General features: G+C 34.5%; 3 protein-coding genes across 7 annotated transcripts; 1 reads left to right on the top strand and 2 right to left on the bottom strand.

Moving 5' to 3' along the window:
• The first annotated feature begins 3882 nt into the window (after nucleotides 1-3882).
• On the top strand, nucleotides 3883-6263 carry LOC124357532 (proteasome assembly chaperone 4-like). The gene is made up of 2 exons (XM_046809421.1): nucleotides 3883-3936; nucleotides 5821-6263. The coding sequence occupies exon 2, from the start codon at nucleotides 5826-5828 to the stop codon at nucleotides 6222-6224; it is 399 nt and encodes a 132-aa protein (XP_046665377.1). The 5' UTR covers nucleotides 3883-3936; nucleotides 5821-5825; the 3' UTR covers nucleotides 6225-6263.
• A 5912-nt stretch (nucleotides 6264-12175) lies between these two features.
• Nucleotides 12176-63457, bottom strand: LOC124357531 (poly [ADP-ribose] polymerase tankyrase-like). 3 transcript variants are annotated; one of them, XM_046809419.1, is made up of 11 exons: nucleotides 63241-63457; nucleotides 59397-59494; nucleotides 58170-58324; nucleotides 56209-56339; nucleotides 54803-55036; nucleotides 50708-50904; nucleotides 44929-45107; nucleotides 44214-44391; nucleotides 41118-41304; nucleotides 39977-40086; nucleotides 39610-39753 (listed from the first exon to the last, which is right to left on the bottom strand). In XM_046809419.1, the coding sequence occupies exons 1-10, from the start codon at nucleotides 63323-63325 to the stop codon at nucleotides 40073-40075; spliced, it is 1458 nt and encodes a 485-aa protein (XP_046665375.1). In that variant the 5' UTR covers nucleotides 63326-63457; the 3' UTR covers nucleotides 39610-39753; nucleotides 39977-40072. The 3 variants fall into 3 exon arrangements, with proteins under 3 accessions (XP_046665376.1, XP_046665375.1, XP_046665374.1); XM_046809418.1 differs by lacking the exon at nucleotides 39610-39753 and adding an exon at nucleotides 39832-39857; XM_046809420.1 differs by lacking the exons at nucleotides 44214-44391; nucleotides 44929-45107; nucleotides 50708-50904; ... (3 more) ...; nucleotides 59397-59494; nucleotides 63241-63457 and adding exons at nucleotides 12176-19219; nucleotides 19384-19550; nucleotides 23908-23976; ... (2 more) ...; nucleotides 36682-36770; nucleotides 38827-39031 and having other exon boundaries at nucleotides 39607-39753; nucleotides 41118-41256.
• Nucleotides 63458-68794: 5337 nt separating this feature from the next.
• Nucleotides 68795-112896, bottom strand: LOC124357530 (ets DNA-binding protein pokkuri). 3 transcript variants are annotated; one of them, XM_046809416.1, is made up of 8 exons: nucleotides 112523-112896; nucleotides 84182-84215; nucleotides 76105-76290; nucleotides 75260-75367; nucleotides 73767-74072; nucleotides 73010-73204; nucleotides 71910-72375; nucleotides 68795-70347 (listed from the first exon to the last, which is right to left on the bottom strand). In XM_046809416.1, the coding sequence occupies exons 3-8, from the start codon at nucleotides 76280-76282 to the stop codon at nucleotides 70110-70112; spliced, it is 1491 nt and encodes a 496-aa protein (XP_046665372.1). In that variant the 5' UTR covers nucleotides 76283-76290; nucleotides 84182-84215; nucleotides 112523-112896; the 3' UTR covers nucleotides 68795-70109. The 3 variants fall into 3 exon arrangements, with proteins under 3 accessions (XP_046665372.1, XP_046665371.1, XP_046665373.1); XM_046809415.1 differs by lacking the exon at nucleotides 84182-84215; XM_046809417.1 differs by lacking the exons at nucleotides 84182-84215; nucleotides 112523-112896 and adding an exon at nucleotides 82090-82228.
• Between the last annotated feature and the right edge of the window lie 16577 nt (nucleotides 112897-129473).

Below are 129473 nucleotides of genomic sequence, written 5' to 3'. Positions count from 1 at the left end.
AATTCTCACACTATAATGTAAGAATTTCCTGTAGTACCTTTTTGGAAGATATAATAATTGTGTATTGTCATTTGATGTAATAAAATAACAATACATTTAGAATAATTACTTTTGTAAGGATACGTGATATCATTTTCAAATAAAACAAATTATCCAATATGTACCTGAAAAAAGAGTATTAAGAGGCTTAATAAGATTTCAGACGTCTCAAACTTTCTTTCAAAAGATATCATTGTAACCCTCGATTAAAATAAGATTTATTTTTAAGTTTTCAGTTGTTTTCCAGTTCAATATGTAATAAAATAAACTATAAGACAATATATTAAATGTCTACAGCTACGAGAATACAATTTAATATGTAAGAAATTTCTTGAAACTTTTGAAACTCTGAATAATACAACATTATTACACCAAATTATGAAACAGGGGATTTAGTAAACTATCTTATCAAATAGTTGGAATCCCTAATGTTTTAAAATAAATCCAGTTAATTTTAATAGATACAATCAGGAAGAAGTATACAATTGTAAATCTCAATGAATTACCGTAGCTCAAAACCCTTTTTAAAATAGGCAAATTTTGTTTTCTTAGTATCTTATAAGATACTTAGGGTAGTACTTATCTGTATTAATCGTACATTACTATAGATTAATGATCTATATATTATTGTAGGTCCTAGAGAAAAATTACCAATAACTTGAATTTGTGGCTTCATAAAGTTTCGATGCAATGGGAGTTTTCTCAATGGATCCTTTATTTTATGATATGGTTTATAAATTTAAATAGTCCGAAAACAATATTTTTCCATTAGTAATTATATGTGGAATAACAGTTACAATTTAATAATAACAGTGACTACTGATACAAATTAAATTTAGAAGACAAAATAATTATGGATTCGTGGTGTCCTTACGAATGATCTATAATCAAGGGGGGATGGGGTAAGATGAGCAGACCCGGATTTTTATATCGAAGAATGTAGTCTTCGATACCTAATTTAGCCCTAAATAACAATCATACGTTTTAAATTAAAATATGAGCATAGGAAAACTCATAAATAAATAAGAAATGGCATAAATAATACACGAACCTGAACGAAATCGATCAAACAGGAAACATAAATAGTTATGAGCCACAAACACAATTCATATGGTTTATGTCATAATTATAGAATTGTTTATAATTGTACAAATTAATTACCTATATATTATTAGATGTGTGTATATTAATAATAATTATTATTATTGTTATATATACACGTAATCGTATAAATAATAATAATAATACGCCTGCGTGTATTATTTTAAAGTGTTTACAGCTGTTGATACAGATTAAGTTAATTGTTCAAAATAATACACCAGTATTGATTAGCGAACCCTACCCATCAAGGGTTTTTGTTTTTTTTTATATATATATATTCAATGGTATAAAACTAAACCAAAAAGATAGAAAAATAACGGGTTTCTTTGAGCTATCAGTAACCAGCTCCAGCTGACCGGGCTTTGTTTTGGTAAATTGCTTTATGTTTACATGGGACCCAACCTAACCAAACTTTTTTATATTACCTCTCTTTCTTTTAGTGTTTAGATACGGTGATTAGGCAAGTCATTGTAACAAGTTGAGTTTCGTGTAATATTAAATAAAATAATAAAACGAGTAAGTACTTTATGGAATCCTGTTAGGTAGTATGCTGTATGTTTCTATATTAAATTCAGGCTACTATTTATCTTACCACAAAGAAAACTTCTCTCCAATGTATAAACAGTAAAAATGCTGGTAGGACCTTTCTATTTTCTAAGTTGTTAGTACAAAATTCTGATTGTTTTACACTTTTTGAGGGGGAAACTTTAATAAGCGGCCTACACTCTTTATTCAATTGTTATGAAAGGATTCAATACATTTTCCAAATTTGATAACATATAACAATAATGTTATACATTACAAGAATAATATTACAACAAAAATATAATATAACAGTACTGTTAAAAAATCGAAAAACCAACTTTAGCCTAGACTTACATGTCAGAGGTACTTTACAATCTACTTACTGCTTGCGCAGATATCAATGAGCAGCTGCTTTTATAAAATGGAGGAAAGGATTCTCCGCTGCGGTACATATAATTACTAAGACAGTGTGTTAGAAAGTCTGAAATTCCACTCCTCAACTTCTCTGATCACTCACAAAGAACATATCCATCGCCATTCTCAAAGTTTCCAAAAAAAAACAGGTACTTTTTGCTGTTTATTGTTTAAACTAGACATTATATTCAATTATAAGTTGAAGTCATATGTTAAGTTGGGTAGGGTACGATAAGCGGACCCGGTTTTTTATATCGAAGAATGTAATCATCGATACCTAATATTCACATCTCAAATCCTAGACTATCAATCAATATAAAAGTATCTATAGTCCTCAGTAACAATAAATTATGTTTTAAATTAAAATATGGATTTAATATTTACAGTGATGAAACAAATTATTATAAGCAAAATTAGGAAAACTGAAGACGACCATATTTGCTCCTCTTACAGTTATAGTGTTGTTTCTTTCTCACAAATTTCACATAATGGATTTTTCCAACATGTTGAAGTCACGTAAAACATTTCATCATCTTTCAAAGCAATTTAATGTAGTTTTCTAAAATTGACTGCCATTTTTAATAATCAAATGTTACTTATATGTAAAATTGAAATATTACCTTACATTTATTATTTGAAAGTGTCTACAGCTGTTGATATAGATTATTTAAGTTACGGTATTTGTTAAAAATAATTAATCAGTATCGATTGATTATATTGGTAGTTATCGTTTGCCAATTTTGATATAAAAAACCGGGTCCGCTTATTGTACCCTACCCGTTAAATTAAATAAATAGTAAAAACAAATTATTCATTTGATAAAAACGATCAAAACATTCAATAACAACAACAGAATATCCAGTGTAGTATTCTTATTAAAGTACCCCTTTTTGAAATTTATTAAGTTTTTTCACATGTAATACATTATATGAGTATAAAAGCACACTGAATCCTTTCAAATATATAAATCAGTATTTCAGTATCAGTGAGGATATGAGTTTTTCAGGACTAATCAAGTAATCAGTACTAGAAAACATCTTATCTTGTAATCATATGTAGTGTAGTACTAAATACAAAGTAGATAGTACTTATCAGCGATTAGGTCTAATCTACCTTAGAAAATGTCCTACAATATAAGATTGTCAGAATTTGACTCCGAAGATTCCCTTTGAAGCAGTCGACAAGAACTATGCTAGAAGAAATTTCACTTTATTTAAATTTGATTAAAAAAAGTTTACTATAAATTTAAAGACTAATATAAAACCCATCTTAATTCTCATTTGACAGAAGTGGACTTCGCTGACCTGTGATATATCTTTGGGAAACAAAAAAATTAAGTATAGAACAAAACATACTAAGGACAAAGTAAATTAGAATGGCCGTAATTATAAACTTTTTGACGTATTTTCTTGATCGTAGCAACAAGGCAAACTCAATATTGGTGTCGGAAAAATATCACTTGAACCAGCAGTGATCTTAAACGTGCAACACTTACTAAATTGTGTGCAAAGTAGTGGGTAGCAGTGCACATATATAAGAAATAGTGTATACCTAGTCCTTTTACTATACATTTAAAGACTGTTATGAAACCTAAATTAGTTTTCTTTTGACATTAGTAGGCTTCTCAGAGCTGGGTATGTATATATATTTTCTTGATCGGAAGAGAGGCAAAATCAGCTTTAGAACAAAAATATTAAGACCGGAGTAAATTAAAATGACCATACATATACACTTTTTAAAATATTTTCTTGTTGTGGGAAGAAGGCAAACTTGACATTGGTGTCGGAAATATAATTCACTCAAACCAGAAGTGCTCGCAAAGGTGCAAAACCTATGAAATTGCGTGCACAACCACAGGTAACTGCTAGTTTTATATATTTATATATCTCTATGTAAAGCGTAGATTATTTCAGCAAAGCTTGATAAAATTATTGGTTTTGTAACAGAATTGTTTCAAAAAAATACCAACAGGAATTTATTAAATTTATTACCTTTGTAACTTTTTACATTTTTAAAATTAAGTTGTCTTGTATTTTTCGTGTTTATGCTGACTTATGATTTAGCAATTTATTTATTTATTCACGGTAAACACCATTTTACAACAGACAATAATGCACAAGATTGCAGTACACAAAGAAATCTTGTAAAATTTAAGCAGAAAGTTCAGTTGCAACAAGTGACAATTATAATCATGCATCGAACATGAGTATACAACACCAGCTCAAAAAGTAAATAAATAGACTACACAATATAAAAACAACAAACTCATAGTAAAATAAAACTATAAGTATAATAATAGGTACTTTGGGATTATACCGACCACACCCAGACATGAATCGTTATTTCACATTTCGTTTCTACTGATTACTAGATTAGCGTAGAACAATATTTCGTCAATATAAAACAGGAATTGTCTTATCGCAAACACCTCCCCATCCTCAGACAGAGGTCAAAGTCGAGCGTCTAGTAGATAACGTGATTGCAGAGTCTCGCCGCCCGTTCAGCTGGTGCATCGCTTTGTTGTACTTCCGTGTTTTACCTCTACATTTCTCCAAACACAAAAATTCAACAAAAACAAACATTTACCAAACTAAACTTTTTATTAAAAAAACACTCAAAACTTGTTTTTATTCTTGATCACATTCCGCCACCCAAAATGCGAGTGCCTCCGGCCATCAGCGCGGGCTTCGGCAGCACCTTCGGTGCTGCCCCGCGCTGATGTCGACGAAAGAAAAACATCCCTCGAGATAGTACCTATCAGTAAAATATCAAATTCTAGAGGGGCTAATCAGAAATATAAATTGAATTGTAATGGAAAGGCAATGATGTACCGTGCAAATCACGTGATGCCGCGCGGCCTGCCGTAATCAGGATTCTCGAGAAAGATAAGATAACAGCGACAACAATACCGATCACAATACCTGGAAATGCTTGTAAGTTTGTAATTTTGTAATTGAAGAGTTGTTTTTTCGTTCTATCATGTTTGTTTCTATAAATTTCTATTTTTGTGTTCTTCATACTGGTGTGGTCGGTATAATCCCAAAGTACCTAATAATCATATACCAAGCAATGATAAAAACTTAACAAATAAGTTAGGTAAGAAAAAGCAATACAAGTACAATATATTGTATTACAAAATTCATGTTTTTGATAATTTGCTACTTTTTTGTTGAAATATTATATATTTTTACTCAATGTTTCATATTTTCTTATTATATGGTAAATTCTGTAACTTTGACTATTTTGGTTTTACTAAATAATATTGTTAAACAACAGAAAACTCAATATTTGTACTTTAGCATTAAATTGCTTAGAAAGTACGTTTTTCTAGGTACTTTTTGTATGAATGCTATTTTCCAGTTCTATATTCAACTTCTGCATACTTTTACAAAAAAAAATACATTTAATAAATGTACACTTGCATAAAGCATATTTTATAACACTAAAAATCCCTTGAAAATCAGCCAAAATGGACACTTCTATACAGAAGTTACTATATTGGAGGATGGAGGATTAAAATTCCACAGAATTTGGTCATTAATGAATGAGAACTGTAATCTAAAACGTAACCATTGAAAGTTATTCATACTACGTTTGGACGGCCATTCTTTTGTGATGTGTCTGAAGAAGATATCTTGGATATCGAAAGGCCTCACAAAACAATAAAATGTATTAAATATTGGTTTTATGTTTTTAATGTAATTTAACCACTGTTATAACTTAGATATTAAAATGTTTCAGTTACCATGGAGATAGGTTCACGGCCAATGGAAACAGCACAAATTGAGTTCACTGACAGTCGTTTCACAACCCATAGTTTCTCGGAGAAGGTAGGAAGCACTGGTGTACTGTTCAAGGTATTGAAGATGAAGGATAGTTTATTTGTGTGGATTGGCTCTAGTCAGGAGCCTAAACTGGTGAACATGTGTGTTGCTATGAAGAATCCGTATGAATCTCTTCCACTAACAACTCAAGTGTTGGGCTCTCGGACAGATGAGATGTCTCCGGGCTTGGCCTCCCAGCTTACCAGACGCCTCAATAAACCTGTGTTTGTCGGAGTTAACGTTGAACTGGACCGCTTCTTATTTCCTGAAGTTACCAAGAGGCTGAATGAAGAAATAAAAAAACACCCAGAATGTTTTTAGGTAAAAAATGCTATTGTTAATAAAAGTTTTTATATTACACCAATTTTATTTAATCTCCTAAAAACATTGATTGGTAAAGTAATATATACAGAACATGTTCTGAGTGCATAGATTATTGTATAAATAAACAAGAAGAATTGAAACTAAAAACTAATAATTTATAAAAACAAATTTAATAAGTACGAAATACGAATAAATTTGTTTTGGAAAAATGATAATAAAGAATATGTAGATTTTGCACTCAGTTATCTTTGGGTTTTTACCATATGTTGATTAAGTTCTTAATTTCATATCAAGCTTGATTGATTATTTACTAAACAGTGTGCTTGAAAGTCCCGGAACAGTTTAATAATTATTTAACCATTTCTTGTAAATCATTAAAACTTGGTATAACTATATGGGTAATATATCAATATTACCCATATAGTTCTAATTTTTTATGTGATTTGTCAAATTTTTATCTCATCAAGGAGCAAGGAGGCAGAATAAAATCTTAAATTAGAGCACAGGTCGAGATTTTCACTAAATTGAAGGCCTTTTTTAGTAGAACACAATGCCATGAATCGGACCTTAAAAGGTTTACCCTATCAAAATGGTATTTTAGTGTCTCTTAAAATATACAAATTAGTATAGCATACTATTTTATTTCTTAAAGATAACATTAATTTAGTATAGTTAAATTAAAAATCAAGTAGTTACAGTTACAGTAAATGTTCAAAATGCTCTTCACGTGTCTGTTGGCAATATCCCTATCTTTGGTAGAAATCAACATTTTGTAACATAATAAAAATTCTATTTATTAGTATTTGCGGAGTTTCTTCATTGACACGGAATTAGTTCTTGTATGTTGGCAGGCTTAATTATGTAAACATTTTGTTTTATATAATTCCATAAAAAGAAATCTAAATGGTTTAAACGTGGTAGTAATCTTAGTGGCCATTTAAATGCTACTCTATGTCCTATCCAATGATTCGGAAGCTCTGTTCAGCAACTCATGTACTTGTAGTGCATAATGAAGTGGTGTCTAATCCTGTTGAATGAAATGAAGTGAAAATAATCTTTATTCCTAATTTGTATATATGTGCAAAGAATGGTGTGAACTGATAGAACAACTATTCTATTACAAGAATGTAATCCTTATCGTAAAATTAAAATTATCATTAAAAATTGTTATTGTTTTAAGTAAAGTTTTTAAGTGTGAAAGTCTTGGTGGAAAAATTTGCCAATTGAATATAAAGGTTTAGATAAAAAGTATTTTTAAGATTTTTAAATTTGGTAATATTTTTGAAATCTTTTAAAATAGTTGGAAGGGCGTTATAACACTTTATACCAACGTATGTTGGTTTTTTCTCAGAGAACTTGTGTGTCTTTAATATGTAGCTTTAAAAACGCTACATTACTCCCCCTCCTTTACTTCTAAATACAGCCCAGCAGTTGATAAAAATATTTTAACACCAATTAGCAATTCAAAATGTTTTTAAAACGTACATCATTTAGTTACCCACAAATGTTTTTGAAACAGACAGAACAGTTAAACAAATAATGGTTGACCCGCTATAAAAGGAATGAAAGTCAATGACTCGAGATAGTGAATCCTAATACCCACACAATTCTAATTTTACTATATCTACTGCAGGTCATTCGTTCCCAGCCCAAGGTATTTTGACCCTTCCGATATCCTCCTGTCGACGTTTATGTTTGGCTTAGTTGTTTCAGTCAGTTCGTGCGCGTCTCCTCAGCCGTGTCTTACCTTGAGTCCGTCGCGTAGCTCAACACCCATTACTGATGGAACCGCCGTCCGCGGTATGTGACCAGTGTTAGTGAGTGTAGTTCCGCATCTTACCTCCACAGCATTCCCTCAAATAAACAGAACATAATCTCTTACTATGACATAAGTCCCCTTTGTTACCATTTATGTCAGAATTTCAGAGCTTGTCTCGTTTCGTTTTCAAAAGTTTTTATTTTTATCCAACTCGAAGATTGCTCATTCTTTCCTTCATAAACTTTATTAAACTATTTAAGACTCTTTATTTTATTACTAACAAGTTTACATTGGATAACGGGGGGGGGGGGGGTTGACGTAAATTTCTTCTCTCATTCATTCACAATAAATAAATAAAAACATGAGATTGGACACACAAGAAAGGAATGTTAGTACATCAATAATATAATGTCTTTATTATTATATCAGACAGTATAATGGTTGTAGACACTATTATTAAATACTACATTTCTAAATTTTTAAAGTCCTGAGGCCATGTAATTCTACTCTTCATGTAATATTTATTTATATGTCATAAAAATTCGCTTTTTCTTTTAATACCTGAAAGAAAACACAAAACCTTGACTTGGCCTATGGTTACTCAATTATGACATTTTACTATGGGGTTTATTTATTTTTTTGCTGAAAGAAAAAAGTGTCCAATTTTTGTTGAATTAATGTTCACTTAAGGGGGTCTCAAATCTTGTAGATGCACTCTTTTCAAAATTTTTAAGTCCTTGGTGTGCTGAATTATATAACTGTTCTCTGAGATAATAATCACAATCCTGTATGGTCCATCAAATTTCCTATCCAATTTATTTCTGTGGAGGTTAAGTGGTAGAGAGGACTTTTAAGTCCTAACTTCGCCTCTGTAAATAAAGGCATTTTTCATTTCATTTCAGGTATTTTACAAAACACTTCATCATTATTTTTAAACTTTCGATGGTTTCTATTATAGGGTCTTAACTTCGAATTTCTAATAAACTGTTTATTTAAATTTTCTAATGCCTCTGCATATTTTTGACATGTTTCCTTTGGCACTAAATTTTCAAAAATTGATTTCAAGTTCCACTTTAGATCCAACTCATTGTTAGGTTTTAAATTAAACATTAAAGAATATGCGCTACACCTGGTACTACTGTCATTCACACACGAGTTAACTGCTTGTTAAATCTTACTTAAATCAGCGTCCCAGTTCTTTTTGCTATCAGTATACAAGCATGTCAAAATTGAATTTAAGTTTCTTAAATATCTTTCAGATTTGTTACCCTGGGGGTTGTACGGGATTGTAGTAATCAATTTCACACCCCATTTGAAAAGATTTTCCCTTAATTCCTCGCTGGTTAAGTAAGTGGCGTTGTCGCTTAAAATAACTTTTTAACCAAAGTTTTTTTTTTTTTAATATTACTCTCTAAAGCTTACAACACCATACCTGAATTTACTTTCCTGAGAGGCATGACCCAATTGCACCTTGTGAAGTCGTCCACCATGATTAGGATGAATTAATTCCGCCTTGAAGATCTAGACAGAGGTCCAAATACATCCATTTAGACTTTCTGTAGTGGATGTGCCGAAATGCCTGTATGCAGCTCACCACGCGCCAATTAGTAAGTTTACTCCATAATTTTCTAAGTTTGTCTACAGTATTAGTTTATACATCACAGAACCACAGTTCATAAATTAATTCATCCTTACTTAAAAAATCCACTTTGAAAGCCATTTTTGGTTAAATAAATTTTACTTAACTATCACAACTTAATTGTATACAACACAAGTTCTTGCCAAAGTTTTCTCTATAACAGTTTGTATAAGTTTATTAAAAATTCACTGGATGCATTACAAGCAGAGTGGCGCAGTCAATATAACGACTTGGATTGTAGATATTAATATTTAAATTATCAATGAGACATCCAAGACGATATAAAATATTTTTTGATTAGTAAGCTCCGAGAGAATATTCAGTACAATTTATTACTAAATTGTTAACTATTACATATTATCTGGTTTGTCTAAAATAAAAATCACAGTTCTAAATAAAAATAATCGATTTATTTTAAACTGGCAAATTAATAAACGTACAATGTTTCAGAATCTTCATCACTCTATTTTCCACAAAGAATTGACAAACTGTTTAGTAATTTTAAAAGGTCCTTTGGCAAGAAATAAAATAATAGTTTTCAGATAAAAATCAAATGCCGCTTGGAAATAACTAAAATAAAAATGTTCACTTCTAAGTTCACTCAAAATTCAAAATAAAAATCAAGCTTCTCTTTCCACTAGTTATACCTTAACTTTCAAGTCTTTACAATTCAGATACAACTCTCAAACAGTTATTAAGTTCAATTAATTTCCAATTAATAATTCACAATAAAACAGTACAAATTAAATATTAATAAATAACAAGATTTCCAAAATTCAATCAAAGTTATTAACAAAGTTCAATTTTAATTCACTTTTCTTGCAAGTTTGAACCAAATGTAACTTGTTTGATTCTATTGTGCTCTATTGTTCATAAAGAATCAGGTATGCAGATTGCTCTGTAGTTTCTATAAATTTAATTTTTCCTATAAAAAAGACAACAAAATTGATTTAGTATCAGATCTGGAAGACTATTTCAATATAACGTACAATAAATTTGGTGCTTAATGGGGAAAAAATTTAGAAACACGGCGCACTGTAATCAACTTAATTCACGACAATAACCAAAAGAAGGGCGAAAATTATGAGCTGGCGGTTTTATAGTTCCCCTACCTTCCCTTCTGATGGACATCCGCGGCGTTCTCTCATTGGCCCAGCCGCATCCAACTCGAGAACAATAGCCTTCTCAGATCTAACGTAACTGCAGTACAAGACAAGTTCTAATCCATTCAAGGCAGTGAACCGCCTTCCTAATAATTTAAAATTACCAGCACTAACTTGCCAAAGGATTACATATTCGTTTTTATCCTAACTTCTCACATTCTAATTAAAATTAAATCCCAATATTTCTTTCTCTAAATTGTTATGTAATTTGTTTTAATTTTTTTTAAATCAACCAATGTAGCTTTAAAAACGCTACAGTACCTATTAATTTGCTTTGTAAAGTGCTATGTGTCAATAAGATAGTTACTTATTTCAGCAAGTTTTATGGGATATTGACCAAAACTTTGGACAAAGTTGCTGGAAAAATTAAAATTATTAAACTACCAATTCTAAAATGATGTTTGCAAGATAAGGTTGTTAAAGCTGTAGTAGTGGCAATCCCACTATAGAGCAGCAAAGCTTGGTGTATTCCCAATCCTAGTAGGGCAAGGTAGGGTTGCATAAAATTGACTACTTGAACTCCTGTGATTGAAATCACTAAACATTTCAATTTAATTATTATAATTTACATGTCCAATTAAATACAAATATTGCTCCTCTATGCATCTGTCTGGCTGCCGAGCCACCAACAGCTGTCACTAAGAAAATTGTGTATTGCTGAGTTTGTTAATATTGCACAATGTCATTGTTGCTTGTGGTGAATAGGGAGATAAACACTGACAGTGATTCAGATTTATTTGTTTCTGAATCTTGTGACGATCTATACAATGATGACACAGACAATAGGTCTTCAACATCTAAAAGAGAATTTTCTAAAGAAGGAAACATACCCAGGACAGAAGAATGATTCCTCTGACGGTGATGATTCCACCCCAGCACCAATCTTTAAGAGGTTAACTCAAAGCCAAAACACTGTTTTCACACACTTATGTCATTTGGTATTTTTATCACGAAAACGTCCAAACTAAGATATGTAAATAATGCCTCACAAAGGGTTAAAAGATTAATCAAAGGAAGTTTGGATCAGATTTTATACACATGTATGTGCGTGTGGTAGCATCTATTTCATATTTAGCAGTAAGTTTCAAAATACACTGTTACTATTGTGCTCGTATTACCATAAGTTATTATGAATTATTGTAACATAATAAAATATTATCCTTAGCATATCTTAGTTAAATGTGCTGGCCACATTGTCAGTTCAGTTAATACCTGAGCTTATAATACCCTTTGAAGGCCAGTTACAGCTTTAAAATTCTAAACATCTGTTCAATATTAGTTGAAACAAAGGTTTGCTGTATCTGAATATAGTCTGCTTATTTGGGTAAACAAACAACTTAAGTGAATCTAACTCAAGGAAGGGGTAAAATTAAATATACAACTTAAATATAAATCTAAATATATTTTATTTACACGATGAATTTGTCATTTAGGAACTATACACTTAACACAAGTTAATGTTACAAGGCTAAATGAATTGTGTATTTAGCTATCAAATACTGAATAGCTAACATAAAAATATGTGTATTAGACACCACATTATAACTTCAAGCTCCAACAATCAGTAATATCATCTAAGTAGTACTATAAACTGTGATGAAGGACATGGTTAGTCCTTACGATAACATAAGATCGGTAATATCAAGATCGGCAAGATAACAAAACTTGATCTATGGTGAAAAAGTACAGATTCGTTTATTTGCTAAAAAAGACATGTTACTTAAAAATTTGTTGTTACCAAACCTTTTTTATTTCTGTCAAAATCTCACTTTCTGATACTAAAAAACGATCTTTTAACGTGACTATTATTATTTCTTGATGTACCTAAAGTATTGATTATTTACACATTATTATTAGATGACTAGTTCAAAGATGATTTCAATCACATAAGTCTAATTTTCAGAAATTTTAAATTTTTTTCCATTGGAGTAGTATATTTAAAATTTAGCAACGATAAAAATTATTAATAGACAAGTACTAAGCTACCTTTGATCAGATAACGTTGATGTGATCATTCCAAGTCAGCCCTCGATCAACATTCATCCAAAAAACATTTAATTTAAAACTGTCTTATCATAAATATAATGTATAATAGATTGATTAATTAAATTTGTTGAGAAAAATATGGATTGAAAGATTTAATTTACTTTGGAGTACCATAACAGGTACCCCTAATGCTTTATACTAATACTTAAGTTCACTATACTATAAAATTGTATGGATACAACAAATTATATACTTCGGTGAGATGTACATGACATGCCTGCATGCATTCTTGTACTATACATGCAGGCTATCATTGCCGTTCCTCGGAGGTAAATTACATATTGAACTATTTCTTAAAATTATTAACTTTCAACATGAACTGCAAGTATTCTTTTATGGTTGCTAAATTTAAATTATTTTACTCCTCTATCCTTCTGTCCTCTACTGAAATTTTCCTGAAAATGTGACTTACAAAATTAAAATTGTATTCGAGTTAACTATCAAATATGCAAAAAGAAATCAATACTAGATAAGCCCAAAACTCATAAAATATGTTTAAAAGCACAGCAAATTTTCTAATTCTGATTATTATTCAAAGAGCAATAAAGAGATTTTGGCAAAACAATGTATTTGGTAACCAAACACCTTTAACAATCAAGATATACATAAGGATTTAGCTGTTAAAACCACTTCAATATGCACACAGTATCATCAGTAATGCAATAGTTAAGTTAAACTACAGACAAACATTGTTTAGTGATTTTTACATGGTTCAAAAGAAATTGGTACATGGTTATAGCATTTTGTGGGTAAAAAGAGACATTAAATAAACCAATAACAGTTATGTTGTACTGCTAATGGATGTCTATAGAAAATTAAGAACAGGTCAAACGCATAAACATCACTACTGCGTGAAAAGTCTTCCTCAATACATTCATAACTGATCGAAAATGTACAGTGCAGAGAATACTGCACTACAATAAATTTATGTTTTTGCACTTTCTCTAAATAAAAAAGAACATAGGTCACAAAAAAAACCAGTTCAATATCAAAGTATTCCTAAAAATCTTAGTATTGTGTTTGAAACTCTGTTAACTCTAGAACTGGTATGCATTTTAGCCCTAACTGGCACAGCTTTTTTACCCCATTGCACACAGTTACAAAAAAATAACTGCAAGATCAGTTTCTAAGCAAAATATAAAGTGTTTATATAATTGTATTCTGAATAAAATGCAGTATATTGTAAAATAAATAAAAAATTGGGATGTCCTTTACATTTATGGATGTATTGTTCTCTTAAGTTGAAACTTATATTTTCTAAAACAGTTTTATTTTCTGCAGGACTTAAGAGTCAATAACCACTAAAAATTTAAAACCTAAAATATTAAAAAAAATCCCAGTTTTTATGCCAAAAATACTGTCACTGCTGTGACGTGTTGTGTGTGTTTTTGTGGGGATGTTCTTTTTTTTATTAAGAAAATTTATACTTATCAGACTTATGTTCAAAAACAAAATTAAACAAACCAACAAACTTAACTATTAACAAGACAGTGAAAATGCCTATCTCTAACCCTGTTAACTTCATCAAAATGGGTTCTTTTCTGTCCCATCCTAACAGAAACATCACTACCATTGAAAAAAAATCACAGATGTTACTAGAAGGTAAATCACAATTCGTTTTCTATCAACACAGAACAAAAACAACATAAAAGAAAACAGAACAGAATGCAGCCGACACAAACAGCAACAGCAAGTAACAATATAAAGAACAATTAGATGTATAGAAATGAGTACATAAAAAGAAAGCATCGAATCTGAAGATTAAAAAATATAACTAACTGCTTATATTGTTCAAAAGATAATGTTTAATGCGTTACAAATTACGACTCTGCCAGTTCACAATGGGAAAAAACGCTTTGTAAATTACACAACTCTACCAGTTCCAGAATTAAATAAATAACTACACACAACTATATTATAATATTTTAAAGGTTATTAATACTTTTAGGATGTATTTGATAGTTTTCCAATTCTTCTTAAATACCAATAACGTATTTGTAGACAATTGTATTAAATTTATTACTCACTTTTTAACTATCTATTTCTTTAATGTTTTTCATAATTTTGTGTAAATACACAGTTTTTATTTCTTTATATGTTCTGTTATTTTAAGTAGAATTTAAAATCTTAAAATACTAGAAAATAGGAACTAATATATTTTACATTTTATTGGAATGAAAGGATAGATATATGACAAAATAAATTGGACACAATGTTAAAAAGGAATCATAGAAATTGTTTTCATGTTAGTAAAGAAAAATAATGAACAAGCTTTTTGTCTGGTTCATTCATGGTCCATGTCATACAAACATACTTTTAATTGTTTTATGGAGGCACACATATTTTAACAAAATACTTATTAACAACTGACTCCTAACAATCCCTTATTTCTATACTTACAATGAATTAAAATCTACAAAAATTAAAATTTAAGAGCCGGCTGTGGAAGTTTTTCCCTATGACAGAACAATGTTAAACATCACAACGTTTTATGCCCTGTGTTTGATCCTATCATTGTCCTATTTTAAAGATACAATTAATAGGCATCCAAACGCTGTTTAGTTCTTTTTCTAAAGTGTATACTGTACTTTATGAATACTGTATGTAAAAGATAAAATACGACAAAGTTTAAAATCTCTTTCTGAATAACCCATAACAATATTTAGAATAATTAAAAAGCGTTTGGATGTGTATTAATTCTAAATTTAATATAAAAAATCTCCCATAATTCTGCGGTTGAAAATAAGGACATAATACTAGATGAGGTTTAATATTGTTCTTATGGTGGAAACTCAAGGTCACTTTACAATAGCTGGCTATTAATGTTTATTTGTGAATACCAAGTTTGTGTACATCAAAATATTATAACTTTCATTTCATTTCTCAATTTGCTCAGAAATTGTTGTTTTGTTTTTAGCATGAAAGTTTTAGAGAGCACTAGCCTATCTTTCAGATTAAAAATTATTTATAAATACTAGTTAGCTTTTACAAGACGTAATTATAGAAATGTGTGAAGAAAACATTACCAATGTTGCTCTTAGTCTTTCAAAAGTACAGATAAAAAATGTATCTTACACATCTTCCATTAGCGGCATGCTTGGAGGTAACAACGGGTAGCATTTTAGTTATGATTTAAATTGCAATGCCATATCTGTTTTTCCATCTCAGAAACAAGTTTTGTACATTGATTTTATTTAAATTTTCTTAATTGCAAAAAAAATCAAAATTTATATAACAAATCTTATTGTAATTTCATAGTCTAATAGTTACTGAGAAATAAGATCTCTGTGACAACGTTAAACATCACTAATGATGGTGCAAGAATCTCCAGATGACGCCATTTGTATATTTTTTTAGTTTTATATATATAATATATAAAACTAAAAAACATTAAATATATATATATATATAAATTTAAAGATTTATTTTTAGACATTTCTGTGAATAACGGTTCCTAAATAATGTTTTTGTTTTCAAATTTATTTGAAATCTAAATTAAATAAATTATACAAATTATATTTTAACCCTACGTCTGTTACATCGACACTTGTGACAAATGTTTATGGTGTCGGGATGTGTTGCTTCGACACGACGTGTTGATGTATTTTCATTATATAAATTTTCAGAATGGAAACTCCATTTATTTTGCTACTAATTAAAAAGGAGTTTCCGTAACATAACATGTTGAGATTTCATTTGTCTGGTTGCAAAATTATGTTTGTAGTTAGTAAAATAAAATGGAAAAAGGTGTTTTCACCATTAAAATTATACTGCTACGCACTAAAACATTTGCTTAGATTGGCTGGCCTGCCCAGCTATCATGTTTCAGTAAGAAACCAACACCAACACTGCAAAATAAAATTTTTCTTTCTATTAATGAAAATAGAATTATAACAGCTTAAACCAGTGATTTTATACAAATTACCTTGCAAACGATGGGTATTTTTAGTTTACAATATTGTTTATTATTTAAACGCATTAAACATTAAATAGCTGAAAAGTTTCTTGGTTGATTGATATACAATAACAATATTTTATGTTATTGATTGCTAACACTGCTGACTGTTGAAGTTGAATAAAGAAGTTGCTCTCATTTCTTAAGTCCTAACATGCTGTTAATGCTGATGGTTATCGCATTTGTTTTATGTATGTGATTGTGATGTATAAAAAGCGTAATTTTGTGTATTAGTGATAAATATAATGTAGAGAAGTATATTTTAGTGCAGTGTGGTGTTGTGAAGTCATCAATTATTATTGATTATCAACCTAAATAGTTTTTCTTTTTACAGAAAACTAAACTAGGCCTAGCCTATTCTTACTTCACCAATTCTTACTCTGCTTCATACTGATTATTAATGTTTTAAACTTCATAAGAGCATATTGTGTAATAAAAACATGTATTACTATTGTTTTATCATATTCTTAAAAATCACTTGTATGTAGGCTACAAATCAATTTTCTAGCAATGTCTTAAAACTTTCATAACTCATTAATGTTTTCATCAAATGCAACAAATTCCATTTCAATTTTGTATGAATAAAATTTTGTAATTATAAATATACTTTAAAATACCAAATCTCTGTCCAACTATAACGTATTATCATTTCTTCTTAACAGTTTTTGTATACTAAGGATTTCTTAAATATTCTTATTGCTTACTTGATTTTGAGCCAACGTTAACAAACTATAAATCTTCTTTTTTCAATAAATTGTACAATTAGTATCTAATCTTAAGAAACATTAAATAAATTATATATAATTTATTTTTAAGTTAGAAGACTACAGTTTAAAATGGTAATAATCAAAGTGGTTTTGGCCATTTAAATTTTTATTTTTACCATACCCATTTCTGGACTATTCATACATATTTTATGAATTCTGGGATTACATAGCATGGTAATGAGATATAACTTTGAAAACTATAATATTATGGCAAAACTCTACATTACAGGTGATATGTATTTTAATAAATACATATTTTGATAAATATTAAAAAAAAATTTTTTGATTGCACGGAAATTTCTCTTTTTGGTCATCTAGAAAAAATTAAAATTGAATTTTTATTGTAAAGAAAAAAATATTTCCTAATATTACATTTAAATTACTACATATAACAGGTGCTTTTACAATATTAGGATAAATATATTGGCAAAAAAATCTATTCGTTTACCTGTACATTTTTTGGTTTGAACAAGTTTGCAAAAGATAATCGTAGAGAAGGTCCTCCATAAATTTACAAAATTATTTATATCACTATTTTCCTTATGAAATTGGGCAATATTTTATATTTTGGATTTCTTTCCAAACATTTATGATCATACTATTAAAATGTTAATAGGAATAATCTGTATATATGATTTAAAATAAATTCATTTATCTTGTATAAATAATTTTGTACAGTTCATACTTATTATTTTATTTTACAAATCCTACTCTACATTTCCTGAGAAAAAATTATGTATAACAATAATCTTGTAGGTGTGGTTTCTTTTTCAATAAGCTTGAAAAGTTATGTGATGGGATGGACATTTTGGACATTTAACACTGTGCACATCTAGGATTATAATCAATTGAATAATTGTTTTAAAATTTTCCCCAAACCCTTACTTTACGGAGTAAAATTGTATTTTTGTAGAAATACTTACCACACTACATTTTATTTTGATGGACACAATTGTACCATATAGAAAATTTGGTTTGCTCTTTATGGCCTTTCATTTGGTATAATCTAAAAAATATAAAAAGTGTATAAATCTGCCTTATATAAAAATTTTAAAATGTTTTTGCTCAAATGTCTTATTTTTGTTTCAACAATATTAAACATGTGTCACATTCTTCACTTCATTGGCAACAAAACAAATAATAAAAATCTTTTGAGTAGTTAAGTCAAATATGTTTTCCCAACATTTGCAAATTTACAAAATACAATTTGGCATTTTATGCATATGACTTTGTGAAATGGCTAAGACATTAACAGGGTTAAATACCCGCTGCTGGGAACTTTTCCAACATTATTATTGACATCCTTCACTTTAATATTGTACTAATTAATTTAAAACTTATGAAATATAATGTTAAGCAAAGTTGGGACCGTTTCAGTTAACAGTGTTAGTAGCTTGATCACTTGTAATAACTTAATTTACTGCATTTTAATGTACATAATATATAAGTCTTTTATGTGTTAATTAAGCGCATAAATGAGATATGGTATATTATAAAAACAATAACGGAATGGTACAATTAGCAAAATTAACATTGCTATGAAGGATCCTCGGGTACAAATCTTCGCAAAGCAGAAGTCAGCACCAACAGAGAGTTCTGCAGTCCTGCAGGCAAGTGTCTCTGAAGCCAAGCTCCTTTGTATTGTTCGATTAAAGCTAACAATCTGTGAACAAATAGTATAGTCAAATATTTACAGTAATTTTATTTTCTCATTAACCAGTTATTTAGTTATTATAAACAATTTTCCTATGGATCAGGAATGTAATCAAACAGTTTCCGTTAAAGTTTTCCAAATTGTGTTGATATGATATGGTATTTGGTACTGACTTATTGGCGATGTCGGTACGGAAGGTGGGTGGTAGGTTACAGACACCCAGGTTGATGACAGCCAGCCCCATGTTGCTGTTGGGATTCATTCCGGCCGCCACCAGGCTACGTCCGATCTTACAAGCTGTTAACATCAGGTCTGTGGTCAAGCTCAGCTCCTGCAGCACCTATCACACACAGACTTTTTCAAAATCAAACACTTTGACCCTGAAGGAACAACTTTAGTGTTAAGAAATGGCTATTTCTTTATCAATTATTAGTTTCAGTTACAACTGATTATAACATTTCCCTTGAAAAACTAGTATTTTCATACATCCTTTTAACCAAATCTTTAAAACTGTAACTCTAAATCTGTTACAAGTTTGTACCTTTGAAGAAATTAACTTTAGAACTGTCATGTATTTTAGCCTTAACTGGCACAGTTAAAACCCTTGTGAGGTAAACAAAAAATTAAGTGCAAAAATCAGTTACTACGCAAAAACATTGTGTTATACAGGGTGATTCAAAACTAAACGGCAATCTCTCGGGAGCTTATTCTATAGCTAAAAAACAAGTTAAAAAAAGTTCATATAACCATATGCCCGGAAACGCTTCGTTAGCGAGTTACGCCTAGCGAAAGATTTCGCCGGATTTCAGAACCCTTGGTGAAGTCAGGCCGTATAAAAATGGTAAAGGTAGTTACAAAGATACAAATACGATTGTTTTTTATGTTTTTATATCTGAAAAATTTATTAAAATTCGTCCCAGAGCTGTAAATGCAATACTTTCAGAGATATCTTACGTAAAACACAAGAATTGGTGCAAAGAAATAACACATTTTTGTGTTTGACGTAAGATTACTTCCATAAATGTTAAATAAAGGTAATTTTTTTCTTAAACAGATTTGTAGAACATTTAATTCTGAAAAGATTCATGTGAATTACTTAGGAAAAAAATTAATAATAGGTATTGAAATTTAGCTTTATTTAAAAATAAAACAGACGCACAAAAATGCATATATTCTTATCTGCATAAAAATATTAACTAATGTTTAGGTTGTGAGTAACAGGCTGATCATTTATTCAACACTTTTTATCGTTCATATTTTCTTTGCAAAGGTTGGCAATATCAGCTGATCAACAATTAAGTTTATGAAGTAATATTTGAATTACCTTTATGGAGGTTTTTGTATTGTGGCGTGTGAAGATTGTATTTTGTGAGATCCTGTGATTATTTGGAAATATTTTATTCAAGTGTATAAAATATTTTATTAAATATTTATTTTTAAATATATTTTATTAAATATTTTTATAAAAGTGTATGTAATTATCTTAGTAAATAATGGCAGATAATGTAAATTGGTATGTATTCGTTTTAAGAGTATACGGACATGATTACTGATTTACGGCAAAGTTAACAAGAATGGTTTAGCTGCAGTTCAGGAATATCGTGATTACTTTTCTCCACATCGAAGAACACCTGATCGCAAAACATTTGAAGCTGTGGAGAGAGACGACTTAGAGAAACTGGTAGCTTTAAACCGAAGCGAATAGATACTGGTCGTTTCAAACGTAGCGCAAGGAACTATAATAATGTACAAGCAATAATAAATGCTGTAGAATTATCACCAACCACAAGCACCAGACGATTATCACGTCAGTTAAATATTTGCCAGTCAAGCGTTATGGCGGACACTTCATGAAGCACAGTTGTACCCATTCCATATAACACGTGTTCAAGACTTATTACCGGCAAGATCTTAATAAACGGAAGATGTTCTGCCGCTGGTTAAGAAGAAATTGTTTACGACATCAGTATTTTCTTCGGCGTATTCTCGTTACTGATGAATCCTGTTTTACTAGAAATGGAAATTGTAAATTTTCGTAATACCCATACTTGGGCGTGTACGGACAACCCACATGAAACTGCGACGAGGCATTTTCAACATACATTTTCAGTCAATGTATGGCTTGGTGTTCTGGGTGATAATTTGATTGGTCCATTTTTCCTCCCTAATCGACTTAATGGAGTAGCGTACTTAAATTTTTTAAGAACAAACCTGCCTACCCTCTTGGAAGATATTCCTGTTCAAAACAGAATAAATGCATGGTTTATGCACGACGGAGCACCTCCACATTTTTCTAATGATGTGAAAAAACTATTTAAATGATACATTACGGTAGACAATGGATTTGGTCGAAATGGACCAGTTTAAAATGGCCACCACGTTCTCCTGACCTCACGCCAGCAGACTTTTTCTTATGGGGTTGGATGAAGTCAATTGTTTATTCAAAACGGATTAACACCTATAGAGGAGTTACGTAATCGCATTACAGAGGCGGCAGAAGAAACTATCAAGAATGCTCCAAACGTTATGAAACGCGCTAGAAAAAGAGTGGATTCGTAGTGCGAAAAACGTGCATTGCTAACAACGGAGGACACTTTGAGCAAACTATTATAGGTGATTATTACAGTTTTATAAAGGTAAATTACATTTTATGTTAATGTTCAGTCTAGAAATAAATGATCAGCTGTTACTCACAACCTAAACATTAGTTAATATTTTTATGCAGATAAGAATATGCATTTTTGTGTGGTCTGTTTTATTTTTAAATAAAGATAAATTTCAATACCTATTATTAATTTTTTTCCTAAGTGATTCACATGAATTTTTCAGAATTAAATGTTCTACAAATCTGTTTAAGAAAAAAAAATGATCTTTATTTAACATTTTATGGAAGTAAGTAATCTTACGTTAAACACAAAAATTGTGTTATTTCTTTGCACCAATTCTTGTGTTTTACGTAAGATTATCTCTGAAAGTATTGCATTATTTACAGCTCTGGGACGAATTTTAATAAATTTTTCAGATATAAAAACATAAAAAAAACAATCGTATTTGTATCTTTGTAACTACCTTTACCATTTTTTTATACGGCTCTGACTTCACCAAGGGTTCTGAAATCCGGGCGAAATCTTTCGCTAGGCGTAACTCGCTAACGAAGCGTTTCGGGCATATGGTTATATGAAACTTTTTTACTTGTTTTAGCTATAGAATAAGCTCTCGAGAGATTGCCATTTAGTTTTGAATCACCCTGTATATTGTATTTTATTCATGTTGAAGATACTGTTGTATATGATAATAGAATAAAAATTGTGTTTACCTTTACATTTATGGATGTATAGTACTCCGAAGTTGAAACTTATTTTCAAAAACACGGTTTTTTTTATTCGATTTAACTTACATTGTCAGATATGTTTAGTGACCAGTAAAATATACAGGTGTTCACAAAACGGTGTCATACATTTCTGTGCCTGATAGTACTCATCATTTAAACTAAAATATCATACAAACATACATCAAGAAACGTCTCGTTTAGCCACTAGCTGTCATTTTTGTTATTTTTTATAAAAAAATTATCTTTAGAATTAGTAAAAAAAGTTTGTGACACTCTTTGGTGAACACCCTGTATAAAGAAACGTTTTATGTATAAAAGTGAGTACATTAAAAGAAAATGCACAATCTGCTGATTTCAATTATGTAACTTATATTACGATTTGAATGAAGACTGTATGAAAGATAACATAATTAGGAGATTGTGTTTAATGCATTGTAAATTATGACTGCCAGTTCCAGAACTAAATAAATAACTACAAACAACTATAATCTATTAACAGTTAACAACACTTTTAGGATGTTTTTGATAGGTTTATAATTCTTGTTGAACACCAATAGAGTATTCGTAGACATTTGTATTAGTGTTCATTAAACATTTATTTGTCTTTTTAACCTGATTTTTTAACCTATTTCAGCATCTCATTTACCATTTACACAATTGCTCATTTACTCACTTTTTATGATTAAACTCTTTAATATTTTTCATTATTTTGAATAAATACATAGTTTCTATTTCTTTAGTGTTCTTCGTTTTTTTTAGGTAGGCTACAAAAACCTTTAAGATATGTATTTAATAGTGCAATGAACAAAAACAAGGCTAGGAGTTAAGAGGAAAGGGAACTTACATTTTATTGGAATGAAAGGATAGATATATGACACAAATTGTTTTAATGATTAACATTTTGAGCTGAGCAGATGGCTTACAGACCGACCCTTCTACAGTCTAGCAGAGTTTCTAAAACCCAATAACTGATACGGACACTTCACTGTACTGTTATCCATATGACTTTAAAATTTATGTTGACATATTGTTTACTGTTACTTTTAGTAATTTATAACATATTGACGCCTTTGTATTTCTCTACGAAATTCCAAATAAAGAAAAAATGATTTTACTTTCAGATCAATACAACACAAATTACAACGCTGCCAGTTCTCAGTGGGAAAAAATGTGTTATAAATTACGACTTTGCCAGTTCAAGTTAGTGGTATTTTATTACAATGTTAATGAAGATGTAAATTGTGTTTTTCTTTTGAAATACATACAACAACACCGAATAACATATGATACTATTTCTATACAAACTAAACACATAGACACTTTTTTCAAATGGTGTACAGACTAGTGGTTGAAACTGATTACGTACCATTTCACTGCATTCAGGTCTAGCTTTCATGAGACAAGCCTGTGATCTCTTGATATGTTTTGTTGCACGCTGAAACAAAATAGTTAAAATATCAACCACTGCCACATTTGTTACTGAGTAACAATCAAGCACTTCATAACAGTTATGAGAAACTAAGCTCCTAGTGAGAATAGATGAAGCAGTAATTTCATAATTAACTTAATAGTAATAACTATGGCTAATACTAACATTGTGTGCTTATCCATTGTTTTCCTCTTCTTTGTGTATTGGAGGTAAAGATGAAATGAAATGAAAAATCTCTTTATTCATTTAGTCTCATTATTTCTTTTCTGTTTCGTTATTCCATCTGTTTAGATAGAACAACCAAATGTGTCGTAATTAATAACCAACCACTGTATAATTACAGACTCGCCTTCGGCTCGCTGGGGGCTACGCCCCCAAAGTAAGTGCCTTAAAATTCGGGGATAAGAGGGATTTGGTGATTGGTAAAATTCGGAAATGAGGTCATGCCAGGAAATTCCCAAGGGGGGGGGGGGTTTAACGTTACCGGGGGTTAAGACATCAGGGGGTTATCTGGTCATACCAGGAACTTCCAAGGGGGGTTAAGAGAATTGGTGATTGGTAAAATTCGGACATGAGGTCAAGCCAGTATATTCCCTGGGAGGGTTAATGTTACCGGGGGGGGGGGGGGGGGGGGGGGTGAACACATCAGGGGGTTTAATTTTACTCAGGAGATTATCTGGTCATACCAGGAAATCCCGGGGGGATTAATGTTACCGGGGGTTAATTACACACCCCACACCCGGGGTGAACACATCAGGGGGTTTAATTTACTCAGGAGATTATCTGGTCATACCAGGAAATCCCGGGGGGATTAATGTTACGGGGTTAATTACACACCCCAGGCCCCCTTTCGGGTGTTGGCCAGATTCGGGGATAAGCGGAATTCGAATTAAATTGGACCCATTTTATTGAATATTTCAGTTTTAATCAAAGTTTTGACTTTAATGATATTTTACGGGTTAACCGTTAGAGATACGAGAAAAAGTGACTGAACCTTTCTTGTCCAAAATTTTAATTTTTCGATTTTGTCGTCAGATTTTAGCTGCGACTTTGGTTTAGTCGGTACAACGCTTGAGATAAAAGTCTGCACTGGTCAGCTATTGTGTATCCCGATTTAGTGTAACGAAAAGAAAAACAACGTTTATCAGATTTTAAGTAGATCAGAGGGGTGTAATTTAATCAGGAGTTCATCTACCAGACAAATTCACGAGAGGGGGGGTTTAATGTTGTCGGGGGTTAAAGAACGCGTGGTAGCCTACTTTTCTAGTAAATGTGTGTCTGGGCACGAGGAATTTTTTATCAAAATAAAACGTCTGATCAGGGGTTTAATAACTTAGGGGGAAATTTATTACTCCACGCCAGAGGTTTGACAATGAACTAATATTTCATAAATATAAAATAAAGAAACACTCTGTCCTATCTACTATTGAAGCTTCACTAACGCTCAGCCAACTCCCGATGTGGAGGGGGTTTTATTCACTCGTTAAAGTAACGTATTTAATACATGGCCAATCTGGAACTCAGCAGTAATCGCACTAATTATATATCATTTAAAAAACCTAAAATTTGACGACAAAGAATAATTAGCCCTTTTATAGCAATTTATCAGGCTTACAATAAAAGATAACGACAGAAAGCTGCTGAACCTTTTTTGTAGATCCTATCAATAGCTACTTACAAAAGTAGTTTTTTTATTTAAGCAACGGTTCAGCACTATCGAGCACGAAAAGTAAGTTTTTCAGTGAAATTTTCAATATTAATCACGTTTTACGGCTAAATCATGGAAGATAGAGGTGATATTCGTGTAGATCGCATTATTTTGTATTAAATAAAATTTTTAATCTGGACAAAACTAAGATTTTGTCTGAAATAGAACCCAGAATACAAAATTCTCACGTAAAACTCAAAATAAATCAAAACTTTAAAACACGTTATGCGGCCAAACCGTTGAGGATAGGGCAAAATGTTACTGAAACTTTTTTTTGTAGATCACGTGATTTTCTAAATTCTTACTGAAATTTTGTTTTGAGCTACGACCAACCGCTTAGCGCTATCAAGCCCGGAATGTAAATTTGTAGGCGAAAATTTCCAAATATTTTCACTTAATCGCGTTTTGCGGTCAAAACTAATGGAGATATAGTAAAAAGTCAATTAACCTTTTTTGTAGATCATATTATTTCTCTAAATCTAACCTTTGTTTTATTTTGGCCTCCGACCAATTGTTTCGCCGCTTTCGACCCCAAAAAAACAAAGTTTTCACGTGAAAAATTACAAAAAAATTGAACATAATCACGTTTTTCGGCCAAACCAATGGAGATAGGGCAAAAAGTCACTGGACCTTTTCTGTAGATCGCGCCATTTGCTAATGTGATTGTTCAATCAGATTTGAGCTATGACCAACGATTCGGCCGCTATCGGGCTCGAAACATTATTTTTATCGAAAAAATCTCTGGAATGTCAAATATTCGAGCGTTTTGTCGCTTAACCATGAAAGATAGAACAAAAAGTCACTGGACCTTTTTTGTAGTTCACTTCATTCCTGACCATGAATTTTTCGTCAGATCCGAGCTAGCTCCAACGGTTCGCCCGCTATCGGGCTTACAAAAAAGGCCTGCAAGGGTAAAAAAATGCGCGTTTTTTAAATAATTTTTTTGAGGGGTTTAAAAGTAAAAATGTCCAGTTTTCAGACTTTTCCTCCGGGGTCATATTGCAAAAGGTACCTGCATGCCAAATTTCAAGTTTTCCAGCACTTCTAGAACTATGTTAGAATTTGTATCTATATATCAGTGAGTGAGTCAGTCAGTCAGTTTCACATGCGGCTGTATAGTTATATTAATTAAATCAAAATCAAAATCAAAATCAAAATCACTTTATTGTCGTATAAATCTCATGATCATTGACAAAGTCATAAATACAGCCACATTCTGGTAGCCAAGTCCAACATAGATAGTTAAAAGTTTCAACACAGTTACATCAACAGTATCAGCATTAATGCACTTAATGTAATTTAATAATAATTTACATTATTTGGCAATGCAAAGAACTATACAGTAAATAACAATGGTACCACTGTAGTTACATCGATGGATCTGCATTGAAAACATAACATAATCTTATTAAAAACAAAATAGACTTATTGGAGAAAAATTCCTCTACAGAGTAGAATGGGTTCTCCAAAAGCCATAAATAATATTTCTTTAAGAAAAGTGTTTTGTCAAACTTTGGGATTAAATGTGACAGATGGTTATATACCTTCAGGGAAAGTACCTGATGACTCTTTAAAGTTTTACTTAATCTATTAAATTTTATTTTTGATAAATTCTTGCATCTTGTATTGTGCGAATGGGTATCACCAATGGGCTTTATTAAATTTTGGATTTTGGAAAATATATTGAATTAAATCAAATAGATACAGGTTTATGACAGTTTGAATGTTCAGTAATCTAAATAGCGGTTTACAGTGTTCTATGCTAGATGATTTGGATATAATTCTTATGGCCTTTTTTTGGAGGATCAGTATGTCATTGATCTTACTACCATTGCCCCATGCAACCAGCCCATATCTAAGTATTGATTGAAAAAATGCAAAGTAGGCGGTTTTGACATAGTCGGTGCTATACAGAAAAGGTTAGTTCGCCTAAGGAGGTAAACTACTCTTGACAATTTAGAAGAAATATACGTAATATGAGAGTCCCAGTTCATGTTTCTATCAATGTATACTCCTAGGAATTTTACATTGTCTGAGAGACTAATGTTTAAGTTACGGACTGTCAACTGTCCTCGTACTGAAAATAATATTGTGCGTTTTTGATTCATTCAATAAGAAACCATTGCTTGTGAAACCAATTTTGAAGCATCTGAAATAGAATTTTTTGAAATTAAACTAAGTTCACTTAAATCTTTGCTAACATTTAAAAATGTAGTGTCGTCTGCATAAAGGATGGTTGAAGCTGTAATTGAAGCAGGCAGATCATTTATACAAATTAAAAACAGCAAAGGTCCAAGTATGGATCCTTGCGGGACTCCGTACTTCACGATTACTTCAATGAGACCAGCTTTCCTCAATGCAAACTTTTTGTTTTCTGTTATTAAGGTAAGACTCAAAAAATAAAATTGGCATTTGACCAAAACCGTAATATGCCAACTTCCTTATAAGATCATTATGGGTTTACACAATCAAAAGCCCTGCACAAGTCACACATAGTGGCTTGAGCAAAGGCCTTATCCTCCAAAGCCAGAGACACATCCCGCAATATTTTATCTAGAGCTTGAAAAGTTGGAACAATTTTTTTCCTAAATCCAAATTGCACGGAGCTAAGAAGATTGTTAGTTTCGAGATAATTGCTAATTTGCTTATGCACTAAAGCCTCCAACAGTTTGCCAAGAATCGGAATAATGGATATCGGGCGGTGGTAGCTCTCTGGTTTATTTTTTGAGTCCTTTTTTATAAACCGGACAAACTCTTGTGAAATTTTCAGCTCCTCGGGGAAATAACTATCTTTTAGACAAAGGTTAAAGCAATGTGTCAATGGAGATAAAATGTGAGGGGTTATTTGCTTTATCATATTATTAGACATACAATAAACGTCACAGCTGTCAGAGTTTTTTCATATTTTGAACTGAATTTAGAATATGATCTGATGTTATTTTAGCCCACTGAAAAGACTGAGAGGGTTTTATTGATATTACTTTTTATTAACAAATCACTTGCAGAAATTGTTGCATTGTCTAAGTTGGCTTTAATATTGAGAACAGAGTCTATGAAATAGTGATTGAAAACGTCAGGACTAATGCCAGGCTTATCATCACTGGCATTGGAAAAACAGTTGTTGCTATTAATAATTTTCCAGGCTGCCTTGCATTTATTTTTGCTTGTATTATAAAATGTTCATTATGGCGTTGCTTTGCTAAGGCAATAGCTTGTCTGTAATTTTTTTTTAGATTTAAAAAACTTTGCCATAACTGGGTATCATGTTTTGCAACTTTATGAAGGTATATAAGATTACTTTTCATTTCAGACAAATCTGAGGTATACCCACTCATTTCTTGATATATTATAATTTTTTCGATTTGATTTTTTTTAGTTTTTTAAAATAAATAATACAATTATAATGGTTGAAAAAAAATTATTGAAAAATGTAACTGCATCACATTGTTTATGCTGGGTCATGAATTTATCCCAGTCATATGAGGCTAGTGTTATTACAATACTATCTAATGATTTTTTAGGCAGAATAGTTTTAAAATTATTGACACTGTTATGAGGACCACTGTTATATTTTAGGAATTTATTTATGTCTACTAGGATACCATTATGATCAGAATAGGGAAAATCCATAATTTTGCAGGAGACATGACTCGAAATATTTTTGTTATTTATAAAAACGTTATCCAGGCAATTTTTGCCCCTTGTGGCATTACGGTTCAGATAAAGGAAGTTGTGCTGTCTTAGAAGATTTTGTAGTGCAGAGGCAGGTCCATTTTTAGTGGTTAAGTCAAATTTGTAATTTAAATCACCACCGACCACCACAGAGTAATCCCTCCAGTTAGAAAGAAAAAGTAGTAAGTTATCTAATGCATCCAAAAAAGATATCGGAGTCACCAGCTGGTGAATGATAGACAGCTACTACTATCATATTCAGTTCATCGATAAAAGTTGCAGAACTCTCAAAGTGTAATTCCGAGCAATATCTACTTATGTCACAAACTCTAGTCTGCAAAGAGTTATGGACAAACACACAGAACCCCCTCTAATATGGTTGGACCTATTGAAAAGCTCCAGCACAATGGTACCCTGTTGGAAAAGAAAACAGTATAATCGTTTTATAACATAGCCTATGCTCAGTCAGACAAACAATATAAGCATTATTTAAATCAGATAGGAAACTATCCAAAATAGTTACCTTATTACTGAGACCTTGAATATTGAGGTAAAGTATTTTTTACATTTCACATTTCTTAGGAAATGAACTAATCTTAATATTCTTAGAGGGACTACATTATTTTTACTCGGTTTTTTCCCAAATCTAAAAAAACTAGATTGTGGCCTATTGTATTCTTCTTGGCTACCATTGTCAGAATCATTACATGAGTCAACTAAACATTCAGATCTTAAACTATTATTTACAAGCAGGTCTTCCTCGTTGACCGTACAAACTTCTTGACTTTTTATTTACATTAACTACAACTGGTGAAACACTTGATACACATTCACTCATACTCTGCTTTAGTGCCTCACTGTATGTGAGGTCACCTGGAAACCACTATAACTTTTGCACTTGTTTTCGAGGCTGCTACAGTTGGTTGAACATGAGCCAGAGGTGTTACATTTAGTGAAGAACGGTTGTGTTCCTTATCTTCTTGGTCAGCAGGTGCAATGATCATTGGTTGTGCTGTTATTAAAAATAACTGATGAGGAAGAAGTTCTTGAGTTTCCATATATCAGATTATTCATTTGTACTAAGAAATTTTCATGAGACATACCATTTCTCAGGGTCCGATAAGACTCTTCAGGACATGAGACTATAGTGACTCTAGCCTGGTTTTTACGTTGAAATTTTTTTTTATGTTGCATATAAAGTGTGACAGATCTACTCTATCACGCACACAACCAATTGGGGAACATACCAAGTGATCCAGTTCCCTACTCTTGAAGTTCGCTTCCAAGTCAGAAAAGGCAGCATTGTAATCCTGTGCAGTTGGTTTGTTGTAATACCTACTCTTGGTTATCAGACTATACACAGAAGCACTATTCGGACTATCCTGCCGAGCCAAATGTCTAGTGATGCAATGGGCAGTATTAGGTTTCCCCAAACTGCTTTTTAAAGACGACTGCCACTCCAGCTGTCATGTGGCGCTTATCGTGGAAATCAGCAGAGATGCTATGAGCGAACCCCACATTTTTATTGTGTCTATAGTTTTTTAATAACATCTGCCATGTTTGAGTTAAAGTATGTTTATGGTTTCTAAGTTGGTTACGTTGTCATGTGAAAGATTTTCTAAGTTATTTACAGTGAGGCTGCCATCTCCAGATGCAACAGTTAAGTGTTGTTTTGTAACTAGATTTTTAATTGAACTAATTATCTTGAACGCTAACTTCGTTTTTCCCTTATAGTTTAAGTGCAGTCCATGCTTTGTAAAACAATGTCTTTCGAATAGTTCCAAGTCAATAAGATCTACATTGTTCATTCTGGAGACAAGCTCCCTTATGTAATTATTAGCAAGTGCTATGTCATAGTGAATGGCATCATTGGATTGCACATCAAAACGAGGAGGAATGGTTGTGATACAGACTGGTCTCGACTGACTAAGACCCAGTAACTTGATTTCCATTTCTTGATAGATGTCTTGGAGGGATCCAGTCCCACCGGTTATTAGTTCCTGCTAGGAGGAAAATGGGTCGTGGCTGTGCCTTGCTAGCTTGATTATAGACATAACTAAATATCAGCTCCGGGTTTAACAGCCCGTCCATGTAAACCTTTCCTTTGCTACACAAACCAACAATTTCTGGAGCCCTCTGCCCTGACTATCAGCAATATAGTTCAACTTTCACTTGTTCTTGAAAAGGTTCAGCAGAAACATGAAGTTGTCTTTTATTTTTACTTTTAAGACTAGTTTTGTTTTTTTCTTTTTTCCATTGTGTTTTTTAATTGTGGTTGCTCTAGATTTGAATGGGATAGCACATTATATCTATTAGACATGTTGAAGTCAAGAACTTCTGCAGGCAAATTCGTATGGTTCACTTTCCTAGGATGTTTTTCTTTTTTTCCATGCATCATAATATATCAACCTGCTATCACCATTGCCTTGGTTTTGTGATAACATACTGGCTTTTTGTGAATCAGAAGCTGGCAGTGGCTGAGACGGAAAGGGTTTGAACATCATATCAGAGGTTGTCTGTGGGTTCAATTGCAGGTTTGTATAATTGTGTAATAAATATGCCAGTTGTGCACGCTTTGTCATAATGTCAGATTTGTTTTTATTGTGCATGGGTAGTCTACCACATGACATATCTAAGCTATCCAGTTTATCGTCAATAGCTAACTGCAAAATTATATCAGTGAAAATTATCGTGTACACTCCACAATCAACAGGGTTTGGTTGTTGTGGGACTGCTACACTTTGAAAGGTCACTTCTGTTTCTACCCCAAGAAATTTATGTGTCTTATTGGCTATCATTTGAGCATGACTTTTATTGTAGATTCCACTTGAGTCAAAATATAAAAATTTGTTCAGGCTTCTGACAAAAACCATAAGGCTCCAGTGTGAGCCTTCAGTTTTATACAGGTTTTGAGTGTCTCCCGTATCTTCGTCATTTATTTATTATTTATTTATTAGATAATGATAGATTGGAACATGTGCTTCAATATTGGAATTAACGCGTTGCAAGACAATCAAAAGATAGTTGTAAGGATCTGATTGTTTTTTTATTTTCTTACGATTTGAAACCAAATCAAACGTGAATAAAAGTTAATAAACTCTGAATTAACAGTTCAAAGTCAAATTTAAAGTTACCTTCATCAATTAATTACAACACAAGCTATTTCACTGCTTAGTTCTGAAAAGAATTCATTTCACAAAAGAAGTATAAGTGTCAACACAAAGGGCATGTTGCTCACCGAGAAATGGTCGATAGTGAGTTTGTCGAGTGTGACATTGTCAGGATCGACTAGCAACTGGTACAATGTGGAGCCGAGATGTGAAGGTAAGTCCGACACATCAGCAGCTGGTTGGTCACGGGAGCTGCGCACCATATACGTTTCAGCATGTCCCAGTTCCAACACAGCCTGGCCCATGCTGCCTGACCGGTCCCTGAACACGTGTGTGTCCAGCAGCGCTGCCAGGGAGTTGTGCAGGTAGTCCTGTTACATGTTCAACACAAACGTATTAGTACTTGAATAAATAGCAAGCAAAATGAAACTTAAACACCAATCTTAACACAAAGCAAGTGTTGAATTATACAATTGCTGAACTCTTTCTGGTGATGTACAGCTTACTTTTTGGATAAAATGAAGCATAATTTTGGCAAATAAAAGCTGAGGTTAGGGAATAATGACAATTAATAACTTAATAATGGGTAATAGTCTTGGAGTAGATTGTAGATTAAAACTTAGCTTGGCAAGTCAAGTGTCATACTATTTAATAGTAGTCAAGAGAGAAGATCTATTTTAGCTCCTTGTTATACCGAAGGAAAATGATTCCCAGTCTAGCAAGACTTACTTCTTCCAGAGATTTACTTTCCAAAAGTCTATGGTAGAGAGCATACACGTTAGCAGCTGAGTCTCCACTCAGCATAACATGTAGCTAAAACATGATAACATGTAGCTAAAATATAAAACTGTAATTTAAACAGAAACTTGTCTCAGAAATTTGTTACAGCTGGTAAAAGCCAAATATGAGATACAACTTTTATGTGAGTGCAGTGTTTCAACATTTTGCTCTACTATACGAGGACTATACAGAAAGTAGATTACATTTCGCTCTGAAGCTGCTAGGGACAGGACTATCGCAGCCATTTTGATTTTAGGGCGTTTCTTCTCCGTTCAGTGGCTATCCAGCCGTGCTAGTGAGAGGTTACTATTGCTCCTTGTTTTTTTACAATAGCAGTTTATAATGTCTGACCCAATTGAAAATCCCATGAGTTGTGAAGTGCGGTCGGTAATAAACTATAAACCAATCGAGATTTATCTACAACTATGTGAAATTTATGGTAACGATGTGATTACTGAATGTGGAGTGTCAGTGGTGCATTAGTGGTAATGGCTGAACTAATGTGCACACAAAAAACATGGTGACTCACTGCTCAGTTGAATCATTACAGGAGACGAGATTTGGCTAAAACACGTGAATTGTAAAACCAAATTACAGTCTATGGAGAGGAGGCACACACACTCGCCCAAAGAAATGCATGCAAACATTGTCGGCATGGAAGATTATGGAAACTGTTTGGTGGCACAGTAAAGGAGTTTCTCTTGTTGATTTCTTAGATCTTAGCACAACCATTAATTCTGCAAGGTATTGTGAAATTTTTCAAAAGTCAAGAAGAGCAATACAAAACAAGCGAAGAGGAAAGATAAGTTTGAAAATTTTGTTTTTGAAAGACATCGCCCAACCACACACGACAAATCAGACTCAAGAAGTCCTGGATGTTTTTAAGTGGAAGGGGGTGTTTCCAAATCTGCCTTACAGTCCAGATCTTGTACCTAGCGACTACCGCTTGTTTCCATGTTTCCATCAATGAAGATCTGTCTTGCAACGCAGCAATTTGATGGTGATATGAACTGCGGAAGGGTGTGACTACCTAGTTGTGCTTAAATTTGTATGGTAAATTTTATGTTGAACTATAACTTATAACTATATAACTTATGTTGAATTATTTTTGGTATTTAAAAACGTTAACATGTTTTATCATTCAAAAAAATATATGTTATAGCCTAATATTCCTCCTACACAATAAAACAATTATCATCTTATTATGTTTCTTATTATGTTATTTGGCAGAACACTACACAAACACCAAAAGAGTGCTTGGTACTGAGAGAAGTGACCTCTCGTAAATGCTTACCACTGATAGCGCAATCCCCTCAAATGTGCTTAGCACTCCAGGATTACTGCAATTTTCTCATAAGGAAAAATTAATCCCCCTTTAAAATATTAGCCCCAAGTTACAAACAGAGCCTCATATGTGTAACCGGCTGATAACTTGTTCTGTTTGATCTCTTAAAGGTTATTAGTGTTTCGCAAAATGGGTACTTCAGTTTTTCTTGGTTGCAGTTTGTAAACGACACAAGAGATTACAAATACATACATTTTTCAGCATTTGAGGTTTAGAATTACTACCTACCTACACTGTCAATTTTTGTTGTACTTAATGACAATTTTGTAAATAGATTTCTCAAATAAACTATATAGCCAATCAAAAATCTTAAGCATAAAATTTTTTTAATTTAGCATTTATTATTTTTAAGCATTTGGGTTAAGTGTAAGAAAGGACTATGTAGCTCTAACTTCCCTTGGAAAAATTCAAAGAAATTTTATTTTATTTACATAAATGTAACTTATGTACTAGTAAATTAAAACTATTACAGTGCAGGTTTAATTAACTATATCTTTAAATAATTTTTGTACAAATCTTTACATACTCCAAATATTTAAAAGATTCTATATGAAATTTCAAGTAAGGCAGCATTATTTTTAATTTAAAACTAAATATTTGGAATAACATCAAAGTTTATATTAAAAAGTTCCTACTACAGTCCATGCAGCATATAATTTTAACTTAAAACATTAAATATTGTAATACATTTGTCTTGAATTAATATTAAATCACAAATATTTCATAGGATTGGTCCTTTTAATCCATGATCTCTCACTATCATATATAATTCAATAATTCAAAATTAGTAGAAAATAACTCAAATCCTGACAATTTATACTTCCAGTTCTTTTTTTCTTTCAACTTGTTTTGCAGTATTATGATTATTTACCCTCAACTAACTAAGACCAAACAAAATCATCTTCAAGTCTAAGGTTACAATACATCCCCCTATAGCATGAGGAAGTAGATTCACCCTTCAATATGGTTTAATGGACACTAAACGTCATCCAAACATGATACAAGATGTATGACATATGATTCATTGGGTTTCAGGGTATAGTGAAATCGTAAGTGAACTATGTGCACATCCAAAACAATAATTCAGAATGGATGCATGGTCTTAAACTCTTGGACAATTTTGAAACAAAGTACTGTACAAAAAATTAAGATTTCAAATGTAAGCCAGTAATTAAATATTATCTGATCTATTGTTAATAATTTGCTTAATACACACCATATTTATTAACCTAAACATTACAGCATGTTATGGTTTTTTGTATTACTTGTGATTCAATGAACCTTCTCTAGAAAAAGTGACATTTCTCAGATTTTTTCTTTGTGGTATAATGTATTAATGTTTTATACAGTAACAATCATTTACCCAGTGTGTATTTGTGTTCCAGGCCAAGCCCGAGCCCACGAGGAAGCCAGGCCAACTGAAAGGATAGTGAGTGATGTGGTACGAGCCTGACCAGTGTGCTACCACTGTCCCGACCGCACCAGTGCTGCCAACAGCCTGCACCGCACGATAGATGTTGCAGATAGAAGCCTCAGGACAGCCAGCCAGACTGCAAACAGTTAACATGATAAAATAATTCTTTGGGGAGATCTCTTTCATTTGTTACATGTAATAATTTTAATGCAGATTTTATTACTTTTTTGCTTCTCTTAAGACAAGAATGTAAGGAAATCCTTCATTGGAATTATACCTAAAAGGACCTTTGCGATTGCTACCTGAGTAGTATGATTTTCACAATGGGTAAGGTTGGAGGTAGGGGCCAATGTCCTGTCAAGATCCCATACAATTCTGTACTAACAAAGTTTATATTATTGAAATTAAAATTAGTACAAAAATAGCATGTAAACTCAAATAGTCTCCCTCTTTTTTAAATTAAATCAGATTTATAAGAAATTCAGAAATTTATCAAACATAAAAATATGTTACAAAAAAAATTATGGAATATTTATCAGTAACAATGTTAAGAATGAAAAAATATTTTATCAAATGAACAGGAAAATTAACAACGCTATTGACCCCCGTTAACAAATGTGATAGACAAAAGACGAGTAAGATTCCTAATGTGATGGTGGTATAGAATGCATGATATACAAACCTGTTCCAGCTGGCAGTGCCAGGACACAGGCAAGTGGTACAACCGTACTGATGAAACTCTTGTGTCCAGTCCGCAAAGTCGTAATCAGCCTACAGTAAAAAAGATTGTATTAATGAGGGCTCTTAATGAAAAGTAACAAGTTACAATTTAAAACGATGTATATAATAACAAGAAATATTTGTAATTCTAATTAATATACATCTTTTGATTTCATACATTCACTACTAAGCAAAGCCTATAAGTCTCACCAGAGAGCTCCAGGATCATTTGTTACCAGTATAAAATCTTCAAAAAATGGCCTAGACATTTTATAATATTTATAAAAACACTATAAACATGTTTTATAAAAGTTGACTTTTATTGCTTAAAACTAATTTCTAAATTATTTAAACCGTAATACTGATGCTCTCAGTGTTAACAAAGCTACATGTAAATTAGTAATTTACATTTAATATCAGTAGGCCACAAACTGTTAGTAACTGTAGTACTTTTTAACACTTTGACTATGGGTTGTTCAGAGATTTATATTGCATGACACACCACACACACTGCTATTGTAACCAAATAATTTTTGCTATTGTAACCAAATAATTTTTTTAAATAGTTTAAATACTTTTATTTAATTTTCTACATAATTGGTTTCTTTGTTTAACCAATTGTCATATCTTAAAGCTAAGTTTGAAATTCCTCTTCAAAGAAATTTGCCATCTGCTCTAACAACCAGGAATTCATGGCCATTTTCACTTCTTCGCAAATGTATTGCTTCCTACAATATATTTCTGGAGCCAAAAAAAGGTAGAAACCTCTCAGAGCAAGGTCAGGACCATATAGCAGATGATCCAAACCTTTCCAGCGAAAAGAATCTATTATTAACCAATGTTCCAAACTTTTCAGCCAAAAGAGTCTATCATTACGCAAGTCTGGATAGTAGTTTGAGGTCTTGTATTGTCATAGAGGAGCAAAATTCCCTTCATCAGCAAGGCGCATCTTTTTCTTCTGAACCACTTGGAAGAGCTTTGTCGATGTTACACAGTTGGCTTCTGCATTGATGGTTGTTTCTCATGGCATAAATTACATCAGTAAAACACAACATGCCTGTCACAAAACATAGTTGCCATGGTCTTGTCTTGTGACAGTATTTGTTTGGCTTTACATTGACAGAAGAGGGTGTACGCTATATTCCATACTGTTGCTTGGATTTAGGGATAGTATGGGATTCTCATGTTTCATCTCCTGTGACGATTTGAATCGGTTCATCACGCCCTTCTTCTCAGTAACAAGTCAAAAATGTCTAGGAACTGTCCCATCTCCTTTATTTGTGGTCCTCTGTAAGGATATGTCATTTAGAGCCTAATTTTCTGAATTGTAGGTTTTATGACACAATTTTATACAAGAAAGTCCTACACACTTGAGTTCAATCCTCAGTCCTCATGAATTTTTGTTTCAACTGCACTAACCAAATCAGTGACAAACCACCCCAACTATTCAGTATTCCTAACTTGACCAACACTGTTGAAGATACAGTAACAATGATGACTGTACTTCCAATTAAAAAGGAACTAGAGCATGTGTTTACCTCCTAGATGTTATAAACCAAAATCTTATAAAGATACTTGATTCCTACTGTTGATGCACGTTTTAAGGTCAAATGACTGAACAGTTTTAAAACTTACTTTTACAACAGACACAGTAAGCCTCTTTTAAATTTATATGCATCTTTTTCAAAACAATTATTAATTCTTCAATTATCTTTTATTCCTCTTCTATGTAAAATTTTGATAGGTTCAAAGCAGGTTCAGAATTTTAGAACATAATGCATTACCGTGTAATATTTGACAAACTTCATATGATATAGAGTAGTAGACCAAACCAATGCTCCAAATAATTTTTTATTGTTTGACGGTTGGCAAACTGATCCCACATTTATCAGATTATGTTCTTGCCTGTTTAGGATAGAAAATGTTCCACTCTCAATTCAGGCTTGTAAAGTATTTGTGCTGAATATATTATAATTTATGCATATAACTTTACAGTAAATCTCATTATCCTACACAATATATCATCTAAAAACCCTACCGCATGCAGGAAGTGAAATGCTGCATAGTTAAAGGTTAAGTTATAGATACAATACTACAATATGCTCACCTGGAAGCCATAGTCCATTAAAACAATGTTGGGAGGAACATAGACCTTGGACAGATGAAGATTGTGTAAAGTGTTGGAGCACAACATGATTGTGACATCGGCCGGCAGTGACAGGTAGTGCCAGATCTCCTGTAGACGGATCTCACTGCTCTCTTCTCCACCACATATCAGCAGACTGCTCAGTCTAGGTCCCAGGTGTACATATCTGCCACATAAACATACTATAAATATATTTGTTTTCTTTGTTAACAATAATGATCTACACTAGTATAATTACTGACAATTATTTTACTTTTACAACATATCTTTTGACATATAACATTTTTTTAACAGAATGCCTTTATTACTACAACTTCCAACAATTTTCTACCGGACTCTAAGACTTTGAACTTTTGCACTAGTATAAATTAAATTATTCACGGCAATTGTGTTACATTAGTAATAAAGGTATTGTTGTGAATGCTTAGGCATACAAAAATCATTTTAAGATGATCTAATAACATTACCAACATAAAATTTTATAACAAGAGAAAATTGAAATCTAGTAGATGATATAAGTTTCAAGATCCACAAGAAAAAGTTACCTCAAAAAATCATGCAAAATATTCAACTTTGAAACATGTTCATAACAAAATGAGAGAGTTTACATATTTTGTGTGAACAAATATAACACATTAACAAGTCATAATTTTTTAGACACGTCTTTAGTCATATTAGTAATGGCGTACTGTTCAACAATTACTAAATTGTTTCATGAAAGTTATTGACACCTCTTACTACCTTAAATTAGTGAAGCTAGCAACTATGTCCTGGAACGTAGGCCACATCTCCTCCAAGTCCTGGCGTTGCACACTATTGTCGATGTCCAGCACAGGTAACAGGTTGACAAAGCGGTCATGACAGTATCGGTCAATCATCACCATGTCACTGTAACACAGCAAGGGTTCTATATCACACTGAGTTTCATATTCCTTTACCACCTCAAACTAATAAAGCGGTCATGGAAGTATCGGTCAATCATCACCATGTCACTGTAACACAGCAGGCGTTCATTATGACACTGAGATTCATACTTTGAAGAGATTCAGTTACTCAGAGATCTTCCTAATATTGTGCAAACATTAAAAAGACCATAGAAATACCCACTAACCTCTGCTTGTAGCACAGCTGCCATTCCCGACTGGGCACCAGTCTAGTGTACAGGTGTAGGTGAGATACCTTCAGTGACGACCACTTGTCAATCATCTCAAACAAGTAGTCCTGAAACAGATTCTCCTTCTCAACATTTATAGTTTTGAATTACTAGAATAGACTTTAAACGTAAATTGAGTTTAGTTGAACATTTTTGTTATTCACAGCAACAGAACTTTTCAGTGTTCAAAATCATTTATACGGCATTCTTCATTAATACTACAAACACATTATTACTTTTTCTACTCTCTTTTAGCATAAATGAGATAGAAATGTTGAGTTCAGCTCCATTTCACCTTTCACTGAAGGCAGCCTCTGAAATCTGATACTATGACAGACGACTCCTGGAATCTGGAGTAAACATCCATCTGAAGAGATCAAATGAAGTCTGTACCGAAGAGGCTCAAAATGAACTCTTTGCACTGTTTTGACATCAGAAACATCTATACTACAAAAAATGTAAACTAGATCAAGAGGTGGTCCCACTGTCTCATCAAGTGCATAATTGTATCACCGTATCCTAAAGTTGGTTAAATTTTGTATATCTAAACAAATTTTAATTTTCAAAAAATGGTTCTGATTTGGTAGTATTTTGGACACTGATGTATTTAAAACATTTACACAAAATTGCACTTTTCCAGAGAACAATAATAGGTAATTTAACTATTCTTCAAAATTAGCATCAAATAATGCTTTGGAGTCTTTTAAAAAATTTGTTGGAAATGTTAATCATTTACACATGCTAAATTTGTGTTGTTCCATTGAACAATTTTAAAATGTCATTACGCATTACAATATTAATCTTTATATATTAAAATGCACATAGCATACAGGATTTTATATGAGTAGTCTTGTGAATGTACTTTGTAGAACGCTTTAAACAGAGGCAATATTTATTTATTCATGCTGAACTCTATACACTCCTCTTCTGTTAAAATCTAAATTTAAAGTTTAAAAAGAAAACAAATTTTGATTTATTATAATGTATATTTTGTTTTGGTTTGTATTTTAATTGAACCGTAAGGCCCAGAATAAAAGATATTTGTATTAAACTAATCACTTTGAAAAAAGGGAAGTTTTCAAGTAAAGGACGTACTTACCAGTGTTGGGAACCCTGCTCATAGGTGCAATATCCAACAGGACTCCCCTGTGTTTCATGGCGGGATAGTCTTGTATGAGCACAGGCACGAGGTCCAGGCTGTCCTGAGCATGAGCCAACTGCAGCAGCTGTGTAAATGTACAAACTGCGTAGTGCAGGCTTGTCACACTGTCGCTAGATATCTGCACCTGTAAATATTCTCAAATAATAAAACCTACTATTTTTATTTTGGAACTTAGTTTAAAACAATTGCTACAGAAAATTGGAATAGTTTGCATATAATAATAAACATTAATATATTGTTATGTAATTTTATCTTTAGTGATTACATCCTTACTTAAAATTAAACACCATTATGGCATTGAAGTTCTCAGGTTTACGTGACTATGTCATAACTATTAAGTAGCATTGCTAACACAAATAAATTCTTGAGATATTTTAATTGAGTTAGCAATGTTTTGTTGCAGTGTGACTAGAAAATCTTGGATGGTAATAATTTGTGTAACATGTTTAATTGATTTTATAAATATCTTAAGTTAATTATTATCAAAAAAAGGTTAAAAATAAAATGATTACAACTAACTGATGCCAATGTGCAGTCAAAACACCACATGAGCTCAGCTAAGTTGAGAACTTAGGCCTTATATGTGGTATGTATTTGCATTGTGTCTAAATTTAATAGTTTTAAATAGCTTTTAACAGTAGTCACCAGCTGTTTGATGTGGCAACAATGAGCTACTCTACAATTGGCTATTTCCTGAAAACCCCCTAAAATCAACAAAATGAACAATTTAACTATGCAAAACTAACTTCAGGATAATGTAAGAAATATAAAAGCTTTTCCATAAATTCTCTCTTACCATCTAGGCGAAGCTCATTGGCTTAGTCATTAATCATATCTTGCTAGACTCCAGTACTCACTGGCTTTGTCATTAATCATATCTTGCTAGACTCCAGTACTCACTGGCTTTGTAAGCAATCTATCTTATCAGACTCAGATAAGAGCCTGTCGACTGTGTTTAGCTCAGTTGAAAAATATTTCTTGAGTGTTATAGACGTTATTTTCGTAGTTTTGTGCTCTTGAACAGTTTTCATAATGAGTGATAAATGTTTCATATGTAATGAATCGTTATCTTGTGGTGACGTAGTAGAAGTTAGACAAGGTCTACAAACATTAAAAAATGCTAGTGTCACTAGAAGTAATAGTAACATTGAGTATTTGAATACTGTAACATTTGTAAATGTTCACAGTAATTGTGTATTGCGGCCTTCAAACAATACCAAGAAGAGCCGAGTACATCAACATCTCCGTGCAAAAAAAGAATTAATTCTTTTGATTTCAAAAAATTAGGTTTGTTTTGTGGAAAAGAAGCAACTGAAGAAATCGAAAGAAAAAAAGAAAAAATACAGACGCACTATAAGAGAAGTGAGTACTCTCACATTTAAAGACACAGTTTTAAAAGCTGCAGAGGCGTGTGGTGATAAATATGGAATGTACTAGCAATGTACGGTGCTCCAAAATCAGAAAATTCAATTGACAATTACAGATAATGTAGCATTGCTAAACTAACAAGACAAAGCACAGCTGTGAAATTTCAATTATTACCACCCACTTCTTCAGCAGCTCAACAGCATATTTATCGAGTCTATTATCAAATACAAACCTGACTAGGAAAAGAAATTGATCCAGAACAGTGGAGTTGAGAGTTGAAAAATAATATATTACAGTCCAAAAAAATGACGATGTTGATTTAAATACAGCAATAAGTCTACTCGATGTTTTGTCAGCAACTTTTGATGAAGTTGAAATTAAGGATATCGACGAAGAATGAACATAAAAGAAAATTATATACAAACAAATTTTCCCGCCTATTTTTCAATGTACAAATAAATAATTATTGAGCATAAAATAAAAAAACTTTTATTACAGATCATGGATTATGCCTACGGGGGAAACCATGTAGAAAAACGCGCCTTGCATTCTACCTCAAAGGTGTTGCGGAAACGAGTGTATCATCATGATGTAGTCGCTTTCTCAGCGCTCTAGCCCGAAAACGGTTGACCTTACAGAAAAATGCAAGAGACATTTTTTGCAGATGATCGTATGAGGAATAATTTTTATAATGACCTTTATTGACCTCCGAGCCATCGGTCTGAGTTGCATTGAGATTGAAAGCTATGTTAAGTTCTACATACTTGTGTAAAGCATCTTTTTCAAGTATGAAGTTTATAAAAAACAAATATAAAAACAGACAGATCAATGAATATTTGGATAACTGCATCAGAATGGCGGCTACAACATACTCTCCAAACTTCCAAGAAAATGCATGATGGCCAAAAAGAGTAAATCCATTATTCCTTGAGGGTCGGTAAAAGATTTATAAATGCTATGTTGGCTCACTGGCTCAAAAGTCTGTCAACCACTGATCTAGTACATAAGCGTGGAATCTCTCTAAGGGGTGTCATTACGAAAAGTTTGGTAGTTTGGATAACATTCAAACCACTGGCTTTTGGTGTCAAGAGTAATACGTGTGCCAAGTTGTTTAATTTTACATGGTAGGCATCATGTTGCTCAGTCTAACAAACATCAGAATTGCTAAAATAAGCCTGTCTATTAGGAAAGGATGGCTAACAAATGGTTTTATAAAAATGGTAATTTTGTGTGAATGATAGCTCATCAGTGATAAATGGCAGACTAATTTACAAAACCTGACATAGTAACACTATACATGGTAAATGCTCTTTTACAAAATTGTTACTTTGTGTAAAAAAAGCTAAATTTCCTTCATAAATTCGGTTAAATTAGCGGTTAAATTTTCACAATTAATTGATGAAAGAAAATTCAACACAATGCATTGATACCACTACAAAACTGTTTAGGCAACTATGCTTTTAAATGCAACATACCACGGAAATGGATAAGTTGAGTAACAATTTCTCTGACTGAAAAAGTTTTCTTATACTATGCAATGTTTTGTTGTCATTAGTGAATTTCCGCTAGTGGAAATTTTATAGTATTAAAAATTCTGATCACTGAAAACCAGAAGAAGATGTTTCTCAATGTTTCCTTGAATGGTCGATTGTTCTAAATACCTACTTTGTCAGAGGATATGTGTATCTGGTAGGCATGCTGGTGAGAGAAGAGGTCCGGGTTGACCACACACTGGACCTGGCTGGAGTATGGGCGACCGCAGCTGGGCTGTACATCCCTCACTCTCACATCCAGACCCAACTTGAGTAGCCGGCTTCGGTGAACCTCCCACACATTCAGAATCCTATAATCAATAGTTATAATGTAATAGAATAAACTCCATCAACTAGTGAACATGTCTTAAACAGCATATTTTTAAAAAATGTGGAAAAGTATTTTGGGTTATGGTTAATAAATAGATGAAAATAAATTTTAAAAAGTTGTAACACTATTTTGCTTCATTCAGCATGTGTATTCATTTACAGAGAGACTATAAATACAGTTAGAATATAGTTGAAGTGGGATTTGTTTTTACCATATATTAAACCATGCATTCAAGTTTCAGAGTTTGGCTCATCATGTGCTATTCAATTTAATGATGAAGTAGACATATAAATGAAAAATAGGAATATTCATTTTTTTGTAGGTTTTTAACATTCAAGAATACTGACATAAACAAATTTCAATTCTGTTTTCCAATTCCTATCACATGAACTCCCGTGTATTGGATTAGATTGATAATCTCCCTGTCTAAGGACACATAAAACCCACCTGTTCAGACTGTTGTGTGTAAAACATTATATCATTTATTTTAAAACTGGTAATTCTGAAATAGACTGACTCATGAACGTTGGTAGCAGTCTGGATGACAGAGATGTGCAGCTGCTGTTCAGGCACAAACGGTGAACCAGGTAGCTCCAACATGTTCTGGGGCTGAGGCCACAGCAGGTGTAAGCTGGGGTTGGTCACCAGGGGACGCACAGGAGTAGTTATGTGTGTTCTCACCAGGCTCTCTATAACCTGACAACATCCATTAAAAAATTAATTTATAACAAGCATGGCTACCCAGGGCTGCCACTCACTACATGCTCTAAAAATAGTGAAAAAGTGAGCTTTAAAAAACTGAAATAGTGAGGGAAAAGTGAGCTTTCAGCACAAAAAGTGACCATAAAGTGAGTAAATTCGGGTGATTTCATGACCTTTTTGACCAAAATCCGCTTTAAAAAATGACCTGAGGAACATTTGAAAATGTAATATAATCGTAAGCCTCATGGTCTGAGGGAAGGCAGAAGGAAAAGAAAAGTAAATACAAAAGAGTTAAACTTTCTTTATTACAGTCTAACATCAAACAGTGACAATGAGAAAGATAAAAATTTTCTTTCGAACAAAAATAAATAATATTCTAATTAAATTGGCAGTTCGTATTCTCATGAACTAATTGGAAGCTGGTGGTCATCCGGGGTCCTTGTTCGAATCCTCGCGCCGTCGCTTGCTGTGGTTCTTAAAACATGCATTCAAGGAGGGATGAAGTTTTCGCTTCTGCACCGGAGCCAGCATACTCTGCGCCCCCTCCAGCATGCCCTGAGCTACTTTCGCTGCCTGAATGTCTCCCTTCTGGAGGGCGGCTTTGAGCTTCTTATTGGCATCATTCACAGTGCATTTGCGCTTTTCTTTCTTCTTCCTCCTGCCCAGTTGGCCTTCTTTAAATCATTTTGAAGATCCTGCAACTCCTTTCTCTTATCTCTTTACCTAGCCTCGTCTGCTTCCTTTTGCTGGAGCGCCCTCTCATCCTCCTCTCGTCGTTGCAGCTCCTCTTGCTTTTTCTGCCGCTCAGCCTCCAAATATTCCTTGTAGTGGCTACTAGCTCCGGCAGCAGCTTTCAAAAAGCTCGGAGTGATGGGGACCCGATGGGCTTTACCTCCGAACTGCTTCATCCCGTCGTGAGTGTTGATGCGCGCGTGAGCGTACGCTCCTCCATTGCAGATCGATCAGCAGGCATTTGAATTTGTGACTCAGAAAAGCCCCGTTCCACGTCTGCACTCCCATGTGCTGCAGCCAGAATGGCCTTGACGACTTTAGAGACGATAGGAAATTTGGTCTCACTGCTGAAATCCTTCAGATCAAAAATTCTACTCCAGTAATGGTCGATCCTCATACCGGTCTCGTATTCTGGGAGTTTTCAAGCTGCAGGAGTTTCCATTTCATCCCGCAGATTGTCTTCTTGAACATCGGGGAATGTCAGTCTCATCAATTTGTAGACGTGTACGATGCCTCGCGCCGACCGAGATTCCTTGATTTGTTGAGGTTGAAGGCACTTCAAATACCTAGTTTCTTTCCCAGTCTTCAAAATTGACTTCTCCAGTGTGATGGGTTGGCTGCCTCCTGGTAGTGCTTTCGAGCCTCTTGACGAAATTTCAGAACCTCTAGGTCAGAACAGTCTTTCAGTAAAGTCTCAGTTTTTGTTCCAATCTCAACATTTTTGAGTTCTATACCAAATTCTTAGTATCATGTGAAAAAATTGACTCTCATACACTCATTAGCATTTTTTAACATGTCAGCCTTACAAAACTTACTTAGCAGTAAAATGAACAAATTAGAAACTTCTTCATATAAAACATGAATCATAGGTTGCGCTGTTTGAAACACCTTGCAAAATCTCTCAAAAAGACAAGCACTATATTATCACAAATGATATTTTGGCAGGAAATGTACTATCCTTCAGACAAGTTGCAATGACCTGATAGCACTTAGAATCCATCAGTTTCTGTGCATCTCTACCCTTCTTGAGAGGGATGGCCTTTAGAAATTGTGCTTTAAGGCCACTGTTCTTTGCAGCCTTTCGGCAGCAGGTCCAAGCGTGAGCCACCTAGACAAGACATGTTTAATAAACTCATGATAAGGCACATTTTTAGCTCCTGGGATTTTTTGTACTCTTCAGCTCTGCATGGGGTACTCTAAAAAAATCTTTAATTAGAATGATGAGCTCTGAAACTTCCATCCCAAAAGCATCTAGGCCTTTCTCAAAAGCATTATGTAGAATGTGAATATTGCAGGATCCAATATTTAGGAGGTCCCTATCATACTCTGCTTTCATTTTATCAGAAAATTTTTTTCATGATAGACTTGTTAACATTTGGGCCATCACAAGAAAAGCATCAACATTTTACCCAAAAATAATTTAGCACGATCAAGTGCTGCCATAAGCAACTTAAAAAACAACTTCAGCTGTTTGCTGAGCCAATGAAAAATGTCTCTAGGTGGCTAAACACAACTTCCTTCCTCTTCTCCGAATAATATCTGAGCCCCACTTGGAGCTCCTTTGCTCCCTTTTCATTAGTTGTTTTCGTCGAAACAAAACTGTGAATGTTACAGCTAACTGTACATCCGCAAGCATCAAATCGCGGAAATACGGGCCAAGGGCATCGGTCAACAGATAGCCGAGTTTAGTGCGTCCCAGCGTCATCATGTCGTTCGGGACGTGCTCAACGCCAAACATTGCTTGAAAAAATTTCAACTATGTCCTCGCAAGAGTTTGGCGGGAAAAGCTCGCCTGCACGCACTTCATGGACCAAATGAGTTCCGCGCGCAGCGCCGCTGATTGACGCAGCGCCAGTACAATCGGGCTGCCTGCCTCGGACAGCTTGGCGTATTCGCCACCCCTCCCGAGTGGCGCTGCAAGCTGCCGTGAGGGTACGTAGCGCTCCGCAAGCATCCGCGGTGTCTTTTGAAACTAGTTCCCAGCTTCCGCGCGTGATACAAAACGTAGGAATAACACATTTTGCCATTTTCGAACACCAGACAGACGAAAAATAGTGAGGATAGTGAGTAAATTGGCGGAATAGTGAGGAAAATGAGGCCCTTTTCGAAAATAGTGAGTTGTAGTGAAAAAGTGAGTCAGTGGCAGCCCTGTGGCTACCTCCTCTCTCTGGCCCAACATATGTATTAAAATGTTAATTCATACAAAACATTAAAAAATAACACATATTTTGAAGATCTGTTGAGAATAATTGGAGAAAAATTAATCACAAATATATAACATTGGCACAGACTCGTAAAACAATTTAATTTGTACACAATTATTCCCTTCACATTTTTATTCCATCACTGTCAGATCTAAATACTAACATTATCTAGGACATAACTCCTACTTTCATGTTGTTCAAGAAGTACAGTAATAGAAAACATATGTTAGCTGTACACAGAGTAGGTAAGCTGCAGTGTTTGGCAGGTATCATTGCTTTACATTCACTTGCGGCAGCCAATTAAATATATTCAATAAACTTAACCCTTCAAACGCGGCTAATGCCTAAAGACGCGGAACTGCCAATGCTTTAAACGCGGATTACGTCTACAAACGCAAAAGCTTTACTTATGAAATGGCGAAGAATTAGTTATTAAAACTTCCGTAAGAGAGCAGATCGATGTTCCTTTCGACTGTCGGGACTAGACAAAACGCTTTGTCACCGTTGGTGGACTTTGTAACGGTATCTACTCGGGTTGAAAGCAATCGCCGCCATTTTTTGTATGGCCTGTGACGCGGCATACGCCTACAGACGCGTTCGTTTCATTCAGCTGTTTAACTACGTGTGTGTTGGTCGTATGTTGGTTATATTGTTAAACAAAGTGTTTTGAATCATTCCGTTGTAATTCTTATACAATTATCTTATACAATTCTTATAGAATTGTTTTTACTAACATTTAGTATAATTTTTTGTTATAATGGCTAATCCAGATGATCCAAGTTTTGACAAATGAGCGCATTTTTGGTATATAATGTGTAATATTTTTTTTCAATTATTTGTTTTGTATTTTATACCAGTTTCACCATACAAGTCCAGTTTATTTATTCTAAATAAATAAGGTTTATAAGTACAATATTTGTTTCATTTCCCTTGTAGGCTATCATATAAATAAGTTTGTGTTGAATTTCACATTATTACATTTCAAAATCTTATACTGAACTTATTTATTTTATGTACTAATTATACAGGAACTTCAGTTACAATTTACTCATTATAAATAGCCTGTATAAATGTAATGTAATCTGTCAAATAGTGTTGCTATGTCCATTATCCTGCAATGCAGTTTATTCAAAATTTCAAATATTTTCGTGCGTATAAAATTCTCAAAAATATGTAATATTACATGTTTATTATTTTTTCCTATTAACCCATTGCGGATCGTATTGTTTTGGCGCGCGGGCACCAGCGGGCACGAATTAATTCACGGTCAGCGGCCGCACGAACAGCAATGGTGCGCCACATCTTATCTCTCGCCATTGCATACTAGAAAATTCAGCTACAAAGGTATTCGTTCAGATGGAACATGGGCATGCTGGGTTATCCGTGATGTAGGAACGATAATACGTGAGCAAGGTTACGGCGTGGCAGGGATGATGTCTGAATCATAGTCTAAATAAAGCGGCTCAGGCGAATCGATTGCAACATCCGGGTCATTGTCTAGACTAAACCCACCAACATGTACGTCTGCGTCGTTTAGTTGTGTCATTAACCTCAAAAGTATTATAATATCAACTGAGGAAAACACCCAATCAGAAGCGCTAAAAAGCAGAGAGTAAACTCATATGAATGATTTTTCAACTTCGACATACAACTGCGATCTGTAGGATATTTATAAAACTTTTGAAAATTCTAAACGTAGACCGTTGTTAAACACTCTTAGTAGACAAGTGAAGACAATCGCCCGATCTATCAGACATTAACAGAACTATTTGGAGGGAAATTTAAAAGCAGACCGCTTATGCGACCTGAGCTCGTCACCGTGCCGTTAGGCCCGGCCGCTGCGTGACGAGCCCAGCTCGTCAGTGATCCGCAATGGGTTAAGGTAATACCAAGGTATATGAAACAAAAATTAGCATTGGGAAATTTAAAAAAATATATTTTTTTATGTTTTAGCGTTTGACAGTAATTTAGATTAGCGCTTTAAGGGTTAAAAAGGCTACTAATTGTGATAACAATGAAAAATGCAAAGCTGCTAACATTTGTCAAAACGTTTATGCTGTGTCTGTTCCAAAAATGGAGCAGAAAATTATGATTATAACTGACACAGAAAATTAACAGGAAAAGTTTGTTAAAACCAGCCATTTGTGATACCTGAACTCTGAGAAAGTTTTTTTTAAAGAAATTTAGAATTAGCCTATGTTTATTAAGAGAGATTTATATTTACTTGTATGAGATTAAGTTGCAGCTACCACTAGTTTTTGGCTGCTGCTCTACATATCATATGTTCCTCTCGAGCAACAAATAAACAATATGTTGTACATTATATTCTTTCTCCTATCAGGTTGTAATAGCTAATGATGAGATTTTAATATCCTAAATTAATCAGTCAAATGAGTAATCATATCAGACAGAAAGGACATAGCCACTGTTTTTAAGACACCTAAGACATAGCTTATGAGGTGTGTGCTATGTGTAATAACCAATTCTGAATTGTATTATGAACAACTTCAGACAAGCCATCTAAAACTTGTGCTTGTTCTATTAACCCCAGTGACATTAAATTTTATTCTATAAAGACAAAAAAACCTGTTCTGTGTCTGAAAATGAAATGTGTTCCAGTTCTATACATATCTAACATAGATATATCAATTAGAGAACCTGCTCCAGCTTAGGTGTCAACTCGAGTGAAGATGCATGATTGAGACTTTGACTGAGAGGTTCCACTGGTTGTCGCTTCTCATGAACCAAGCCGTTGGTGATGAGGTCTTCAGACTTATTGCTTGTGTGGTAAGAGTCCACTGATATACTTCGAGCAGGCCTAGTGTGTCTCTTGAGGTTCACCATGGGAACAGCTTCTGTAACATATTTACAGTATATGATTATTAAGGACCTGACAGTTACTTCTTAAAATCATGTTGCTGTCTGTCCATCTGTGCAGCTTAATAGAAAGATCCTGGAGACGTGAAACTTGGTAAATAGATTTTTTCTTCGTCCAAGGAATAACTGAATTGATTTTGAGGTCAAAAGGAGCTATGACAGTTATTTCTTTTTTTCACTAAGTATGGTGTGGTTGTCATCTTGACAATTCTAATGGCTATTTCTTTTAACCCATTAGCTACTCAATATTCCTGCACCCAACCCCCTTGTATAAATTCAATTAAATATGCAACAAATGCAAGGGTTTAGCAAAACCCTCACCAAAACTTCAATTTTATTACTATATGGTTAATGAGCTATTATAATCTATGATATTTGGTGGTTTTATTAAAAAAATAATTCTTTTACGTGACAAATTTTAGTCCATTCATTTATCTTTATTTTTTTCAATTTAATGCAGATTTTTGTAAAATGTGTTCTTACACAAATCCAAGCAAACATGACAAAAACGTAGGGGTTTGATAAAACTCAAAAACTTTAATTCAATTGTGATTTGGTTGCCTAAGGTAATAGTTTTTAGCTAATGAAACAGGCTATAGAATAGTTTAATTTGTAGGCATGTGAAGTATATAAAAAAAGTTTATTTCCAGAATAATTTTTAAAAATTTAAATTTTTCAATATTTTTAAAAGCAATAAATTTTGTCTAGAACAAAACAGTTATAATCTATGATATTTGGTGTAGTTTTATAGGAAAATTAATTCTTTACAATTTTATTTAATTCATTTATCTTTACTTTTTCAATTTTACGTACATTTTTGTAAAACGCAATATATATATATATATATATATGTTTTTCTTACACAAATCAAAGCAAACATTTATTGTGATTTGGTTGACTGAGCTATTGTTTTTAAGCAAATGAAACAGGCTAGAATATAATATTGGTACTGTACCAGCCATCAGTGGCGGTACCGTAATAAATGGTTAAGTCAAAGTCAAAGTCAAAATATCTTTATTACATTATCCTCAAGATAAGTACAGTGTCATAAAGTTTTTATCTTAAGAGCTAATGCTGTGGTAACATTTTACATTTAGTTACAAATTAGAAGTTCTGTCAAAGAATTCGTTTACAGAATAGAAGGGCCGGTCTTGTAGCCAGATCTTTAGGCGCTGTCCAAAGAGTAGCTTGTCAGTTTTCTTCATTTCTTCTGGCAAGGCGTTCACACATCTTTGCCCCAGAGTAGCTTGTTTTCTTCTCTGTAGAGCTGAGATGGTGTATAGGTAGGCAGTAGTTGTGAGCATGCCTGGTGTTGTGTTGGTGGGTTTGTGATCCATTGCTTGCTAGTTCGGGCATCTTGATGTATACGTGTTTTATTGCCTCTAGGATGTACAAATTGTGTACTGTGAGGATCTTTAGCTCCTGGAAGGCTTTTCTACAAGATTCTCTGGATTGTAAGTTGCTCAGAATTCTGATTGCTCTTTTTTGGAGGAACAAGGACACGTTGGAGATTTCTTGCTGTAGTACCACCCCAGACAGCAATTTCCGTATTGTAGATGTGATTCGAAAAGGGCATGGTAGGCTATTTTAGCTGTTGTCATGTCACATAAAATTTTTATTCGTCTTATCACAAACAGCCCTGTGCTTAATTTGCTGCAAAGAGAGTCTATGTGTTCTGTCCATGATAGTTTGTCATCCAGAGTAACACCAAGATACTTGGTAGCTGTAGCTTCTTCCAGCTCAGGCAGTCTTCCAGTGTGCTCTTTTCGTCACCCCAGGACTAGTTGCTTGGTTTTGTTTTCATTCACAACAAGGTCATTGTTGTGACAGTATTGAACTGCCATGTTTAGTGCAATATAACTGTCCACTTTCAGTTGTTCTGCCTTTGGTCTGCCAAGAAGTAGTACAGTGTGTCATCAGCGTACATTAGAGACTTGCAGTAAACCTTGCATATGCTTTAGGGAAGTCATTCGTGTAAAGGATAAACAGAAACAGGCCCCAACACTGATCCTTGAGGGACTCCTCTTGTGATTGGCTTCAGTTTGGATCTAATTGATTTTGATTTGCCATTTGCTGAATGTGTTATTTCCACCAGTTGGCTTCTGTTGGTTAGATAGCTGGAGAACCATGATTTTGCACTTCCCTGTATTCCAAGAGCTGTTAATTTCCTTATGAGATAGTCATGATCACAGGCAGTCGAAGGCTTTGCTGTAGTCTAAGAGGATGGCAGTCGATGTGTTTCCCTCTTCTTCTTTGGTCAAGTAGGAATTCCACTAAGCTGATCAGTGCTGTGTGTTAGTCGATTTCCCAGCCAGAAAGCCATGTTGATGTGGTGTCAAAAGCTGATGGAGTGTCAGGTGGTCAAAGAGTCTAGTCAAGACAATTTTCTCAATTATTTTTAGAAAAAGTGGGTATCAATGAGATGGGGCGGTAGTTAGCTGCTTGTGTGGGAGAGTCCTTTTTGAATTTAGGGTATACTTTAGCAACTTTTTAGTGCCGAAGGGAAGATACCAGAGTTAAAAGACTTATTGGTGATGTCTACCAGAGGGTCCACCAGTTCATTCTCACATATCTTTAGCAATCTAGAGGATATTTCATCGTACCCTGCTGAGGATTTAGGCTGCAGTGATTTGATTATTTTGGAAACTTCTTGCCTGCAGGTTTTGTGTCAGTATAAGATTTGGAAGGTCTGTTGAGGGGGGCTGGTAAAGATTGTTGTTTGTCTATGTTTCCATTTTTCATAATTGTTTCTTCTGCTGTTGTGGTGAAAAAATTATTCAGATAGTCTGCTATTTCTGATGGGTCTGATGTATCCTGTCCATTGATGTCAATTTTGGTCAGCTGATTTATTTCTGTTTTTAGTTTTCCTTTCTGAGTTGATTATATGCCAAATGGTTTTGATTTGTTATCAAGCCTCAGCAATTTTAGTTATATTGGTGTCTTGCCTTATTTTTTCGGAGCTGTAAGTCATATTCCTTTTTTAAAAGGAATGCTCTCCTCTTATGTTCCTCACTACCGCCTTGTGTGGTATAAGTTTTGTGCTCTTAAAAACTGTTGTTTTAATTCTGCTGCAGTTGGATCATTGACTGGATGTTTTTTGTATTCTTTGTTGCCTCATAGTAATTAGTGGACATGTATAGTTTAGTGCCTGTTGAATGGTAGTGTTAAATTTATCATATGCATCATTTGGATTTGTTGTGTTATAGACATCAACCAGTTTTTCTTGTTTCAATGTGTTTTTTAAATTGAATAAATTTTCTATTGGGTCATATGTCTTTTTGTCATTAAGTGGATGGTGAGTCCATTTTTTATAGCAATTCTGCATATTTGTCCTGTATGGTCAGATATACAGGTGTCTATTACTTGAACATTCAGTTCCTCTGCCATTAAGTTGGTACAGACACAGTCAATTGATGTTTGAGATGTTGGTGTTTTTCGGGTTGGGGGGGAGCTCAGCTCTATACATGTTGTGGCTACTAAGAATGTCTCTTAGCTTGTGGTGGTCAGTATTTTTAGCAAGGCAGTCAATATTTATATCACCGATAAGTAATGTAGAGCTTCTCTCAGCATTGATTTTTTCAAGGACGTCATTGATCACTTCTAGTCCTGTATCCAGGTCTCTGTGCGTTCTGTAAATTCCAATAATGTAGATAATTGTTTTCTTGATAGTTACCTTTACGGCGGCCATTTCACAGGTCATCTTCAATGCAGAATTCTTTTAAGTCAACTGCATCTATGTTATTGTCCTACCAGGGAGTTTCGTATGAATATGGCTACACCTCCTTTTATGTGGTTTTCACGGCAGAATGCAGTTTTCAAAGAGTAGTTAATGGGTTAAACAGTAGGTAAATAAGAGGAAAAACAAAGGAAGCTTACCTGAGTGTCTGGACATGTGGCTGTTGTTGTTGTCTAGGAGAGAGGCCAGCTGAGGCCGGGAGTGCAGCATATCCAAGGGATTCTTGCCGGAGTGCTTGCCCCTTGTCGCCCGGATCTCTAGGTTTGGCCCTCCACGCAGCAGTTCCCCGATCACTTCTATGTCTCCACGATCAATGCCCTCATGAAGGGGTGTTGCCCCCCAACTGTTCACTGCATTCATATCCGCTCCTTGCTCTGAATTCAAACATTAATTCGTTGAAATTCTTAAGACTGATACACCGTATTCACATAATTATACATACATTTTATTGTATGCATATAATATATTTTAACAATAAGTACATGAAATAACTCCTTACAGTTTTGTGTGATCCAACTTGGAACTCTGAAATTTATGTATACAAAGTATTTTTAAATGGTTTCCTATGGTACTATCACTTTCAAATATTTATTAAATGAATCTGGTAAAAACATACTTTTCAAAATTTCATACAGCTCCCGCCTTGATAACTAACACGATATATTTTTAATATTGGCAGAAAATTCTAAAAAAAATTTCAGTTTAGCTGTTTAATATTCAATAATTGAGATATAACAATTCCCTATACCAAAAAAATAAAATTTGAAACCTTAAGGAACATAAAATTTGTAGCAATGACAATGTATTGAAACTGAATAAAAACTATTAGAATTAGAACTTATCTTAGTTTTAAGTTATATATATATAATAGTGAATAATAGCCACCATATACATTTCGCTAAAATGCTAACAACCACATCTATTAAATTGAATGTGGCTGGCTAACAAATTTAAGTAAGGAGCATATAATTGCTATTTTTAATCAAATTTGGAAGGAGTCCACTGAATAATCAGGTAATATATACAATATATAATATAATAAATACATATTTTGAGTAGCAAGCTAATAAGTGTAAGAAATAAGATTTAGTTTTCACAATATTCATGGTTTTTATGATCTTTACAGTAAAGTGAGACTAAATGCGGATTCTCATATAGAAATGTTGGCATCGTGGCTGTCAAGGTAGTGGGGTGTTACAGGGGATATACTAGTTCAAATGAATTTTTGTTAAGTTTCTCCAAAAAATGAATAATTGTCCAACTATCAAGAGTACCTGAAAATGCACATGTGGATGCATGCATTTTTTTCTTAGATTTCCTTGTTATATTTTTAGCATTTAACATATAAATCACAAAAATATTTTCAATCGTAAGTTTAGTTATAAAAAATTATTAACCAAACTACAGAAAACCTTCCAAAAACAAATTGGAGGCATATCAATCTGAAATTAAAATAAATATATCTCACAAAATTTTTAAACATTGATCTCACAAGACAAAACAATCTAGAGTTGCTAATATTTATAGTACTGGCGTTGGTACTGACGTATAAGATAGGCGACGACTCTGCTGTCAGCATAGCAGGCGGCCCAGTGCAGAGGAGTGTTGCGAGTTGCTTCACTATCCCAAGTATTGATGTTCACTCCCGCCTTCACTAGTTGATGTATCCTCTCAAGTCTGCAACAGCATACAGCTCATGCTTTGGACCAGGCAAAAGTTTGGAAGTTTTATGTAATGAGGTATATGAGTTCTAGCATTTGACCATAGACAAACTTAAGGCAAATTGGATATTTTTGCAAACATGTATGATCAAAATGGTAATATCGCTAACTGTAAACATATTAACACGTTCAGGGCGGTGTGTTCCCCATTGCATATACGTGATCTTTCACAACTGCCGTCTTGTACCCAGTCAGGTACACGCCGAGCTTTCATAAAGCGCATCGTGCGCCTGATTGGGTACACTAGGCATTTCTTTACTGCGTTGTAATTCTTTGCCTGTCTTAGTGGTTTGATCCCGTGCTGAAATAAATACCTCAGACTGTGATGTATCCCGTTAGGTGCACGATTACTTAGTTTCTAAGGAAAATTGATTTTTTAGGTGCCCCTTAGTGAACACGGAAAAACATTGAAAAAAAAAAGATTTAAATCATTTTCTGTGCAAAAGTGCAAAGCCTACATACGTTTCTCATTATATGTTAACAATATTTTCATCTCTTTTAAATGCTACTATGTTATACTAATAAGATAATTTTCTATAGTAATAACTAAATAATTCTGTTTCAAACTGACCGTTTGTGGTGATTATCCATCAATGTGATTAGTCAATCAGGTCGTTTATTGTGTTGCATAAAATCAATTGTATTTGAGCTGAATTATAAACCAGTAATTTATAAGTCTATGGTCATGTCATATTTTAAACACTCAATCAAAAGTAGTGGATGGAATCAGTCATGATCAGAATTAAAAGTTTCAGTACTGTTTACAATCCCTTAAGGAAACTAAAAACGCATTTTAATCTTTTTCCTCTCTAGCCAGCAATATAATTAAATTCTCACAGTTTCAGATTTATTGTTTTACATCTTCATGTTTAAAATGTTTTAAAGGACCAAAATGTCTCAAACTGCCAACATTTTTCTGTTAAAATAAGAGAAAATAAAATTATAAAAATGTATCAAAACAAACAAAAAGATCAAGAGACCAAAAGTCATAAAAACTACCTTGAAATTGTTTGTTTATATTTTCTAATACTATTCCCTTAAGTTCACTTCAGATTCAGAATACTGTAATTAAAATGCACAGATGATGCTTCCCATACAGGAGTTTAAAGCTAATAACAGTCTAAAAAAGCCTTCATAATATCCATTTGAATGGAGAATCACAATTTTCAGTGCATTAATTTTTATGAATTTATTCATGTACTGATTTGACCCACTAAAAAATCAAACGAAACATTGAAAATGTACAGGGTGGTAGAAAATTAATGTATGCTAATGAATATATTTAAATGGCCTATAACTCAAATTTATGATTAATTATTTTTAAAGTTACATTTAATTTTACATTTTGAAATACGCACAAGAAAACTATTAGAAAAAGTAAAAGCACTTATGATTTAATATGAATTAACTGCTTGAGTAACATGTATGTTTCATTAATTAGCTGTTTTAGCTGTAAAAAGACACTCCCTTGGGATTAATATTACAAATTTGGAAGCCAAGGGGGCAGAAACCTATAGTAGGATGTATTTTAAATCCACAAAAAGCATATTAGTGTATAATAGCTTATGCTTTATATCAAATATGTAAATAAAATAATAGTTTTCAATGCCTAAAAATGTCATACAAAATCATATAATTCTTTTAATATAGATTATTAGTATTGTTTATTTCAGGTACACATTTGAGGACACATCCACTTTGCAGTACATGTACATCTACAAAGGAAGTCTATAGAATAAATAAAAAATAAACAATACAGTATGCTGTGGCACATAAACATACTTACTGTGAATTAGCAATTGCTCTCAAAAGTTCCTCTACAAAGGTGTGTTTGGTCTGATCTGAAGATGCAAGTTCTAATGCGTTTTGATTGTTCCGATTGTGCACACAAGGGTCAGCTCCTGCTGCCAGAAAAGTCCTGACAATGTCTGTACGGTTCAACTGAAATCAAGAGTATATTTATTCAGATTGTTATATCTCTCATTATTTCTTTTATTTATTAACACCAAGTTTTAAAACTCATATTGTTCTTCAAATTAAAACAAAATTGTAATGCCACATAAATCAAAGGCAATATTTAGAAAGGCATACTGAAGAAAAGCAAGATGGGAAATAGAAGATATAAATGAGAGAGCACTATGATGGCACTTTAATTTCCTCAAATTGTTTCCAGCCAAGATGAATGTAACAAAACAATTTTATGAAGAATTCAGGCAAAAGTTAGCCTCTGTAGTGGCAGTCTTAAATGATTTACTAGAAATAAGTATATTCATTCAGATCGACACAGATTAAAATTGAATAATAAAAACTACTAAATTTCTAATGTTTACCAAATAAAGTTAATTTGGTAATTTAAACAAACTTAAATGAAAACTATTCTGTTATTTAATTTTATTGCTCAACAATTTTACTATATTTATAAAGAATTCTGAAAAGAAATTCCTGATTTCCTTGATGCTTTTCCTCCACCCTAAACCCAATTTAAACTTACTTATTCTCAAGGGTAGCAAGGAGAATATCTGTGACATTCCAAAGCTCTTCACAAATACATAGAAAAGAAGAGACGTAAAAAGAGGTAGGTTCTCAAAGTGTAAGTGGGTGGGCAAGTGATGGAACTGAAACTTGTGCAGCTGTTGAGAAATTAATTTAAAGATTGCATATAAAGTCAACACACAAACAATCTGTAAAGTTGTTTTCTGCATTACATTGCACTGATGGGCGTTAAAAAGAAGACTATTTCATGTTTTGTTTTTTTTCTGAATGACATGATCTTGACATGAAGATTTGTTTGTGGTGCGACAGCTTAGTCACTACTAATGGTATGGTGGGGTAAGTTGTGTTCATGATTATTTTCATATATTACTATTGATAATAATTAATCATGAAAAGCACTACAACTATTTATCGCCATCTCCTTTAAAATTAAGTGTTAAGTTATCTAACCAGGTCAAAAATGTGTTTATAAAACATGGCAAACTTAATTAAACATACAATAATTATCAAACCTACTTACCTTAGCAGCAAGGCACAAAAATGTTCCTTCATCTAATAGAGGTTCGTCTAACAGCTTCTCTTTCCCAGTGTCTCTCTCATTTGAACTATTTTTCACATCTGGAAGAAACATATGATCTTAAAGTAATTTCCATAAGTCCAACAGATATTTCCTCTGTATAAGCCTATAAATATTATGTATGTGAAGGTTTGTCAGGAATGATGCTTTGATATTTGAATATCTAGGTGTTTGATACTCAATCTCACAAAATCTAGTGGGTAGATTTAGACAACATTTGGCATGTATACTGTAAGAATAACACATACAGGTTTTTATTCTGAAATACTACTTATTATAAAATACTTATTCCAGAATTTTATATTTGCATGAACAAAATACCATATGTCTCAGTGTGTTACAAATTTATACGACAGTAGTATTATTTAACTTTACTACAGATTGCAGCAGTAACAAATTCAAACCATTTAGTTTATTTTGAATAATTAAAATTAGATTTATTTGAAATTGTGAGACGGCACATTTACTGTAGCTTATATTAACTGTAACTACAATTAAATGAGGAAACAAATTGGCCGTTACCATTTCAAATAGAATACAAAGCAATGCAACAGTCACAAAGTGTATTTTTTATAGCAGAAACCATCAAGGGAACAGTAGGTCTGTTTTGCACTGAAGATACATATAATACTTAATACGTGTATACAAATAATATAACTTGTAGACTGAACAAAAAAAAATAGGATGATATAGCGATCAGAGATTGAAAAGTAATAGCATACAGTGTACTGTACCAGGTTTACATACATTCATACCTTGGAAGAACTAATACCGAGAGTACAATAGGACATAGCAGTATGGAAATATATAGGAGTAAGTTTGTCACAGTATGGCAAATATACGGCCAAGATGTCCCATTTCTTCAATAGATCAATTGTGTGCAAAGCCAAGTCTGAAATATATATGCATACATACAGAAACACAAATATATCCAGAGTTTTTCACAAGAGGTTGATAAAACTTCACGTAATAATAGTATGCTCAAAAACAAATTTTTAGTAAAATCTAACCTCTTAACCATTTAAGAACAAGCGAGCTATTCATAGCCCAAATTTATTGTCTAAGAAGACGATGCGGGCTATAGGTAGCATGCACTATTCTTGCTGAAAAGGACGTGCAGGTTATCCATAACCTGCTTTTTGTTTTCATGCGGTCATGTTGTAGTCATCTACATATTTTTTGTATCTCGTAATAACTGTTACACCACATCCCTCAAGCTGTGTCATCATACAGGTGACAGTGTTGTATATTTTAATGTAATCCGTATTTTCCAACCAATCAACATCAAATTTTGAAATATTGTAGAAAATAAAGTACAAAAATTAAAAAATTTTGTTTCCAACAGTAATATTATTTTTTGTTCTTATCGTAAACTAACAGTACAAAAATTGTAAAAAACAAATCCAAAGTTAAATATCTTTTAAAAATTGTATGTACCAAATCAAATTATTATTAAATAATTTTAGATTGTAGACTATGTTAATTTAAATAACAGGTTAAAAATTTAGATATGTAAATATTCTTAATACTGTACTTATAATGTATTTATAAAATTAGCATTTTCCATATTTTAATCTTTGTTTTCTTCAGTACATCCTTAAGAAAAAAGTAATAGCTGCAGTATAATAACCGCTACAACGACAATCGAATCGTCGATATTTATGGTTATCTAAACTACCAAAACCACAATGTCAAACCGAATTACGTTATAGATATTTTAAATTACAGCATAGTTCATTTGATTTTAATCTAATAAAACGTTACAATTTAATAATGAACAAAACACTATCTAGGCTGTGTTCTTATTAAATGTAAAAAACAAAGTAACATTTAGTTTTTTTTACTATTTTGAAGGATAAATGTGTCTGACAGACAGAAGCTGAAGAACCTAGGATGGCCAAAGTAAAAGAACTGGTGAACATGATGAATACCATATTTCAAAGAGTTTACTCCAAGTGAAACTGTCATGATTGACGAATCAATTATCCCATGGAGGGGAAAGAAAATAAGTAAGGGGAAAAGATATATAAATTATGTTCAAAATGTATTACAAAATACTGCAAAATTGAATGTCTTTGATGGGAAAGAAGACATTACTGGAGGTGTGGGCCACAGACAAAAATAAAATGTCACATTTGATGAGTAGTTGTTTGGAAAAAAGAAAGATTATTGCATGCTGATAATTCTTAAGCTTTGCTGGAGAGAAAAACTTATATGTGTGGGACCTTCTATAAAGACCTGAGGGACAACTCCACAGAAGTGATTAAACACCACTAAAAAAAGGAAAAAGCTTATTATCATGAAAACGAAACGGGCATGAAAGTTACCAAATGGGTTGACAAAAATGCTGTGCACATGATCACTACACGTGTAGATGATAATGACATCCTTGTAACTTTTGGAAAGACAAACAGAAAAATGAACTTGTTATAAAACCTACTTCAATTTTAGCCTAAAATTCGGTAAATAAAGGAGTTAACATATCTGATCAACTGAGCTCATATTATAGTCTATTTAGAAAAACCTGTTAGTGGTACAAGAAAGTAACTCTAAATTACTTTCGAACAACTATGTTATAGGGATTTTAAATTATAGTGTATGTTAGATGATAAAAGCTATCTAGGCTATGTTTATTTATAATATGTAAACAAACAAAAGAGTGAAACATTTAGTTACGTTACACTTTTTGAAGGATAAATGTGTCTGACAGCTTGTTATACAAATAACACATGTACTCATGTTCAATACTCAAATATACCAGACAAACGATGTTACTTTGTTTGAATTAATTTGGAACAATATTTTTATACAATACATTAAAAAGAGCTAGCAACAATCAATTGTAAATAATTATACTTACAAAGTTCTTGAATTCGATAGTTTAGGTATGTATAATCAATAATATTGTACCCTGATTCGATTATGGAGGTGGCCGCTTACTATACTGCACACAATGACTATTCTACTCAGTAAGAGATTATCTCACGTATGTTTGTTTAACCTGTTTAATACTGTAAAATAAAACAAATTGTACATTGTTGTTTACGTTTAATTTGTTCAAAAATGGGAGTATTAAGCTATACTATCTGTTTATTACAAGAAGATCCTTCCATGATTCAGTAACAAAATTTTGAGAACACCAATTCTAATACTTTTTTAGAGTCAAAATAAACGGCACTGAGTGTACTGCCTGTGGTACACTATGTGCTTTTGAAAGATTGGTATGAACCACCGGTGGAGCACTACATCATGAAAGTGATATTCTGGAAATTTTAGACTGTATTTTCTGATGATAACTACTATTTATAGTTAGATAAACACAACTGATGTATCTAGTAGGTTCCTTTATTTATTATTTGAAAATAACAGTCTTTTAGGGGCTAAGGCAATTACCAACAATTAACTGCACCTCAAGAATAGGTATATAGTTTTTTGTTTTAATTATTTTAAGACCCACTGTGATTGTTAGGTAAATCTAACTCAAGATGGTTGATTCCTTAGCCTATGAACTAGCAGTGTCACTGTGATATTGTCTTTATATCGATGACCTGTTCACAGTGGTTTTTATGTTTTATATAGAAGTATAACACTTGTCAATCAGTAAGTCAAGATTTAAGACACTCTCTGTCAGACCTAGTCTAGTGAGTAATATAGATTACATGAATATTAGTTAGACTAATGACTGAGCTTCTAGGCCCTATAAAATTACTAGAATAGGATTAAAATCCTGGAAAGTTTTGTTTTTGGACGAGGTTTAGTTTTTTTTTTAATAAGTAAGCTAACTTACATGCATCTATAATTGTTTTAACGATGTCTGTCCTCCCATATTCGATTGCTGTTCTCATGTCATTGTGTACTTCCTCTATTATCATTTTAATTATTAGATTACCAAACCGCAAACTTAACTCACAATAAAGACCAAAAACTAAAGAAATTATGGCCTACAACAATACCGAATGTCGTGTAAAATGGCCTAACTTTCAACAAAACGAGAACCCAAAACGGCAGACGAGCAGTTTTTTTTTTTGCAATGACAATACCGAGGTTATGTTGCCATTTACAACCGGCAGCTCTTTATGCTGACTAATAGTTTTTCAACTAACATTTTGGCGAATAAATTTATACCAACTAAATACTTGCTTACCATTTTTCACTGATATCAAGCTGAGTTTTCAAAGTATATTTTCTAACCAAAACATACTATTAAAATTCAATAATACAACATACGCCACCCTAACACCCACATCCACCTGTTCGGATGTTTTGTTTTGTTTGTTCCTACTTCTTCTTCTTAGTTCTTTCTTTGTATTTGTATTTTTTATCTACTTTCTTCTCTTTTTATGGGCCTGGTATCTATGACATAAGACCACATATGTTTTGTCTTCCAGTCGAAAATATCAAAATTATCAATAATAATTTGTATAAGCCTTGTCGCATTTTTACATGTATATTTTATTCTATTTTATTCAGTGTTGAGGAATTCATCAATCACAACAGTAATGGTTTATTTATATTCCAACGGCCAGTGCCATTTACAATAATGTATAATAGAAAATACAAACAAATAATATATGAAAAACAGAACACTTGATAAAGTTCCTTCAACATACACTAATACATATAAATATAGTACATAATAGTAAATAGAAATAATAATGCATAAAAAGAAGCCATAAAGCGCATCAATAAAAGTCATAAAAAACAAAAACTATAAAACATATAATATTAATTAATCTAACCTACACTTAGTATAAGAAGAAAACGTTTTAGTTACCAATAAACAAAATATAAACATTTGAACATTCAAAAATAACAGAAAATATGAATATCAACAAATAATAATAATAAAGTAAAAGTAAAATATATACAATGTGTACATTTACAACAACATTTAAACACTTGAATAATAAATAACAAGAGGAAGATGGTTTATATAAAAATGTAACAACACAAATCATATACAAGCAAGATCAATCTATAATACATAATACAAAAAACACGACAAAACAATACCAAATATATAACAAACTCAGGCCATAATCGTGTAGTGGAGAATGTTATATATAAAAAAGACGAATATCAACAACAACAAAAATAATTACACATGTTCAAGAAAAAAATTGAACATTTAGAGGACCAATAACTAGAGGAAATGGTATGGATAAAAATGTAACAACACAAGTTATATATCAGTAAGATTAATCTATAATAATATAATTATAATGCAAACAATAACAAAACAATACAAAATAAATATAACATAATCATGCCACACTCGTGCAATGGAGAATGCTAATAGCTGTCACCTGAAAACTGAAAAGCAAGTACCAAAAAATAACATGTGAAGAGGCTTCGTTACCAGATCTCAACAACCGAGAAATGAGGACATTGTATCCATTAAGGATGAATAAAGGTGTTTCCAAATGGCTCCTGAGACCTCGTATGTCTTGAAACACGCAAGTCCACCGAGCTGAGAAGAACTGGACAGTCCACACCACCATTTAAAAGTTTACCATTTAGAAGATCATGAGATCTAATTGTCCTCTTCTGTTCCATCTCCAACCGCAGCAATCTACAAGGCCTTTCTGCAACTCCGTCACATGAACGTCCACATAGCCATATCCCAGCACAACACCAATAGCTTTTATGAACCTGGTGGTTTCTTTGGTATTGACACCAAATCATGGAAGTATATATTTGAGGTGCGGTCTTACCAAGGATCTAAATAAGTGCACGAAAGAGTTAGTATAAAGGCTGTCACGGGAAGCTCTCAAAACAAACCCAAAGAAGCACTGGATTTTTTAGAAATATATAGCAAATGTTCAGTGAGATCGAGGTTTGGAACCATTATCACTCCTAAATCTTTCACTCTATTGGCCCACTCCAATGGTGATTCTTCCATGCAGCGTGTATATGTAAGAGGCGCTTGCGAGCGTGGATACGACATGACAAAGCTCTTGCTTGGATTCAAATCCATGTTATTGAGAGCGCACCAAACAGCTATAACGCCGAGGCTCCTCGGCAGTTCAAGACAATCCCCACGACCCGTGACCTCAGTGTAGACCTTGGCATCGTCCACAAAGAGCAGTAAGTCAGTAGAGAGGTTGAGGCCAGAATCTTTGATAAAAATGCTGGACCTAATAATGATCCTTGGGGCACTCCTGACAGTAATACAATGATATAATTTATTATACTCATTTAATACTCAAGACTTTTTTTAAATCATAAATCATACATTATAAAAGAGTTGGTTTACATACATTATAACGTATCTCCTTAATCAGAAAAAAACTCAAAAGTCGGCATATAGACTATAAACTAACTTTATCCGATTATACTAAATTTTACATCGGACAGACTTGGTACGGCGTTTATCCAAAGGCTTAAAGAGCATTGCGCGAAAATTATATCACGAAATCAGATTTTATCGTTCCCTCAGCATTGATGAACGAGAATCACATAATAAGTAGAATAAATAAAAATTTGATATTTCTGCATTAATATCGTGAAGTCGACAAACTAAACACGTTTGAAGAGTACTTAACCGACTACCACTTAGATTAAGAAAATTATTTTTGTGGAATATTTGGACTATTATAAGAGACACACGGGTATTTGCTTTCAGCGGAATTGTACTGCACTTTTTGTTTAATGTGATAAGAATGGTCGTCTAAATACGGGAAGAACAGTTTTTTTTCACTTTTTTACCTTTTAATTAATAATTTTCAACAATATATTAACCATTCGATAATGTTTGGCCTTATCAAACTGTCCGCATTACTGGAGATGACAAAAAAATATATGATTCTTCTTTGAGATAGTACCTAATAAGAAACATCAAAATTGCTGAGTCTGATCACAAATGCTTGCACCCATCAGTGCAGGCTGTGGCAGTACCTTAAAACGCGACGTTCTCCAGCAGTGCAACTGGCACATGAGAACGGCCATTAATAACGTAGTTAAAAATTTTCGTGTTTCAGTTTTTGGCACAGTCATCTCGGCCACTTTGCGGATGGATGTTCCCCTGAAAAGTAAACACTATAGATTGTTACTAAAAGGGACTTTAAAACCCATAACATTGAATAGCTAAACCGAAAACTTAAAGAGATGTGTAATATTTTGAACTCTACGTTTGTTAAAAAATGACAAGGATTATCTAGGTTTTGCATAACGTAACTTGACAAAATTTTGCTCAGATTAGGTTCTGAAAATGGCACAAAGGCTAGTCAATCCACATTTGTGGAATCGTTTGTGGGGTAATGCCCAAAGCAAAGAAATGAAAGAGCCTTTGAGCTTCGACAGAAAGCAGTCATAATAATTTAAAACACCAATTGAGAGAGTTATTCATAGATGTTTTCAGGAGCTTGTGATAGCTGATTTTATAATGCCTCTATATTCTTGAGGTATCCTCGATCTGCAGGATCGAATGCAATTTGACTCTTGGCAGGGATATTCACGGTTACGTTAGTTGAGGTAGGAATACTTCAGGACCCAGCAACATCAAACAACAAATTTTGAGACACTCCCTTCACAGGTTGGTGTCAGACTAATCAACTGGCTCCCTGAGGACATCAACTAACTGTAAAATAAAAATCATTTCAAAGCTCAATTAAAATACTTATTGATGTTAAACTTCTTTTATTTCCTTGAGGAGTTCATGGCTAGGCACTGGTAACAATAAATTAACTCACTTTCTCTGTGGCTTGGTTTGATAAGTGTGAAAAAAGTGAATACAGTTTTGTAAATGGATATTGTGTCAATGAAACAATAGTATAAGTAAACTATAGCTGGTGATATGAACAATTTCTCTACTATTTTACCATTAAGAAAAATGACTGTTGTTATACAATCTGAATAAATGATCTTTTGCAATAGAATATATTTTTGTTCTCTAATTGCTGGAGATAACGAAACACTTCTTGAGATAGTACTATTAGGTAACAGATCAATATTCCAGAAGGTCTCACCACAAACACCACTGCATCACTTTTTTCAAGCCATTTTTCAATAAGGAATTTAGGTGTCATACACCATGGTTGAATGTTGTTGTGTGAGACTCTGTTTTAGGCCATTGTTTGAAAGGGCAAAGCGGATTTAGTTCCAGACCAAGTTTCTTGGAAATTCCATAGTAAAAAAACTTCAGTAAATGTGCTAAAAATGTTCAGTTGTCATTGGAGCTTGTGCGATGATTTTGATATTCTGAAATTCAGACAATGCAACCCAGAGCTATTTCATAATAGCTCACTTTTCAATTACCTTGAAAGAGTTCATTAATAGCTTATCAGACTAGTGAAGAGTGTTTGTAAGGAATACAAATTCAGTTTGCAGAATTTGGGACCTGAAAAATATTTTGCAGCATCCCTAAAATTATCAAAAATAAAAGTGTCATTCTACCCAAGATAATTCTCAAGAATTTTGAAATTATACTTTAAATAATTAAATAATTTTTTAATACCTTGGCATGATTTATCACTTACTTAACTTCAAAATAAATGCTTTTATTAGCTGTCATTAGAAAACAATTGCATTAAAATTCAAACTACTAATACTATTTCAAAATCACAGCAATACCCTGTATATATCTCACATACCTTCATAAGACGTCTGTCTAGAAGATCACTTTAATCTCCTCACTCTTCCAGAGCTACAGGATGAATAATTATTTTTAATAAACTATTATTAGTTCAATAAAGCTGGCCTTAAAAATATTTTTGGATGGGAAAGATGATTATAATTTCCCCACAGTGATGGTTTGCCATTGGAAAGGTTGGTAAAATATCTCAAATATTGTCATTAGAAAATTGGGCAGGTTACTTCTGTAGATAAGTAAAAATATTTTAGAAATGTGGGTACAAGACGGGCACTGGTTTTAAAGTAAGGTGCTCAAGTAAAACTGGAAGTTCTATAAAAGGTGTTTTTATTTTCGCGAAAAACAAAAATGTTGAGAACGCTTGCACAAACACTAGTAACATTTTATTCCTGTTTTACTAAAAGAAAATTAAATTCATTTTAAATTTCATGTTTAAAATTGCTATACAATTTAATTAATCTAATAATATTTTGGAAATGCATCCAGAAAACGAACCAGTTTTATGAAAATATAAAAAAAGATTGATCACAGCTAAATTAATTGTTTTTGTGATCCACAGTTGTAGTAGTGTACGAAAGAAGATATCTGATATTAAGCAATGAAACAATAAATGTAGCCATTTTATTTAGAGACAAATAACAACTAATCCAATCCATCTCCAACCAACTTTAAGGTACAAAGGATTTTTCTCATCTCTAATGTTATATGTGAAATAGAACAATAGAACAAAGGTAGAATAAAAACTACAGAGTAGCAAAATATTTCTTATTTTATTTTTTAAAATACACTTGAGTGAAATCACTCTCAATGTTTCCCAAGCGTTTTATGTACAATTGATGTCTTAACATTAAATCTCTGACACAAATGTACAAAACACTAAATACATCGCTAAACACATTGAGATCTTTTGTTTGATTGTTGTCATCTCATGTAGAATTCGTTGTGTCTCACAGCTCAAACAGCCAACATCAAACAGTTGTTAAAATTTCAAAATCAACAAACAAAAGCATTTACTTAGCCTAATATAGTATTTATATAACTCGTTTATCATTATATACAGATATATCTTTGTTACCCCGGACAATTTAAAAGAGATCACTTATAATAATTTCATTCTGATGTAACAACTTGTTTCCCTTGCTGAGGAACATTAAAGCTTCATGTAAAATAAAATAATCTTGTCGTTGTCATGTTCGTTGACAATACTATTATATTTTGGCAGTTAACAGTAATGTTATTAAGACTGTATGTCACTTGCATAAAATAAATATATACCTAAACTTTAACTATAATTAAAATAATCAACTAATATATACAACTATGTCTTAACGATGACAACATTGAGCTGATGTACTATCGGTAAAATGGTAGAAACGTATTATACAGTAGCTTTGTAAATAGAGAAAAAGTTTGTTTGTTTTAATAACAAATATATTGAAAAAAACGTTTTTGTTTGATAGTTATTAGGTATTGGAACTAAAAAGGTAATTACACAAAAAGCAAAAAGCAGAAAATTCAGGAACAAGGAAAGATATTTAATAGTTTAACTAAAAACAACCTAATATAACCTAAAGGAAGCACAGAACTTAACACTACAAGGTTGGTACTATTCATAAAATACCTATCCAGCAGGCATCAACAACATTAAACACTTCTCAATATTTAGTTACTGCTAAAATGCATTGGAACAATAATATGTAATACATTTTATTTAAAATATTACTTAAACAACGTATTAAAGACATTTAACTTTAAAACCTGTTCATTTTTTTAAATTAAAAGATGAAGTGAAAAACTATTTTCAAAGGTTTGGTAAACGATTGAAAATTCTTTTGTTTATTTATTTCGTTTCAAATCAATCTACACAGTAAAATACAATGTATTGTCAGTAATTTTTTAAGATAATATTTCTTAGATTATACGTTTGTCCAATGCATTTTAATAACCATCTTTTTAAAACATTAGATGCGCTTTATCACAATCACTCACAAAATTTCACACGCTCTACAAGAACGCTCTATATGAATTGTGTCCATTATCACGATACTGTACAAAGAGACGGCGTGTTAAGACCTGTCACATTCCTCTGTCTTGACCAGTGGCCGGGACAGGGGAACGGAGAGGTCCTGGGGTCGTGTTAGCTGCTCTGCTGCCAGGTTCAGAGACAGCTGCATGGCACCGCTGACGGACAGGTCACGCGGTTGTGTGTCCGAGTTACTCGAGAGGGCTGCAGAACTCGCTCGCTGTTCCCTCAGCGTGTGCAGGTTCTTCATGATCTTCAGCTCACTTGGATTGCGGAGGTATCTGAAAATGGAATGATTCTTTAATTCTGTACTCTCTTTCTTCAGGTTTACACAATATTAGATGCTTTTAGATATGACCCTAATAACTTATAGTAATGGCCAAATGTTTCGAGTAGAGAAGTAACAACATCCAACAATGTGATTGGACAATATCATCATGTAATGTGATTTAATGAGGCTGAGAGTGCATCTTAAAAATAATTTTAAAATAAATATATCATTCATAACGGTGAAGATTAAGTTCCTGAAGTGACTTTATGTATAAGTCCTGATTATAACATTGCTTGACATGAAGAATACTGATTCTGTTAAATGCCAGGTGTTGGATTCAAGGTCTGTTTATTCAAGCTATTATTTTAGAGTAATTTCTCAAGGATTGACAACACTGACAGATCCCACTGGGAAATGAATTGTATTACCAGACAGTAATTGGATTAAAACAATATCTTTGAGCAATGATAATTAGAAAAAGAAACATTACAGAAGGAATAAACCTTTAGTAGACAACATCTTAACTTGAGCTAAACCTTTCTTTTATAGGAAGTTCCATGACAATAGCTCATTGGGGGAGGGGGGGGCTGATGACTGGTAACATTCACATAGTTTGGTAATTTTAAATCTAAGTTACTAACTTTTTCTAAATTAAATTAATATTTGTAGGATTCAATTTTATAATTTGTTAAGAAATTAATTTCATGACTAGGTAAAAATTAAATTTAGTTAGATGGTGAAAATCTTGTTCTTCTTAGTGAGCACTCCTTGTTTTAACAATACTTGATCATTTGTAACAGAACTTGTCGTTCAACAATAAAATGTACAGTTATCATAGATTTCTCTTTCATATTAAAAGTTTATGTTCCGGCTAGATCTCCAAAGATTTGTCTCACAATTGTGAAGCAATTTACAATAACTACCCTATCATAACTTTTATCTCAGTTCAAAACAACTTTAATATTTCAAACATATACCGTTATGTATGTTATATTTATACAATTTGGCCTTCAACCAAAACCCAAGGCTGCACCCTAATTAAACATTATATCACTAGTTGATTGATCTCTTCTCCAGATACATCTTTAACTTGCTTTTAACCCTTTGTAGGCTGTATGAATATCATATATGTCTCTATAAATCTCTTTAATTTTATAAATGTTAATATCAAAGTTTGATCAATTTAAAAAATTTTTCTTGGTATCCAAATTAATAGAAACTTTTTATTTTGGAAGTTTAAGTTTATATGCAAAGTAAATGGACATTTTTTAATTCATACTATGTAATTATGATCACAATTACAAAAAGTTATAATTATTGTGGTTGGCATAGTAGTAAAAATACTAATACAATAAAATGTTATAAGCTACGAGTGAAGTCATTCTCAAGCATTCTGATGGAATTTTGTTTTTACACAACTAACATTAATATAATGTGTTGTTCTGAGATACTGCGACACATTATGTTTATAACATTTAGAGTTACATTTACACAACGAGATATTCCACTTACAGCATATGAAGCGTTAATTCCTGATAAATCACATAGTAGCTACACATAAAAAGTACTCACTCAAAGTCAGCAGTGACACGGAAATGCTGAGCCGTGCCCATGCTGAGGTCGGTGGGTCTCAGGTCGTCCTCAGGGGGATCGACAGGTTCTGATTTGACACGGACAGGTTGCTGCTGCTGCTGGCTCTGCTGCTGCTGCTCTCCTGCACCACTCATCTGCTGTCTTAGTAGCGAGATGTTCTTTATGCTCTTCAGCTCACTAGGATTTCGAAGGAACTGGTAGCAATGCCGCTCTCCTTGAACCTTGCGCAGAATGTTGACCCGGTAGTAGTATCGCAGTGCCCGCGACATCTTGTCGTAGTTCATGCTCAGGTGGTTCTTCTGTATGCCCCATAGCTTAGCCAGACCTGGGGGATCCACTATCTTGAACACTCCCAGCTCTCTGTTCTTCCACGCGATATACGCCGTGTACCGCTGCATCGAATCATTCAGCAGCTGTTGTAGGAAATCCCAGAGTAGTCGCCCATCTACAGACACAACAAGAAAATGGAGCTCACAACACAATAGTTCATTAATTTACAAACATTATGAATAATGTTAAAATGTAACACAAACTTGTTGACACCCACAAAAATTGTCAGAACCTATTATTGCTGTCAAATTATGGTTTACCCATAATTATTAACAACTTTAAAATTTGTTAACTTCAAAATTTACTTTCACCCAAAATGAAAATGTTTAAACTTGTTTTTAGGACTTTACTCATCATTAAATCTTCTTAGGCAATATTTTGGTTTAAAATTTAAAAGATAAGTTCTGTTGATAATATTTGATGGTCATCTGTAGAACGGTGATTTACCAGTATAAGTTATCACACACCTAACTCCATACAAATTTTGGTAACAAGTTAACAGAACAAACATACTTGGAACTATATTCAAGAGGCAAGTAATATAAAACTTATATCAGAAACAAAATTAAGTACGCCAAACCCTCCTATATCAAAGGACAAACTTATAATATCTCATAGGTATATGAATTTTCCAATGAAAAAAATTTACTTCTGAGCAACAAAAAATTTCCCGATCTTGTTACTGAAAAAACACTTTTCCTTGTAATTTTTATGTTCAACACAAAAATAGAATAAAGCATAGTACTTACTGGTATTGGGCTCTGAGATGGGTTCCGCAGGGAAGAAGGCATGGCCTAGTCCCTTGGCGGAGGCAGGGGAATGTGGCGGAGGTGTGCGTGGAGTGAGGGTGGGTGTGGGGGGTGGGCGAGGTGATTCCTCCACCTCACTGTCTGACTGGTTACTTCCGGAACTGCCACCATTGCTCTGGTTACTGCTCCCGTAGTCTGCACACATACATGTCTGTGGTTACTTATTTATCAACAAGATAATGTGTATTCCAGACCATTTGAAATAGTACTTTAACTTTAACATGCTCACTTCTACAGTTTGCAATAGCAGACATTTACAACATTATGGACATTTTATAGTCAAATTTTCAAGTATTATAATGAATAGAAAGAACAAATTCAAGGTTGTTATTGCATAATTTCTTCCATAATTTATTAAAAATCTTACTTTTGGTTATTTCCTCTATTACACATCTAATGATTGCACTCTTTTGGGTAGTGTATTAAGTGGAACTAAATATACCAAAAACCATAATTCAAAATGTTATTCATACATCTGAGGCACTATATGCTTAAAAAATTCAATTGAAGCATCAAATTATCCAAGCAGACAGAACTTGCTATAATGATGTTGATTATGAAAATGCTTACTAAATTCAAGATACATTTTCTCCAGAATGTTTTGTGCACTACCATTTATTGGTTCCTTGTAAAGTCTACGACAAAGTGTTGTAGAAAGTCCATATAGTGATTGTATATATTGAGATAAAATACTAACTGTTGAGGGCAGGATAGGCTTGTTGCTGCTCTGAGTGACGAGGGCTGCCGGCCTGACTATCCACACTGGGGGCGGGGCTGAGTGTGACGGAGTTGAGTGTCACCGACGGGGGTGTAGAGGGAAACTCCAGTGCAGGGGCGGGAGGAAACGACCACGAAGGAGTTAAAGGGAAATGGGGGGTTAAAGGAGAGCTGGGCAGCGTCCTCGAGTCCCGTATCAACATTTGGAGGACGTTGTGTAGAACATCCCCATTACCGGGACTGCGTTCTCCCAGGTCTGTCTTGGTTAGGAGACATAGGGCCTTTCCTGCAAACAGTTGTATTATATAAACAAACATTCATTCAAGTAACTCATTTCTTTTCTAAGATTTTTCACTCATTTAATTCATTATCATTTATAAATCTTATTCATGTGAAGAGAAATAAATTCTACCTAATATAAACAATTGTACAGTTTTGGATGAACCTTAATTCTTTAATATGCTTTTAGATGTATTATATGAATTGCAAACAATTCAATAATTAAATCAGTGTAGAAGGTTGAACAAAAAGTTGTTTTAACATTTCTACTTGTATTTTAAAATTAACGGTTAAATTTAAATTTTATTAACATCTTGTAACTTTATCTGTTTATAGTTTTCTGGTAAAACGTGTATCGATAAAGATATTGTTATTTTCCCTGAAACAGTAGATATATCTTAAATTCTCATTACACTTTCATCAAATTGACAGTCAAAAATTAAAGCTGATGCTTGACTCTAGTGTAACCACTTCAAATGCAAATATATCTTACATCATAAAATCTAGAAAAATAATATAATACAAATATTTTTTAACTTTCCAATAAAATTATAATAGACAAATTTTATACAGCTTGAAAAACAGATTGAAAACAGCAAAATTAAATTTGTTGAAAAGAGTTCAACTGTGTGACAACGATGATCTACAGTAAATTCAAGTGTTGGATTATGAAAGTGATAAGATCCACTTTAGAAAAAGGAACTGAATGATGGATTAGGGTAAAAAAACATTCTTGTTTTATTTAATGGGAAAAATAACAAATTAATGCAGAAATGTTGAATTACTATTTTTCTTCAATTTGTTATGTGACATGGTAAAATGGTCACCATGATGATAAGAGTAAGATAACTAATGATAATGATTTCTAAAAACTGTTTTTAACTACTCTGGTTTTAACTAAAAAATTTATTTTCTCACACTGTTATTAGTAACAAAACTATAATCTCCATTAATGATTCAAACATGTTGTTTAATCTCTTATTTATTGTAATCTCTATAGTATAAAAACATGTACAAAGCTTAAATGCGAGATAAAACTGCAGTAGCTTATTCTAGCAACAGATCATATGGTTATCTAAAAATGACTTTACAAGAAGACTACAATAAGCACAGGTTACTGGCTAGTGACCACTCATTGACCGGATCACAGTTTCAATCCTACAGCTTATATGAGTAGTATGAAATGGTACATACCATTCATCTGGAACATCTCCAGATCGAAGGCAGGCAGGTCAAACTCGTACTCAGCCCACCTGAGGAATGATACGACATCTTCCCTGGACCACAGCCTCGGGTCTCCCCCTACACACCACATCTTATGTTAGGTTACTTGTTTAAGGACAGGGTCACTCAGCAATCACCTATCCAAGCAGGGCCCACACTCGACATTACTTGGTTTGTTTATCTTGGTTGCTTTTTTGTTACATGTGTCTGTCAACTTGGGTCATTTTATAGCTCTCTCTATCTCTCTTCATTCACTCTTACATAAAAAAGGGAAGGATGGCTTTAAAAACCATTTAGAGGCCACCAAACGAGTTGATGGGCAAGTTCAGTAGAAACCTGACAAAGTGGACTCATACTTCAATTGACCTTTAATTAGCAATGAGAGTTTACGAGTCAGCCATCGAGAGTATTGATACATTACAAACTTTCCAATCTACATTTTCATGCTTACTATATGATAATCTCCCTCCTAGAAACACCACATAACGTGTGTATTACTGGATGTGGTTGATTTTATCTCAAATGGTGAATAAATAGGTACATTGACTAGAACCACAGTTTTATAAAACTGTATCAACAAATGCAAACACAAGTCCCTTTAAATTCACACATTCCTGCCTATAATTTGAAGTAAAGGAGATTACCTATCTGTTACAACTTTAATTCTTGTTTGAACACAAGCAACACCACATTGAAATATTTAATATTCAACTCCAAATAACTATTAAAACATAAAGATAATTATTTTATGTTGTACTGAAGATTTCTTGAAAAATAAGAGCATTTTATAAATTTATAGTAAACTGAAAATTTACCCAGGTTGGCTGGTAGGTGGGTCTTGAAGTCCATCTGCATATAGTTGTTGACAGGTGATGGGGAGTGAAAGTTGATGGTGGGATAGCGCCAAAGCAGGTCTGAGGGGTTGAACAGGGACAGCCTCTCCATGTTGTTCTGGGGGGCATTGAGTGGTGGCAGTGCTGGTAGCAGTTTCATTCCAACCTCTGCAACAGACAAGAACATTAGTCCATATTTGAGTTGGACACAAAATTATTGCTCCCTAGCTCACAGTTAAAAGTGCAACTCAACACTAAAGATCTTTCAATCCATTGTTCATTTCAGAACTACGGCACAATATCATCTGTATTTCTGAGCATATTTTGAGAAGAGCAACCAATAGGAAAAAAGACAATGTCCTTTGATCAATACCAAAGTATTTTTCCACACCATGAAATGGTGATGTGTGCATTTATGTTGTGTTGGCATAATAATGCTGAGGAAGTTAAGTTCTGCTGAGAAGTGATACTTGAATTAATTGCTGCAATATTGTGTACTGAAACTTGCTCCAAAACAATTTTTGTGATTTGAATTTCAACCTTTATATTTGGAATGTTGAAGTTAACAATTTTACACACACATATAGTACAAGTACTATGGCCTCTAACAGACTTAAAGGTATGGTAAGATAATATGACAGGTAACTGTTATAGTTCCTCTTTAGTTAATATGCTAGCGAGTTTAAAACCCAATGACCACACTTAAACTGATATGGCATCATATGAATACATTAAATATGTTATAGTTATGTTGTCATAACTTAAATTTCCTGACCATGAAGCCCAGATAGCATCAAGTTGGCATTTTCTAAACCTCATACAAATATTTATGTCAAATGACCTTTAATTATAGAAATATGTCAATTTTTAATCACTTGCTGGAAAGAACAACGGAATGTAATATACTGTGTTAGTTCTTGAATGAGTTATTTTATTAAGTTTACTACACATTTTACTAAAAAAAAGAAAGACTTTTGCATATTTTTAATGCAAATCAAATGAAAGTCACAGAGCTTTGTAAGCAATAATAATAAATTGATTTGTCAAAAGAATATTACAATAATTGAATATGTCAAAATTATAGTTGGAAGGCTCGTAAATGAAAAAAATACAAATAAATTGATTAGATATCACAAAAGATTAAGATCTCTAGTCAGCCAGAAAATTTTTGAGATTTGGAAGATAAATATAGTTTATAATCTTAAATTGTTAAGTTGCAAGAAGACCACAGAATGGAATTAAATATTTTTCGAATGAAACCAAAATTATTTGGCAGATTGTTAACAAGAATAGAGTTAATGGCACATTTGCTTGATGTTCCATTTGCCCATAAGAGATGAAAGTTATTCATTCATTAGGAAGTCTTATAGTTGTTTATGGTTTATTTCGTTTTTTGTTAGCTGATACATCCCAAGTCTTGGAAATTGTAGTAATAGATACACAGTTTTACCTTCAACATCATAATCATTCTCTATGGTACCAGTGATTGATACCAAGTTAAGTCCAAATCAAAAAGGTAAATGGAAGGATAAACACTTTAACTGGTTATGGTTATATTTATAACTTTCTCAGATAAATGGACAAAACTGTTTAGGTTAAAAGTAAAATTATTAAAATGGAATGTATTGGTATTTGAGAAAAATGTACATTTTACAAATTCATATTATTTGTACATGACAGAGTAAATAGTGTACTCTACAAGCTAACCTGTTTCACTCTGTATCAGAACTACCTTTACATCTTGAGTAAAATTCATTCACAGGTAATATTTTAACTATTTCATCCCCATATCTTCTCAACAAACTTTAATTGAGTTTCTTCATACAGCATGGGTGGGTGTATTTGTGCAGAACAGCACATTGTAAAACACAGGAATGTAAAATATGCTAATTTTGTTAATTGTCCTAAGCGAATTAGCTGCAAAAAACCTAACAAAAAGTGCCATGTCTTCATTCTGAATATAAGAATATTAACTAACTATTAAGAATAAAACGTCATCAATGGCAACTTTGATTTTGAAGTAAAATTAAAAGATGAAGATGTTTTGTATACAGGAATTTAAAAGTGACATAAGAATCAATTTGTACCGTTACACAAATATACTATTATTGGGATTTAAATTTGGTTTGTTGTTACCAAATTGTGTGCTCCACTGCCATCTGTGGAGTGAGAGGCTTAGATTATTATATATAATATTTGAAAGTAACAAATGTCAAGCTGATGCAGCCTAGCGGCTTGCCTCATAACTGACAAATAATCCCATAGACCTCATTACACCACGTTCGTATGAATGACTTATCTACAGTGTAACAAATAAAATCAAAGCTACTAAGCTCTCTACGAAACTTTCTACACTGAATGTACATATTTTTGAGGTGTTATAATCGATACTAGAATCTCCAGGATTACCTATCCCACAGAATGTAAGAACACACTAGACTTGGTGTTGTAATTAAGACGAACATAAATAAAAATAAAGTTATATATGTGCATAGACTTTACGTGATTAGCGTGAGTAAAGGGCTGGCGTATACACGTAGCCAGTTTCAATATCCAAACAAAACTCGCAGGTTTCTGATCACGTATATGAAGTGCTTTAGACTAAATCTAAGAACACAAGTATTGATTATTATTCGTCTGTTAATCCACTACTAGTATGTCGGCAGAGGCTGGAATTGTCTCGCAAACAAGACATGTGAGTACACGTCCACATATGACGGTGACGTCACGGGGAAGTAGCAGACAGAACAAAGCAATGACAGTGGTGCGGTGTGGTGAGGTGAGAGGAGGTAGCAGTGGGCGGCGCGGCAGGCGCGGATGCTCGACACGGAAGTGACTCGCGACCTTGACGCCTCCTTATCAGCAGTTCCGGGAGCGCTGTACACTACACCCGGCCTCTGCCGCACGGTAGTCAAAAGTCAAAACGATTCTAATGGGTTTGGGCTAATACTATATTTACACAAACACACAGTTTCTATTCCAAAAATTGTGTTCAACTTCCGTTGCTCCTCACTCAAGAAACGAAAACTCAAAAACATATCAGTACCAGACTCTGTGTGATACGAAGTTCTGAAAATAGTCTTTATCTGAAGTCAAGATCTTTGATAGAAAATACAGCTCATATTGTATGTTGAACAACCTTTAAATTTATACATATTCATATATAATTTCAATAAACATTGAATCACAAAAAGTACTTGCTCCGCCGGGACTCGAACCCAGATCTGTCACTTGCCGGGTGAATGTGCTACCATTACACCACAGAGCCCTTACTTTTTACGATTCAATTATTTTGTATTTGGCCGTATCTGTCACATATGAGTTTAAATAACCTAACTATCATATGATCGGAAGACCAAACACCTGTCAAACGACTTTTATTTACATTAACTAAATTTGTATACATGGCTATTGCCCAATTTAATTTTAATAAACATTGAATCACAAAAAGTACTTGCTCCGCCCGGATATACATATACACAAACTGATCCATTATTAATAATATTTTTAATCTTGTTCTTTTCTTTTATTGCGCACTGATTTAAAAAATTTATATAAGCAGACAGTTCTTTTACCCCCAAAATAAGAAGTTATCCGTAATTTCAAGTAAAAGTAAAGTAATTGTAATACTAAGTGACATGTCAAATTAAAATGAACTGAATTTTCATAATGTAGGATTGTTTCTAGAAAGTAAACACAAATTGTACCGATCCGTAGTACATTAATTAAATGACTTAAGGAAAACTGAATTTATATGCTTTTACTCGGAGCGAGCTAAGCGAGGTAACAAAAACGCGAGCTAAGCGAGCCTACACAGAAATGCAAGACCCCTGGTGTTTTATTGCTCACTATATCAATCATAATAATATATGAAGCTGGCCATTAATGTTTAATCAACCTGGCGTTTATAATCTGGATGTGTCCACGGACTTATTTCCGAAAAGAATTGGTTGAATATTTTGCTAAACGACAATACAGTGTTGTTCATTCTCGATACGACTCAAGTAGTCTGCAGTTTACATAACCTCAATCTGATGTTCTATCCCGCGTTGTTAACTACTTGGCAGCGGAGTGGCAGAGCGGTGGGCAGTGGCAGCCAAGTCGGCCGGAAGTATAGAACGAGCCGGAAGTGATCTATTAGTGCGTGACGTCACATGACCTTGGCTGGCCATTGTCTAGTCACCGTGCCATGTTAGGTCTTGGCTTGGATTAACGTTTACTCAGCTCAACCTCAACCTGGTTCGAGAACCTGAGCCTGGACACTGTATAGGCAGGTGTATATGGACAGTATTGGGGATTAAGTCATCTGTACAGTTAAAAAATATTAAAATATCCGATTAGAGTGATAATTTTGCATTGCTTGCTAACAAACCTTAGACAGAAACAAAAGAACTTCTGAGATAACCGCGATTGAACCAATGCGACGGCGGGAGAGGGAGGGCAATATTTTAATTATAAACATGTCCATACAGTTTAACTTAACTGTATAGATAGTTTTGTATTGTGTTATTCGTTGCTGTATTTAGCACGTGTTTTGCTAAAGGTAAGAGCCCGGTTTGAAGGTCGGCACTTAAGCTTAAGAATACGCTTGCTATATATAAACAAACTACGACACAATCATGTTGTAGTTTATAATAGTCATCGTTATATACTTTATAGGACACAGCGTTGTGTGTGTCACTGAGTAAATAAAGAAGAGAACATGGAGAGCTAAATTAAACATTTTTGTTTATTCAAACCCACTCCTCGAAGTTTATATCTATATTTCCAAGTTACTTTATATTTGGACTGTACGTGGTACCTGAGTCTATAATAGATAATTGTCCGATACACGACACGAAAGAGTGACGGTCCAGTTGAACCACTTATCACCACATATTATCATCGCCCTTCTGATGTTATTTGGTACCTGTTCCTTTTTTTGTCGTCGTGGAATGGGAGGAATGTGCGGCAAACTGCAACTGAACCAGCATCCGTCCATCATCAGTGTTTAGGGAAGGCCCGGTCCCAATCATTGTTTATGTGGGCAGGCCTTAGTGTGTGAAGGAGGGAGGGGGGGGGAAGAACCGGATGTTGGCGGATACAACAATGTACAGTGTTGCCACATCTCCCGGCGCCTTGCCAGATCGCCGCCGCTACGAGGAGCCAGCTTCCTCTCTCATATACTCTGCTCTACCTTTCCTTCCGTAATTTGGACGCTCTTTGTTGTTTTTAGTTTCAAACAAATTGTACTTTATTTACAATTTCGGTTGAGTATTTTTAATACAAATCTGCAAACATACTTCCAAATTGGTTTAAGCAAAAGCCTGCACACTAGGGTGTCTGCAGTCTATGACGTCTAACCAATATACCATCTTAAAGCCTGTAAGCAGGTACCAATTCTTTGATGTGTTACTGTAATTTGACAAGTTGTAATGAATTTAACAAAAGTGTAATTCCAAAATACGAATCACATTCTTTCAATATGGAATAAAACATTAACACACTCGCTGTACAGGTCGGCCGCACCAGTGCTATTGCCAATAAAGCTATCATCGCCACTGCCACTCGAGTCACACTACTGTTATCTGGCCCTGGGCGTTATCGCGTTATCGCTCTATTGTCTCATCACCTCACTTCCACAACGGCTCAGTTACACAATTCGCGCCACCACTCACTTGTGTCATGTGTTTGCGCGTTCATATTACAAGAATATAATCAGGCATGACTGATGAGAGTCGGTATTGACACCTTAAAAGTACGGAAGAAAAATTAAAAACCCATGTAAAAAGATTAGTTCTCGCTAAAATTATGATGCATATTTCCATATGAATTCTGTGTGCATTTAAAAATAAAACCCGACCAAAATTTATCAGCGATCATTCAAATACGAAGGTCCACAAAGGTTTCTTTTTACTAATGAAACACTTTAGTAGACGCACTGTGTTGCTATTTACCTGTCAGTCGACAGATCCAGTTTTGCCATACCTGTTACTTGACGCCGCGCCGCCCCTCCCTGTTGCTCAACTGACACCTTATCGACACAATATCAGGCGTCGTGCCGCAGGCCGCAGCCACGATCACACTAACACCACTCACTGAACTGCTCGGTAAACGATGCGTATTCCGACAACATGAAAATAGTAAAATATATCTAATCTCTAGGCGGCCGCTCTCGACAAGTGGTGATTGTACTCTGTTTGGTGCTAACTCAGCTAGAGAACACATATTTACATCTACCGAACATTACGTTAATAAACAGCTAACCTGGAAGCAACCTGTACTTCAATACAGTCTGTATGAAGTAGCTTGTTTCCTGAACCTCCGTCTACCTGGGACTGGCCCGGGCCATTCACCGATACCTGTGACGCCCGCAGCTGATTTCCTAATTAGTCACTTTACATTCCCCCTAACAGCTTAACGAGTTCTTTTATAAGAATCGTAATTATTTCAAAAGTACATAAAAAACACGATCAACGATACTAAACAAGGGAAAATTTGAATATAGAGGTAGTCTGTATAAAAATTGTATCAATAAAATTAGTTTTCTGTGACAATGAAATTACATTATATATTACAAAAATAATCAATATTAACTATATACATGACACTACTACAAAGTTATAGGCATACACTCGGTTCTTGGCTTGGCTAATACTTACTTTGAACTGAATACTACCTTCATCCCTACACACTCATAACTTGATGATTACTCATTTCTTGGAAGCATATTACAGTATTTACATAGACCCTGAGTCAGACTTCCGCTCCGGAAGTCCAATGTTCCAAGGGACAGTACCGTTATGACGCAAAACACGAGTTTTCCTTGTGACTAAAATTCTATATTAACATATTAATTTTGTGATATATAACGTAAGTTTATTGTTATTGTGTTACAGAAAACCAACTTTATTGTTACAAGCAATAAATACATGACCTCTATATTTCTGATTTCCTCTAGGCCTATATTGTTTTATTTTTATCACATTTGCCATTGATCTTATTTTTTAGTTACTTCTCAAATATTTGATAAAATTTAGGATATTATGATTCAGGTAAAAAAAGTTCCTTAAGCTAGTGGGGAATATAAAATGTGACTAATTAAGAAACCAGCCGCGGGCGTTAAACTGCCGGGGAGTGGTGTCGACCAGTCCAGCCAGGTAGACGGAGGGTTAGGAGACAGGTTACTTCGTACCTACTGTAGCATATTTTGGAGTTTTTACTCACAAGAAGTGTGTTAATTTGTTAATTTAGTAATGCCTATGAATTTAGTATAAATTAATAAAATATGTTATGTATAAAACGTATAACTTGACTATAACTGTTTAGAGTAAGCGATAAATTCATATATAATTATGAGACTTCAGAAGAAAATTTCAGAAAACAGCATACTGCAGTTTGTTTACGCGTTGTCAAGGAAATTTAAAATTAATCACAATTAAGGTGCAACACCTTCACTGCGAGTCTATACTGGGTCAATATTGCTGGTGTAATTCGACTAGCCGCATGTTTAACGTTATCAACTGTGTTCATTTGCTATACAATGCTATACAAGTAGCTGTACGCCGCGCCGGCTGTGCTGGAGGCCACCTTGATTTTGCTCCATAATAACAATGTTCAATTTTAATCATTTTATCGGTCTCAGTTCTTGTCGCATGACTCATGGAGGATTTCTCAATTCGAATACACATTAATTAATACATATCCAAACTCTTTTTAGTTTGCCAAGTTATTTTGGTTGTTTAAAAAAAAAACTTTCAAACTTTTTTATCTCATTGCATTACTATTTCAAAATTAGACGCTTTACACAGAAAACCAAAAATCGTTTGGACGCGTATAATAATGTACTTGTAAAACAAGACATTTTCCACAATTCTAAGACTCACAGTTAGGGCCAAAAAGGGTGTGATACTTAACACTGTTCTTATTGGTAAAACTAAAGTCGTTTCGCTACAGCCTACAGACACATTTTTGATAAGTTTTACTGAACAATATTACAAAGACTCCTTTAAAACTTAAAAGAATTACGATTAAGCTCGTTATGTTAATCTACATTACCGTTATATTTTAGACGACTTACCGACTAGTCATGCGTGCACCAATTATTATCTCACCTAAAACAGAAACAATCGGTTTTAATGGAACATAAAGTCTTGAATGGTGTCATATTATTATTATTATACATACATATTTTCAAAATTTTACAACAATTAATTACAACAAAAGAATACAAACAATTAATAGCTATTTTTTGTGCTTGGTTAAAAATTACAATTTATGAGACCAGGCTAAGGGCAGTAATGGAAATGGAATCATTTTAGGAGTGTTTGCTCACTCTCGATTCGGTCAAAGATTTTGTGAACACCTTTGATGGATTACATATGATAATCCCCTATTTTTGGGATTCTTTTTCTTTTCCGAATTGTTGGCAAAAACGGTTTCTCCGTAAGGTTTCCAATGTTCAGTGTGAGAAAGGATGATCCAGAGAAAGGAAAGGACTCGAGAGGAGAGGACCTGTCCAAGATTCGAGGGGGCGCCAGGACTATTGTGTGCCAGGAGCCCCGCCGGGAACGATAATGGGCCGGGGTCTGTGTCGGCAGGCCGGCAGCTCTATCTACCGATCGCTGCTCACAAAGCAGTGGTACACTCCACCCCCGACCTTCACCCTCCAGTAATCCGTCCTGACACCTTGTTTGTTCACGAGTGCTAGGAACTAGGGCAGCTAAGCAGACTCATCCAGTTCCACGAGGAAGATTATAATATTTTATAAAAAGTAGTTTTCTGTAATAAATCACTTACTTTTTTGGGAAACAGAACTCTTCAATAATTCAGTTTCAGGTATTCAATTTACAAATTGTATATCACTAATAACCGCTATCATCTGCAACCCCAATTTAATTATGCTGTAATATCAGCAAGATGCTTTTACAATAACAACAATACTGCTATTGGGATACAAAATACAACCGTTGGCTACAATTAAAGATCGGAAATTCAAGAATAGACCGAAACAACAGAACATGTAAGGAACCGACATACCTTTCACGAGAACGTTATCGTACAAACAGACGAACTGCCCTTTTACCTTGTGACCCCAAAATCGATATGGATTTGCCTTGTACCAAGACGAACCTTTAAACCACGTTTTACGTTTATCGGACCAAGAGTTATCACACAGATGGACAAAGACGCGAGCATGCCATGTTATCTGATCCTTCATTAACACATCACGTACACATTATGAAGATTAAGTAGCCTACTATTACGAGGAAGTATTGCATATATAACTATAATACTTGCAGAGAGACCTATTTGCATAAATTAATCAAAGTTGAGTACGTAGTGAAGTGACACTAGAAGGAAAATTACAATAGTATAGAAAACATTTGATGACAATGATTATTGTGCCATGATAAAAACTAAACGAATAACTAAATCTTGTTAGATTTAGTTATTTTAGATTTAGTTTATTAGTACCGAATTCTGATTGGTACATATTTGTTGCCAATGACAAGGGAGGAGCGGAAAGCACCGACACTCGTGCCATATCTCTTGTCTGTCTCAGCCGATTCTCGGTAGTCGCTCCGCATACCGTCGGAAATGCCGACCTCCGTCACGAGCAGCGGTGTTGCCGTCCACCCATGACGTCATCGTCAACTACTCCCTCTACAGAGTTGTTACTGCAACAGTCTGGTCTGGCAGTCAGTAGCAGTACCACTAATGTTCCCCTTACAGAGCAGCAGACACAGATTGTTGTTACACGTACAATCCTAATGCCTGTGTAGCTAGAGCTACTTTACTCCCTTTTCCCACCGTACTACTATATAGTAAAAGTAGTGTTTTCCTCTATAAGGATTAAAAAATTCTTATGCCTCGGAAAAGGAGAAAAGTAGGCTATACCTTGTTGATGACTTATTTCCTCTTAACAAGGATTAAGAGATCCATTACTATGTTATAGTGGAAATCGGTATTTAAAACGAATAGAATAAAAATGTATAGGTCCTAAGGGATGAAAGTTACTAGTTATTGCGGTGGATGATTTGTGGGTTGCGATCAATTATTTCAATGTGTATTTTTGTTTTTCTTATAAAGTGTAATGTCTCAAAAATATTAAAAACAAGTCTGAAATATTTGTTAAATAACAGATTAAAAAATATTCGAAAAAATTCGTTTATATAAGTTTTAAGTATGTTTTTAATATTAAACATTCCCATAGGTTTAGGACCATAACAATGTTTGAGGCTAACATCAGGATAGGCGCCAGTACAGGCGGTCAACATGTTTTCACGTGCTTATAAATCCTATACACCACTAAAAATTCCACTGTATATTTAGTAAGACATTACAGATCGAAGACGAGACGGTGCGTCAGTAAAAAACTTAGTTGACTAAACGCATTTTGTTAACACTTTCACTGCCGACAACGTAATTTGACGTCGTGCAAGGAGTTCTATAGACTGCCGACAACGTCATTTGACGGCGCCGACTTTTACAGTAATAAAAACTCATTTAAACGACTATGAAATTCGGCATTGATAGTCATTCGCTAATTCGATGTTTTTGTTTCTTACTCTATGTATTATAATCTATGAAATGTTGTTGGCAGTCATCTGTAACATCGGAAAAAAAGTGGTTTGTTTACCGCTTCGCGTCGGGCGTCGGCTATTTGTTGTCGTTCTGCTACCGTAGTTCGTCGTCTGCGTCGTTATTGTTTTGCTTGCTATTACGTTTGTTTATGATTGTTTTGTGAGTAAATACAATGAATCGTAACAGTATTGAAGACAATCAAGTTCTAGAAGAGTTACTCAGATGTTCAAGTGACAGTGAAAGTGATGATTTATTCCAAGATGACACAGATAATGATCCCGATTTTACTACTGATGGACTTCTTGGAGATGCAAGTAAGTTTGTTGACATTGTATTTTTACTCAAATAACAAATATAAGCAAATTAGTAATAAAAACATTTATTCTTGTGTTTTGTAAATAATTGGTTTATTACAGAATTTTACAGTTTATTGTTTATTTTATTTTATTTATTTTTTATTTTTTATTTTTTATTATTCAAGACTTTCCACACTAAAAAAAATATTTCAGCATAAGTAAATTTTAATTGTAAACATGTGTAGCTATAGTGTTAGTAATGACAATTCTAAATACAGAAAAAAATAATAAAAAATATATTATGCTACAGACTAGTACATGGTGATGTTTTTTGGTCAACTTTTTATTTTTTACAAAAAACGTTATGTTTTTAAGTTTTCAACCAAGACTTTCTGTTTGAAAATATTTATGCATGAGCATCTGTGTAGAAAGAGGAAGAACTTAGCTTTAAAAAAAATGTAAGTCCTATGGTTTTCTTATAATTAGTTAAAAAATTATATATATTTAAAAATCGTTAAAAATGGGCGGCAGTGTAAGAAAGTTGTCAAAATTAGGAGGCGGCAGTGAAAGTGTTAAGCGGGTTAAAGTATTGGGGCCGCCCTGTGTGCCATATACTGCTCGTACAGGTTTAGCACTCCTCACATGTCAGGGGTAGGGTCTGAGTACAAACAGCATATGTTCGAAAACCAAGTTACATTTTTGTAATCGGAGAACTCACCTCAATGAAGCAATAATAACTCTGCGTTGATATATTACAATATATTAAAATTTCTCCTGGATCGAGAATCCTGAACAACTTTTACTGACTAAAGCGAATGGGTGTACCCAATCCGGAATTAGAAATTAAGTTTAAACAAACCATAGACTATCACTAATGTGGAAGAGTAATTAACTGGTTTAACAGTAGTGTTTATTATACTTGCCGGAGAAAGGTCGCGATCAGAATTTTCACTGGAATATCTTACTTTGTTTGGACTAAATGTGGGTAGTATTTGTACTCAGTATGTGTAATTACATTAAAGCAAAAACGATTATTCATTATTCACTAATCGGGGCAGGTCCGAAACGTTCTCGCGAGCGAGCGTGAGTGTGCGTGTGTGGGTATGTCCGCGTGGGTTTGTCAGCACATAATCTCGAGAACGGTTTGACGCAGGGCGGAGAGATTTAGCGCCAAAGTTGGCCATTGAATGGTAAGGCACAGCTGGGATTGTTCACTTCACCCCTTACACTAGGAATATACGCTTTGTGATCGAAGTGCTGGCAATAGAGTTTGGTAATCGAGACCCATTACCAAAGCGGCAGTATTACCAAACGTACTTTCTCGCTCATGAGGGTATCCTGGAGTCAATTTGGTGGTTGATAGCTTCAGGACGATATACCTAGTGTGTTGGTTAGAAATAATTTGTCCTGTAATGCCTTCAAGCAATAAATACACAGATAATTTAAGCGTATTTAGTTAATGTAGGCCTACCATTAAAAATTAAATATTTAATAAAGCTTTAGTTTACGATAATAAATAGGTAATGATGGACTAAACAGACAGTTATAACTTTAAAATACAACTGTTAACAAACATAATTTTTATTAAATTCACAATATCAATAAATACGTTAAGAGACATAAACGAATTGATTACAAGGTACAATTAATGTGATGATTATCAAAATATACTATTACACAGCCAAAATAATAAACAAATAAAAATTGTAGCTAAATGTTCCTTATTTTTGTAATAACTTTATCAGAACTTTGCAGAATTACCTGTATTAGAGAACTAAATTGCGATAACTTTTACTAGTAGTACTATACCTTATGAATTAGACAAGTACGTATACGAACATTGGTTTGAAATGCACAAAATAATTTAGTTTGAAATAACAAATGTACTGCGACTAAACAGTAGCCAATTTTATTGAATTATGAAATAATAAATTATCTCACTAACAGAAAAATGTTTATTGAGAAAGTAAAAATATTAGTTTCTCAGTGACAAAATAACTACAGCGTGACGATCGGAAGCCGACTAGAATCACAGCTACAACATTGATTCTGAATGTACATATTGAAAATGTATTGGGGGTAAGCTAACTCTCGTATTAAACAGTATAAATACCCACCGGACTTTGAACGCTGACCACAAACGAACTAGTAGAGCTACAATAATGCGAGTTACATTCAACTTTAGTTTGCTTATTTCTACGCTTACACGTTTATAGGAAATTGTTTACAAAATATAGTTCCCAGTTTTGTACCAGTAAGAATGAATAAAGTTTCTACCCACTAAAACCTTGAAAACTAATTTTTTTTTTGACTAGGCGGTTAAAAAAGTTTAATTTTTAAGACATTATTAATTGAACAGGTTTTGTTAATTTTACTGCGGCCGGCGCCTGCTTGTTTGAAAACGTAAACCGCCAGATTGCCCAGGGCTATAGAGGATGATTGACATGACCATTTGATGTAGGCCTACAGCCATCGTACGTGAACTATACAGTGTACAAGCTCCAAGGGCCGGTTCACACGAGCAATACATTTTGCAGGCTAATCGAGGCGATAGGCTTTTAACAATATACAACAATAAACCCATTCATTTCTGTTAATTCTGATATTTATAACAGACAAATGCGGGACATAGCACGATCCATTCATGAGTAGCAGATAATTCAAAATTGAATTTAACGCTGAATTGAGTGGATTAAAATAAATCAATGATTCCATTATATTCAAACATATAAAACACTGCAATATTCACTTTGCAAATTGGCCACTAAGTGGAACCAAACTACCATTATTTTGAGAAATCTATCCAAATATTAGGACTTAGGCTACGGACTTCTTTTAGTTCTCTATCTCTATGAACTTTTACGTATGAAACGTTTTATTATTGATAAAATTGAAACAAATGCAGTAAAATTAATTCTAAACTTTCATTAAACTATATCACAGTACAGAATATTGGTCACAGATCAATTAATGGCAGTAAGTAATGCCAATTCGCCTGACTGCAATAAAAAAAAAACGTGTGAAGTGCAATGTGCAGATTACCTTCTCTGAGATATTTCTTTTCCAAAAATAAGTTGGACAGCCTGTCGGTGAAATACGGTCAGAGTGAAGCCCCGCAATGACCTCCGACCATCGATCGTATTAATAAACAAACACTTCACTTCCGGCCTCACATCCAATTGTTGTCACTTCCGCCGTGCCCAGTATAGGTCGGCCACTTCCGGTTTGTTTACTTGCTAATCCACATAATATTGAAACTCCTAACAATTGAGTTTCTTAAACACATAACACGCCAAATAAAGCTATTGGATAAATAGAACATGAAATAAGATTTCACGATAATGTTTTAAATTGTTAACAGCACAAAGAATCTACCAATCGTAATTTTATGACACACACAATTAACTAACCTCAAATCAGAATATTAAGATAAATTCCATAATACACAGAGACCGACAAGATTACAAGATTAGTCGTTTTAGAATATGGGAAACCCAAAATTTACATTTTATAAAAACAGTGTAAAAAGTGTTGCCCACGTTTTACAACAGCCAGACAGTTCATTATTTTACATTCTTTATTTAAAACTCCATTTCCATGATACTGGTTTATTTTCATGCTCACAAGTCAAAAATAAAAACACGGTGGAATTGGGTCTACGAATTATCGCCCACACTGGAAAAGACGAGACCGAGTGGATTCCCGGACAATCTGTACTATTCTCCTTGTGTTAATACATTTTTCAGATCTGAAATATTATCAAGTAAATAAAGAACATTTTACCTCAAAGCTATAAAATCTCTACTGAATAACAATTTTAATTCACTTTAAATCTTATAGTAATCAGATATTGATATCAGATAATCTAAAATTGTATATCTATTAAGGAACGAGTCGGTGCTAATTACTGAAGAAATGCATAACGAAATGCTTAACAAACTGTGTTTCACAGTGTAAAAGTATCGTCTTAAGCGAATATGATATTCATTTTTTGAATTGGGTAACTTTTAGAAAAAAATTTTGGGAATAAGCAAAATTTTCATTTTAGTAGGTACCTGATTTCCGTAGATGTCAAATTAGTAGACAGTTCGGGGTGTATTTAAAACAAAACTTGTGCCAAATTATATGTTTGCAGTTTTTAATTGAATTTCGGACACTTGCCATCGTTTTCCAGTAGACATTAGGATGGCAAATGTTCGAAATACTATTATCCTTTCATGTATCAAATGACATTTTTAACGGCATAACCTAAAAATATTGATTTACTAATATAAAAATATATATATACAAGACAATCCGTAACACGACTAAATATTAGTTTTGGTTCTGATAGACAAAGGTATATAAACACATACTTTTTGGCTGTAAGTTCTATGAAACATTTCAGTATTATTTGTTATCCTTGTACATGTTATAAGCGTTGTCGTAATTAGTTGCCGTAATATCAATGTGACAGACAATATATTTAACTTGATGTGTAACTGTGTATACTGTACTCATTACATGCCGTGGCATGTAATGTGCTGACTGAGGCTACTACTTGACAAAGAGCGCACTGCTAATATATAAATACTTGTTAGAAATAAAACTATAAACACATAAATACAAGGATGTTGATAAAATCAATTCCGCTTTTCCGCGGTCACAAGAGTAGACTGTCAGTCCAGTATCAGACCGGAAGCGGAAATAGCGGTCATATCACATCTTACTGCTGATAACCACGCCCCCGAGCGGTTTTGGCTTTACAACAATGTACCACGTACTACAGGCAGACTTTGCACGTCCTGTAATAAATAACGTCCTATATTGGGGGAAAATAAATAATTCGAATTCAACACTACATATGACAATACTTTGACTCAGAAGTATCCGTTCTATCTATGACTTTACTATGAGTGACTGCATTTAAATATAATAAATACAAACTTTTGCATTACATTCATATTTAGATAATGTTAAGTGTACAATGTTTAATGCAAGTGGTGCAATACAGATTGCAAACACAGAGTTACTATATACAATGTTTATCACAGACTGCACCAGTGACGAATTAATAAAACGATCTAATAATGGACATACTATTTAAACGACGTTATAAAACTTATCAAAGCAGTTCAAGTTTGCACATAAGGAACTCGAAACAGGTTATATTTTTTGACATTGTGATATAATATTTTAGCATAGCCTGAAGAACAAAACAAAACACTGTCATGGCTCAACGAATCATTGTTTGCCAGGTTACACATTTCGGTAAACAAGACTTCCACTGCTCAAATATATACCGTAACCAAATATTTTGAAAATGTTGAATGCTCTTACTTTCAAGAATTTTCACTATTCCCCTAGAAGAAGTAGAACACTAGAAATAGCACAAAGTTGTCTTTATTCAATTACTTATACATATTTTTTTCGATCGAGGTAAAAAATCAATTATATCACCATAATGATTGTATATCTTAAGTAGATCCTTTTAATTCGAGGTAAGTTTATTCATATGTTTTTGTCAAGCAAACAAATAACGCAACTTCCTGTCTAAATTGTTTACGGTTCCTAACTAAAGTTGCATTATTTGTTTGCTTGACAAAAAAATATGAATAAACTTACCTGGAATTAAAATGATCTACTTAAGATATACAAACATTATGGTGATATAATTGATTTTTTACCTCGATCGAAAACAATATGTATAAGTAATTGAATAAAGACAACTTTGTGCCATTTCTAGTGTTCTGCAATATATAATATATATAATTTTTGTACAGTAACATGGAAAATTCGTACAACTGTGGCACCGTAAATACATTATATAAGGTGAAAGACACATTTTGACCGTTCTTTGATAGAAAGGCCGACTACGTAGGGATCCTCAGTACTATGTATGTACTATTAAACTAAACTTATGGCACCATAAATTCATTTACATTTGGAAGTAAATACAAACGATGGGAATAGACACTTTTAGACCGTTCGTTGTTAAAATAACTCGTAGACGGGCATTAGGGAAGGAAAACTCAACTATACCGTCCGAAATGTATGCTGCTACACGTGTAAACCTGAATTAAGAACCAGTAAAATTTGCATTACGAATTTCTTAACCATGGACACTAAAAAAAATCAGTTTCAGATATAAGGCTGCACCTTCTCCTGTTTGGAGGCCTCTTACTTTACATCGTAAATGCTTTCACTAGGAAGGTTACAACCTTCAATTGTGAACATTTCGTGAGAAGCCGTGGGTAACTGCTAGTATGCCATGTTTTTATTACTGTGAACATTTTATATCCTTATATTAAGCCGGTTTTCTGTAGGCTTGAATGTAAAATACCACATATTTTAATGTCGGTAAATGCTTGTGGAATGGCCAAATTATTTAACATTTTGCTTATTTTCAGGAAAGGCATCTATCGTAAAGAGAATGTGATTAAAAAATTGTTTAAAATTAAATGTCCAAACCGACAATTGATTGGATATCAATAAACTTATTTCCACAACTAAAGTTCCTATTGCTATCGAGTGTTACATACTTTTAATCAATAACTTGACACATTTTTGTGTAATTTAAAGTATGTGTTTTGTTATATTTTGTTTTAATTTAAACAAATTAAATTATTATCAAATAATAAGTTTACCAAATACATAATTAGAAAACACTTTTAGTCTGCAGAGCAGTTAATTTATTTTTGTTACAACGGGAATGTATGATTTGGTTACTTTTTATTACGAATAACGCAACATCCTATAAGACAAATTCAAGGAGAAACACACTTACATGTGTACATCTGTGGATATTTTATGAGGGATATTAACAAAAGTCTTAAACATTTGTCTACACGTTTTGTCGCCATTGTGGATCGGACAACCAGATGAAATCCTCACTCCACTAGGTCATCCTTTATGATTACTTGTCTCTTCCGTAGTTTTATTGATCTTAACTAAGATACCTTACGGATAAACTTCGCTACAATGAGATCCGTGATTCAGTTCCGACATTGATTCTGTACAAGCTATTACTAGACACTCACCAGTATTACAGCTGCTATCGCGTTGTCACAAGTGCTAACAAACGACTGAGATAGGCCATAACATGATTTAACTAAGATACCTTACGGATAAACTTCGCTACAATGAGATCCGTGATTCAGTTCCGACATTGATTCTGTACAAGCTATTACTAGACACTCACCAGTATTACAGCTGCTATCGCGTTGTCACAAGTGCTAACAAACGACTGAGATAGGCCATAACATGATTTAACGACTAACATGAAGTGACGTTCAATGAATTGCTAGTTGGAAGGATAACTTTCGTAGTTTTACTACGCGACTTGAAACAGTTAAAAGTGTACGGTCGACCTCGGCGGTACTGATCAGCGAAAACAAAAGACATCCGGTTCCGGCGAGTTAGCATACTCGAAATCATCTTCACTTCCGGCGATTGTAGGAAAAAACACGACTTCCCACTGTCCACGCTCAAATCGTCCCGAGAGAGCGATGTCACTGTATGAGACCATAAAATACTTTTTATTAAAATATTGTGTTGCTTAATCTTTTATAGATTAAATAATCATAATTATGTATATATATATATATATATATATATAATATATGTATATATATGTATATATATATATATATATATATATATATATATATATATATATATATATATATAATCCGCCTGTGTATAGGCCTTAATTGCATCTAGCCGTGCCTGTGTAGGCTATAGGCCTAATTGGATCTAGCAGCTAACATAAAATTCAAATAAAACTTTAGACCAGTTAAAGGAATAGAGTAAAGAAGACAAAAGATACATCTATTGCTTCTTGAATTTTACTGTGTAAATCATAGTTTTTGTTCAAGACGTAGTCAAACAACTTAAATAAGATGAAACTGTGTAATATAACTTTATAGCTTGTCACACGCGGCAACGACTTACACTCAAAAGCCACATGGGGAATTATGTTTGTTTAAATGTTTTTGCTAGCAGAGCAAAGTCATCTAGCCTTTGTAGCTGGGTTAACCTGCAACCAAGTGGAATACTGAAAAAATGAAGTAGCATCCTAGCCAACAAATAAAACGCAAATTTTAAGCTGAGAAAATTTGAAAAGTATATTTATACATTTGAAATAATAAAAAAATATTGAAGCAGAATGAATTGTACATATAATTGTACACTTGATATACTATTTGTACGTTAAACTTTCAATCTACAAGGGTTACATAATGTAAGGAAATAAGAATATGTAATAATGTGTGATGTGTTGTGTTGTGTGCGTGAGACGCGGTATCAACATTACCCAACAGCCAACAGCCGACTAGCCTTGCCCGCGACCTTGAGCTTGTGTACTGCCGGTGCCAACACACGTGAACCTTGCGTACCTTGGGCCGTGGAGATAGGCAGTAACAAGATAGGCTGTAATGGAAATTGTTTGTAGTCCTACGATTTTAATCCGAAATTATACTCAACTTTCAAATTCAACCGCCCAATCCAAGAACAACACTGACCCCCACATTCCATACCTAACTACATTGCGCCTGTGTGGAGGTCGCGGCCCTGTCAGATTTGGCAATAACTAGTAGACAAGAGGCTATAAGTAGAGTAAAGAATTGTAAGCCCAGTCGGAAGCGCTTGTGTGGAGCAAGCACAGGTCGCGGCCCTGTCAGATTTGGCAATAACTAGTAGACAAGAGGCTATAAGTAGAATAAAGAGTTGTAAGCCCAACCAGAAGCGCTTGTGTGGAGCAAGCACAGGTCGCGGCCCTGTCAGATTTGGCAATAACTAGTAGACAAGAGGCTATAAGTAGAGTAAAGAATTGTAAGCCCAGTCGGAAGCGCTTGTGTGGAGCAAGCACAGGTCGCGGCCCAGTCAGATTTGGCAATAACTAGTAGACAAGAGGCTATAAGTAGAGTAAAGAGTTGTAAGCCCAGCCGGAAGCGCCTGTGCGTCAGTTGTGTCACGGGTGGAGGGGGGGGAGGACAATATAAGCGTGGGCGCCGCGCCACAATGGCTTCAGATTCCGGCGTTCCTCAGCCTTCTTGCCAACCGCGGGTCAGGTGTCGCCATCATCTTACCCGCAGACTGTGGAGATAAATGCGCCAGTACTTACCTGTCTCGTAACCAATACAGTACAACACGTAAACCTTCTTTTAACGAGCCTAGAAAATAAGGTTGATGTGATAAAATGTAAACGATTCATTAAACTTTCTAGTTGTATATTATTCAAATTCACAATGTTTGTGTACGTTCTGGAGGGTTGATGCTTTGATACAACATTATATATATTTAAAAGCTTTCACATATGGATTGCCCAAATATACTCTTCCCCCTCATGGAGATATTAGCCTTATTTGGTTGGCCTTGATACAATCTAACGTTGACTAAAGAATGTGTTACTATATACAGCTCTGTTCAGATAAGGATTTTGCAGTTTTAAAGAATCTGAATTTGTACAAGGTTTGTTTACTAATATTTTGACAACTTTTGACAAGGAAAAGATAAATTTATTAAAAGACATGGATTAAAATTAATTTATTGAAACTGTATGGGAAAATACATTGAAGTAGAAATCTTGAAAAAGAGTTGAACCAGGAAATGCAAGTTCTGCAGTGTAACAACACTGGATATCGGTACTTGGTGAACGGGTCAGGAGGAACGGTGTCGTCGATGGCGATGGTCGAGCGGTACATGCACTAACAGTAGCGAGGTTCCAAGTAGTGAGGAGAAGAGGTGAGGTAACGGTCTCGCGGCGGCTTCCGGTGCCAAGGTCACTTCCGCTTCATTGTAGCAATGCCTCCTCTTCCTGCCTTAGCCGACAGTCGAGTCCATCAGTGTACAAAATACCTGCTTACTCCAGCGACTCGTGGAGTTATGTGAAGTCAATAAACAAGAGAGCAGCAGAAATGTTCTGAATTTAAAACTACTGGTGGAGAACGAACTAATGAAAAAAACATTACTAATTGTGAACAACTCACGAACAAAGTCAAACAAAATTGACTCCTAAGAGAAATAATAAGTGACAATCGTTAGTCTTTTAAACGTCGGTCCTCTGTCCATTGATAGCCCACAATCCGGATTTAGTAGGGCGGGATATTGTTGGAAATAGTAGGTCTACACGGAAGGTATAATGATGATGTAAAATACTGATTGACTTACAGTGTATAGTGCAGCACTGAGGAATCTCACCTGCAGCGGAAATCGCAGAATACTAATTTTTACTGTTACATTTTAACAATAACGAAAGAAAAATTTAACTACATAAACCGTTTTATTTTAATACTCAACCCTAATTACTTCCATCGAAGCATTGGTGATTTTCAATATTGAATTAATCATAATTTCCTTATAAAAAGTAGTTTAATTTTTACATTCAATATACAAATGTACATAATGACAAAGCACCACGTTCTAACTAAAACATACACTTACCACTTGTACAGACTCCTACAGCATTATGCTTCTTCCGCAAAATATATTACTGCAAAATTTATCATTCGTTACGTGTTGTGTTTTTATCAATAATGTATAAAATGTACGAAAAGATTTACTATAAATATTACACAATATTTTGCTTACTCGTGTGCAAAGAAAATTGTATCAGGTGAATATACTAAATGTTACCTCATTTCCAAAAACATAACAAAAATTATGACTACTTAATGACGACAGTAATACTCCATGATTAAGCAACGTTATACAAATTGTATTGCACTAGGGATGAATAAAACATCGCCACCGCCATCTTAGTTCAACAGATTTTGCTTGACGGCTCCCTATCTCTAGAACTATTTTTATTTGTCAGTGACAAAGTATTGAAACGATGGTTTACAACAAACAGTGCCGAAGTGAAAATTTGTATATTTTTTGTATGACTGACTGCATCTCCAGTTACGGTACATATTTTAAAATGATAAAACCAATCAATACAAGTTGGTCGTTCAATTCGGCGAAAATTATACAAACCCAATCACAAATACAAATATTTTAGAGTTATACGAGTACTTATTTATGACCAATACTTTTCATTATGCATTTAAAAGTCAACTCTCATCCCACTTGATTTATTTATTGACTGAACATACGTGATTTTTTTAAATCTAGTCCATAAAAATTTTTATTACATATCATTCTGAAAATCTGTAAAAAACATTCCCGGACGGATTTCTCCAAGCATCCAAATATACGGTTCAGCTCCCGAATCTTCATAAAAAACAAATGCCTTATCAATTACCCCCTCCTGCTGTTTTAAGAAAATATAAATCCATATGCTGTCTAATCTAATTATAATTTTAATAGTTCTATCCAATTGGAGATGTCCGTCAGAATTGTTTAAATAGGAAGTGCATAATAATCTTAAAAATCAGTTTAAGATAAATATATTAACATGCTTTATAAAAACATTAGTCTCAAAATGTAGCATTACTAGATGTTGACCAATAACAAGACACTAATCCCACTTAAAAGTAGATAATTTATATGAAATATAAATTTATTTCAATATGATTATGTAAAAGAAGAATCCATGTTTGTTTAGGAGGTAGGCACATATTACTGGGCTATATTCGACGGAGTCCGGTACTAATGGGTTTTCCCACTAATTTAAAATACCCTCTTATCTTGGGGATGGGGAAAGCCACCTCCAGGAGGGGTTGCTGAATTTTACAGCATGTCACTCAATCCCTTGTCAAGGATTAGCAAATTGTCTGACCTAGAGAACCAATAGGAATTTTTGGACACTTTTATGATTTTGGAACTTAGTCGGGATGCCGTAGACTTCCTCTAGCTTTTGAACTTTCGATCATTGAAAAACGGTTGTCTTTGGCGAAAATCCTGAGAAAAAAAATCAACTTTTGGAGTTGGGTGATTAGTCTAAGAATGTTGACCTCCTCTCTTTGAGAAAAATTAATCTATAACAAATTTGGATGGTAAAACACTAATCTAGTATAATCCTCGATACCACGACTTTCGACTGCTAGCTGTTTCAGACATGACAACACGAAATAATGTTTTAAAGTGTTTTTCAAACATAAACATACTTTTTAAGCTAATTCCAATATAGCTTTTAATTGATACATTTCATACATACTTAGTCTGTAAAAATCTAAAATCAAAACGTGTTGGTACGTATTGCAATGACTCTCATTTACAACACAATACAAACTAATGTCATCGGTACAGTACAGTTCTATCGCAGGAGAGACAAGGTTGGTTAGGATCAACGAAAATTCCAACACTTTCTTGCTGAATTACTTTTCATTATATTTTCACTCCGGCAAATATCCGTGACGTGTGCGTTTTATCACCATACAGCCAGCAAGTATCCGTGACGTGTGCGTTCTACCACCATACAGCCAGCAAGTATCCGTGACGTGTGCATTCTACCACCATACAGCCAGCAAGTATCCGTGACGTGTGCATTCTACCACCATACAGCCAGCAAGTATCCGTGACGTGTGCGTTCTACCACCATACAGCCAGCAAGTATCCGTGACGTGTGCGTTCTACCACCATACAGCCAGCAAGTATCCGTGACGTGTGCGTTCTACCACCATACAGCCAGCAAGTATCCGTGACGTGTGCGTTCTACCACCATACAGCCAGCAAGTATCCGTGACGTGTGCGTTCTACCACCATACAGCCAGCAAGTATCCGTGACGTGTGCGTTCTACCACCATACAGCCAGCAAGTATCCGTGACGTGTGCGTTCTACCACCATACAGCCAGCAAGTATCCGTGACGTGTGCGTTCTACCACCATACAGCCAGCAAGTATCCGTGACGTGTGCGTTCTACCACCATACAGCCAGCAAGTATCCGTGACGTGTGCATTCTACCACCATACAGCCAGCAAGTATCCGTGACGTGTGCATTCTACCACCATACAGCCAGCAAGTATCCGTGACGTGTGCGTTCTACCACCATACAGCCAGCAAGTATCCGTGACGTGTGCGTTCTACCACCATACAGCCAGCAAGTATCCGTGACGTGTGCGTTCTACCACCATACAGCCAGCAAGTATCCGTGACGTGTGCGTTCTACCACCATACAGCCAGCAAGTATCCGTGACGTGTGCATTCTACCACCATACAGCCAGCAAGTATCCGTGACGTGTGCATTCTACCACCATACAGCCAGCAAGTATCCGTGACGTGTGCATTCTACCACCATACAGCCAGCAAGTATCCGTGACGTGTGCGTTCTACCACCATACAGTCAGCAAGTATCCGTGACGTGTCATCCCGCTAAAGTGTCGTCTAGTACTTTGTGAAAATTTCCAACTACATCAAATTAACTGTTGGTACCAATCAAGGCCACTCTAGCCGAGGAGTGGAAATGGCCACAGTTTACGACGGCTGTTATATCATAGCATCTGAGGCCGATTATATCGGCAATTAGTAACTGTAATGCAAAGTCAACGGTTACATGGATCATTGTCCATCAATCAGTCGTTTTACCGCCGGCGTTCCTCGTGTTACGTGTCAGTTACATGTTTACTTACAGTGTTACATAAGTCATCAGCCTCCCACCACTTCATCTCGTGCCAGTTTTCCTTACAGTTGGTCATCTTCACGATACAATTACTTGTGCACACCTCGAGAAACTGTAGCTCAACGCCCAAATATCTCCATACGGCACTTATTCACTGCATTGTTTCTTCAAATGTTTTATATGATGCCAGAATACGAATTTTGTATCTTGGGAGTGGACGCGATGCCCTCCCCCTCCCCATCATTTTTGGGGACAGGGCTTTCTTACCGACTTTTATATGAAATACAGTTGAATTACATTTGAGTTTACGAGATCGTAAAATCTATTGCATTGAATATAATTGGAGAGATAGGCTATAATAATGTAATCAGTTTTTTACGGAGATACAAAAATATCAGTAATACCAGGATATTTGCGTCTGTACATAAATTTACGCTTCCTGTACAAATTTGTGTCTATTTCGCTACTGATTATTTACTATTATCGGCATTCGGACACGACTTCTTTCTTCAAAACTTTAATTATAATATAGAAAATTATTGTATCAATTTCTAGATTTATAATATTGGTCTCTGTAAGAAAGAATTTTGAGATAAAACGTATCTTTATTAACAACAGTCAGAAAAAGAAAATTACGAGTCTGTTTCGAGGAATTTACACGTTGCTTTCCAACACACGTGGACTCCCCCCATTGCGAATTTAAAACGTGATTTATAATACTGTCCAATTACAAAATTACGGTGTAAAGAGTTGAATCAACGTGAATGTCGAGTTCAGGCGTAGTTCACCCTCCTGCAAGTGACGCTGCTACAGACACAGATCCCCGACACGAGTGTACCGTTGCGCCCAACACACGTGGACTCCCCCCATTGCGAATTTAAAACGTGATTTATAATACTGTCCAATTACAAAATTACGGTGTAAAGAGTTGAATCAACGTGAATGTCGAGTTCAGGCGTAGTTCACCCTCCTGCAAGTGACGCTGCTACAGACACAGATCCCCGACACGAGTGTACCGTTGCGCCCAACACACGTGGACTCCCCCCATTGCGAATTTAAAACGTGATTTATAATACTGTCCAATTACAAAATTACGGTGTAAAGAGTTGAATCAACGTGAATGTTGAGTTCAGGCGTAGTTCACCCTCCTGCAAGTGACGCTGCTACAGACACAGATCCCCGACACGAGTGTACCGTTGCGCCCAACACACGTGGACTCCCCCCATTGCGAATTTAAAACGTGATTTATAATACTGTCCAATTACAAAATTACGGTGTAAAGAGTTGAATCAACGTGAATGTCGAGTTCAGGCGTAGTTCACCCTCCTGCAAGTGACGCTGCTACAGACACAGATCCCCGACACGAGTGTACCGTTGCGCCCAACACACGTGGACTCCCCCCATTGCGAATTTAAAACGTGATTTATAATACTGTCCAATTACAAAATTACGGTGTAAAGAGTTGAATCAACGTGAATGTTCAGAGTTCGAGTGATGAAGTTCTAATTGCGACGTAGTCCAATGCAACGTACAGGCGTAGTTCACCCTCCTGCAAGTGACGCTGCTACAGACACAGATCGTCCGACACGAGTGTACCGTTGCGCCCAACACACGTGGACTCCCCCCATTGCGAATTTAAAACGTGATTTATAATACTGTCCAATTACAAAATTACGGTGTAAAGAGTTGAATCAACGTGAATGTCGAGTTCAGGCGTAGTTCACCCTCCTGCAAGTGACGCTGCTACAGACACAGATCCCCGACACGAGTGTACCGTTGCGCCCAACACGTGTAGGCGGGCCCGCCACCGCGCGATTGTCCAGGCTTACAATACGGAATGTGTTTGTTGCGAGGATGCTCGGCGCTATTTCGATCGCACGGAAGCTGGGCCGCTAAAAATACGGCTCTAGTTCCGTAAACTGGCCCGTTATTGCGAGAATAGCAGCTCACGGTATGGTATCCGGCACCGGCACCGGCACTTGTCTTGTGTCGGCGCGGTGCGGCCGAGCGGATCACTGATTGATATTCACCAACAACATACATATACTGTATTCTGCATTTATGACTTTCTTACTTTACTAGTCATAAATGGACTATCTAGATACATAACTGTGTTTAAATAAATAAATAAAAATGCCTTTATTAATCCAGCGCTTCTCAGTACAATACTGCTTTTCAGAATTATTGTCGTCTAAAAACTAAAATAAATACAAAAATGACACAAACTTATCTAGGCCTAAGAGTAAATACAAGAAGTAAGATAACAAATACTCGTAAATATACAACATCGATGCCTATACCAAAGATTTTTTTAAATTTTCCTTGAAACTAGGGCATGATAACTTTTTAATGGGTTCGGGGAGGTCATTGTACATCTTTGGCCCAAAATAAGAAAAACTTGTTCTTCCCAATTCTAACTTAATTTTGGGAAAGTGAAGCACTATGTTTACAGCACATGTTTACATTATCATACAATCTTTTGTTCATAATTATATATTTTTCTACGTCTGCTGTCGGATTTCTTATAGAACGCCATTGCTTTCTGTTTTTCCTTGGATCATGCCACATTTTTGGGCATTGCAGTTCGCAATCCACTCCAAGTTGGAAAATATGTTAAAACTATTTTCATTTCACTTCTTTATATATACGCTCCTATTAAATTGAGAATAACTATGCTATCTAGTATTGTGCATTATTTAACAAACCATCCTAGATTCGATAGATGCTAAAAGTAGAACACGTTTAATTTATTTTTGTCCTCCTTTAGAAATGTTGGTTCATTTTTCATATTATAGGCCTACATGTCTAAAAATTAATAAAGAGAGTTTTGTATGTACCCTATGGCGAGATTGCAAAAACTGTGTAAATATAAGTTGTTGTTTCTTGTTATGCTTTGATTTCATTATATTTTAGGTACTTGTCAACTAAACCAAGAAGTTTAAGAGGTGCAAACTTGCACCATACGGTCATCTGGTAGGTAACGCACAGCTTAAGATTGAACGCTATCCCGAAAACTCGAAAAGTTACTGGGTACAATATTAGAACCAATATGTTTACAAGTAAATGTCAGAATTTATAATTTTATCCTGAAGCTTGGATTTGTTACTGAGTTGCCTTGCCTCGCCGAAAGCAATGGTCCCTAAAGGAGTCCTTAAAAGAAAGTTTATACGCTGCTTGTTCTGTTTGGGAAGTAAAATTTACACTGTGTGATTGAAAATGTTTGAAAGATAAGCCAATGTTGTAGAAAAGATCAAAGTTCACCATAGATTTTCTGTTGGATCGCTTGCTGTATTGAAGTCATGCATTCAGACAGCTGATCAACGTGATTTTATTTTTAGAAGATCTTTGGTACTATTCCATAATTTCGTTGGCTACCTGTACAGTTATTGAAAAATACCTCATAATACTGTATTCGGAATCTGTGTGCTGAAAATGTTTAGTAATAGTATTATCTTAACACGTGAGAGGTCGTAGCCGCGGCAGTTTGCCGCAGTGTTCTAAATTCTGGGGACAATTTTGCTATCCCCTGTACCCCATCCGGCTATATTCCTTGATAAAACCATTTTAATTTATAAATACAATTAATTACTCACTTATAAATACATTCAAGTTACATTTTCCTTGTTGTTCTTTTATTAGACACATTTTCTTTCGAAATACGAACAATTTTTCTTACTTACATGCTTAAAAAGGTCAACGCAGCAATGCACTCACGTGCTACCTCCCGTGCAACCTAAATTTACGGCAAAGCGTACAAAACTTGCATTGTTTTTATTGACATAGTTTTATTTGCAGTTAATGTTAAGTAGTATATTCTGAAACACAAGAAGTCAAACTAGTCACATTATTTTTTTAGACGATTTCCTGATAAAGTAGCGTGAGTAAACTGCCCTTAGGCCACCTCTCCCTTGTTAACCATCCTACTGTGTAGTACAATATTAACGCACATGTCCCTGATTATTACGAAGCTATTATCTGACCTCAACTATCCATATATTTGTTGTCAAACCAGTCTACTAAACTGATAAAAATATTCTGAGTTCATGTGAACATTGTCTCTTATGCATACTGCAACAATTATCAGTGTTAGCTTAAAAGCACACAAAATGGTTTCCACCATACCTGGAGTTTTGGACGTAGTTCTAATACAAACAACGAATGTCTCAAACATTCCTCTTGTAAGTTTCGTTGTGCGCGGGCGACATAGTGTACAAGCGTGTTAGCATACGTATAAGGAAAACTGGCTGTTTACTCGGTCACACATCCCGCCATTGTTCGGCTACACTTGTCACAATTTTAACTGTCTGCACAATGTCATTTTCACAGTTGGCACTCGAGGAACAGTAATAACGCTAAAACAATGGAAAGTACGTTATGGCTGGAATTGTATCAGGTCTGGGTAATTTATTGTTATACACTACTTAAATGCAATGATACTGCTATTTAATTGTGGTATAATTTAAATTAAATTAACCCTTAATATCTCATGTCGAATTTGGGTATTTCCAGTTAATGCACGGTGGTCAATATTTTAGCCATAATTTGCTCTGTGAAAAGCTGTATTTTGGTGCACTTTCAGTTAACGATCAGTGGCTAATATTTTAGCCACCAACAATAAAGTTCATTATTGCGTGACCGGTGATACTCAAATAAGCTTTCTTGAAATCAGCTGCCTCAGCCAATGTCAAAAAAGGGAGAACATTTCAGTTGCATCATGGGACATATTTTTCTGAACACTCACAACAGAAACATTGATTTGTTTGCCAAACTATAAGCCACGAAACTTTGGCAACACAGTAATTGAACCAAATGATGAAGTTGCTTACTATAATTGTACGTTGACTCTAAAGGGTTAAAATATGTTGAAATTGGAAATATGACAAAACTTTGTAACCCACCTTTTTTTAAAGATTTTATTTATTTTCAGTCAAGTATTGTTCCACAATAGAACCTCAAAATAATATGATAGTTTCAATTTTGTTTTACACATATATTCCATCTACAAATCATAAACAAACTTCACTTTTCTTTAAAAAAATATTTTTTCGATCAGTTATACATAACCGTGGTCACTAGATACGTTTCGGCTTGCAACTCACAAGACTAAATATATACAGCCTCTAACCTTCCAAATGTCTAAGTAACCACTAGAAAGATCTTTTTGAACAAGAATTGTTAGCTCAATTTAGTTTATTGATTATAGTTTATACTGTTCAAAGTAACAATTATTTATACAATGTATATAAATGTTATCATAAAATTTCAGTATAGCTCAGTTTACTATTTTTATCATTCCCGTTTTCCAGAATGGACTCTGATGATTCTGGCGGGGATTTTACATAAAAAGCGGGCTAAAACTAAATTTAATTTTCAAGAAGGAGAATACATTAACTTGAAAAGTTATATTATACCGAAATGCGTAGTTTTTATTGACTAAAGGAACTTTAAAATATTGGCCACTGTGCGTTAACTGAAAATGCACAAAAAATATGTGTGCATACAGATTAGGTGGCAATAACCTGTAAAGGGTTAAGTGTGATCCTGCAAAACGTGTTGCACAAACGGAAACGGCTTATCATGTGAACAAAGCAATAAATACATTGTAAATTAACTGGATCATCAATGCACTTCAAGAACATGAAAACCGCCCTCGCCCTGACTCACACACGGTATAGCTAGATGCGGATATCAGCTCTCGTTTATTCGAGGAAGCAGCTAAGGCATGACGTCAACAGTGATAAGCGCTGATAAGGTGCCACTTCCCTAGCAAGGGCCTCTGAGTCGCTTCGCAGCTCGCGGCTTTCGTTTGGACGGAACAGCTAATCGAATAGAGATCCAGGTTAATAATTAGCTGCCATTGTATAGGACAAATAGAACGCAATAACAAGCTAAGAGTTAATTACCGACCTCCCCCCCACTTTAAGATCTGGTTGTATTTAAATAAAAACAAACAAAAATGTTTTACGTTTATTATCACGGAAATTAACAATTTTTAATTATTTGGAGTCCATTTATTGAAGAAATTACAAGACAAACTGATTATGATTCAAATGATGAACAATGTAGATTACTTAAAAAAAACCAAAAGAAAGCCTTCCTTCTTCCTTAGGTTAGATTAGGACTGAGCTAAATCAAATTATTGGATGGTTCTATAAGAAAATAAAATTTTCGTAGCTACCTTTTAAATAATCCATTTAATTGTAAGAAAATAATGGCACTGTACATCACAATTCTCACACTACAAAGAGGTCTCTTGGCACAATACAGATCATACAGGTGTGTTAATCATTCTTTTTAGCGTCGCAACAGTGATGATGTAGCAGCGAAATGTTAATTTTCAATAGGACAGCTTATATCTCAGTGCGGGAATTTCAATAACCACAATAATATTGCAAAACACTGATGAGATCAATACGGGTGTGGTGAAGGCGGAAGTAAATACGGTATTTCAGTGTTGCTATGCGACATGTGGCGGACACGTCAAGTGTATACTGTAGTAGGTCGGCTACTATCCTGACACATGACACATTATCGATAGCTTTGCGTAACACACGCCTACTCAGTAGATACAATAACTCGTCCTATACAAGTCACAACTGTTCTGTTCTAAACGTCATAAATGATATTATAATTACAGGGTATCAAAAATAACGACATACACACACGTTTTAAGGTTTCTATTTCTAGGAAAAGTATATGCTGTACTAAATATGCGATTCAACACCGCAACTCTCAGCACAACTGAAGCGATATAATTTTAATTTGAACGATAATGCAGTTCTGGCATTCAATTAATAATTAAATGACTAGTAAAAGTATACAAAAACTTAAATACGAAGTGAATGTTGAACGCGAGGGCGTCTATCAGGAAGACAGAAGCGGGGCGCGGCGGGGGCACCGAGATCGCGGACCTTGGCATTATGGCTTCCTGGTCCGCGGTCGGCGCTTCCGAGCATAGCATACCCGTCACCGGCCCTCGCCTCACGTGCCGCTGTCGCTGCCGCCACTGGCCAGGGACAAAGGCGCTACTGCTGCCAACACATTAACATACGTACCACACCGACTCCTGTGTTTCTTTGTGCTTAAAACTCGGTGGGTCCGGGATGAACATTCTGATTAGGGGATCAGCGCGAAATGTCCAGTAACCAACTAGATATTGCTTCTTGGTGTTGCTTCATGCGGTGTAGCACATGCATAATTTAATTAAATCAATTTTTAATTTAAAAAATTCTGATTTGGTTTTTTCAGGAGCTATATTTACGCAAAACCCCAAAGTTGACTTCCTATCGTTGTATTAAGATTCCGTACCTAAATATCTTATATCGCCTTACTTATTACGATGCGAAAACACTTGGTTTGACAAATGTTTAAAGCCCTTTTCATTATATATCACTCAAACTTTGTAGGCATGATAAAAAGTTAACACACTGTGGAAAATCTGGAAAGGGAGATGAACCAAATATCCCACTAAGGGACATGTTCTTTTTTTATTAGCTGATTCATTGATATTTAGTCTCGTTCAGCTATACTTAATTAAAGTTTAAAATAATTTCAGATTTTGTGAGAAACAAACCATGTTAATTAAACTAAAAAAAAAAAACATATTTAGTTTACACCATAATCGATGATGAAATTCAAACATTTTTTATTTTAAAAGTATTGTTATATTTCCTATGTGAGAACTAAAGGCTACTAAATCATTTAATATACTTGAACGTTAAAAAAAAAAAAAAAATACTTTTCTAATATAGTTCATTTTTTGGATGAGGCCTTTATAAACTAAAGGTTTCATCATCCGGCAACAACTCCACAATTATAGTACTATTTTATTTTTTTTTTCAAATTGCTCTGAGTCTTCAATTTAATGAACGGTTGTGGAATTTTCATTTTTATATTCTAGTTTTGGGGGCACGAATTTAAGTTCTTGTTTCAGTGACATTTACAAAATTAGAAAATGATTTGAGATTTTTATAGACGATAGATAGACAAAATCAGATCTTACGTCTGTAAATTGGTATTTACCTTGTGCTTTAAGTTTCACACTGCCTACACTATCATTTACTATGAATTTCCAAATGCTATCGTTTAACGAAATGGGTCAGACCTAACAATAGGAATTACATAATCGACTTGTTGGGAAAACTGCGCGTTATCGCTGTCGGCTCATGAAATTTCCCTATAAGGTGAAACAACTTCCTCGAACATTTACACAACAATTGAGGTGAAGTGCTCCTCTGATGATAGTGACAGTCGTTGAGCTATCAACTACGGCAGATTAAATCTGACTAAGTGTAGCACGCAGTTACACATCATGTATACACGGTTTCTTGGATATGTCCTCATGTATCTCCTGAGTTGTTGTAATAAACTCTGAAAAGACACTACCAGATAAAACACAACCCCACTTATTCAAATGTATCAAGCGTTCAAATGAAACCATTAAAATGTTGCAACTTTACAACCACACGCCTTCTTGCAATTTTAGCAGCAAAACCTATTCTCCTATATTCTATTTTCTATCAGGGGGTGGATGGATAGTCCTAAAACAAGCTTCTATACAATTCACTGTGTGTATTCATTCACAACCAGCGACCGCCAACTAATGAGATCGGTGGTCCCAGGCACAACAATGCAGTAAATACTAGCTAACCTGGGTAACTAAAATGAGTGGATGAATGTGACCAATAAGTCATCTGTGAGGCTGACTGAACGTTATCCAGAACTGTTATCAGACACAATCCAGCTCTAGCTCCGGTTTCCATTGCGCTCCACTTCATACAACCAACAACACATGTTCCTCGTTGACAGTTAAAGAGACATAAAATGCCGTTTTGGGCTCCAAAGTCATCAAATCAGCAAACTCAAACGTCTAACGCTAAGATTGGCTAATCTACATGATTTCGTAAAGCAGGAGATTGTTACATTGGATCATGAGGGCGGTTGGTTGGTTTGTACCTACATTTTGATAGGAGTATTGCAAGCGCAGTCATCCTATGTTACCTGACCATCTACATTAACCTTTTGGATGACAAGGGGCCTTTTTCAAGTAGCTTAGTAACTTTCTATTGTTTGGGGGAAAGATATGAATATTGTAAACATGACAAGAATCAGGACTAAACATTATTCAACGGTTCGCCCGTTATTCCCCTCACTCACACGTATTTTCCATATTCATTTTAAACCAAACCACGATACTTACGAATATCAGCATTACGAGTTGTTATTAGGACTTTTGTCAATTAATGCGTAGATTACATTTAGATTACGACCAAATACACTTGATTTACATCTTTCCTGATATATTGTTGTACTGTTATGTTCAAATTCCTTGTGCATCGGATTTAAGGTGTAAAAAATTAAAGACGTATATAACGGTTGTGACAAGAATTTCTTGGTTTCACATGCCTTAGTTGCAAGCGTTACTTATCTTCATACCATGGCTTTACTAACTATTTAATCGTCACAAATAATTCATACGTTTATCTGTTTAAAAAAAATATTAGCCATTAGTAGTAGAACATTTGGCTTCAAGTTTGCCTAGAGAAAGTAAAGACAAAGGCCCAGGAGCGGTTAACCTCTAAACATTCACGAATCTTAACCGGGTTCAGATTCCAAGGAGACGTATTGTTAGGACAGAAATACATGAAACACGAAGCGGAGCGGCGAAAATGGCATGTACTGCATAATTTATTTTCCTTTCAGATAATAAATGACACTGAGAATTAAAAAGCTTTAGACGTTGTGTGGACACTTCTATTTGTAATCTCATAAATACCTCTGAAAGAACTTTTAAATAAACGAAACAAACGGATAATCCTCTTTCTGTTGGCTGCATACTGGAGTTATGTTCCACAAATATTGGGCTAGAGCAAACGTGCGCAGACACTGGTGCTAGCTTGAGTAGGCCTAATCTCGCTTGGCATCCAGTAAACATTAACAGATGGTAAATCTTCCTCCCCCTTCCACGGACCAGACCGGGCGAGGCCTTGTGTATAATAACAGCGCAATCAAATCCCGGAGCGGGTCACCAGACAGGACACATGTTAGGGGTGGTGGAAGGGGGAGATCCTAAATAAAAGTTGTAAAAAACCCAAACGCCAGGGGCCTGTCGGAGATGCAACGACGCGGCGAGCTGCTTCTGGCGCAGACTGTACATTCTTGTATCCCTCTCCCCCTCCCCTACCTGTTGTCGGCTCGGATTTGTCTACAGGTGGGCCCACTACACAATACCTACACTGATCACCTGATCACCCACCGTGTGAGGAGCGAGCCTTACTCCCCATCACCATCCCTTCCTCTATACACGACACGACTCGATCGTGGACAGCGGAAGGAAGAGGCTGACTGATCTTGGAGAAATACATAAAAAAATATACAACAGGCAATGCTAGTACTGCATAACTACTCTCAACTATTTATTAATATCACTTACAAGAGTAATTAAGCCTAATTCTCCACAGGAATTATCAACGACCAATCCTGTGAGGACAAAAATTATATTGACAGCGCTTTTGCAAGTATAACTACCTTGATAAAAAAAAGAACAGCAAAATGTATGTATTTTAAGTAATAACAAAATAGACAAGCGATTACTGTGAATGCCGATGTCAACAAAAATTCGCGCACGCGATAGCGTGGAATTGTACATAGCCTAGACGAAAGTAATTCAATTCAATAACTCAATATCGCTAGTTTTGATGTTATACAAATGCAGAAATCTGAGCGACAATTGATTAAAATAGGATGGGATAATCTATGAAATTTAAACTCCGTTTAAGTAAAATCTTATCAGCACCAGGAATATTACCGCACTATTATTCCTTAACGTTAGTAAAAATATCTATCTGGGAGATAGTTTGAATACGGGAAGTGCATTTTGATCTACTATTAGATATGGTTTTATTTTCGGCTTGCCTGAAGCAGATTATTTCAACCATGCATCAATACAATTGGATGAGGTTTTATTTATTCCTCACATATTTTTGTGTTCAGAGGTTCTTGCCCAGAGGAATTAATGAAACATGATTAGAATGTGATTATGGCATATGCAGGAGTGATTGTATTCTACTTTGTTAAAAATAAAATACAACTGAAAATGTATATTTCAAAATAATTTGTACTCAAAAACGTTTTGGCAATAATTCCATGAAGACCTTTTTGATAAACGCTGAATGTAAAATACTAATGGTTTCATAGAAACATATCAGTGATAACACAAATCAATTCTGATATAATCAATACTTCTAATGATTGGAATTTGAAATACATAACATTAATTAATTACACTTTGTAAACATCCAAGAGGCACTACAAACCTTGGCAAATTAATTATGCAACTTATGTGATTTAATTTGTGACAGTGACAGATGTAGGCTAACCTAATAACTATGATACTAACTTACAATCTAGAATCTTAAAAATAAATAATAAATTGATAGACAATTAAGAGGGTGGATTTAGACTGATTATTTTTTTTTAATTATGATAAGTTGCTGTTCTATCTATGTAGGGGAATTATACTATCAATAAAAAAGCCTTAGCAGCATATTTTTAAGTTGTAGATTCATACTGTATCATTTATTTTATACATCCATCATATTTTATAAGTTGGAACAAACAGATTCAAATTGTAAAATCACTGACCTAGTACTTACTTTCTGTAATCTTGTGCTAAGTTTCAAGTACAACTTACTAGTAGTGCATTAGCTTATGGGAATTACCCAAAATAATTTAACTAGGCTATGCATATCTTCATTTAGGAAGAACTGTTATTATAAAGTGGTCTACAACTAAAGGTTAAACAATTATTACTCTACTCTGTATTGGCCAGACCATGTCTAAGTTAATGTCACATAATTCATCATAATGCCATATAAATAAGCCAAGTGAAAATTTACTCTTGACATGGTGTATTAAATTTATGATCTGCTTCATAGAGGCTAAACAGAATTACCTAACAAGATGAAAATAATTTAAAATTATTGTACTTGTGTACTATTTGCTATCATTAGATACGTTATCTTCACAAAGAAACTAAATATTTTACTTTTAACTTACCTTTCAGCGGGTTCTGTTGTAATCACAGGCAAATCCAATAAAATAGCACAGATGATAGTAATTTCACAATTCCAGACAGATGAGAACAGCACCACAAAGTTGGAACAAGTCACACCACTATCACGCACTCACAATCGTTTTAAAATTTAATTCACTTGACACTTCTTGTTATTGTAACAAAGAGGGACTAGTCCGTTCGGCAAACATTGTTTTTGTGGTTTTAGGCCTGTTGATAATCTATTGGACAGATTTTGATCGACAACCAGACAACAACGGGCCTAACCTAAAAGTGCGGAACAGTCCTGCTGATACTCAGAATCAACAGCTGGGTGGACCTCACTGATCGCGACTGCCGACTGATAGTTGTGAGTTTTTCCGCCGCTGACTGCTGCGTGTTAGCGCAGCGCCACTGTCGCCTGCCGGCGGATGTCCGCTTCCCCTCCTCCCCCTCCCACTCCTTTAGCAGGAAGCTCCGCACTCCTACATAATCAGAATCTGTTCTGTACATTCAGCTCCAAAAGTTTCCGCCTAATGAAGCGTCTGATGGGAGATTCTTTATACAATGAGGCAAGAGTGTTGCCAAGCATATTGTTTTTCTACGGCGAGTCGTCACGAGATGCCGACACAGTTTCTTGTGTGAATTCGCGAGGCGGGTTATAACATCAATTATATAATTACTACGATGCAATCAGCTGTTGCCGGTGCCGGTATTGTTGCGAAAACTGGGTTCGTTGCTCTGTTTTTAATTAATTTCTGCACGATTACTCACGAATGCGGTGAATTTCCTGGTTGTACGAAATCGAACTGTTACGAACTTCCATCTCAGTGACAAAACATGTTATTTATAATTACTATAATTTTTAATAAATTAATCATTATACTAAGCATAAAATAAAATTATAAAAAATGTTTTATTTCTACCAATGTCTATTTTAGTATATTGTTTCCTTATGTGGAGATGGACGCAAGAACTATTATAATAGTTATAATAACCATATAAATACAAAGCGTAACCTATATCGAGTTCAGCTTTATTTCACCTTCGACTTATTGCAGCGTCATAAATCTGACAATGGTACAGTTTGACTCTTGGACTCTGGAGTCTACTTTTGCCTGAACAGATTCATAAAAAGTCGATGACGAAACCGTTCGAAGCAAACTCCTTTCGTCATTTCGATATCAGAGACATTTAGGCTCCAAAGGACTCAGTCTGGTTACCCAGCAGCTACCCTGTGTAGTCTAGATAAAGTGGCATTCTCATTGTCTTATCAGGTACATAATATGATGTCTTAGCCACGATCCCAAAGCACGGCGGAGCAACCGAGTCTTCTACACATAATGATGGTGGGAAGGGTTAAATTCAATGCGAATACTGAGTTAAGCTCCAGTTCAGTATAGTTGAGCGCCAACGAGATTACATGTTGTCATATTTTCTATACACCATCCTAAAATAGTACTAAGAAAATAATATAATGAAAATGGCTTTAAATTTCTTTAGCATTAGTGCTACCAAATTTTTTAAAACTATTGATTATAATGATTATTAGGCACTACAGGCATTACTAGTTTTGATTTGAAGAAAGAGAGATTTAGTATTCCAGCCTAGTTGTGACTTTTGATTCTCCGTAAAAGCTTTACAGGACAGAATAATTTAATTAATAAAAATTTTATTCAAGTAACCAATGTTTAAAGTTTTATTTACTTTGATTGTCTCCTGTACATACACTCCTGGTGGCTATTAGAGAATGTGGTACCAACACTAATTGTGAACATGAACAGTCAGTCAGTCATGGACGGAAAGTCAGTGACAGAAGGAAATTTCGATTTCCTATAAAAGTCTCAACGCATCGTCCTAATTAGCAAGGAGGAAAGAATTCCCGAGCCCCGTCCTCATAGAGACCACTGTGATGGTGGACGTGACAGGGAAATTCCTCGGGCGGATGATTAACTAAGCCTCTCAGAAACAGTCAAGGCTAGCTAGTGACTTTTAGTCAATTCGGTTTTCAAGTTACCGTTTCACGACTCACTGGCCCGCCTCCACCGTTCAGTTAGTCAAATAGGCTAGCTTCAACCCGCTTTATTTATTTTTATCTAGTAATAAAAATATATTGAATTAAACCTAAAAGGCATTTTGCGAATGCCTTCTGGTTATCCCATTGGACATACAAGTATTCTTGATAAAGCAGAGTTCTTTCTGACTGTCTGAGATCGTCTCAGTCTCCAAATGAACGTGGTCATCCAAGAGCGATTAGATCGGAAAGACTTCGAGACCAAGATCGCCGTTACTCGTAGTACGTAAGCGTGAGGCCTGATACCAAGCTCATTTATAGGATCAGAATTGTTGCAGATCTGGTGACGAAATCGCCGCTTCTTGTACTGTTTAATCAAAAATATTGACAGGCAAGCGTCGTCGCAGTGGTTGTTTATAACTATTGTTATGCATCCAGTTCCGTTAAAGTAAGGGCAGATATGAGCAAACGTATTGTAACAAGAACACAAAATATGTCAGCAGTGCAAGGAAGGGGCGATGCACAGATAGAGAGCGCTTACCGCTCAGTATCAAACATATTGTTGTCAAAGTTCCAAGGGCTATTCCCATCGTATTGCTAGCTTCCTTAGTAATTCCAGTTAAAGAAGTACAATCCATGTCAGAGTGGTAAGATTGACAGTAGTAAGAGACAGAAGACCGGTGGCCAGTATATTTGGCTGGAGTCTCCGAGATTCAGTGACTTGGGGATTTGTGGGAATGAATGTTTACGTAACTGAATTTTTTACCAGCCGTGGAAATGTCTATGGTTAACTAACGTTTAATGTAGGGAAATCCGTAAAAACCTAGGTGTTCTTAAAAGATGTCGAATCTCCGAGACCAATCACGCCTGTGTAATGGAAAGAGAGAAGAGATTGGAAAGAAGAGAGTTCTAAACTCCTATAAAATGTAGAAGGAGAAAAGAAGAAAACTAGAACACTATAAAGGCCACCACGCCTATGTAATGGAAAGAGAAGAGATTGGAAAGAAGAGAGTTCTAGACTCCTATAAAATGTAGAAGGAGAAAAGGAGAAAAGAAGAAAACTAGAACACTATAGAGACCATCACGCCTGTAGAATGTTGAAAAAGAAAGAAGGGAGCTGAAACCAGCTACGCTAGTAGATTAAAGAGATAGGAAAGAAGAGAGAAGAGAGTTTAAAAGAAAAGAAAGAAGGAATCTTGACAAAGCCGCTGCGGACGTTAGTGTGGGAGATGGTCACTCACTGATTAACAGGCTTGAGAGGTGTATCTGTATTTGTGGAGAGTGTTGGAGCACCTAAAAATAAAAAGAAAGGCAATGCGATTGTGTTGATCAGAACGATGGAACAAATCTAAAAAAGAATCCTCATGAAATGATTAAACAGCAGTTCGAAAAGATGGGATCCCCGCATTTATGGTAGTCTTATTGAGTGAGAATACTGTTCTACTCGGAATCGTGAATTAGCACGTGTACTACCGATAAAAAACGGGCTGCAGATTGTGTTCTGAATTTAATTGAAATATTCAGAACTTAAGAGCTGCCTCAGTATGGTCCCACCTTCACAATGTTGCAGACACGTAGACAATTTAGAAGACTATGTTAATGTATTGCTTATTCCATTTGGCCTTAAAATTTAATGTTAGATAAAATTTATATCTGTACGTAATTATCTGAGATTTTCTACAGTCGGTTCAAGATCAACAGATTGGTTAGGACAATATACAAAACTAAACTGAAAACCTTTATGTGGAATATAAATTCACAAACGTAAAAATTAAAACTATTATTTTATTTCAACGTTCTTGTTAGGATAGTTTACTTTGGGCTTACATTATATACAGGGTGTAAAAAAGTCCCGCACGGGCTTAACAATTCCCGGTAAAGAAACTGTTTCAAACTTTAAACCAGCATAAATTTTTGAAGTTGCCCTTACGGTCGGATTTGCGGCATTGTACTTTACTAATAAAGCCCTTTAATTTGATGTACTACTCGACCTATGCTCTCAATAAGATTTTCTTCTGACTCCTTGCGGGCCATCCCCTTAACATGACCAAAAATTTTAGTTGCTTCAAAAAGTAGATTTATAGGTGAAGTAATGATGTACCAAGTTTTATTTCTTTACCTGTAATCGTTCGGGAGTTACCAAGCCAGTACGTAAAATTGTTCACACTCTTTGTTTCACTACATCCTCCCTTAAATATTAACCTCTATTAATATTTAGATTAACAATAATTATATTTAAAGCAACTATTTTATTGATTTTTTAAATCGTAGAAAACCATAACATAGGAGAAAATACGTATATAATTCGTGTTAGTCGTAATTCTACATTCTGCTTACGTTCACGTAAAAGTAGGAACTTAGGTAAATCTTAAGTAAAATGCGGACTTGCTCTAATGGCTGTATAATTCAAGTACGCTACTGCACAAAGTGGAAGAAGCGGGTAGATTTTGTGACATCTGAAAAATTATTCAATTTATTCTCATGGGTTTTATACGTAATACATATCTCGAAAACCGTTCTAGATCATAATAAATCTTAAATCAAAAATTGTTGTGGAGATATTATAAACATTCTAAAACACTTTGTTTTTTCCTAAGTTCATAAATAACGGAGTTTTGAATTTTGTAAATGTTTGAACAGCCGCCATAACTTTTGAACGAGGGGTGGTTTTGGTATATAGGGATCATATTTCGTGAAGTTAAGCAGAAAGTTGTGGTAAGTGCTTCCATGAGGACAATCTGCAATAGGCTGATACTGAATACAAAATCTACCTTAAATAACACGTTTTCTTTGGTATAATATGTGCGTAATCGTCTAAAAATTGATAAACTTAGACATTTTTGTTTTAATTTTCTAATTTTCAAATAGTTTAACCACCATATCGCAACAGCAGGTTAACATCACATTCGATTCGCCACTGTCATCATTCGCAGTTTCAAGCATCACTTGATCTACTCGGTACAATGTCTTACACTAATCTATGACTTCTTACACGTCTTTTATCTTCCAAACTTTTCCTGTTTACAACTCTTATCCTAGTATATTGTTTCTCTTCACTCCTTGCCGAGGTCTTTGTCTTCGTCACCATCCATATAGTGTACCCCTACGTGTCCCCATCCTCTTCACAATTCTAAACCAATTAATATTCTCAAAATTCCAACAGTTCATACATTACCGAATTTACTACCCAATCTTTAATCGATAAATTAATGTTAATGTGACTGTATTGGTTAGTATGCAATCTCGTCGTATTGAACCATCAAATCCTCTTTTCGTTACATAACATTATTCATACTTTCACAGTGCAGATTTCGGTTACAGTTTGAATGTTTAAATGCTTTATTGTATATGTGTACAAAATTATAAAAAAACTGTTAATGTTGTTGATTGGAATTTATCGGAGAGTGAAATTTGAGCGCCTATGCTCTACAATAACCAAGATGGTGCCGAGGTCGAGAGCAGTAGCGGCTCGCCAAACCCCTCTGAAAAGATCACTTAGTTAATCAAGTAGTTGAATAGAATTGCGCAAGTAGCCTCACCGGAAGTAGGTAGTTTTGTCATTTCCGTTATATTGTGATGACGTCAAGTACAGCAAACTGCTCACTTCCTTGCAGCCACCCACCGCCTCCGGGCGGTCTTTGGCAACAGGACGTGTATGAGTATATGTAAGTAGGGCGAGTTCATCGCGTCATTTATCTCTCTACAGAAACTCGAGCTGGCTGTCAGTAATACGTGTTGATTGGAACTAGTTGGAAAAGTTCACTATAGGCCAAGTCCAAAAAATGTATTTAGATCAACAGGAGAATTTCATCTTCAACAAAGCTCCCTATTTTTGCCAAGTAACTCATTGGTGAGAATGAATTGGAAGCTGTGTGTTCAGGTAATGCAAATGCCCTAAAACAAGACTTGAACTATTGTATTGATTGTTTAACTGATTGAAAATATGAATAGCTCTGAGGCTGAGGCATGTCAACCTTACGACTCGTTGAACCAACCCAAATTATTTCTAGATAGGGAGTTTAAAACTGGTTTCTTCCAGGAGTTGAAGAATGGTAGCTCTCAGCCTGGTTTGACATTCTCCAGAGATCGAGCTTCCAGTAGTTACCTCTTGGATGCCAGCACTACAGGTCAAGGAGGATATGCTCAAAAGTTTTAGATGTATTGATAATCAACATTAAAGATCAGGATCAGTTCACAAACGTATGGCTTAGCTCTTCCTTTCATTAACAAGGCACAAGATAATTTTTATATTTTGCCGATGTATAATGATAATACTAATGGAACCCCCAAGAGTGATCGTGCGGCAAGAAGTATGTGTAGCACACCACCATGTCCATTTCAGAGAATTTAATTCCTCTTGACACTTTGCATTCACTCAAATCCACTCAAACCTGAGGAATGAAAAATTAGCACTGGCTGCAAACCGCTGTATTTAGAAACCATTGGAGCGTAAACCGTTATGCCACGATCATGGAATTATCACGCGGTGACGTAAAAACCAAGCACATGGCTGTCAGAGGAAGTACCAACAATCTACTTATAAGTGGGCGTTGGGGAAGTGCCACTATCACATATCAAGGTTCCTGTGTTCCCCGAAAGTACACGCTTGTGCGATAGCGTAGTATGGCGTAGTTCGTGTCACTGCCCTGGCCTGGGAGGCGATTGTACCAGGAAGGCCCGCGCCGAGGCCACTCCGCTGATATACCAACGTAACAGAACTGTTCCGCAATCTCAAGGTCACCTGACACCTAACCACGGCTGTGGAGACTTCCTCAGTCCCCCACTGCTTATTGGCGGACCGAGACAACTGTTCTATTTGATGAAAATAGTTGCATTGAATAAAGAATAAGTTTCAATTTAAGTAAACACGGGTTTATCTTCTTTCTTTGGGGTACGCTTTTGTTGATAAATGAGTACAACTCGATCTGAGATTGAATGCAGCTCAGCATTAGAGGGGTTTAATAAGGAGAACCTTAAGCGATGAAATGGTTTTGATATTTAGATATAACGAAATTATACGAAATATTGCATCTATGTACATCGCATGGTGAAAGACTAAAATCTTTGTTATCTACAAGGAGCACAGCAAAAATCAAAGTTACTAACTAAAGAATTCCCTCGACCTATAAAATAGATTTGACCTACAGTTTTTCACACGTGTTCTAACCTAACTAACCTCTACACCGAGATGTGTACCGAAGAAGCAGTCCGCAGGTAGACTTTTACTTCCTGGAGGCGGCTGCTGGAGCCGGTGAACGTAAGACCTTCCATGAACCTCACGACTCGAGAGGAGAGGAGAGGTGAGGCGGCTGATGGTCGAGCTCACGACATGATCGCTCCTTGCGTAAGTGTTGATGCAACCTCCGAGGATTAGCCTAGATTCCTTTGGAGGAGTAGCGCAAGGATGCACTTTGGCCTCTCTTTGTTCCTGGCATAAACATGAAGGCATATGTGATTATAATTTCGGCCCAAATGGCGTTTGAATGTTATGATCTTGAAAATCTTCGGTAAGCTAAACCATAAAATATTTTAATTCTAATGGTTTCTGTATAGTTATTTATTATCACTATTTTCAACTGATGGAGTATCTGATTCTTCTAGTGTCGAGTCCTGCAGCATACAAAATTAACTCGCCTCACTAGCTCAAGAAAAACAATTTATGTCAATACATATATGTTAATAACTTCCATAGTCAATAATTAATTCAATCGGCTTTCTTCTTGTGACGTTACTAAAACTCAAGGGAACCACAGAGGCTGAACGAGGCTATGTAGTACTGAACGAGAACAGTAAACTGATTCACTTCGTGTACGTAAGGTGTAGTGCAGGTATGGTCTAGTGAAAAATATAGGCAATAAAGTAATCTTAAAATTCAAGAAAAATTGAATTTTAAAAATAGTCATAATTGTATGACCTCTACAACAAAAAGCACCACATATGAAAAAGCTGTTTCTTCTTCACTGAGTATTGCAGCAAAATATCAGTTTTACGGCAACAGAATCAAATGAGATGGCTCTACAACATTTCACGAGCAGATTTCTCTTCCGCAGAGTGAATTCTTTAGTTGCAAAAAATCAATTGACGCAAGGTAGCGAAGTGTCCTTTGGCTGTGAGCAGGTGAACAGCAGGCGACAATGTAGAGAGGGTCCTGGGAGGGTGAGTGACTGAGTTATGTGGGAACTGCGGGGTGTCGCACCACCGCCACCTGCGTCCTCATCTCCACCCTCTCTGTGAGGAGAGGCTAGCTTTGGTGGCGGTGTCAGTGATAGTGATAATAGATCTAGGTACCAACTAAATCTCCTTTCTGTGTTTTTGTTATGATTATATTTAAACTCGTGTGAACTTTTCAGGGTTTTATCAAACGGAGGTATAGTACCGTCTTGTTTTCCCTTACTATAGAGAAACTGTGCTTATACTCATATGTCAAATTCAAAAATATATTATTATTAGATTACTCAAAATCGCGAACATTTCTAGTGAGTTAACATTTTCCGTCAATAATTTAATTTTGTGGTACGTTTAATATTCAAGCTAATGAAGGTCTGAGTGACGGTACTGTACTTCGAGCTGCACGTAATTTATTGGAATATGAATATCTTCAAAAAGAATACTGAGCATCAAACATTTCCAAATTTCGACCACATTGATTTTTAATGGCTCCATGGGAAATATCAAAAAATTAATATCTACAGATTCCAATTCTCGGCTCTTGCCACAGTAAATGGGTCGATAGTTCGTCGACAGCAGACTACGCTCAGGGGTGTCTGGGCCGGGGCCGCGCTTCCTGGTGCCCCTTGCGACACCCACGGCAGCGGCAGCCGCAGGAGCGGTGGTGGAGGCTCGGATGGAGGCCAGTAGACCAGGTAGACTCACAGCAAGCCAGGAACAGTTGGGTAACCATTGCATAATACCGGTGTTATGCGGAGAAAGCCGCGCTACGCTGACCTTGCTAGCATTTCCTTTCGCTGTTCCATTTCCGCGCTCCCCCTCCCTTTACCGTCAGGACCTGTCTCGGTCTAAGCAAACAGAGCCACCGTTTAATTCATTGCTCTAGGAAACAAACTAGCAAAGTACACTGAAATGACACGGAATTTGGGACAAAAATAATAAAGTAGAGAAATACGCTTCGGGTGTACCATTATCAATAGAGTACTCGCAAAAAAGCATGGTTATGATTTAAATTCAAGATGTACAACCAAAAACTTATACAGATTTTAAATTTATTTACAACACAACACGATGTCTACAAGATTTTATGTTTTTGAAAAACAAAATGAGATGGTTTCAATAGTGAAAAAAGCATAGAGTTTAATATTTGGAAGGACATATTAAACGCCGTGGATAGAACATTATGTAGTAAAGAAGTAAAGATAGGAATTCCGCACTCGCTAGCCATCAACCTCTACTTTTCTATTCTATCATTATCCTAGGTTTCTATTGCATGCACATTCAAGCTAGTGTGCCATCTGATATTTCGATTTTAAAATGTGAGAAAATTTGTTGGAAACACACGAAAACATCAGAGAAGCTAACTTCAATCATGTGTTACCACACTAAAATAAACAAAAGAATTATAACTTACAATCAATTTAATATTTAACGAATTATGTTAAACCGTAACTCATCACGAGATCATAACGTTAACGTTTTGAACAGTATATACTAAGCTATAACTACGAAATAAGTACCTTTTGGGTAAAGGATTTGGATTGTATTACTTAATTTATAACCTTATTTATCTATCTCTTGATTTATTATACGCATCCAGAAATTTATATTATTATTGTTACTGATTATTTAGACAAATGTCAACTCATTTCGTTGTTTTAATATTAAAAAAGTATTCAATTTATAAGAAAAGCTCTAGCGTTAGAATGGGTATTTATCATATATTTAAATTAAGATATCTCCCACAGTTATATGACCAATATTAAGGGCATATAAATGAATAAGATTGTTGTTAAGAAATGAAACTCAATTTGTAATTGAATTAGAATTTTTATCACTGTATAAAATAATAATGTAGGGCAATTTCGACAGGCTCAAAGAAAAATTGTCGGAGATAAAGAAATTAATTTTTTAAAGACGCGTACGAATTTTATTTAAGGGAATTGCATGAGTTTTAGTGAAATATTAATGAAGAAAATAAATTTTTTTTTACATAATTATTAAAAATAATTTTCTTCATTGAAATTGAATGTAAAAAATTACATATTTATGAGTATATAAAACTCCGTAGTCTTAATTTCAAGCTGGCCCAAAGTACTGATATGTTCTTATGTTTAAAAAAATATCCTGGCTTCATGGAAAGGAAATTGAAAGGGGAAAGAAAAAGAAAAAAAAGACAACCTGAAAACGATCACGCCACCGATTATGATCACGTTTAATCAGTGAAGAACCAATAATTTACATTGTTCATTTTTTACTTAATACGATATCGCTCTAGTAATGGTGTTGGTTTTTCATTAATTTGACTTCACTTGTTTTGTTTGGAGCAATTTTTATTTGCATACCTGTATATAGTATTAGAAAACTAATTCCTAGTTAATGATTGGTATTCTTTCCATAAATTAATAAAAGTCGTTATTCTATATATTCATTCCTAAATAGTTTGATTTTTTACTTTTATGTTTAGCACCACTGTCCATTGTAGTTGTGTCTAAATAACCGTCATGTACAGTTAAAAATAAATATAATGAATATACATTCCATTTTATAATGTCCGTTTTAACACTCAGGCGTAAGAAATAAAACACGGGTTATAAACTGTAACATGTTTACAGGTCTAACAAAATGGCAATAAAGTGGCTACGCTTGTTTTCTTAACAATCTCAAACTGATCGTAAATTGGAAGGTAATTATTTTAACATAGCATGTTGCTGTGAAGTAAGTGACCCGTAAAGGGTCACCGCGTGCCAATCATGTTCTCTCGGTTAACGTTACAGATCCAACCAAACAGCGACAAAATGGTTGTGCTTATTTTCTTATGACAACAATCTCAGGTTGATCGTAAAGTTCAAGTAAATTAATTTTTAACATAGCATGTACAAATACAGGATTACCGCGCGCCAATCATGGTCCCTCCGCCAAATATAACGTGTTTGAAGATGAACCAAACAGTAAAAAAAACGAGTACTATTGTCTTCTTATGACACCAATCTCAGGCTGATCATAAGTTGCAAGGTAATTATTTTTACATTGCATGTCGCTGTAATGTATAATTACAGGGTCAGCGCTTGCCAATTATGTTCCCTCCGCCAAATATAACGTGTTTGAAGATGAACCAAACAGTAAAAAAAAAACGAGTACTATTGTCTTCTTATGACACCAATCTCAGGCTGATCATAAGTTGCAAGGTAATTATATTTACATTGCATGTCACTGTAATGTATAATTACAGGGTCAGCGCTTGCCAATTATGTTCCCTCCGCCAAATATAACGTGTTTGCAGATGAACCAAACAGTAAAAAAACGAGTACTATTGTCTTCTTATGACAGCAATCTCAGGCTGATCGTAAGTTGCAAGGTAATTATTTTTACATTGCATGTCGCTGTAATGTATAATTACAGGGTCAGCGCTTGCCAATTATGTTCCCTCCGCCAAATATAACGTGTTTGCAGATGAACCAAACAGTAAAAAAACGAGTACTATTGTCTTCTTGTGACAGCAATATCAGGCTGATCGTAAGTTGCAAGGTAATTATTTTTACATTGCATGTTGCTGTAATGTATAATTACAGGGTCAGCGCTTGCCAATTATGTTCCCTCAGCCAAAGGCATTGTGTTCACCCCATGCCTGTCTTTTCATAATTGCTCAGTGCGTGTGCTATTTAGGTTTTCTATTACACAACATACATATATTTCTTAACCACTGCTGACTCGAAATTGTATAAATAGTACCACATAGCCGGCATCCACAATTCCCTTTTTCTATGTAATACCACAGATTACTCAGATACAATTTTGTGAGCATTTTATCCCATGATAAATTAACAGCCGGTTGTAGTGAAATGACCTTGAATTTTACCCCAAAGAACAACATAGAAATTCAAACACTTTGATGCCCTTATTTATCGTTGTATATTTATGGAGGATGTGTCATTTTAAAGTGGTGCATCAATCAATTTTGGGTTTGGAAACTAGGTTTTATGTTTAATTCATAAGCCATTAAAATAAATTCTCTTAATACAAACACATATTTTTGGAATACTACATAAAATTGCAGGTATTTAAAGTAGGCATTTTAGGATATTATGTATTCTAACCCAAATAAAAATGGCGGAAGATGGGAGAAAAGATGTAAAACTTGTACTGTACGTTGTAGCCTCAGAGAGTGATATTGTTGTACTGGCTCACGAATTAAGAACATAAAATACGATTTAAGAAAATTGCACCATTTCAAGTATTTGTTTTTTAACGAAATTAAATTTTAAAAAATAATAAAAGGCATACCAGTGCCTGAACATTTATTTTAAATGGATATAAATTAAACTAATTTTTTCAAACCCAAAATCGATTGCACTAATTTAAATTTACAGTATGACTAATATCGTTGATTATTACGAGTACGGGTAGCTTATAATGAAACTTAATTCGCATCAAACGCTTTAGAGTTTGTCTTGTAAAGTGTGTACTTCTTTGTATTTAAACTGTGAAGTACACAAATATGTAGCATTTTGTTTTCTAAATAACCACTAAAAACATCGAAAAAAACTCGAAAAAGTATGGGCGCTCATCAATTATCTGAGCGTTAGCGAAGCCTATCACACATGAGGCTATAACATGTCATCTGTCTGTCTGTCCGTACGATATAACGAAAACTGACTGACCTAAAGATTGCAATAATAATATTTGATGAAGCTTCATTTTGATATAGCCAACACTGAGCTCGATGATGGTGCATGCCACTTCATGGAATTTGGCTGAGCGTAATTGAAGTATATCATTTTAGAGTTTGTACTCGTATTTGTAGGCTGACATAATCCTCTTTTATCTCCCACGTTTTCGCACGAATAACAGGTATGTCATAAGCATATCATTTTTAAATAGCGTAATAAAAACTCCTCAAAATAAATGATGATCACTAGTATGCAATCCAATTTCCTCATCCACTTCATAATAATTGGGGTTTAAGTATGAAGATAAATGTTTTTTGCGGTTCTGAAACCGAACAGTGAATAGTCTTTTTTAGCACTGTGTAGAAGCATTCGTGACCTGAATCAATTATATTTCATACGCCATAGTTGAGATTGATTGTCTTGTTGCCACGACAAGAAAATATCGAAAAGAAAAGTCTACAAAAGGCAGTTAAATCGTCAACATGTATCTATCGCCCATTTGAATCTAATTCTGATCTGACGTATTTCTGGTGCCGTAGTATGGATTGTATTATTACCAAATCAACAAAATATATACATACATAGTTCAAAAACGTCTACTCCCATTCATAATAATCTACAATGTACAATGTGGAATAGAGCTATGTTTAAAAAATTAAGCAGCTCTTAATCCTCTCAGGAAAATTATTACAATATTTTGGACCGAGGAAAGCCATGCATTTCCAAAACATGTTGGTGTTATGACTTGGTGTGATCCACATGTGTGGTTGGATACTGATGATAAACTGGAAAATTATCCAACTGTTTGAATGTATACAAGTAGATAAACAGTGATGGTAAAGTTAAAAGGCCACATATCAACCTCGCAGCTTTCTTCTGCAGTTTAAAGACTCTGTGTATGTTTCTAACTAACGCCGTTCCCCAGAATATCAAACAGAACAAAAAAATAACCCTGGTAGACAGACTTTAGAACGTGTAATTCCAAAAGGTTGCAAAATATCTCAAAGAAGTAAATACAAGTTCCCAAATTAGAACAAACACTATCAATGTGAAGCTGCCAGCTCAATGATGAATCCATATGTACATGAGTTACAAAAAACACACAGTTTTAGATTTGCTGACCACCTCAATCTCAACCACAGAAATTTTTTCAAACTGCTGCCACTGCGGATGAAAGCTAATTACCTACGTTTTGTTAGCATTAAGATTCGAGTTACTATTTGAAAACTAGTTGTTTAGACCTCGTAATGATGATATTTCGCTTGCAAGGGCAACCGGTGCCAAAAACATGATTATAGAATGAAGTCTTTGTTTCAAGTTTATTTTTGACAATGGAAAGGCCTTTGGTCAGTCGTAGGTGGTTGATCGACGAAAGCAGACGTAGTGTGACCTGTATTCTGTAATTCAGTTTTAATGATCAGTGTGGTGTATAGTTTTTTATTAAGTGCATGTTTTAGAGTTAGTGAAATTTACACAACATGGTGGTTGTGATTCCCGACTTAGGCGTGTCACGACGCTCTGGTATGATTTATTTATTTTAGCCTAGTTTTTAATTATGTGTTAGTTTAGTTATTACCTGAAGAAGATATCAGATTGCAGATCTCGAAACATAGTGTTACTGATTTTTGTTTCACTGAACGATGGCAAATGATCGGAAAATCCTGTTTCCTATAGAATTAATTCAGCACTCATAGTAAATGCTCAAACGTTGAAATAAATTATTAATGTATTTTAATTGCTTTAAGATTAGTCTGAATATCCCACACGTTCGCTTCCATTGTCTTGGGCATCTCCTCTCCTATGTGTTATACTCCCTGACTCTCGGCGAAAACGTGCACTTGCGAAAGTCTTTCACGGAGTAAAGGATTTGTGGTAGTCAAGTTATTAAGTTCTGCTTAACGAGCGATTCAAGGAAAATGGACACATTACAATTTCAGATATAAAACTCCACTAAAATCTCTGCATCAATGGACAGTACACCACAAAATGAATTATAAATCAACAGCAGTTATTTTGAACATTAATGTGAATATAGGAGGTTTCGCTTAGGCATTTCAAATCGACTGTGAGAGACGAGATTATCGTATAATAGTGACCTAATTAGTTCCCCTCAAAATAAATCATTAGGAACAGGAATGCATTTGGCTTCATGTATTTATAGCAAGAGTGTGCTAACATCCGTAGGTGATAGGTTCGATTCTCGAGTTTTTTAAATGTAAACATATTTAATGCTATACATCACTTTAGGGTTTTTTAAACCAAACACTTTGGTGAAAACGAAACTTCATTATCATATTTGATTTAAAACTAACGGATTTGAAGACAAATGAAAATAATAGCATTCCATATCTATGTAAACAATGCAAAGAACCTTTTGGTTCAACATATAATTTAAATCAAATTTGTCCTTCACATTGTTTCCGTTAAGCCCTACGGTTCTCGGATACTTGTAAAAACTGTAAAAATATGTAATTTTCTCCTTTCGTCTTCTTATACCAAAATTATAAGCTTTGCAACATTTACTACTTATTATTTACTACAAGACTAGAGAACAACTCTGCACAAAGGTAGGACCTTTTTTGGGATTTTCAGTTTACGAACTAATTTTACAATACTATTGAAGGACTTGATGCAATGAAATAGTTATTTATAAAATAAGTTACTCATAAGCACGGCACGTTTCAATGATGTTGTTGCGATCCTAGAATAAGTTACTATCCCAGGGGCATTCAGTTAATAAGCGAGTGATAGGGATTTCCTGGCGCCTAGGGGACACCACTGGCGCCGTTCCATGCAGGAGGAAACCCCATTACACTCTCATCCTTACTTGAACTCATTGAACCTGGTCAAGCGGACCAACGTAATTATTGACATAGTTGTGGTTCCTTAGTACAATGAGGACAGGGTTATGCGTTCACGCCTGGAGGTGTCGTCATATTGACATTGGCATACAATTCAATTCAAATCTTTTATTGATGTATATAATATAAATTATAAGGCAAAATTCAGGCATTTAATATCAATTTTTTTATATCACAATGTAGCATTCACATATACAAATGTTGCGCTCATTCATTCCAGTCACTCGACAATGTTCACCATCTTCAACGCCAAGGTCAGTTTTCAAAATGGATGGTCCCCCAGTTACATTTTAAAACGACATTTCAAAATGCCTTTAACGCTAAAAGGCGTTTAAGACGGGGTTTTAACGCCTTAGGCGTTGGTACATTTTTAATGGAAGCTGGCAATAGTCGATGTGTAATAGAACATTGATGCTGGCAATCTGTTGATAAACTGACATCTACTAGCTTTAGATAAACTACCATTCTGTCTCTTCCAGATCGGTAGTTGTCTCTGCCTTTAGTCTCATAACCGTGCAAGACACGGCCCCTTATCGTACATTTGGACATACAGAATGAAACTGTTTCTACGATGTAGAATCTGGAAAGAGTCCACAGTTGCACATTTTAGAAGGCTGGTCAGCACGACTCTCTGATGGTTGGTTTTTAAGATTGAATGCTCTCAAAGATTGAATGTCTGCACAATGGTCACACACCACTCCGTAGGTTAGTCGTGGGTAAATCAGACCATATTGTGCCGCCATCAGTATCTGGTTTGGCCAGTATTTAGCTAAGGACCGCAAAACATAAATGACTGAAGCTAATTTGGTGCAAACGGAGTAGATATGAACATTCCATGTCAATGTTTGATCGAGGTGTATTGAAAGGAATTTATTGGACTGTTTCTTCTAGAATGGAGTCCGCCAATATTAAGGAAGGCCCACTCCCAGAACCTCCACTTCGCAAAGAGAAGTTTAAAAAGTTGGATTTTGAGGTGTTTGTTGTGAGATTATATGCGTACGTTTGTTGTGAGGGTGATGTTATGTTCTGCGATCTTGTGGGATTTCCATGGGTGTAATGCGCGCACCGCATTGCTAAAAAAGGCCACTCACTGACAGGCCACTCCATAGTGCAATGGGCAACGCTTGGCAGTGTCGCCATATTGACGTTTTTCCTTCGTTGTTCAAGACGCCACAAACAGGAACAGTTAGTAGTGCTATGCGTCCTGGACTGGCAATGTCGCCATATTGACTTTGTTCCTTCG

Source organism: Homalodisca vitripennis, chromosome 3 (assembly GCF_021130785.1).
Source record: "Homalodisca vitripennis isolate AUS2020 chromosome 3, UT_GWSS_2.1, whole genome shotgun sequence".
NCBI lineage: Eukaryota > Metazoa > Arthropoda > Insecta > Hemiptera > Cicadellidae > Homalodisca > Homalodisca vitripennis.
This window is presented reverse-complemented; position numbering and strand designations above follow the sequence as displayed.

Coding starts and splice junctions, on each gene's coding strand:
- LOC124357532 (XM_046809421.1), top strand. CDS start 5,826: ATGGAGATAGGTTCACGGCCAATGGAAACAGCACAAATTGAGTTCACT.
- LOC124357530 (XM_046809416.1), bottom strand. CDS start 76,282: ATGAAACTGCTACCAGCACTGCCACCACTCAATGCCCCCCAGAACAAC. Junction 72,376..73,009: donor CATCTCAGAGCCCAATACCA/GTAAGTACTATG, acceptor TTGTGTCTGTAG/ATGGGCGACTACTCTGGGAT. Junction 70,348..71,909: donor CGTGTCACTGCTGACTTTGA/GTGAGTACTTTT, acceptor TTCCATTTTCAG/ATACCTCCGCAATCCAAGTG.
- LOC124357531 (XM_046809419.1), bottom strand. CDS start 63,325: ATGATAATAGAGGAAGTACACAATGACATGAGAACAGCAATCGAATAT. Junction 55,037..56,208: donor AGTCGTCGCCTATCTTATAC/GTCAGTACCAAC, acceptor GTTTGAATTCAG/AGCAAGGAGCGGATATGAAT. Junction 45,108..50,707: donor TGACACCTAAGCTGGAGCAG/GTTCTCTAATTG, acceptor GGATGTTGTCAG/GTTATAGAGAGCCTGGTGAG.